Source organism: Geotrypetes seraphini, chromosome 12 (genome assembly GCF_902459505.1).
Source record: "Geotrypetes seraphini chromosome 12, aGeoSer1.1, whole genome shotgun sequence".
Classification (NCBI taxonomy): domain Eukaryota; kingdom Metazoa; phylum Chordata; class Amphibia; order Gymnophiona; family Dermophiidae; genus Geotrypetes; species Geotrypetes seraphini.
In genome coordinates this window covers 102,996,092-103,105,710 of record NC_047095.1, presented here as the reverse complement: position 1 = coordinate 103,105,710, position 109,619 = coordinate 102,996,092, and the positions used below count along the sequence as shown (strand labels likewise).

At 44.6% G+C, this 109,619-nt stretch overlaps 1 protein-coding gene across 1 annotated transcript; it reads right to left on the bottom strand.

The window, feature by feature from the left end:
* Window positions 1–771: 771 nt before the first annotated feature.
* LOC117346200 (vomeronasal type-2 receptor 26-like) lies at window positions 772–60,299 on the bottom strand. Its single transcript, XM_033915602.1, has 7 exons — window positions 60,074–60,299; window positions 59,572–59,763; window positions 46,825–46,990; window positions 45,102–45,246; window positions 32,107–32,334; window positions 30,109–30,235; window positions 772–1,698 (listed from the first exon to the last, which is right to left on the bottom strand). Exons 1-7 carry the CDS (start codon window positions 60,297–60,299, stop codon window positions 803–805), a joined length of 1,980 nt encoding a protein of 659 aa, XP_033771493.1. The 3' UTR covers window positions 772–802.
* Window positions 60,300–109,619: the final 49,320 nt, after the last annotated feature.

Sequence of the window (109,619 nt, the reverse complement as noted above, 5' to 3'; positions counted from 1 at the left end):
AGACAACCAAAGCCTGGGACCAACATGATTTGAATAATGACCAGATAAAATAATTTTATTTTCTGTTTTGTTAATGCAATGTGTCAGATTTGAAATTTGTATCCTGCCAGAGCTGGTATAAAACCGCGAACATGAACTAGGATTTAACAGAGAGGAAAATTTTATTTTGTTTGTTTATTTTGTTTACACCACAGTGCCAGTATGGGTAGGAGAGAGAAAAGGGGGTGAAGAGGCTATACAATAAATTCACCAGGATGTTTGAAAAACAAAACAAAACACTCAATTGGGCAGGAAAATCAAATCGAATTGAAAAAATCAATTCAATAGGTTGAATTGAATCAAATTGAAATATTTTTTCCTGAATTGGGCAACACTACTTGGGACTTGCAAAAATTAAACTTAACTTAACTTAACACCTATTATTTAGGAAGTCCTAACTTCTTTGTTAAGTCCACATTATCCAGTTTTCAATTGATCATTTTAGTGTGCTAGCAGGCCCAATCCCTTCCCATGACCCATCACTTTCGATTAGTACATACTGACTGGCAAAGTACTACAAAAAGCTTTAATGCAGCTTCTGATTAATCATTTTCCCCATATTAAGGGCTCCTGTTACAAAGATGTGCTAGTGGTTTTATCGCACGCACTGGATTAGTGTGCACTAGCTGAAAATCTACCGCCTGCTCAAAAGGAGGTAGTAGCGGCTAGCGCACGCTATTCTGTACGTTAAGGCCCTAGCGCACCTTCGTAAAAGGAACCCTAAATGTGTGATAGCATTTAGTGCTGTTTAGTAAAAGGGCACCTATATTTTTCTTAGGTCCTTCTTGTTGTTCCTTTCAGGCCTCAGCAGAATAATATAGCATTTAGGGAAAAAGATACAACCCAATAGTCCGGTGCTAGAGGCCAGAATAGCAAATATCTCTACTGCCACCATGTACTTACCTTTGGAGCTCAGGTATGTTGGGATGAAGGAGATCCAAACGCTGCAGAAGACCAGCATGCTGAAGGTGATATTCTTGGCCTCATTGAAACTGCCAGGTAGATTTCTTGCTAGGAAAGCTATGATGAAGCTGATACCAGCCAGAAATCCCAAGTAACCCAGAACACAGTAGAATGCAATTACTGACCCTTCATTACATTCAATTAGTATTATTCCAATTTCTGATTTCAAATTAAGAAATATAAATGGGGGAGCAGTAAACAACCAGGCAAGACACAGAATGGTTTGAATAAGGGAACAAGAAAGGATGACACAGATAGAGACCCTGGAACCCATCCATTTCCGGAGCTTGCTTCCTGGTTTGGCAGCTTGGAAGGCTGTGACCACAGTGATGGTTTTTGCCAGAATAGAGGAGAGAGCAATGGAGAAAGTGATCCCAAATATAGTCTGTCTGAGAATGCAGATAACATCTACAGGATGCCCAATGAATAACAATGAAGAGAGGAAGCAAAACATGAGGGAGATGAGGATAATGTAGCTGAGGTCCCGGTTGTTGGCTCTTACTATTGGAGTGTCTCTGTAATAAATAAAGACTCCCAAGATGACAGCAGTGATGAGAAAGAAGAACATGCTGATGGAAGTTAAAGCAATCCCTAGATGCTCTTCAAAAGATAGGAAAGTTATCACTTTTGGGATGCAGGCATCTCTTTTCTTATTGGACCATTGATCATCCGGGCATGTTGTACAGGTGTCCATATCTGAGAAAGAATGAAAGATTAGGTTTTTTACCTCTGTTAATCTTCCTTCTTGTATAGCTTCTCTGGATGCTGAACGGATGAGATCTTGTATCTCTTTTTTTTTTTGTTCAAACATTCTTTATTAGAATTTTCAAATCAAACATCAAACAAGAAAAACACAGCATATACAACAGAGCAAAAATACAATATGCATACAAAGAAATTAAGCATTTTCAGCATTAAGATAGAATTGAAAAGTGGCCCACATACAATTGATAGACCGGAATCGAGAGGTAAAATAAGCATTCTCTAGTTCAAACTTATGGGTTAGAGAAACTAAATTCCACCAAGTGGCCACATGTAGATCATGATGAATTTTCCAGTTTCTAAGAATCACTTTCATGGCAAAATCCATCAAAATATCAAATACACAAGATTGATCCTTAGAAAGGGGAGAGACAAGAACAGTGCTTCTCCAAAAGACAACAGTCACAGTGAGCTCCTCATCTATGGAGAAGATATGAGAAATAATACTCCAAACAGAAGACCAAAAAGGTTGCAACTTAGAACATTCATAAATCATATGTACCAGGGTACCAGTTTCAGCAGCACAATGCCAACAAAAATCTGAATATAAATGTACAATACAGAATAATTTCCTTGGAGTCCAGAGAGCACGATGATAAACAAAAAAAATAAGGACTGAGTCAGATTAGCAGACATCGATATTTTAAAAGTCCGAAGCAATAAATCCTCCCATTGCACTGAAGTTAAATTACCCAACACATCCTTGTCCCAAACAGCATACAATGAATGATGAGAGGTAGCATCAAACTTATTAAGGTCCTTATATATACGAGAAGATAAATGGTGCTCCGTACATAAAAGAGACATGTATTTATAGAGATCTGGGAGCTCAGTAGAAAAAGACAGCTTACTTTTAGTCAAACATTGTTGTAAATGCAGCCATTGATACGAGGCCAAATCAGCCAAATGAAATTGACCTTATAGATCCTGTAATGTAAGCAAAGTTTGATTCTACAATTGAGCCAGGAATGGCCAATGGCCAAAAAATGGGAGCAAGAGCAATGCAAAAATTGGTGTTAAGCCAAATAGATTGATGGAGTGTATCCCGTATACGAGTCTAAAAAAATGAATCCAACTTCAAAAGAGCCTGAATAGTGCCCAACAAAATAGAATGGGTTCGAATCTTAGATGGTAAAATACAGCTAAGTAACGATTTAAAGGTAAATGTAGAATCAAAATTATCTCTATCCCCACCCAACGAGGAAACAGCAACTCATTACACGGTTGAAACCAATACCATCCGTGCCTCAGAAGAAAAGCCCAATGATAACGATAGAAGTTAGGGAAATTGACCCCTTCATGACACTTCGATCATTGAAGAGAGTGTCTCGACACTCGAGGAGGCTTATCCTACCACAAAAATCTACAGATCTTGGATTCCAACAACTTATAATACGCTACTACAAACAAACACGGTAACATCATGGACATATAGGCCCAGATTCTGTATAGGACGGCCCAGGAGAGGCGTCCTATACAGAATCGGGCCTACATTAAATCCCGATTCTGTAACCGGCGTCCATGTTATAGACGCCGGCTACAGAATCGGGTTGGAGTAGACGCGGCCGGAGGGCTGGCTGCTCCCTGCCGGAGTTTTCACTCTACAGTCAGGCACCCCTGCAGCCACTACCGGCAGTTGCCGAGTTGAGGAGAGGTCCTCTCTCCACAGCATAACAGCGAGGTGAGCCGCGGAGGAAAGAAGGCTGGCTGCTCCCTGCCGGAGTTTTAAAAAAGAGGAGGGCTGGCTGCTCCCTGCCGGAGTTTTCACTCTATAGTCAGGCACCCCTGCAGCCACTACCGGCAGTTGCCGAGTTGAGGAGAGGTCCTCTCTCCACAGCATAACAGCGAGGTGAGCCACGGAGGAAAGAGGGCTGGCTGCTCCCTGCCGGAGTTTTCACTCTACAGTCAGGCACCCCTGCAGCCACTACCTGCAGTTGCCGAGTTGAGGAGAGGTCCTCTCTCCACAGCATAACAGCGAGGTGAGCCGCGGAGGAAAGAGGGCTGGCTGCTCCCTGCCGGAGTTTTCACTCTACAGTCAGGCACCCCTGCAGCCACTACCGGCAGTTGCCGAGTTGAGGAGAGGTCCTCTCTCCACAGCATAACAGCGAGGTGAGCCACGGAAGAAAGAGGGCTGGCTGCTCCCTGCCGGAGTTTTCACTCTACAGCCAGGCACCCCTGCAGCCACTACCGGCAGTTGCTGAGTTGAGGAGAGGTCCCCTCTCCACAACATAACAGCGAGGTGAGCCGCGGAGGAAAGAGGGCTGGCTGCTCCCTGCCGGAGTTTTCACTCTACAGTCAGGCACCCCTGCAGCCACTATCGGCAGTTGCCGAGTTGAGGAGAGGTCCTCTCTCCACAGCATAGCGAAGTGAGCCGCGGAACGCGGCCCGCGGACACGTGCCCGAGGCCGCGTGTCCGAAGGGGCGTGGCCAAAGGGGCAGGACACGCCCCTTTGGAGCCCCTTCGGAGCCAGGAAGAGCGAGGAGCATTTGGGAAGAATAATGGGGAAGCGTAAAGCTAAAATTATTTCTTCATCACCTTCCAATGTATTTGGACCAATGGATCATCATCTATCAGTGTTAACAGCGATATCCGAAGGTAAGACTGACTTTCGATCCCAATCTGCCTCTCTATCATCCGGTGAACCCACGCCTCCACCTCAACCTCTAACTCCTTTACCAGAGAAGGCTGACTCCATTTCCCAATCGGGATCGGACTTAGCCTCCCCATTACTTTTAGAGTTGGACTCTAAAAATATCTCAAAGGGGGAACGATCTTTTATGGTGTCTCCTGTTTCAATGCCTACAGGTTCTACTCTTAGGCCTGAGGTTGGTAATAAATCAATCACATTGCAAGATGTCTGGACTGTAGTAAATAGAATTGAAAGTTCACTGCAGGGCACAGTAGTGAAATTATGTCAATTTTCTTCAGAAATAACAAATAAAGTGGCCGAGCATGATACTCAATTGGTAGATATGGGAAAGAAATTAGATAAATTAGAAACATCTGTTTCTGTAATGCAATCATGTGTTGTATCTCAAGTAAAAGACAATACCTTATTACACTTACAGTTGGAAAAAATGGAGAACGCTTTGAGATCTAGGAACCTCAGATTTCTGAATTTTCCTTTATCTCACTTTCTTTCTCCTTTGGAATTACTTAAAATGTATTTAAAAGATGTACTATCTTATACTGGCTTAGAAAATTTTTCCCCAGACAATCTTTATTATTTGCCTAGTAGTATCAGAAAGATTTCAGAAGAAGGGGGGAAAGATCAATTAGTGTCTTCTGATAGCTTGAATATTTCCCAATTTCTTGAGTCATCTAAAGACTATATAGCCAAAAGAGCAACATTATTAGTCACATTTAGGACTGAGATGGAAAAACAAAATATTCTTAAATTGTATTTCTTAAATAAAAATGCTGTGCTCTGTAGTCAACAAATTAACATTTTTCCAGATGTTTCTAAGCAAACACAATACAGGAGGAAGCAATTCCTACAACTTAAGGATAAAGCCTTGAATGTAGGTGCTTCATTTTTCCTTAAGTTTCCCTGCAAGTGTTTGGTGGTATATCAAGATACCAAATATATTTTTTTAGATCCAACTCATTTAGAGAATTTTCTTATAGATAAACCTAAATCAGATATATTTGACTGTTATTAGTGCAGAGGCTGAGATGGAATGAGAATGAAAATGATGATAATTATTTTGCTTGACTCTAGAGTGTTTTAAAGTTAAAGATATTGATGCTTAATTATTGCTTCTGTAAAGCTCCAACAGAAATAGCCAGCCCCCAATAATGTGGACTTGATGAATATTATTGTTTTATTTGTAATAAATTTTCTTTATAATTGTTTAATTTGCCTAAATCTATTATATGTTGTAACAATTGATAAAATTTATAAAAAAAAAAAAAAAAAAAAAGAGTAGACGCGGCCGCTATACTTATTGCGGCAAGGGATCTCTCTGCCGCTATAAGTATAGCGGCCTGTCCGATTGCCGGCAGGAGGGTGCCCAAACCCTCCTTCGGGAAGATGCCCCCCCCAACACTACCGATCGCTGGCAGGAGGGTGCCCAAACCCTCCTGCCAGAAGATGTCCCCCCCGACACTACTGATCACCGGCAGGAGGGTGCCCAATCCCTCCTGCCGGAAAACGCTCCCCCCGCACTAACAGCCCCCAAACTAACCTTTAATTGTTGGCCAGACGGGTCTTGCCCGTCCAGCCGGCAGGCCCGCCTCGTCAAAATGAGGCGGGCCCGCCCCTTCCCGGCCCATCCCGCCGAAGCCTAAGGCCTGATTGGCCCAGGCTCTAGAAGCCTGGACCAATCAGGCCTTAGGCATAGCGGGTCCGCCCATCCCCACTAAGCCTAAGGCCTGATTGGCCCAGGCTTTAGGAGCCTGGGCACCCTCCTGCCGGCAATTGGACAGGCGGCCGCGGCCGCTATACTTATAGCGGTAGAGAGATCCCTTGCCGCGATAAGTATAGCGGCCGCGTCTACTTACAATGTAGACCAGCATTTTGCTGGCCTACATTGTAAGCATCTTTTCCTCTACTAGGGAGATGCGTAGGGCCGCCTAGGTTCGTCTAAGGCCCTTAGGCGAGCTTAGGCGTCTTGCGGGCCTCCCTAGGTTCCCGGAGGCGCCTTCAATATAGGCGGCCTGCCTGGGGAGCATTTTTTAAAAAACATGCATCCCTATTGGCTGATTAGACAGCTGTAGGATGCCTACAGCTGCCTAAAATCGGGACGCACTTTGTAGAATCAGGGCCACAGTTTATAACATTCTCCCCCACCAAGTAAGGAATAATGGAAACCATTTCCGTATTAGGCCCTCTACAGCAGTCAAAACCCTAGCTCTATTCAGGGACAGACTAGAATCAAAATCCATCGCAAATAAAATTCCTAAATATTTAACCGATGAAGTAACCCAATTAAAAGAAAAATGAGAAACATCTTGTTGGAAGCAGTGAATATTCAAAGGCAAGATATCAGACTTTTCCAAGTTAATTTTATAGCTGTAAATAAGAGAAAAATCTGAAATAACAGTCATCAAAGGGGGACGGAATCGGACACATCAGAAATATATGACTATATCATCCGCATATAAAGAAATCTTAACCTCCTGAGACTGAAATTTAATACCCTTAATCAGAGTAGACTGATGAATAGCCAGAGCAAGTGGTTCCAAAGCCAAATCGAAAATGAGCGGGGATAAAGGACACCCTTGTCTAGTACCATGGGATAAGAAAAAAGAGCGAGACAAAACAGAATTAAGCCAAAGTCTAGCAGAGGGTTGAGAGTACAAAACACGTATAATATGAATAAAAGAAGGGGGAAATCCAAATCAATGAAGGATAGCAAACAGATAGGGCCACTCGACCCTATCAAATGCCTTTTCCGCATCCAGAAACAAGGCAGCCATAGGGTCTGTAGACTGTTTAGCAGCTAAAAGTATATGGAATAAAAGATGAGTATTAGAACTAGAATATTGAGAAGAAAGGAAACCAGTTTGGTCAGGGTAAATAAGGTTATATAAAACAGAAGATAATTGAACTGCTAAAACCTTGGCATACAATTTGGCCTCCACATTTATCAAAGATATAGGGTGATAATTTTGATCTCCATAAGATCCCGATCTGGCTTTGGAAACAGTACTATAAGTGCTTTAAAAAAAGTAGAGGAAGCATGCACATTATGCGAGATATGATCATATAATTTCAATAATCTAGGCAAAAGAAAAGAAGAAAACTTATGAAAAAATTCCACTGGGAAACTACCCCCCAGGTGACTTACATGGTTTCAGTGATTTTAAAGCATCTTCCAATTCCTCCATATTAATATGAGCACTGAGACTAACACCATCAACTTCCGATAAGGAAGGATGGAATAGTCCAGCGAGAAAGTTTGATATCTTGTTGTCACCATGAGTTTAGTGTGTAACATATAAGGAAGAATAAAAATCAACAAAAAGCGAACTAATATCTGCAGTACTCGTAACCACCTTCCCCGATGGAGATCTAATTCCAGAAATTCTGAGCAACCCTTTAAGTTTTCAAATAAAATGCCAACCTTATTTCCACCAGCATAATATTTAGCTGACTTTTTAAATAAAAAGGACGTAGATTCTTCAGAGCAAATAGTATTATATCGATACTTCAAGCGCAATAGATCATAATAAACAAGATGATCATTACTACAAGCATGCTGGTGTTTCAAATCTTTAATCTGAATATCTAACTCCTGTTTTAATTTAACATTAATCTTATGTTGTTTAGAGACGTGGAGGGGCATAATCAAAAAAAGCATCTAAGTCCCCTTTTGGCCTAAGTCCTTGCCCAAGCCCTCCTGCCATGTCAAATCGCGACCCCCCATTCCCGACACATCGGGGCAAGAGGGAGCTCAAGCCCTCTTGCCCCACCGATTAACATCGGGCCAGGAGATAGCCCAAGCTCTCCTGGCCCCAGCGACCCCCCCCCCCCCCGTGACTGGCTTGGGCCAGGAGGGAGCCCAAACCCTCCTGGCCCTGGCGACCCCCCCGCCGCTACTCGATCGGGCCAGGAGGGATCCCAAACCCTCCTGGCCCTGGTGACCCCCCCGCCGCTACTCGATCAGGCCAGGAGGGAGCCCAAGCCCTTCTGGCCCCGGCGACCACTCCGCCGCTACTCGATCGGGCCAGGAGGGAGCCCAAACCCTCCTGGCCTCGGCGACCCCCTACCTCCACCCCCCACTACAATACGGACAGGAGGGATCCCAGGCCCTCCTGCCCTCGACGGAACCCCCCTCCCCCAACGATCACCCCCCCAGAACCCCCGATCCCGCCCTTGGCCGACCCCACAACCCCCTCACCCCCCTACCTTTTTTTAAGTTGGCCGGACAGACGGGAGCCAAACCTGCCTGTCCGGCAGGCAGCCAACAGCAGAATGGGGCCGGATTGGCCCAGCCGTCCCAAAGCCTCACCCACAGGTGGGGCCTAAGGTGCCTGGGCCAATCAGAATAGGCCCGGGAGCCTTAGGCCCCTCCTGAGGGTGGGGCCTGAGGCACATGGGCCAGGTTGGGCTCCCTCCTGGCCTCTGCTGTTTCCAGTAGGCTGAGAATTCGCAAATTATTCCTGCGACTCCTGTTAGATAAATCTTCATACTCATGTTGGAGTTTCAGAATCATTTTTGCATGTGCATCATACGTTTTGACTTCATCTCAAGCACTGCCGTGTGAGAATCCAGACTCTCAAACTTTTGACAAAGCGTAGACAATTGCTCTGATTGAGAGTTCACACCAGCTTGCAAGTCTTTAAGTGCAGCATGAGTAGTCTGAAGCATCTCCTTGATCTCAGCAAACTCTTCCTTCATGGCTACCGGCAAGGCTTGGTTCGTCAAATCTTTAGCAGCCGATGCCTTTTGAGGTGAAGGTGGATCTTGTTTCGATTGTTTAGTAGATTGACCAGCCGCAAATTCCGTGTCAATACGCTGCATTTTGGACATAATCTAATTATGCACGGTAAAAATCAAAATAAAGAAAATCTCTGAGATGAATAGTAATCCAAATGGTGCATGAAAAGTAGGCCCAACAGGAACTCTTCTGAAACACGTCCTCTCACATGCTCAGCTAAACAGCGCCCCCAGGGATCTTGTATCTCTATTAGCTTCAGCTGCAGGGCAACTAAAAGATCCCTCCCCTTTGGGCTACCTGCCTGGGAGCTTCCTGTCTTGCTTCAGTTAATAGAAAAGTCACGTAGACCTATAAAAACAGGAAACAGAAGAAAAGAGAGAGAGGGCACGGGAACTCTTGCTATCAGTTAAATTCTGCTCAATATCATATTATACCAAAAACTACGGTCAACAATGACCAACTGGAAACAAACAGAGAATACAAACATCATAAACTGCAAAACCCAGGAAAATCCTAGAACAGGGACACAGCCTGAAGATCAGAAGGGGCACACCCCCAGGGAACCCCCACCAACTCTTAAACCCAACAAAGGCGAATACACATGAAATTTTTTTAATGTAGTGAGACTAGTCAAAGACAAATCCAGCTTACCAGGTACTGAAGAGGCGACTTGCAAATTGGACAAAAAATCAGATGGGCAGGTGTTCAGCATCAAGGAGCTATACAAGGAAGATTAGCAGAGGTAAGAAACCTAATCTTTCATTCTTGTACAAGCTCTCTTGATTCTGAACAGATGGGATGCATCAAAGCCATCCTAAAACTCAAGGGGGGCCCAATGAGCCCGCCACAAGAATAGAAATGCCAAAGACCGTATCACCCATAGCCACCAAATCAAGCCTGGAAAACCTGCAAAAGGTATGAAGGGAAGCCCACGGGGCCTCCCGACAAGTCTCCACAGGCAAGACCGTGTGAGATTCAGCCATTCTTCAGGAGAAAGCCATTCTTCAGGAGAGTGAACCTCCACCTCAAGGGGAGTCTTCTTCTTTACCGCCACATAGGCCATGAATTAGCTGCTCGCATCCATGTGAAAGAGAAGTCTTGGAAGCAGGCCGACCCCGACGCGTGGGTCCCGCCAGGACAAACAGATGGGCGGACAGACATAAGTTGATAGTGGCCCCAATGTATCTCAAAAGATGATGACAGATAGCCAGAGACCAAAGAACATGGACCCGAGACATGGAACGCGAAGGAACAAAAGGCTGGCAACCGAACTCCCTGGTTTATGGGGAAAGAAGAACCCACTTTCGGAAGAAAAGAAGGCACAGTCCTCAAAATCATCACTGATTCCACGATGTGGAGAAAAGGATCTCTGCATGACAAAGCTGGATGCTCTGACACTCACCGTGCAAAAGTGACCATCACCGGGAAGATGGTCTTAATGGTAAGATCTTTCAGAGAGATCTCATCCAGGGGTTCATAGGGCGGACGAGTCAAGGAGCGCAGGACCAAATTCAGGCTCCACGATGGCAAGGCTGTTGTAATGGAGGCCCCAGCCTCCCTTTCCCCCGCAATAACTGGACCACAGTTGAGTGAGAAGCTAGAGAATCCCTGAATGAAGAGGGACCCAAACAAGAGAGGCCTGCAAATTGAACAAATAGAGAGAAGACTGCCAGACCCTTCCTGAGGCCAGCCTGAAGGAAGTCCAGAACCGGAGCCACTGACAGAACCCAAAGGGTCCAACTGGAGCCCCACACACCAAGCCGAAAAAACCCCCAGGCATTTGTGTAGGCTGAGACCGACGACTTCCGCTTGTATTGCAGGAGTGTAGCATTAACCGCACAGGACTAACCCCTGGCTGTCAAGGCTGCCCACTCAAGAGCCAGGCCACAGGACCAAAGCGGTTTGGATCTTGAAGTGCAAACTGACCCTATTTGAGGAACCGCCAATGGTGAGGAAGATGCAGACCACTCCCAGAGCTCAACATCAACCAATGTCATCTGGGCCAGTCTCAAGCCACAAGGATCACTGTGCCCATGTGTGAGGACACCCAGTGCAAAACATGAACCACGTAAGCAGGTTGCACAGAATGTCCTCTGTGGACCAAGGTTGAACCAGTCTGTCAAGTCTGACGACGCCAACCTCTTGTCAATGGCTGAAGAATCTGTCCGCCTTCCTGTTCACTAGGACGCCATCCGATCGAAGGAGTGAAAGCCAGCCCGGACAGAGACCATGCTCACTGGTCCATAGACTGACAACTGAGGAAGTTTTACTGAACGCTGTTGACGTCAGCCACATGAGCCTTGGATAAAGCCAAGAGATGATACTCCAACCATGGAAAGAGCATCTGAGCCTCCAATCCCAGCTGGAGACTCTTCGTGCCCCCTGACAGCAGACATAGGCAACAGCCCTTGCATTGGCTGAGAACAGACAGAAGTCAACCACCACAGTATACTGTTGCGTGCCACTGCCAACCCAGGCAGCAGCATCCCCAGTGCAGCTCTCAGGGGATTCCACCTTTACAGAAGAGAAAACTGAAGAGGACGCAGGCGAGCTCTCACATATGGATGACATCCATGATTGCCACCATGAGACCCACCAGGTACCACCAGGTACCACCAGGTACCACCAGGCCGCCAACATGTCCTGAATCACACTCCAGAGGTCCAGAATTTGGGATTCTGAAAGAAATGCACAGTTCAGCCCCATGTTGAACCGGATACCCAGGTACTCCAATACCTTGGTTGGCACGAGGCAACCTTCTTCAGATAGATCACCCATCCAAAACTTTCCAGCCAAGACACCACTCGGCGAACTGCCAAGCAGCCCTGCTCCCAAGAGGGAGCTCTGATCAGCCAGTCGGTGAGGAATGGATGCACAGAAGGGCAGCCACCACCACCATGAACTAGGTAAAGGTTCAGGGTGCCAATGCCAAACCGAAAGGGAGCACAGCCAACTGGAAATGCCTCCCTAGAACATGAAACCGCAGGAACCTCCGATGTTCTGGGAAAATCAGGATATATGGATACACATCTGTGAGATCCAAGGAAGCCAAAAACTCCTCGGGTGCCACTGCTGTAAACACAGCACGCACCGATACCATGCGGAAACAAGGAACTTGCAAGAATGCATGCACCTCCATGAGGTCCAGAATTGGTCTGCAATCAACGGAGTTCTCCTTTGGCACGATGAAGTAAATTGAGTATCTCCAGAGCCCAAGTCACCCTGTGGAATCAGCTCTATAGCTGCCAGATCCAGCAACCGGTGCACCCAGTCTGGATTGCCCTTTGGAGAGGACATGAAGAAGACTGCTGCTGGCTGGAAGAAAGGCAGTCGAAGACCTTCCATTATTACCTCCAGAACTCACTGGGCCGAGGTTATCTTCAGCCATTCCAGAAGGAAGGCTGATAGCCACCCCCTGATCTGGGGAGGCCTCACCAGAGCCCTGGCATCATAATTCTCTTTTGGAAAGCACCAAAGGTCGAGAGTTGGGATACTGTGGGTGTACTGTACCTCCAAGTGAGGCCTGTTGGAGGCTCCGAAATGCCATCCCGCCACAGAGAGTCCGGCGTACTGTGAGGTACTCCTGAAATGATGAAAATTCAGCTGTCCTGGCCCTCTGGGCAGACGAGAACCAGGGCCAGGAAGCACCTGAGGCTAACGGACCTGCACACTTGCCATAAGGTCATCCAAATCCTAGCTAAATAAGAGCACACCTTTGAATGGCAGCTTGCTCAGAGCATCCTTAAATTAAGAATCTCCCAACCACTGGTGAAGTCATAACAATCTCCTAGCAGAAACTGAATAAGCTACCAATGTAGCGAAAACTGTCAAAATATGATAGAGGTTTAGTATGACATGCACGGGCCACAAAGAAAATGGCCGCTGCAGCTCGCACCCCTGTCGCAGCAGAATCAAAAAGGCGCTTCAAGACAAAATCCGGCTTATGGTTCTAGACATCCGGCAGGACCACCCCTCCATCCGAGGGCAAGGAGGTACGTTTGGGGATCTGAGCCACCGCTGAATCCACCCATGGCGGGACTAGGCGCATGGAAAATTCTGAAGCCATGGGATACAATTTACCGTATTTTCACGCATATAACGCGCGCGTTATACGCGTTTTTACCTACCGCGCATACCCCTCGCGCGTTATATGCGTGAGCGCGGTATACGAAAGTTTTAAAACATAGTTCCCACCCCGCCCGACGCCCGATTCACCCCCCCAGCAGGACCACTCGCACCCCCACCCCGAACGACCACTCGCACGCGCTCCCACCCGCACCCGCATCCACGATCGGAGCAAGAGGGAGCCCAAGCCCTCTTGCCCGGCCGACTCCCCAACGTCCGATACATCCCCCCCCCCGGCAGGACCACTCGCACCCCCACCCCGAAGGACCGCCGACTTCCCGACAATATCGGGCCAGAAGGGAGCCCAAACCCTCCTGGCCACGGCGACCCCCTAACCCCACCCCGCACTACATTACGGGCAGGAGGGATCCCAGGCCCTCCTGCCCTCGACGCAAACCCCCCTCCCCCCCAACGACCGTCCCCCCCCCAAGAACCTCCGACCGCCCCCCCAGCCGACCCGCGACCCCCCTGGCCGACCCCCACGACCCCCCCACCCCCCTTCCCCGTACCTTTGGAAGTTGGCCGGACAGACGGGAGCCAAACCCGCCTGTCCGGCAGGCAGCCAACGAAGGAATGAGGCCGGATTGGCCCATCCGTCCTAAAGCTCCGCCTACTGGTGGGGCCTAAGGCGCGTGGGCCAATCAGAATAGGCCCTGGAGCCTTAGGTCCCACCTGGGGGCGCGGCCTGAGGCACATGGTCGGGTTGGGCCCATGTGCCTCAGGCCGCGCCCCCAGGTGGGACCTAAGGCTCCAGGGCCTATTCTGATTGGCCCACGCGCCTTAGGCCCCACCAGTAGGCGGAGCTTTAGGACGGATGGGCCAATCCGGCCTCATTCCTTCGTTGGCTGCCTGCCGGACAGGCGGGTTTGGCTCCCGTCTGTCCGGCCAACTACCAAAGGTACGGGGAAGGGGGGTGGGGGGGTCGTGGGGGTCGCCAGGGGGGTCGCGGGTCGGCTGGGGGGGCGGTCGGAGGTTCTTGGGGGGGGCGGTCGTTGGGGGGGAGGGGGGTTTGCGTCGAGGGCAGGAGGGCCTGGGATCCCTCCTGCCCGTAATGTAGTGCGGGGTGGGGTTAGGGGGTCGCCGTGGCCAGGAGGGTTTGGGCTCCCTTCTGGCCCAACTACCAAAGGTACGGGGAAGGGGGGTGGGGGCGTCGTGGGGGTCGCCAGGGGGGTCGCGGGTCGGCTGGGGGGGCGGTCGGAGGTTCTTGGGGGGGGCGGTCGTTGGGGGGGAGGGGGGTTTACGTCGAGGGCAGGAGGGCCTGGGATCCCTCCTGCCCGTAATGTAGTGCGGGGTGGGGGTAGGGGGTCGCCGTGGCCAGGAGGGTTTGGGCTCCCTCCTGGCCCGATATTGTCGGGGAGTCGGCGGTCCTTCGGGGTGGGGGTGCGAATGGTCCTGCCGGGGGGGGGGGATGAATCGGACGTCAGGGGGGGGGGGAACGGAGAGTCGGGACAGCGCACGGAGAGGCGGGGCAGTGCACGGAAGTCAGGGGGGTGAACGGAGAGTCGGGACAGCGCACGGAAAGTCAGGGCAGTGCACGGAAGTCAGGGGGGGTGAACGGAGAGTCGGGACAGCGCACGGAAAGTCAGGGCAGTGCATGGAAGTCAGGGGGGGGTGAACGGAGAGTCGGGACAGCGCACGGAGAGGCGGGGCAGTGCACGGAAGTCAGGGGGGGGGTGAACGGAGAGTCGGGACAGCGCACGGAGAGGCGGGGCAGTGCACGGAAGTCAGGGGGGGTGAACGGAGAGTCGGGACAGCGCACGGAAAGTCAGGGCAGTGCACGGAAGTCAGGGGGGGGTGAACGGAGAGTCGGGACAGCGCACGGAGAGGCGGGGCAGTGCACGGAAGTCAGGGGGGGTGAACGGAGAGTCGGGACAGCGCACGGAGAGGCGGGGCAGTGCACGGAAGTCAGGGGGGGGTGAACGGAGAGTCGGGACAGCGCACGGAGAGGCGGGGCAGTGCACGGAAGTCAGGGGGGTGAACGGAGAGTCGGGCAGCATGCGCGGTATAATCGTGAGCGCGTTATACCAAAGTTTTTGTGCTTATCATCGTGATTTCTGCGCGCTATACACGTGTGCGCGTTTTATACGGGTGCGTGTTATTTGCGTGAAAATACGGTAGTCATAACCCTAGCATACTTCAGGGGACCCTCAAGGGCCCCCCAACCTCCAAGAGCATTTTTGCCGAGTCCTCATGATCTGGAAATGCAGCAGAAAATGGGCATGTGGAACAAATGATCGAACACTCTGCTTGAACTGCAGTCGGAATCAAGTCCCAATGTCCGCAGGGATTCAGAGATAAAATCAGGAAGGCAACTGGACTTAGCCTGTGCACCATCTGATATTCTCCCACATCATGAGAATCAGTGTTCTAGGAATCCCCGTGATCCGCTAGGCTAGTCATGAAGTGGGACCCACCGAATCACCGTTCGACAGAAACGGCTTAGAAAGAGATGCAGGCACCATGACAATAGCGGGAAGTTGCTGCTGACATTCAGGCATAACAGCAAGAATCAGAATGACATGCTGGAATCCAAAGGCTGTACAGACTACCGCATCGCAGTCTGAAAGGGAGACACAGGCATAGCCCATTTTCTCATGAAGGTTTGAGACAACATATCCACAATTTCCAGCTAAAAATAGTCCTTGGCAGCCTGAGCCAATCAGCGGGACTAAGATTTGAAATTTTCTGAAGATCCGGGCACAGAGGACACACAACCAGGCAGACACTGAGGGCATAACCAGGCAAACACAGAAGACACAACAGGCACAGAAGACATCCACAAGAGACCAGCAATGGAAGCAGCAGACAGAAGCAGGATGAGCTATCCAGTTTTCTGCACCATCTGCCATATCTATAACTACTTCCCTTCTGGGAGGTGGTCTTATGTATGCGCTCGATGCGGAGAACTGGAAAGCCTGAAGAAGCAAGTCAGACTCCTGGAGGGCAGAATACTGGAATTGGAGGCACTTCAAGCAGTGGAGGAGGAATACAGAGATGCATAGATCATCAAGACAGAGGACATCATTGAGGAAGAAGTCTGAGAACTGGAGAACTTCACAGAAGAGGCATGCAGGGAGGCCGTGGAAAGACACCAGCAACAGTGGAACTGCAAGGATATGCCTACAGAGAGTGTGAACCAACAGACAGACAACCACCAGGAGGAAATGGGGGACACAGCAGCAAGATCTGGAAACAGCAGAAGACACACACAAGAAGACAAACACCAGGATGAGAGGAGATGGATAGGAACGAAGGACATGGACCTACGGCTGGAGAGATGGACATACACCAGGGACACGGACTTGCAGCTGGAGAATCAAGAGAAGATAGAGAGGACAGCAATCATCATGGGGGACTCTATCATCAGACCAGTTGACAGCCACACAGCGGGAGGAAGACTGGATCAACTGGTGACCTGCCTACTGAGAGCCAAGGTAGAAGACATAGTGAACCGCATTGACAGGATCGTCAACAGTGAGGGAGAAGAAGATACGGTGGGTGGTGATCCATTTGGGGATGAACAACGTGAGCAACAGGAACTACAACAGAGAAGTACTGAAGGACCAGTTCCATATGCTAGGAAGAAAGCTGAAGACCAGAATGCAGAGGGTAGCATTCTCGGAGATCCTGCCAGTACCCAGGGTAGATGAGAAGAGACAAATGGAGCTGCATGCAGTCAATGTGTGGATGTGGCGCTGCTGTGAGGAAGAAGGATTCCACTTCATGCGCAACTGGACGACATTCTGGGGGAAGAGAAAGCTATTCAGGAAGGATGGACTCCACCTCAGCAGAGACAGAATGAGGCTACTTGCAAGCAACATCAAGAGAGAAGTTGAGAAGTTTTTAAACTAGGAAGAAAGGGAAAGCCGACAGTTGACCGAGAGAGAGAGTCGATGGTACGGGAACCGGTATACCCGGAGGATACCGTACAGGAAGATAGAGGAGAAAACTCACCAGATCGCAGACAAGAAAGACCAAAAGGGAAGGACATGTAAGAAGGGACCAGGTTGCAAACTCAAGTGTATGTACACGAACGCAAGGAGCCTTAGAAATAAGATGGGTGAATTAGAAGCTGTGGCACAAAAGGATAATGTTGACATCATCGGCATCACAGAAACATGGTGGACTGATGAAAATGTCTGGGACACGGTGCTACCGGGATACAAACTATACCGCAGAGACAGAGTGACTCAGAAAGGAGGAGGCATCACCATATATGTCAAAGAGGGAATTGAATCTACTAAAGGGAACCTGCAACAACATTTGGATAAGTTAGAGTCTTTATGGGTCAAAATTTCGGGAACAAATGGACCGGAAATGAGGATAGGCATCTACTACCGACCCCCAGGGCAGTCCAAAGAAATTGATGGAGAAATGACGATGAGATTAAACGCAACTGCAAAGGAGGCAATGCAGTTATCATGGGTGACTTCAACTATCCGGGGATAAAATGGAACCTAGGCAACTCCGGCTGTGCTAGAGATACCAAGTTCCTGGAAACTGTAGGAACAACTGTAGGAAACTCTTGGAACAACCTGTCAAGGAAAATACAAGAGGAAATGCAATTCTGGACCTAATTCTAAATGGACTGTGAGGACCGGCACAAGATGTAGAAGCAGAAGGGACACTGGAAAACAGCGATCACAATACAATTCGCTTCAACCTGGACATAGGGGCAAAACATCGGTTCAGAATGACAGCCATGGCCCTAAACTTCCAAAAAGGGAATTACGAAGGGATGAGACGCATGGTGGGGAAGAAGATTAAGAAGAGAATAAACACTGTAAAGATGCTAGAACAAGCTTGGTCTCTTTTGAAGGATACGGTCACTGAGGTACAGAATCTATATATACCGCATATCAACAAGGGATCAAAGAGGAAAAAGAAAAAAGAACCGACGTGGCTCACTGTAGAGGTAAAGGAAGCAATCAGAGACAAAAAAACATCATTTAAGGAGTGGAAAAGGTCAAAAACAGATGAAAACTGGAAGACGCACAAACAGCATCAACACAGGTGCCATAAGGCAGTAAAAGGGGCCAAAAGAGACTACGAGGAAAAAATAGCCAAGGAGGTGAAAAACTTCAAACCGTTCTCTCAATATATTAAAGGGAAAATACCCGCGAAGGAAGCGGTAGGACAGTTGGACGACCAAGTAATAAAGGGAGTGCTAAAGGAGGACAAAGCAATCGCTGACAAACTGAACACATTTTTTGCATCTGTTTTTACCGAAGAAGGTTTACGCATTATACCGGAACCCATCAGGCTATATGCTGGAAACGAGGATGGAAAGCTGACAAGATTGATGGTCAGTCTAGAAGTGTGTAGGTAGATTGATAGGCTTAAGAGTGATAAATCCCTGGAACCAGATGGCATCCATCCAAGGGTCATCAAGGAACTAAAAGGGACCATCGCTGAACTGCTTCAACTAATAGCCAATCTGTCGATCGAATCGGGAAAGATTCCGGAAGACTGGAAGATGATAAATGTTACACCAATCTTCAAAAAAGGTTTGAGGGGAGAGCAGGGAAACTACAGACCGGTGAGTCTGACCTCGGTACCGGGAAAGATGGTAGAGGCGCTGATAAAGGACCGCATCATTGATTACCTTGACGGACACGGTCTGATAAGGACCAGCCAGCACTGTTTCAGCAAAGAGATCTTGTCTGACAAACTTGCTGCACTTCTTCGAGAGAGTAAACAGGCAGATAGACAAGGGCGACCCGGTCGACATTCAATGACTACTTTGGAAAATTGTGAACCATGGAATCGAGGGTGAAATCTCACGTGGATTAAAAACTGGCTGGAGCATAGGAAACAGAGAGTGGGGTAAATGGTCAATACTCGGACTGGAAGAGCATCACCAGTGGGGTGCCGCAGGGCTCAGTGCTTGGCCTGTGCTCTTCAACATCTTTATAAATGATCTGGACATAGGTACAACAAGCCAGGTGATTAAATTTGTGGACGATATGAAGTTATGCAGAGTAGTGAAGATCTGCAATGTAACATAATCAGGCTTGAGGAATAGGCATCAACATGACAGATGAGATTCAATGTGGATAAGTGTAAAGTGATGCATGTCGGTAACAAAAATCTCTGGCACAAATACAGGATGTCTGGGGCAGTACTTGGAGAGACCTCCCAGGAAAGGGTCTTGGGAGTTCTGATCGACAAGTCGATGAAGCCGTCTGCGCAATGTGCGGCGGCAGCAAAAAGGGCGAACAGAATGCTAGGAATGATAAAGAAGGGGATCACAAACAGATCGGAGAAGGTTATCATGCCGCTATACCGGGCCATGGTGTGCCCTCACCTGGAGTACTGCATACAGCACTGGTCGCTGTATATGAAGAAGGACATGGTACTACTCAAAAGGGTCCAGAGAAGAGCAACCAAGATGGTTAAGGGGTTGGAGGAGCTGCCATACAGTGAAAGATTAGAGAAACTGGGCCTCTTCTCCCTCAAACAGAGGAGATTGAGAGGGGACATGATCGAGACATTCAAGATACTGAAGGGGATAGACCTAGTAGATAAGGTCAGGTTGTTCACACTTTCCAAAGTAGGGAGAACGAGAAGGCACTCTCTAAAGTTGAAACGGGATAGATTCCGTACAAACGTAAGGAAGTTCTTCTTCACCCAGAGAGTGATAGAAAATTGGAACGCTCTTCCGGAGTCTGTCATATGGGAAAACACCCTCAAGGGATTCAAGACAAATTTAGACAAGTTCCTGCTAAATAGGAATGTGCTCTGGTAGGGCTAGTCTCAGTTAGGTTACTGGTCTTTGACCAGAGGGCCGCCGTATGAATGGACTGCTGGGCATGATGGACCACTTGTCTGACCCAGCAGTGGCACTTCTTATTTTGTTAGCAATGAGACTTTCCCTGGAACTGTGCTTGTGTTTATGCAAAAACACCCTCATCGCACAATAGCGGTGTCCCGGACCCTGGAATTGCAACTCTGGCAGCAACTGAGGAAAGCAGGTCCTCTCCAGAGGAGGAAAGTGTGGAATCCACACACCAGATATGCCCCTGATGGGCCATGGCAGACAGAATACGCGGCTGCACAACCGCAAGCCATCCACCGGATTTACAGCATGAATCCATGCCATCCTGTCCTGAGGTGGCCATCTGTGAAGTTTGGAGCAAAAACAAAGCTTCTAAGTCCAAAAAATATAGTTTTTAAAACTTTTTTTAAAAAATCCACGATGGCTGCCATGGGTGCCGATTTTGACATAAAAAATGGCCGTTAAAAACGCAGGAAAATGCTAAAAACAGCGATTTTAGGATTTTACATGTGGGGGGACTAGAGCATGCAGGGAAACCCCCTAAAACCCTGATTTGAGGACCTCCCCAGAATAGGTAAACTCTGTGACTCTCAGACCACACCGATACATGTGTTTCAATGCATTTCAAAGGCAGCTAGCATTACACAGTGGAAGCATAGGGAGATCATACCTCAGGAGCTGATTAAACTGGAATTTCAGATCTTCTGGCCGCCTCAATTTCCCTTCCACCTCAGATCGCAACCATCAGGACCCCTCAGGGAAATCAGGGAAGACACGCGGCACAGTTCCAATCCCAGCATACCTCCTCAGAACTGCAGCAGCCTACGCTCTACCCCTTTGCGGACGAACCAGGGGAGAGATGACTCCCGAACCTGGAGACCTGATTCAATCTGCAGGCTGTCCAGAGGGCTTACTGCAGTTTCAGGCTTACAGAGCACCCTCCAGAAGCATGTCTGCAATCTCCCGCCGAAGGATCACTCGCATGGAGTTGATCTGCAGCACGTGGGCAAATCCATGAAAAAAATCAAAATATGACTAGAAAGTGAAAACAAATCACGAGCAGAATTAACTGTGAAACCAAGCAATGCTGCAGGAACAAACTGAAGCAAGACAGGATGCTCCCAGGCAGGTAGCCCAAAGGGGAGGGATCTTTTAGTTGCCCTGCAGCTGAAGCTAATAGAGATACAAGATCCCTTCCATTCAGCATCCAGAGAGCTTGTACAAGAAGATTATCATCTCATTATCTCACATATATCATGAGGTCTATTTACTAAAGTGCACTTAAATATCATGAGCCTTATAACCATCACAACTTAGTCAAGACAGAGCAGTCTAATTCACTCTAACTGCATGGAGAGTGAAGAACTGAACTGCGTATTGAGTTAGCACCTGGTACTTTAACTCTAATATCTACAAATAACATGGCTGCATGTAAGAGCAGGTAGTATAGGCACTCATGCTACCCACAAGCAGATACCACAGACCATTGCACAAAAAAATGCAACTATTCCCCCAATCTGAATCCTGAACCCTCCCATTCCACTGGTGAAGACCTAACCCTTCTCTTGCTCATACTGATTACCCAAGCTTTAATAGTGGTGTTTCTGGGTGGTTAGGCAGGGGGCATGAGCAATTCTCAGACATTTTTGTTGCTTTTCAAGCTCAAATTTAAAATAGAGGCTCTGATCCATGGTACTACAGTCTACCAAATAAGGATGATACAATTTTATTTGATAATTTGACCCCTAGTGCTAGGGGTGGGTCAAAGAAAGTAAGAGAAACAAATTTCCTAAACCTTATTGGGATGGTGGGAAGGGTGGGAAGGTGAGTGGTAAGGAAATCTAGAATCCTGTCAGTGGTATGAATTCAAAACAGTATATTCCACTCTTCATACAGCTATCTTCAGACATTCAGTTTATTTTTGGAACTTATTCACAACAGTTCATCTTCTTAATCCAAGACATGTCGAAACAAATGTAAGCTGTTCGCAACATGGCTGCTGCTTCAATTCAGTGCTTGCAGCCACCCCTGTGGGCACCTCACCCTGCTGGTCTGCCTGCCGCAGGAATGAATAGCCTCCTACTTTACCTTTTCTCCATATTAATCCTGGAGGAGCTATCAAACAGTTCTAGGCCAATCTTTCTTTGAAGCATTGAAACACTTTTACCTAACTGACCTTTCTCACAATCTAAGGCCTGAAGGTATGATTCTGTATCCACCCAATATCACTCTACTATTAAGTGTCACTGGGGTAGCAAACCTTGGAGCATTCAAAGCAAATTCCATTACTTTTTAATTTAGCACTGGAACTTGTGGTCATCAGGACTCAACCAGATATTATTGGTTTCAGATACAATGGTGATAAAATTAAGCTCTCTGCTTTATATAACACCTGAATCTATTCCCCAAGTCATCAAAATAATTAAGCAATATGCACACTGGTCTGGATACAAATTGAACACCAACAAATTAGAGTTAACTGAAACTGAAACTGACGGCAAAAAAGGGCCACGGCCCATCCAGTCTGCCCACACCAATGACCCACCCCTACCTTCCTCTATGAAGAGATCCCACGTGCCAATCACATTTTTTCTTAAAATGTGGCATGCTGCTAGCCTCAATTAACTGCAGTGGAAGATCATTCCAGCGATCGATCACTCTTTCGGTGAAGAAATATTTTCTGGTGTCACCATGAAATTTCCCACCCTTGAGTTTCAGTGGATGCCCTCTCGTTGCCATGGGCCCCCTGAGAAAAAAGATATCTTCTTCCACCTCGATATGGCCCGTGACATATTTGAACATCTCAATCATGTCTCCTCTCTCTGCGCACCTCGAGTGAGTATAGCTGCAACTTGTCCAGCCATTCCTCATACGGGAGATCCTTGAGTCCTGAGACCATCCAGGTGGCCATTCGCTGGACCAATTCAACTCTCAGCACATCTTTGCGGTAATGTGGCCTCCAAAATTGTACACAGTATTCCAGATGGGGTCTCACCATGGATCTGTACAATGTCATTATGACCTCGGGCTTATGGCTGATGAAACCTCTGCGGATACAACCTATGATTTGTCTAGCCTTGGATGAAGCTTTCTCTACTTGATTGGCAGTCTTCATGTCTTCACTAATGATTACCCCCAAGTCACGTTCTGCTACAGTCCTTGCTAGGGTCTCTCCATTTAGGGAGTAAGTCTGGCATGCCTTTAAACTACACTGAAGACAAACAATCTATTGTATCTTTTGGATTCATCTGGAACATATGCAAATTGAAATATTTAGGTCTTATTACTATAACTTTAAAGGATACTGAACGACTAAACACAGAATATTTATTAACTCTGACACATAGATGGTCACCTCTGAAAATTACCTGGTGGGGTCGACTTGCCACCATTATAATGATGGCCCTATCTTTTAAACAAAAGAATATATAATAATATAGAACATTTGTTGATCAAGTGATGCAATTTAACTGTTTTTGTTGGTTTAGTGGAAAGGATATTGATAGAGTAAGTGCGAATATGTTGGCGCCAAGTAAACTTTTCTCCAGAAGGAGCCATGATGGGGGATTAAGAATGTTTTTATTGATAATCCATAAGGTGCCCTGGCGCATGATAAAAGCCTGATGGTATTTTTAAAAATCTGGGAAGTTGACGCCACCATTTGACTTTACATTTTTAAGTTTATGTAAAGAAATTTTAGAAAAAAGGTTGCACTCACCACTAGAACCTTAGGTTTGAGCAGTAGGAATTGCTTCCTCTTTAATTGAGTGTGATTAGATACATCAGGAAGATACGGCAGTGGTGATACATGTGGGGACAAACAACGTGAGCAAAAGGAACTACAACAGGGAAGTACTGAAGGACCAGTTACGGATGCTAGGAAGGAAGCTGAAGACCAGAACGCAGAGGGTAGCATTATTGGAGATCCTGCCGGTACCCAGGGCCGACGAGAAGAGGCAGATGGAGCTGCAAGCAGTCAACATGTGGATGCGGCGCTGGTGTGAGGAAGAAGGATTCTACTTCATGCGCAACTGGACGACGTTCTGGGGAAAGAGCAAGCTATTCAGGAAGGATGGACTCCACATCAGCGGAGATGGAACGAGGTTACTTGCAGGCAACATCAAGAGAGAAATTGAGAAGTTTTTAAACTAGGAAGAAGGGAAAAGCCCACAGTCAACCGAGAGTTGATGGTTCGGGAACTGGTATACCCAGAGGATTCCATGCAGAAAGACAGCAGGGAAGACTCACTGGATCATAGGCAAGACAGAAATCCTGATGGATTCAAAGGGACACAAGAGGGAAGGAAATGCAAGAAAGTAGCAGGCTGCAAACTTAAGTGTATGAACACAAGGAGCCTAAATGTAACAGGGTTAAAAGTTTAAAAGTTACCTGAGTGAGAAAAACAGGGTTTAAAAAAGATTTTAAAGGGTTTTAAAGCAAAGAAAATCTGGAATGTAAGACCTGTGGGTTTTTTTTTTTCTATTTTGAGAAGTTTGGTTTGTATATTTTTTATATTGGTGAAGTTTTGGTATTCTGTTGCTGATCTCCTACACAGGTTTGCTGTCCTAGTGAAGAGATCAGCATCAGCTGCTTGAACATTCTGTCAGATTTGACAGTTGGGAGGGTGACTTGGATCTGTATGAAGTTATTTTGGTTTCTGTGCCTTGTGAGAAGATAATTATAGCTGGTTTTATTTAATTTTGAATAGGAATTGGAGGTTTTGGTTGAAGTTGAGGTTTGATATATAGATTCTGGTATTTTTCCAAGGAATAAATATTTCTTTCTAGCTGATATGAAGAATTGTTTTATCTGTGAAACTGTTTGATGCTGGAAATTTGTCTGTGAGATTACTTTGAAATGTTGTAAGAGAAATATTGGTGAAGCAAAGTTGTGAAACTGCTATTGAAACCTGATTTTTGTAGAAATTCTCAATCTCTGTGTAACAAGTCTGTGGTATTGATTTCTGGAGAAAGTTTCAGGCTGATATCCTGTGAGAATCTTCTGGGAAATGTTTGAGAGATTTTCTGAGTAACAAATCTGTGGTGCTGATTTTTGGAGATTTTATGAGAGGTCCTGTGACAGATTCCTGTGAAATGTTGTGAGAGAATATTGGTGAAGAAAAAGTTGTGAACTGCTTTAGAAAACTTTTTCTGGGAATTTTTGCTATAAAGTTTATTGAGAATTTGATTTTTTTGTGTGTATGATTTGAGATAGAGGAAATTCTGGGGAGAGAAAAAGTATAGGGAACATCAATTATCTGTTTTTTTCCCTAATTTAGAAATTATTATAGGCAATTTGGGGGTTATTAGATTTAGGATAGGGTTTTTCTTATTCATTTGGTTTTAGTTAGAGTAGTAGGTTGATTCCAGGAAGAGAGAGTCTTCTAGCAAGAGAGTCTGCTAGCAACAGTGTGCCAAAGTGGTACGCCTACACAGAAAGGACAGAAAGCCTCAAATACCCTAACCTGAAAAACATCAAAGAAGAACTATACAGAGGGGAAGTAGAATTTTTTTGTCTAGATTTGGTATACAGCATTTGTTTATTAAATATTATTCCTAATTTAAATTTTGAATCCTTAGTGCTTCTTTATATCTATTTTGTTTATGGTTTAATTAACATTTTTATTTACATGTTACATTACATTTTATTATTTTATAATATTTTAATGTAATTTACTCCATCTCCTGGGGAAAGGTATCAATTTAACCCTCGGTGTTCACGACTACAAATTAAATCTTGTTTTAAGAGGGATACCTTTTACCTCAGTCTGAGAAGGAGGGGGTTACATAAAGAATAAGATAGGTGAATTAGAAGTTATGGCACAAAAAGATAACCTTGACATCATTGGCATCACAGAAACATGGTGGAATGAGGAAAACATCTGGGATACTGTGCTACCGGGATACAAGATATACCACAGACAGAGTGGCTCAAAAAGGTGGGGGCATTGTCCTTTACATCAAAGAGGGAATTGAGTCTACTGGAGAGAATACGAAGAATAAGTTAGAGCACAGGTGTCAAAGTTTGTCCTTGAGGGCTACAATCCAGTCAGGTTTTCAGGATTTACCCAATGATTATGCATTGAAAGCAGTGCATGCAAATAGATCTCATGCATATTCATTGGGGAAATCTTGAAAACCTGACTGGATTGCGGCCCTTAAAGACCAACTTTGACACCCCTGAGTCTCTAGGGGTCAAAATTCTGGGAACAAATGGAACGGAAAAAAGATCGGCCTCTACTAAAAAACCCCAGGGTAGTCCAATGAAATTGATGGAGAAATGACGGATGAGATTAAATGCAACTGTAAGGGAGGCAATACAGTTATTATGGGTGACTTCAATTACCCAGGGATAGACTGGAACCTAGGCACCTTCAACTGTGGTAGAGAGACCAAGTTCCTGGATGCTGTAGGCGATTGCTTCCTGGAACAACTTTTCAAGGAAAATATGAGAGGAAATGCAATTCTGGACTTAATTCTAAATGGACTACACAGACTGGCACAAGGTGTAGAAGTAGAAGGGATGCTTGGAAGCAGTGATCACAATATGATTCATTTCAACCTGGACACAGGGGCAAAACATCGATCCAGAATGACGGCCATGTCACTGAACTTCAGAAAAGGGAATTATGAAGGGATGAGACTCATGATGGGGAAGAAAATTAAGAAGAGAATAAGCACTGTAATAATGCTAGAGCAAGCATGGTCCCTTTTTAAGTACACAGTCACCGAGGCACAAAATCTATATATACCGCATATCAACAAGGGATCCAAGAGGAAAAAGAACAAGGAACCTGCGTGGCTCACTGAAGTGATGAAGGAAGCAATCAGAGATAAGAAGACTTCATTTAAGGAATGGAAAAGGTCGAAAACAGACAAAAACTGGAAAAAGCACAAACAGCGTCAAAGCAGGTGCCATAAGGCAGTAAGAGAGGCCAAAAGAGACTATGAGGAAAAAATAGCCAAGGAGGCAAAAAACTTCAAGCCGTTCTTTCGCTATATTAAGGGGAAATGACCCGCAAAGGAAGGAGTGGTGCCGTTGGATGACCATGGAATAAAGGGAGTGCAAAAGGACGACAAAGCCATCACCAACAAACTGAACACATTTTTTTGTGTCTGTGTTTACCCAAGAGGATATACACAACATACTGGAAGCCGACAGGCTATACACAGGAAATGAAGATGGGAAACTGACAGGGTTGATGGTCAGTCTAGAAGTGGTATGTAGGCAGAATGATAGGCTTAAAAATGATAAATCCCTGGGACTGGATGGCATCCATCTGAGGGTAATCAAGGAACTGAAAGGGGTTATAGCTAAACTTCAACTAATAGCCAATCTGTCAATCAAATCAGGAAAGATTCCAGAAGACTGGAAGGTGGAAAATGTTACGCCGATCTTCAAGAAAGGTTCGAGGGGATGTTCCAGGAAACTGAAGACTGGTAAGTCTGACCTCAGTACCGGGAAAGATGATATAGGCACTGATAAAGTACCGCATCATTGAGTACCTTAATGGACACAATCTGATAAGGACCAGCCAGCACAGCTTCAGCAAAGGAAGATCTTGCTTGACAAATTGTTCCACTTATTTGAAGGAGTAAACAGGCAGATAGACAAGGGAGATCCAGTTGATATTGTGTATCTGGATTTTCAGAAGGCATTCGACAAGGTTTCGCATGAACGACTACTTAAAAAAATTGTGAGCCATTGAATTGAGGGTGAAATACTCACGTGGATTAAAAACTGGCTGGCAGATAGGAAACAGAAAGTGGGAGTAAATGGAAAATAATCGGACTGGAAAAGCATCACCAGTGGAGTGCCACAGGGTTCAGTGCTTGGGCCATGCTCTTCAACATATTTATAAATGAGCTGGAAATTGGCATGACGAGTGAGGTGATTAAATTTGCAGACTATACTAAGTTATTCAGAGTAGTGAAGATGCAGGAGGATTGCAAAGATCTGCAGCGTGACATAAACACAATCAAGAAATGGTCCACAACATGGCAAAAGAGGTTCAACGTGGATAAGTGTAAGGTGATGCATGCTTTGTTTAGCAGCAGATTACTAGAATACGTAGAATTGATTATATTGCTAACTAATTAATCTTTTTCATAATCTTGGATCCACCTCAGCAAAATCCGCAACAAAAAATTGGAAGCCCCACTTGTCCAGCATTGGTTGCATAATGAGCACACTATTGAAGATTTGTGCTTCTCTGTTGTAGAAGTGGCTCACCTTTCAAGGGGAGACGATTTATCTCACACTTTATGGGCAAAGGAACAAAGACTAATTCTTAAACTACATACTTTACACCCAAATGGCCTCAATAGTGAAATTGAGTGGTATGCTTTTTTGTAACCCCCTTTTTTGCCTATTCCTTTTCAGGATTGTTTAGTTGTTTTTTCAGTCTGTTTTCTGGCTCCCTCTAGTGATTCTGCTTTTTATAACAATGCACTATTGCATCAGCTTTTTGTCAGTGTACCTCAGCTGTTCTGTTCATGTGACTCCGTTATGATTAGCCTTTTGACATTTAAACCACGCGGCGTCCCGCCACCATTCTATTGAAGCATTGGAAACTTCGGCATCATGCCACGAAGCTGTTTCTTAAATTTATGGCAAGAACCCTCCCTGTGCAGTTTTTACTGTTCTTTCTCATACACAGCCTTGAATTTATGCATAGTCATTATTCTAAAGCGTTGTTATTTCTTCTTATTTTTTAGAATTATCTTCTTGTCTACATCACCCTGCTTTTCTTTGGCATTGGAATTTTTTCCATTTCTTCCCTCTGGGTTCCTTGAAAAAGACCACGAAACATGGCCCATGTCGGGACCTCCTAACAAATTTAAGTTAAGTAGGATTTCTTTATCCTTCCTGCCATTGAAAAATTCAGTCAGATATTTCAGAAGAACACCTTATTTTCAACACTTAATAGCCATACACAGTGATGGGAAGGTGGGTTCGGCTATAGGAGCTTTGGCTCTTGGTCGGACTATACATATTCTGAGTGTATGCCTAAGTGTCCTTTATAGTAACTAAATCTTTTTCTAAAAATACGTTTGTGACCTTTCTCCTGAGAAGTCTTCTCTCTGTGTTATATATATTTGCTTTGACTTCTCAGCCCTGAAAATTTTTGTCTGTACTATCATCCTCACCTCACCTATTTTTGACTTAGTCAGATAGAAGCAGCCATCTTAGAACCAAAGGTATCCACATTAGTATATTGTAAACTCTCCCACAAATACATTCTTAACAGCTCCAATGGAGATAGGTAGTGTGTGACAAGAAAATTAATAAACGAAGATTCTTAGCTCTCATATAATTCTCCATTTTTTCTATTTTAGCATGAAGAAATATACTATCTTTAATATTAGATGTAGCAGTGCTCCGTAAACCACCCATAGATTTATCTTATTTCTCTAACTTATTTCCTATTTAACTTTCATGCTCATTCATTTTTACAGTTGTGTCTGAGGAAATTGGCACAATTTCAAAACTAGTTTGTAGTGAAGACTCAATTCTATTGACAGTTAACCATACATCATTTAAAGTGATGGCTTTATATTTAGGGAGAACATTTAGGTTTGGTTCCATATCCATTTGAATAGGAGTCAAACCTTCTGTTCTCAACACTCCGCCAGCAGCACTAAAATTTACATTGGGGCAGGCAGCCCCCACAGCAACCCAGCATCCAGTGCTTCCAGGTGGGGTCCTTTAGGGCCTCATAAAATGATCAGGGAGCCATGAGAGGGATACCAGCCAGCAGCACTAACCTTTTTTTATTTCTATCCTATCAATAATTGCATTTCCAGCACCTTATCATATGTATGAAATTAAATGTCTTTGTCTGCTAGTTTGTACTTGATACCCCATATTTAAGTAAATTATTATTATTATGTGCACAGCTTAGATATCTGTTAAGTGGTATATACAATTTTAATTAAACTTGAAACTGAATTACACTGTTTGGAGATCTACATCTCTCCCTAATTTCAAGAACAGAGAGCCTAATAGAGACCCTTTATTTATTTGTATCCCATGTTTTCCATGATATCACCCACCAGTTTGGTTGGAGATCTCTCCCTCTGCACACGGAATACAGTCATAGCAGCAGACGGGCTTTCCTTCCTTGATTAATTTCCTGTAACCTGGATGGCAACTTGGAGTGCATCTGAACTGTGGAGGTGTCTGAGGATTGAGAAAACATGATATTTAACTTCATTTAATACTGGACAGTTGTTTCTGAAATGCAATGTTCCTTTTATTTATTTTTAAATTGTCATCATCTGTAACAGCATATTTAATGCTTAGGAAGGTACTTTTTAAAATACCCAAAAAGTGTTGATTCTTGTCAGTGCATAGACAGATTAGACCAACCTCAGATCAGATGGGACCACTTTCATGGATATACATTTATAAAAACTAATTAAGTTATATAATAATATTTAGAGCTCACTAATCTAAAGATAAGTTACAGTAATCAATAATTGAATATTCATAATACATCAAATTAAAAACAAAAACAGTGAAATAAAAAAAAATGTTAAAAAAGGCAGAACAGCCAACAAATTTCAAAATAGATAAAAACAGCATCATGCCCCCTCACATCCCACTTACTTCCTGAAAAAGAACGCCTTCTCCTTTCTGAGTGGGGGAGTGGCCAAATGGTTCAAGAAGCTTCCTCAGCACCTTGAGGTTGTGAGTTCAATTCTCACAGCAGCTCCTTGTGGCTCTGGGAAAGTTGTTTAATACTTTGGGCTTCTTTTACTAAGGTGCGCTAGCGGTTTTAGTGCACACACAAAATTACCGCGTGCAATAGTGCAGGCTAGCAAAATTATTACTGCCTGCTTAAAAGGAGACAGTAGTGGCTAGCGTATGTGGCAATTTAGCATGTGCTATTCCGTGCTCTAAGGCCCTAGCGCAGCTTAGTAAAAGGAGGCCTTTGTCTTTTGGAACTTTGCCTGTTCTAGCAATTTTTAAAGACTCGTTATTAAACTTTGATATAAACTATAAATAAAACATTTGTGACTAAAGGTTGGACTTGACATCTCCAGTGCCTCTTTTTGATTTTGCTTTGCCTCGAGGCTTGGTACCTTCTTTCCCTTTCCCTATAATACTTTATTGTATCCTGTCCAAATTAAGTACCTCTCTAAAACATGTAAAACACTTTGGGCCAGATTCACAAATGGCACGGGTGATAGGAATCTTGCCCCCATCCGACTGTCGGGATTGCTTTCTAGCAATCCCGATGCATGAGCAGATCATCTGTAGATGGTCTGCATATGATCAAGAGCAGCAACCTTTTTAAAAAAACAACAACTTTATTTTTGTTTCTTTTTTACTTTGTGAACCTGTGGTTTTAACCCACAGGTTAAAACCATGGGTTCGTAGTGTGGGGAAGGGCAAGAGAGATTCGGGGCAAGGCAGGCAGAAGAACGGAGATTCAGGGTAGGCAGGAGAAGAATGGAAGATTCGGGGCAGGCAGGAGAAGAACAAGAGATTCGGGGCAGGCAGGAGAGAGCAGGAGATCGGGGCTGAGAGCAGGGTGGCAGAGGGCAGGGAAGTTCGAAAGGACCTCAGTGACTGTTCCTAAGCAGTCACTTATTTTTGGATCATTTGAATGCCGTTCCCCCCTCATTTGCATGTGCGGATCGGAGAATGATCGGGACAGAGGTTAGAGAATCGGGTCACAGGGAAATATGGTCATAAAGAGGTTGCTATGTGGTCAGAAGTTCATCAGTAGGCTTTGTGAATCTAGCCCTTTGTAATCACAGAGAAAAAGCAATAGATGAAGCCCCATCCACTTTGTTTCTATTTCAAATGAGCCAGGAGTTTGTTCCTAGTAAGTTGGCAGACATGCCTGTAACAGCTAATTAATCCCAATTGACTAATTACTATATGTACACACCTGGGATCAGCACTTCATTTTAAGTGATCTTTACAGAATCTGGAAGCTAACGTTTTGCCCATAAAGCCAAAAAACACCATTCGTTTGACCATTTTAAGACAAGTTTCATGATACCTGTTTGGATCACCACCTTTAATCGCTTAAATCTAACCTGAGTGAAAGAACTCTCCCAGATGATCGCCTTCTCATCAATGGTGAAATCCTGCCCTGGGGGAGCGTTGGGGTTATAATGTCCAACAACTTCATATTTCCATGTCCCATCAGCAAGAACAATCATATTTGAAATATCGTATCCAGTGGTGAGGTCTCCATTTTTATCCAGGTACATCTCTTCCCCCAGACCATTCTTAAAATGGAGGTTCCTCAGATAATGATGGAGCTAAAAAATGAGGGGTGCATTTTAAGTAGTGCCAGATTAAACAGGTAATTTCAAGCATACATAAACATATGTTTATAACTATAAGTAAAACTAATTTTAAAGCCATTTCTGGAGATAAAGCACTCTCTATCACCTCCCACTGACAGATGGGCACAACCTTAAAGTATGGACCAACTACCTGAAGTGCTTAGGAAAATTATTTCATAACAGCCATATAAACTTCTCTGATTCCATTCTAAAAGTGCAGTATACAGTACAGTATAAAAATCCATTAAATAATGTGACTAGCCAGTGAATGGGGAGAAGGAAGGCACAAAGAATAGAATATATATATATTATATTTTCAATTCATTCTTCCATCTTTAATGACAGATCTACAGGAAGTTAGGGCTGTAAGAGCAAAGACCACACCATTACACTCATCTTTAAAACAGAAACTTGATTTGAAAGTGGCACTAAATTTTTTCTTGAAGAAACATCAAAGTCTTGATTTTTGAACCTCAGAATTGGGTTGTTTTATGGTAGAAATTGTATAAATGGGCTGAAGATGGCTTTGATTTTAGCTTCAGTGGATGGAATATAAAGACAGTGCCTCATGGATTCCTATGGTATTTGTCACAGAAATAGCAAAAAAAGATGAGGATCAAACATTTTGTATCACATTCATTGTTGGTTTTTAATCATGAATTAATATGAATTTGACTGTTGGGCAGACTGGATAGACATTTTTGCAGTCATCTACTGTTACTATCAGGCACATAATCAAGAACCGTAGACACCCAAAAACTCACAAAAATTGACACTTGGACAACTTACTAATCAAAACATCCAAGTGGTCACTGTGATTTCAGAGTAGAAATGGGCATGTTGGGAGGCATGTTATGGGTGGGATATAGGTCGGCATATACCGGTACATCCTGCACCTATAATCAAACCTTTTCCATAGTGCCCTAGATGGAAATTAGATGATTTCAAGTAGACCAATTTGAGAATCATCTAAGTGTCAAAAACATACCCAAATTGACCAGATGAGCACTGGAGGGATTAATTAATGTTCCCCCACATTCCACTAGTGATCACTAAATGCTTCCTAACACCAAAACATGTGAAAATGAATCAGTATATATTTGTATCTAGAACAGCAGCACCTGGTTTTGGGAAAGCCTAGTAAAGCATCACACAGAGGTCTTAAGTAGCCAAGTAGGTGGGCTAGTGAACCATAGAAAGGAAGAGCCAGGACCATAAATCCCTTTAACCAGTACATTTGGGGTAGAAACTGTGAGGCCACCAAAAACCACCAAACCCCTACTATACTACTGCCATATAGGTACCACCTGCAGGCAAAATGGCTGGTGGGTATAATTGATTTGAGGAGAGTTTAGGGGGCTCACCATCAATTATAAGGGGGTTATGGTGAGATGTATATGTGGTACCCTTTATGTAAAGTTCACAGTAGTTCCTTCTAAGAAGCCTCACTTATCTGTTGCAATTTGTGAGTGGCCAGTCCATTACAATGGTAGCCCCTCCCATGTCCAAATAGTGTCCATTTGGAAGTTTCCAAATTGGACATTTTTGTGGTAAGAAATGAGGTATAAATTTGGTCATCCTGATGACTTAGATGTCCAAGTACATTAATTTAAAGAAAATTGGATGTCTAGCAGTCCAGCTTTCAAAAATGGCTGTTCTTGTACTTCCAACTTTTGATGTTTTGCAGGAAATGTCCAAAATTGGACTTAGAGGGCTATTTTTGATAGGATATCTATTTTATACCTAAAGTACTGGATTCAATAACTGGCGCTTAAAAAATTATTGCTGTGAGCTATTCTATAAATGTTTCTTAGAGTCAGGATGAATATAAGCCAGAAAACCCTCCCCCCTCCAAAAAAAAAAAAACAACAACTCCACAGAAACTAGAAATAGAGACAGAGAAATACTTTTGAGACTCCATTTTTCATGAATTGAATTGAGAGCCATAGCTATCATTAGGTGTGGCCATTTACACCATCTAAACCAAGCGGGGATTCTACCTTATTCTATAACTATGTTTGTCACCTTGAGAAATACCCCTGATCTAACCATAACTCTCCTGTTTCAAATCCCCCTTTTTGGACTCATGTAAAATTTAAGCACAAACTCCACACCTAAATTTATACATGAAGATTTTAATTAATGCCAATTAGCACCAAGATTTGCTTGCTTCAGGGGGATACATTTACAATTACTTTCGCCCTCTACTTATGAGGAATTTAGGACATGTCTAAAAACACACCTGTTCCTAAAACATCTTGACAACTGATCCACTTATCTCTTTCCCCTCAATAGTGACTAACTGTCTTTTTGATCACTTTTCTCCTCAACAATGAATATCCTGTCTTATTACTTCTCTTTCTTCTTCCCCTCTTGAAGTCAGTCAATTTGTACCTTTGCTTAATCTTTTCTAATTCGCATAGAACTTCACGGTATTGCGGTATATAAGCTGTTATTATTATTATTATACATTTCATGATTATTTTAATTCAGCAGGAGATCTCACATCATGTGGCTATATTATGAATGCTACATATTAACTCTCCCACTTCAACATGGGGTTTAAAATTAATCAAATGAATTTCTTTGGATAGCACCACAGAAGTATTTTAAATGAATATAAACTTTTCCTGGTCATTTAAATTGCATTGAATAAGAACATAAAAATAGCATTAGTGGGTCAAACCAATGGTCCATCAAGCCCAGTAGCCCATTCTCATGGTGTCCAATCTAGGTCACTAGTACCTGGTGTGACAAACCCAAGTCCGTTTCGGGTTTTGTCTATGACAAACCCAAGTCCGGTCTGGGTTTTGCCACAGAGATAAGGAAGAAATACACTATACCCCTTTGCAAGAGAGCTGACCAAGTAGAATCACAGACTACAAAGTTAGCTGACTACTGCTCAGACATTGAAGTGGAGTCAGAAGAGGCAGGGCAGGAAAAGTTGAAGCAGAAAAGCTGCACACGGTTTAAACCTGTCCCTAAGCCTGTTAGGAGATTACTCCCTTTCCAGCAGCCTATCCAGGCAAGGGTTAAGGCTGGAAAAGAACCTGCACTTAGCCAGATGGAACAAGCGTGGGTGTGGAAGGCCCCTCCCCCACCTAGGCTGAGGGGGAGTGTCTCTCCACAGCTTAAAATGAGGCACTGTAGTACACTAAGGTGGGAAGCAGCATGGAGGCAAATGGGAGAGAGCCAGCCACTCTCTCTTTACCCAGGAGTCTGATACTACAGACTGGCAGATGGTGGATGCAGAGGAGCTTGCCTCTGCCCCTGAGAGTTGGGAAGGAACCCCAGGGGAAGCCATGGATACACAAGAAAGTCTGGTAGGACCGAAGGTGGTGCCCATGGATATTGACATACAGTAAGAGATATGTGTAGTGCCTTTATCTACAATTGTGGAGCCACCAGAGAAGAGAAGAATTTGTTTTGAAGGGGATTTGTATGTCTCTCCTTGTATAGTAAACTTTAAGTTTGTGCCCGAAAGCTTTATTTCTGAGGCTAACAAATGTTTTGAAGTATTTTCCTGCTAGCTGCTAGGCTGAGTGGTGAACGTTCCTCCCCCACAGCTGTGCATAATTAATTACCTTAACGGCACAGCAGGGAGACATGCTGAGAGCTCTGCATGTTCCCAGAGCTAAGACTAAGCAGAAAGAAAACTTCTTCCCAGTCTGGGATGTGTTAAGTTTGCCTTTGGAAACTTGTGCAAATGAGGATTACTTTTTACAGATCAACAGTGTGTGTGAGGAAACATTAAGCTGGTGAAACCATGTGACATGCTGGCTATGTTTTTGGTTGCTCAGTTTTTGTTAGGGTTTGTTTTCCTTTGCTGGGCTTACATGCCCATGAACTGGCACAGCTGCTGGAGCATAAGCGGCGTTGTAAATGCCCCATATATGATGTGCCTAAACGACCTGCCCTGGTGAAAAGGACTGTGTAGTGGAATACTAAGAAAGTCCAGAGGCAGGGGGACTGAAGGCTAAGGTGGGGCTTACCAAAAACAGGACAATAGATTTTGAGGATTTTGCCCTGTTTGAGCAGCTTATGTTTGCCCCATGATAATGATTGTTTGAAACTGCTGAGCTGAAGCCTGTTCCTTTTGCTTAATGAAACCAGTGACCATAATAAAACTTTCATTTACTGCATTCTGACTTGGACTCTTCCCATGCATGCCCTTATTAGGCTGATAAGAAGCCAGGCAAAGTCCTGAAGGGTCCCTTGGTAGTAAGGGACATGCCAGGCCAGAGAACTTTGTCACGATCCCGGGGCTCGCAACGCAGCGCCAGAGCGCGGGTGTGACATAAATTGTGTCAGAAGTGGGATCTGGTGCCCCCTTCAAGTGAAGAATGACATGGCAAGGTGGAAATTTTTTTAAAAAAATTTTCGCTTTATTGGAATCTGTTATTGGAAGAAAAGCGGGTTTGCACCAAGCAAGTGGAAACTACTGTTAACCTGGGATTATACAGTCTTCAGGACAGCATCTCTAGAACCTGCAAAGGAGCAGCTGGTCTACAGCGGAGGAGAGCACAGCAGCGCGACTCATCCAAGAGCAGAGCTGGTAACCGGATGACATCTGGAGTTCCAGGGGAACCAGACGGAGACCAGGCGGTCTCAGAAGAAGAGCGGTACACCCTATAAGGAGCACAAAGGCGAAGACTCACCTGTGCCGTGGTAAGCGCACTAGACAGAGGGTCTAGGAGGGTGGCACCGGGGGGTCATTAAATAGTGAGGATACTGCACTTGGATCGAGTGTTTGTTTTCCATTTGTTGCAGGTCCAGAATGGAGTCATCAGCATTGTCAGCAGTGGTAAGAGCGTCACAGACAGAACGAGGACCTCAAGAAAATAATAGATGCTAACCAAGGTCTCTGGAAAGCTAGCCAGGAGGCGGCAGAGCGATACCACAAAGACTTTGTCCGGGTGATGGAAGCTCAGTCACAGGCGATAGGACAGCTATTACAAGCCACATCAGGCACTCCAGCCAATAATACGGTACTAGGGGGCTTGCCTGTACAGCCTATGATGGGGCAGAACTCTTTAAATATGCTAAACCTTTGTCAAATCACTCCGAAAGACACTTTTGTTGAGCTCTTTTGGAAGGATTGCAACAGCAGCAGGTTGGCCAGCAGACCAATAGGCTGTGAGATTTTCCTGGCAGCCTTTCAAACTTTGGCTCCAGGACATGCTAGTAATTACCAAGCCATTAAAACACACATCCTAGACTTCCTTGGTTTTACTAGGGAACATTATAGGCAGGATTTCCGAGGAATGCAGTGGCAGGAGAAGGAAAGGCCTAGAGTACTGTTGCAACGCCTCACGAAAATGGCAGAAAGGTGGCTGCAACCAGTACTGACAGACCCTGGAGCTCTGTTTGCAGAAATTGTGCTAGAACAATTCCTGGAAACGATGCCCCATGATATACAGAATTGGGTGCGCAGATAGGGATGCCAAGACCTTACCCAAACCCTGACAGTAATGGAAGCTTACCTAGATGCCCAAAGGATGGTAGAAATTGTAAGACCTGTGCATAGAATATACCCACCAACACCCACCCCTGCACACACATCTGAGGTAAGGTTACCTAGCTGGAATACATTTTCCAGAGCACAGGGTAATAGCCAAAAGAAGTTTGCACCAGCTACAGAGGTTAGGTGTTTTAATTGTGGGGGAGAGGGACATTGTCAGAGGGAGTGTGAGGAAAGGGGGTATTCTATGGTGGCATGTAGGGTATCGGAAGAGGATACCCAAAGGAGAGAGGGATATTTTCTACCAGTTTCAGTGGGTGGACGGGAGGTGAGTGCATTAGTGGACTCTGGGGCTGATCAGTCTATGATAGCCCATCAGTTCTGGCGGGAGGTATTCCCCAGAGAAGGAGGAATGGGGGACAAAGGAAAAGTGAGAATAAAGTGTGCTCATGTGGACATCAAACAATATCCAGTAAGATCCACCCTAATAAGATTCAAAGATAGGGTGTATAGAACCTCTCTGGCCATTATACCCAAGGCTCCCTTTGAAGTCATTTTAGGACGTGATTGGCAGGGGTTCCCTGAGATTATAAAAGGGAAGCACTGTTTAGTCAATACACGGTCACAGGCACCCACTAAAGATGGGGACGAAACGCAGTTAGGAGAGATTTTCCCCTTTACAGGAGAAGCGTTTCAGAAAGCACGGCAGAAAGGGGAATGCAAGTCACGCTCACAGAAAAGGAGGCAGCAGCAAAGGAGGGGTAGGGCAATGGGACAGGTTGGAAGAACTAAGAAGGTCCCATGGCTACCCAGAGAGGTAACGGAAACCTTCCCTACCTTTAGAGCGGAACAAAAGGATGATCCTACCCTTAGGGAAGGATGGCAGAGGGCAAGAGAAAGACAAGAAGGAGCAACCCGGTGGATACTAAGACAAGGGCTGTTGTTCAGGGAAGGTCCTGGGGACATTCTAGGTAGTAAGGAACAGCAGCTAGTGGTCCCTCATGGGTTTAGGAAGCTGGTTATGAGAGTAGCGCATGACCACCCTTTATCGGGACATAAGGGGGCAGAGGCTACCTTTACGTAGGTGGCTCGGCGATTCTTCTGGCCAGGGATTAGGCAGGAAGTGATGGAATACTGTCAGTCCTGTCCGACCTGCCAGAAGCTGTCCTTGGCAAGGCCAGCGAGAGCACCGCTCATACCCATTCTAATAGGGGAAGATCCAGTAGGGTGCCTGGCAATGGATATAGTAGGGCCTCTGGAAAAAAACCCTAGGGGTAATAATTTCATTCTGGTAGTGATGGACATAGCCACCCAGTTTCCTTGGGCATTTCCGCTCAGGAAAACGACGTCCACAGTCATTATGAAAGAGTTACTGGGGTTATTTTGTTTGGTAGGATTTCCTAGGAAGGTACTGACCGACCAGGGCAGCAATTTCCTCTCAACAGAGATGAAGTTGTTCTGGGAGGGTTTTGGTATCAGACACATTAAAACCTCTGCCTACCACCCCCAGGCTAATGGTATGGTAGAAAGGTTTAATCAAACCCTTAAATAGATGCTCACAAAGGGGGTAGGAGAGGAACCAAGGGATTGGGACCTACTGGTACCCTTCGCCCTTTTTGCTGCTCGGGAGAAAGTCCAAGACTCACTAGGAATAAGTCCCTATGAATTAATGTTTGGGCGGTCCCCTAGGGGAGTGCTAGACATGTTAAGGGACAAATGGAACTTTCTGGAGGAGACGGAGAGTAATATTATTTCGTATCTAGCGCGACTTAAGGAGGGGTTGAGGCGCGCTCTGGTCCTGGGAAAGAAAAATTTAGAATGGAGCCAACGTCAGAAGACCTATTATGATAAGAAAGCCAGGTCACGACAGCTACAGGTGGGAGATCAGGTGTTAATGTTGGTGCCGTCTGACTCTCACAAATTCTTGGCCTGATGGAAAAGACCAGGGACGGTCACAGAGAAAATAGGAGACGTGGATTATAGAGTGAAGGGGGAGTACAAACGTATCATATTAACTTGCTAAAGCCCTGGAAAGATAGGGTGGCCCTCACAATGCTTGCACAGCGGGGACAGAAGGATGACCTGGGTCCGCAGATAGCAGTATTTGGCACACAAGGGGAGGTGAATATAGGAACGGATCTCTCTCAAAGGCAATTCCGTCAAGTCATGATGTTTTTTCCCCACTACCTGGCAGAACAGAAGTGGTGGCCCACGATATTGTGACCAACCTAGGGAAGGTGATAAGGGTACATCCTTATAGGTTATCGGAAGAAAAGAAAAAGCTGGTGGAGGAATTAGTCCAGGAGATGCTCACCTTAGGGGTGATAGAGCGTTCGCAGAGCCCTGGTGCAGTCCAATTGTGATTGTCCCCAAAGCAGACGGGACGCCTCGTTTTTGCATCGACTTTAGGCAACTAAATGAGGTGTCCCAATTCGACGCGTTCCCGATGCCAAGGGTCGATGAACTGTTGGATAAGCTAGGCCAGGCCCAGTTTTTGACGACCTTGGATCTAACAAAAGGGTACTGGCAAATTCCTCTCACGGAGTCTGCATGGCCTAAGACAGCGTTCAGCATCCCTCGGGGGTAGTTCCAATTCAGGAGAATGCCTTTTGAACTTCACGGGGCAGCTGCAACCTGTCAACACTTAGTCCACGAGGTGCTCAGGGAACACCACGAGTATGCGGATGCATACATCGATGACATATTCACTCAACAACATGGGAACAACATCTAGGACACCTAGCGCTAGTACTGAGGGCAGTGAGGAAGGAGGGATTGACAGTGAACCCGAAAAAGTGTTTCTTAGCCTAATGGGAGGTCAAGTACCTAGGATATATTGTAGGAAGGGGACACATAAGGCCTATGGTGGATAAGGTCGAATGTATTTGGACATATACCCGTCCTGGCAATAAAAAGCAGCTTAGAGCTTTCCTGGGGCTGATTGGTTATTATAGGCAGTTCATTGCTCATTTCTCAGCTCGGGCAGGGCCCCTCATGGACATGTTAAGAAAGGGAAGTCCAGAAACACTTTGTTGGGGGGAAACTGAGAATCAGGCCTTCGAAGCCCTGAGAGAATGCCTGTGCCTGACCAGTCCAGAAGGCCATTGATTTCAATCAACCTTTGGTCTTACAAACAGACGCATCAGGTACAGGACTAGGAGCAGTCCTTAGTCAGGAAAGTTAGGGGGTGGAACACCCAATGTTGTACCTCAGCAGAAAACTTCACCCAAATGAACGGAGGTATGCCACCGTGGAACAAGAATGTTTGGCAGTGAAATGGGCGGTGCAAATGCTGGAACATTACCTCCAGGATAGGGAGTTCACACTGGTCACCGACCATGCTGCATTAAAATGGTTAAATACCATGCAAAATAATAACGCACGGCTTACTCGCTAGTACTTAGCACTACAGGCATTTAAGTTCACGATGGTGCATCGGCCGGGGAAGTTGAACACCAATGTTGACATCTTGTCTAGGATCCCAGAGAACATGGGGGGGTAATCCAACTATCAGCAATAGTCAGCTTTTAAGTGTGGGGGAATGTGACAAACCCAAGTCCGTTTCGGGTTTTGTCTATGACAAACCCAAGTCCGGTCCGGGTTTTGCCACAGAGATAAGGAAGAAATATACTATACCCCTTTGCAAGAGAGCTGACCAAGTAGAATCACAAACTACAGAGTTAGCTGACTACTGCTCAGACATTGAAGTGGAGTCGGAAGAGGCAGGGCAGAAAAGCTGCACACGGTTTAAACCTGTCCCTAAGCCTGATAGGAGATTACTACCTTTCCAGCAGCCTATCCAGGCAAGTGTTAAGGCTGGAAAAGAACCTGCACTTAGCCAGATGGAACAAGCCTGGGTATGGAAGGCCCCTCCCCCACCTAGGCTGAGGGGGAGTGTCTCTCCACAGCTTAAAATGAGGGAGTGCAGTACACTAAGTGGGGAAGCAGCATAGAGGCAAACGGGAGAGAGCCAGCCACTCTCTCTTCACCCAGAGGAGTCTGATGGTACAGACTGGCAGATGGTGGATGCAGAGGAGCTTGCTGAAACGACCACAGGTCCCAATTTGTATTTACCTTGTTCTGCTGTTCTCACTATGGATGCATCCTAGAAGGAAAGCACACACACACAGACATACAAACGCACACGCAAATAGGCAAACAGATGTGATCTTTATTCAGAGTACTGGAGCATTTATATAGCATTTTACATGGGTCAGTTTTTTCAGGATATGACTGTAGGGAAAACCATATTTGGTAGCAAACATAAGGAGGGGGGGGATGTTCCATAACTACTGTGCTTTATTGTCTAAGCTTAGCAAATGTTTCTTGTTTCTTATCTAAGTGTCTCACAAGAAACAAAATCATCCACCAGTTTCATGAGGAGGAGTGACCTTGGCAAACTAGTTAGCTATAGAGAACACAGAGCGCTTTTTTATTTCACAAGCAGGAATAGAAAAACTTACAAAGAAGGCATATATGTGCCCCTTCACTTGCCTCTGCCCCTGAGAGTTGGGAAGGAACCCTAGGGGAAGCCATGGATACACAAGAAAGTCTGGTAGGACCAGAGGTGGTGCCCATGGATATTGACATACAGTAAGAGATATGTGTAGTGCCTTTATCTACAATTGTGAAGCCACCAGAGAAGAGAGGGATTTGTTTTGAAGGGGATTTGTATGTCTCTCCTTGTATAGTAAACTTTAAGTTTGTGCCCAAATGCTTTATTTCTGAGGCTAACAAATGTTTTGAAGTATTTTCCTGCTAGCTGATAGGCGGAGCCAGGAATGTTCCTCCCCCACAGCTGTGCATAATTAATTACCTTAACGGCACAGCAGGGAGACGTGCTGAGAGCCCTGCATGTTCCCAGAGCTAAGACTAAGCAGAAAGAAAACTTCTTCTCAGTCTGGGGTGTGTTAAGTTTGCCTTTTGAAACTTGTGCAAATGAGGATTACTTTTTACAGATCAACAGTGTGTGTGAGGAAACGTTAAGCTGGTGAAACCATGTGACATGCGGGCCAGGTTTTTGGTTGCTCAGTTTTTGTTAGGGTTTGTTTTCCTTTGCTGGGCTTACATGCCCATTGTTACCAGCGGGGTCAAGGCAATGGGTCCCGAGCCGCTGGGACACAGAAGTTTTGGTCCTTGTGTGCTGCGGCTGGCGACACAAGGATAAATAAGTCAGGATTAGCACAAAAAGGAAAAACACACTGCAAACAGGTAAGTAAGAAAACCAAAACCTGGACTGGATTTAATGTGAAATATTCAAAAACAAAATAGTTGCTTCACTCTCCAGCTTGAATATCAGTCCTCAAAACAAAGTTATCACAAACTAAACTTGTCAGGCAATGACCATAATAGGAAAGTCTTGTAATGTTCATAAGAGGTAAACTCATTATTCTTATAATCTCTCCCATCAGAGAGTTTCAAAAAAACCCAAAAACAGCCAAAACAGAAAAGAGGAAAAACAAACTCCACAAACTGTATTCTGAACTCTCAACGTCCAAAAGGAGTTCTTTTCTGTTAAGACAGAATTCCACACAGTATAGTGTCTTTTAGTCTGACTAAGAAAAAGGTGCAGCACAAGTCCTTATTTTCCTCCTAAGCAGACTTATCTTAAACCAGTGCTATGGCACTGATTTCTTCCAGCATCTGAAGTGCTGGGCAAGGTGGTGTGCCTCACGTGATGAAATTTTGCCAAATATTGGCCCGCTATCCCACCACATGTAACGTGAGGCTAACCCCCACATACCTTGACTACAAAAACAGTCTGACCTGCTCAAACAATAGGCCTTCCAGGAAAACCTGGACACTTGTAATCCACAGTGATACAAAACAGTTGCAATGCAAACAAAAATAGTCCAATCAGCAAACACCCGGATATTTATAATCCACAGTTTAGAGGCTTTAAACACTTGCCTTGGCTTAGCTGACTTCCATGGGCTGCACTCTGGATGGTAACTCTGTCACTGGCTCCGGCTCCAAATCCAGTTCCATACCCTGGACTTCTTCCAAAGGGCCTACCGGTGATTCTGCTCCAGCCTCAACCAGTTCCATGGATTTGGGAACTGAACAGCTAGGCAGAGCTGCCAGCCCTGAGCCTTGCGACTGCTTCCCTTGCCTCCAGCTCTCCTTCTCTCCCTCTAGCCATGCAGACCTAAGGTTTAGAAGTTGGGGACCACGCCCCAAATGCTCAGGTGTGCCGGATATCCTGATTTTCCTTCCCTTACTAAGTGGGGGAAGGGAAACCTGCAGTTTAGCACTAGCACTCCCTCTGCTGGATACAGGAGTCATGGCAGGCAAAAGGTTACCTTGGGGATTAAACAGAGCAGCTTAGGCACTATCTGCTCTAGCAATGGGCTTTATATTAGGAACAGCCCTAGCAGACATACCTTGCATTTTACACCATGAACCGGCATAGCTGCTGGAGCATAAGCGGTGTTGTAAATGCCCCATAAATGATGTGCCTAAACGACCTGCCCTGGTGAAAAGGACTGTGTAGTGGAATACTAAGAAAGTCCAGAGGCAGGGGGACTGAAGGCTAAGGTGGGGCTTACCAAAACCTGGACACTGGATTTTGAGGATTTTGCCCTGTTTGAGCAGCTTATGTTTGCCCCATGATAATGATTGTTTTGAAACTGCTGAGCTGAAGCCTGTGCCTTTTGCTTAATGAAACCAGTGACCATAATAAAACTTTCATTTACTGCATTCTGACTTGGACTCTTCCCTTGCATGCCCTTATTGCGCTGATAAGAAGCCAGGCAAAGTCCTGAAGGGTCCCTTGGTGGTAAGGGACACGCCAGGCCAAAGAACTTTGTCACGATCCCGGGGCTCGCAACGCAGCGCCAGAGCACGGGTGTGACACTGGCCAAAACCCAAGGAGTAGCAATATTCCATGCTACCGATCCAGAGCAAGCAGTGGCTTCTCCATGTCTTCCTCAATGACAGACTATGGACTTTCCTTCAGGAACTTGTCCAAACCTTTCTTAAAACCAGCTACACTATCCACTCTTACCACATCCTCTGGCAATGTGTTCCAGAGCTTAACTATTCTCTGAGTGAAAAAAATTTCCTCCAATTGGTTTTAAAAGTTTTTCCCTGTAACTTCATCGTGTTTGTTTGTTCATGATTGTTGGGTGTATTTATCAAAATCATGAGGGGAAGAAGGTTAAGGATGAAGAGTCGCCTTCACTACTCCTGTGTAAATTTCCCTATCACTCTGTGCAAAGGATACCACTCTTTCTTTTAAATAAAAAATTCTGGTATCAAATACAAGTACTAAAATTACCTTCCATGGCAAAGAGTGCAAAACTTCCCTATTTTCTCTAGTCCATGTGGTGCCATTTCTTGAGCCAGACATGATCATGTCATGCAGTGCGTGTGCCACGGCATACACAGCATTGTACACACTGTAGCTGCTGCTAAAGGATGTGCTGAAACATTGAGAGTAAACCATATGGTAAGACTTGCAGTCTCTTCTGATCGTCTTTGGGCATCTGCTGTTACACAGGTCCTCCCACCAAAGTTTAGCATCAAAATCACTTGCCAGCCAGACAGGTTTCATCTCACGGATAAATTTTAAAAAATTTGGCATAACTTTCTTTTGTGGTTTGAATATAAAGAACTTGTTGCTTATGTTATAGTGATATAGGTATATATTTGGATTTAATAATTCTACCTCAGCTAGGGTGATAGAAACCTTGCCACTTTGTGCATATGTTTGATATTTCCGTATAAGTGATAGTGGAAAGTCAGAGTATTTACCATAGTAGAGAATGATCACAGTTGATGATTCTTTAATTGTTCTTTGAAGTTGCTGTGAATTCAATTTTGTGGTTTTTTCCCGGTGAGGAAAGGTGCGATGAAATGCAATGCAGCCACCATTCCGTTCAATCCCTTCTTTGAGGATCTGGATAGATCTCATACTGCTTTCATCATCAGTTGAAAATATACTGACCCATTTCCAGCCAAAATACTTCAGTAGCTTGCCTATCCCAGCAGAGAGATGCAACTCATTGGAGATAGTCCGATAAAAATAAGGATACTGAACAGGGTCACTCATATAAATATTCTGTGAAATATAACTGACCTGTCAAGAAAATATAAAATAATGAATATATAATCCTTTTTTAATCACTCTGAGAGAACAGTTTATATCACATGGGTCATTGGGTCTAATAGCACATAATTTGCAGATTTGCTTGTTTCTGGGCTCCTGTTAGGCTCTCCTTTATAAAATTGGGGGTTATTTTATAAAGGGACGTATTCTGTACCTGGTATTACATGCTCCCCCTTTGGGGAGATTTAGTCATTTACACATAGACAGCCTCACATTAGGCCAACTCTCTTCTTCCCACCCTCCCCACAAATCCAGGGATACTCCTAAGAGGGTGGTACATAAATGTATTTAACCCTTTCTAATCCCTTATATTCCTACTAAATCCTTAAGATCAGAAGAGAAATCTCTCCTCTTAGTCCGTTCACTAAGACTCATTTATTGAAGGAGAGACACGATCTTTTCTGTTACGGCCCCTCAAATCTGGAATTCACTTCCAATCAATATAAGGGGAGAAAAATTACTTAATTAAGTTTAAAAGGCTTCTGAAAAGCTGGCTTTTTAAGGATGCATGTTAGAGTATTAGTAACGCTGATAAGTGAAAATTGAGCGGGTAACCTTTCCCCCATCCTATTGTTTCATCACCTTGTCCTTTTCATTTGTTTACAAATTGTATTTAACCCTTCATTTTTTTTAACCTTCTGTGTCTGGTTGGTCTAAAGTTGTATTAACCGTCTGGTTTGATTAATGTTTTTTTACTCCAATTTTATCATTATTTGTAAATCGCATTGAATTATGATTTTGCGATCAAATCAATCCGGTGAGCGCGATCAAGCAAGGGTTTGCCCACCTCCACTGGGGACCCAAAGCTTTGATGCAAATAAAATCAATAACTTCCATACAGCGGGCATCAGAAACTGTAACAGGTACTCCCTGAAAGCGGAGGTTACATCACCTGGAGCGGTTCTCCAGATCCTCCATTTTTAAGGTGGAGGCTTCCGCTTGCTCCTCCAGTGCAGCTATCTGCCCCCTCAGCTGTGTTAAGTCCATGCTGTGGGTCTCCAGCAAGGTTTCCGCCTCACCCAGTCTCCCTCCGATGTCACTGACATCACATTTCAGGTCTGCAATGGTGCCATTAATATCCACTCAGACCGCTGAAAGTTCCTTTTTCAGTTCCTGGAACCAGCTGCGTATCTCATGCCACAAGCCTGGTAGTGTCGCCTGAAGCGGCTGCTCCATCTGCGCAATCCCAGCGCTCTCTGCCACAATCTTTGCAACAGGCTTTAATGGCCCATTTGACAGCGGCAAGAAAAAAGCTTTTTTTAATATTTATCTGTTTATTCATTTAAAAAAGGAAAAAAGCTTTTATATCGGTTTGTTTTTTTGTGTGTCACCATCGCTCAAGTTTCAAGTTTCAAGTTTAATATGTTTTTGATGAATCGCTTCTTCTAAATTCGAAGCGATGAACAATATAATAAAATTACAATATTAAAAACAAAATCATAAAAGATACTACTAACAAGGTTAAAAAACAAATTTGACAAAACTGGAGACAAAAGGAAATTAAGGGGATGAAGTTACATTTTAAATACAGTAGAATGTACATAAAGGGAAGGCACATAAGGGAGGGATAATGATAATAATTTTAAAAAGATAAAATTCTATAAAAGAATAAAAATCGGAAATGTGACTTGAAAGATTAATTTTATGAAATTCTCATAATTATTAAAGAGACACTTAGGAGCTAGTTAGTTTATGAATGCGTCACTGAACAGGAATGTTTTTAGTTTACATTTAAATTTTTCTAAATTAGTTTCTTCCCTTAGGAAGATCGGTAAAGAATTCCAAGTCTGGGGTGCAGTGACTGAAAAAATAAACTGACGACGTGTATTAATTATTTTTAGCGATGGAATCGTTAGAAGATGTTGTTCGGCAGATCTTAAAGTTCTATTAGCTGTATAAGGGATTAGCAGTTTGTGAATGAAAGCTGGTGTTTTGTAAAGAAGTGATTTAAAGGTGATCAAACTGAGTTTATATATTATTCGATGACCCACCGGAAGCCAATGGGCTTCCTTAAGGAGCGGCGTTACGTGATCAAATTTTTTTGCTTTAAAGATAAGTTTAATGGATGTATTTTGTATTATCTGTAAGCGTTTTATTTCCTTTTGTGCTATACCTTTGAACAGGGCATTACAGTAATCTATCTTTGAAATGACAAGTGAATGAATGAGGATGTTTAGAGAATTGGCATTAAGGAACTGAGATACAGAGCGGATTTGTCGAAGCCGGAAGAATGAAGACTTTATAACATTACTAATGTGGTCGTGGAAGGAAAGAGAGTGATCGAAAATAACTCCAAGTATTTTAATATTGTTGACCTCTAGTAAAGGATGACCCTTAATAGAAATTGGGAGGCTTAGTTTGGGGTTGTCCTTCCAGGGAAAAAGTAGTACATTGGATTTCATGATATTCAATGCAAGTTTATTATTGTTTAACCAGTTATGTATTTGATCTAATTTTGTGTTGATTACTGATATGTCAGAAGGATTATTGGTATCGATGGGGTGCAGAAGTTGGATATCGTCGGCATAAGCGAAAACATTAAAGCCGATAGATTGACATAAAGTCAACAGAGGTGCAAGAAATATATTGAATAGCAGTGGAGAAAGTATAGAACCTTGAGGGACACCATTTGTAGAGGGGAAAGTTTTGGAAGTTGAATTATTGAAAAAAACAGATGAAGAACGATCAGAAAAATAAGAGTGAAACCAAGATAGAACTTGGTCAGTGATGCCGATTGACTGGAGCCTAGTTAGTAATAGCTCATGATCAATTGTATCGAAAGCCGACGAAAGATCCAAAGAGACTAAGAGAACTGATTGATGATGATCTAGAAAGTAGTGAATAATGGTAGTCATGCCTATTAGTGAATGTTCTGTAGAATGATGTTGCCTAAAGCCAGTCTGATTGGGGTGAAGAATATTAGTTTTTTCGATGAAATCTGAAATCTGGTTAAACACCACCTTCTCAGTTAGTTTAGATAAAAATGGAATATTGGCTATAGGTCTGTAGTTCGACATATCTTCAGGACTAATTTTATGGTTTTTAATGATTGGATTGCCATAGCCTCACCAGCACACTGCAGCACTCGAAAACACCAGGGTGAGCCCAAAGGAGCCTAAAACAGCTTCAGGGATGGTGGAGCTATTTCCCTAGGCTGCCATCAGCCATGATGATGTCACTTCCTCCCTCCCTTCTTTTTAAGTTTTCAGCTACTTCTCAATTCTGCATCTCCTCTCCATCCCTAGCTCTCCCATTTCTCATCTCACTCTTTTCCCAGCCTTCAATTTCCTTCTATTTACTCCCCATTACCACATCTCTCTTCCTCTCTCCCCTTGATCCAACATTTTGCTCCCTCTCTTTTCTGTTGTTCTACTTCTCTCCCCCTTGATGCTGAACAATGAGATGGAAGGTAAAAAGAGATGCTGCATCTCTCTCTCCCTTCTACCTCATGCCTAACATTTCTCCTTCCAATCCAACTCCAGATCCAACTTCTCTCCCTTTCTCTTCCCAAATACCCCCATCAATCTGCCTCCCTATCCCTCCAAGTCCACTATTTCTCCCTTTCTCTTCCAAACAGTTCTCCTTTCAAGTATCTCTTTCCTTCTTCCTCCACACCACCCCAGGTCCAATCTCTTTCCCTTCATACCTGTCTCTCTCTCTTCACATCCCAGCATGTATTCCCTGCCGCACCGGTCCCTCTCTCCTCACAGTCCAGCATGCATTCCCTCCCATGCCAGTCCCTTTCTCCTCACAGCCCAGCATGTGTTCTCTCCTGCTCTGCAATGTTGCCGTCAAGCTGAAAAATCTGCCAGCCTCTACAGTGATTCAGCAATGTTGTCTGCAGCTCCTCTTCCTGCTTTCCATGTGCCGTGGTCTGTCTCTAATGATGCACAACTTCCTGTTTCTGCCCAGGTGGACCACGGCAGATGGAAAGCAGGAAGGGGAGCCAAGGACAACATTGTTGAATTGCTGCCAAGGCTGATAGATTTTTCAGCTTGACGGTGAAATCGGATCGGCATGGGAGAGAAGACATGCTGGACTGTGAGTAGGGAAAGTTCAGGAGCACTGCCACGGGCCATATAAAACGGCTAGGTGTGCCAGATTTGGCCTGTGGGCCTTGAGTTTGACACATGTGCCTTAGGTAATACTAACAATAGATCTCCTTTCTTAATTGCTTGGATCTTAAACTTGGATCTGACCCACCCTGTTTTTCCCTTAATAATAAAAAGTGCTATCTTTATAGAAAAGCAATCCTACCCTCTCAGTGAGCAATGAATTAAACTGGAATGTTAGTTTTTTTTTTATTGTAGGAGTACCATTCTATCAGAACTGAGCAAATATTGACCTCCTAAAGCATTCCTGAACAGTCTGAAATATCCAGTCATGACATGCTTATTCACACACAAAACTCACACATACCTACAAAAAACCCAAACTCTTTTCCACACTCATATCCTCACCCCCACAGCTCCTTGCCAGAATAAACCCTCATATGAATGCCAGATCTGAATGTGAGAAAACCCATGGGGAGTCAGATCAGGCTTCCCATAAATCAGCAAATATAGACAAGCAAACTGAGATACAATAACATTAACCAGCAACTCCATTGTATGGATGTAGAACTGTAATGCAAAATGAAACAGTACTTATACTCCAAGTTATCAAAGAAGACCTTCAGTACAGCTGTAAACATCCAAATGGGGACACATTCCAAATCAGGTAGGATATCATGTGAACTTTCTTGTTCTTCCACAAATTTCAGAATAAAGTCTGGACACCCTCTCTATTTCTGATGATTCCCCTATTAGCCACCGCCTGAGAACTGATCCCCTTTCTCAAATTCCCTTGAGAAGATGCCCAAAGCAGGAGGCCTCTGATACCAGCCACTTTGCCATGCCCCTCCACCAAGAGGAATCCATCTCCATTGGTTCATGCCATAACATTCTAACAGAAGTTGGAGATGCATTGTATTGCAGCAAACTTTGTTTCATGGTTGATGACCGATGACTAGAAGAACAAACACAAATTGTGCACAAGAAATCACAATAACAGCTCTTCCCAATCTACCTTAATTTCCTGACTTGGCCTCAGGTGACTCCATATTTCCTAAACTTAAATTTATACTGTAAGAAAAGTGATTTTGAAGGACCTTGACATGACCTTGGGGTTTTCCTTAACCTAAAGGCTACTTTGTGTTTAATCTTACTTATCAGACTACTCTCTTTTTATTCTGCATGAGCTACAAGCTATGTGCTGTAACCGCATCCTGTGTAAGCTGGAAGTACTTTGCCCTCCTGGACAAGTAATGATGAAACTGCAAGGCTTAGAAAAGTAGAGTTGCTCCCTATAGGAGATAAGGTTAATCCCTGAACCAATAGTAAATGCTGGCTTAGGACCAATGTATATCAATAAGTTGTAGTAAAAGTAGCAAATGAAAAGTTTGTAGTTAGCATCCACCTGGCTTAGTCAGGAAATGGATAAATGTCACTGCACTTCCTGACTCTCGGCACTTCTGAAGCTGCTAGCTTAGTGCTCGGAAGTCTTTTCTGCATGTGCTGAATAAAGTCTGTTTCTTTCTTCACATCTCTGAGTTTTTGTGGCTGACCAAAGTGACATTTAATTTGGTGCCCGAACAGGTACTTGAAGGTCTTTTGACCGCCGGTTACTCGATTGGTCACTTGTGTCTGGTCTGAGAACTGACCTGTCTGCCAAGCTGGCTATCTCCTCTTGAGATTGGTTAGCATTCGGGGCTTGGACTGGCTCAACTGATTACTCTAGTCCTGGTTTGAAGTACAGGACCTGGTATTTGTCTGTTATCTGTCTGGTTCTGGGTTGTCACCGAATTGGTAAGTTCAGAATTGATAATTTCTGCCTTGTTTCCTTCTTCCTGTCTTAGTAAACAATTTGATCAATTGTTGAAATAGCAGGGAGGGATTCTAGGACCTGTAATTCTCTGATTGAAAAACTGAGTTGAAGTTATTGTGTGTTTGTCTGTGAGAGAGTGTTTGAGACGTCCATGTGGACGGTACGAGTTCAGACCTGTTAGTACTGCGTTTCCTTTGCCCGGAGACGGACAGGGCCAGGAATACAGGGAAGCATTTTTGTCCTCCATTGCACGATGGGGGAAGTCAGTCTACTTATGGGGATCCTTTGGATAGAATGTTAGTTAATTTTAAGAAGAGATTTGGCTCAGACTATGGGGCCACACTTAAGAAATCAACCCTCATTCATCTATGCCAGTTAGAATGGCCGACGTTCAGTGTGGGATGGCCCCCTTCAGGGTCTCTAGACGAAGCCATAACCCATCAGATTTTTATTGTAATAACCCACCCTAAGACTGGCCACCCTGACCAATTCCCTTCTATAGATAGTTGGTTAGACCTATTCCGTACTAAGCCTTCTTGGCTTTACTCCCCTGTACCCAAGAAAATACAGTCCCAGGTCCTTGCTCTTAGGAAGACTGTCACTGACCATTGTCATCCGGGTCAAGTTCTCGCTTCCGATCCCTCAACTGACATACTCGAAATACCTACCGCTCCACCTTCTTACTCGGAGATGCCTCTGCCAGTACCCAATCCTAATCCTGGTCCCCCATTCAACAATCTGCCGCCCCTCACCCGGTACCTAATCTTAGCCCCTTACCCCCTGTCTGACCCACAGCCCCCTGTGCTCAATCCCAAGCCAGCACCTCAGCACATGAGAACATTTATCTGCATCTGGACACCCTCTCTATTTCTGATGATTCCCCTATTAGCCACCGCCTGAGAACTAATCCCCTTTCTCGAATTCCCTTGAGAAGATGCCCAAAGCAGGAGGCCTCTGATACCAGCCACTTTGCCAATGCCCCTCCACCAAGTCCCTGTTTCCATCTCACCAAATGCCGCTAGGCATCCTAGACCACCCACCTAAACCACCTTGTCTACCATCCCTTCAGTACCACTGATTTATATAATTGGAAATCCCACTGCCCCCCTTATTCTGAATGCCCCCAGGTCATTATTGACCTCATTCGGACTCATCGCCCCACTTGGTCAGACTGTCAGGAATTGCTTCTGTGCCTCCTAAACAACGAAGAATGTAAATGTGTCCTCCAGGAAGCCCTTACGAGAGCCCAGTCGGATGCCGATGCAGCTGACCCCAGCTGGATTAACAATCACTTTCCTTCTCAGAACCCTAATTGGGATCCCAATGACGCCACTCATAATACTTTCCTTGGCCGGTACTGCCAGTATATCCTTAGAAACATAGAAGATGGCGGCAGAAAAGGGCCACGGCCCAACAAGTCTGCCCACTCTAATGACGCACCCCTTAAATTCTTCCCTGAAGTGATCCCACATGCTTATCCCATTTTCTCTTGAAGTCCAGCCTTGCAGGGTCCTGTCCTATTAGGTCGTGATTCCGTAGGTTTTGAGGGGGCCAGAGGAATAGGAGGGGGTACTTGGAGGAGCGGGGCTCAGAGTTTCGGGCTGGGGGCCGGCTATTTGGGAACGTATTCTGTAGGGCTACTGCAAGAAGGTCAGCTTTACATCGGAGGAGTTTATCAGCCTCCTGCCGTTTGGCACTGTCCTGATTTATGAAAACACGCTGGGTTATTTCAAGAAGCTGGACGGTATTCATGCCAGCGAAACCGTCCTGTTTCTGAAGTTTTCTTTGTGAGCCAGGTTGCGTCTGGTTCACAAATGAGGTGTTAGCCATACGAAGATTTTCAGATTTCTCTGGATCAAAGGGGGTGAAGGTACGGTAGGCATCGCAGAGGCGCTCATAGAATGTGGCTGGAGATTTATCAGCCTTTTGGAAGACTTCAGATATTTTGGAAATATTAGTGGGCTTCCGAGAAGCCAAACGGAGTCCCTCAAGGCGGAGGAACAATAAGCCTCAGTGGTTCTCTGCGGAGATCTTGGACCTCGTAAAAAAGAAGAAAAAAGCATTTATCTCCTGCAAACAATCAGGAGAACGAGAGACCAAAGAGGACTATATGGCTAAGTCTAGAGCTGTCAAAACAGCAGTCAGAGAGGCCAAACTCCGGATGGAAGAGAATCTAGCAGAGAACATTAAAAAAGGTGATAAATCATTCTTCAGGTATATCAGTAACAGAAAAAAGAATACGGATGGGATTGTGCGCCTTAAGAAACCAACACAAAGGTGGAATCCATGAACAAAATTTTGAATTTACGCCCAGCAGCGTGTACTACGAACTCTCAAGGCTCAAAGTGAACAAAGCCATGGGACCTGACAAACTACATCCCAGGGTGCTTAGAGAATTGAGTGATGTACTAGCGGATCCGTTATCCGAGCTCTTCAATCTTTCCCTGAGTACAGGAAGAATCCCATTGGACTGGAAAACAGCTAACGTCATTCCACTCCACAAAAGGGTTGGACGGAAGCTGAAAATTACAGACCGGTGAGTCTCACATCGATAGTGTGTAAAATTATGGAAACACTAATCAAACATAAATTAGATACGATCATGAATGACGAGAATCTAAGAGACCCCCATCAACATGGATTTACAAAGGGAAGGTCCTGCCAATCAAATCTGATCAGCTTCTTCGACTGGGTAACGAAAAAAATGAATATGGGGGAGTCCCTGGACGTCATGTACTTGGACTTCATTAAGGCTTTTGATAGTGTCCCACACTGCAGGTTATTAAGAACATAAGAACATAAGAAGTTGCCCCCGCTGAGTCAGACCAGAGGTCCATCTTGCTCAGCGGTCCGCTCCCGCGGCGGCCCATCAAGCCTAATGCCTGAACAGTGGTCCCTGATTAATTTTGTAACTTACCTCTAATCCCATTGTAACTTACCTCTAATCTGTACCCCTCAATCCCTTTGTCTTCCAAGTACCTATCCAAAGCTTCTTTGAACCCCTGTAGCGTGCTCCTGTTTCACATCCTCTGGTAGCGCGTTCCATGTATCCACCACGCTCTGTGTGAAAAATTGAGCAAAATGAGTTCGTTGATATTGGGAAAACATTAACTGCATGGGTAAAAGACTGGCTCGGTGGTAGACTTCAGAGGGTGGTGGTAAACGGCACTTTCTCCAAAATGTCAGAAGTGATCAGTGGTGTGCCGCAAGGTTCGGTCTTGGGTCCAATCCTATTTAATATCTTCGTAAGGGACCTGGCTCAAGGACTTTCGAGGGAAAATTGCATTATTCGCCGATGACGCCAAACTATGCAACATAGTAGGCAACAGCTCAGTGCCCGATGGCATGACGCATTTACTGGAACAGTGGTCCTCAACTTGGCAGCTAAGGTTTAATGCCAAAAAGTGTAAGGTCATGCACCTTGGCAACAGAAATCCATGCGGAACTTACACCCTAAATGGTGAGACCTTTGTAAGAACCACTGCAGAACAGGACTTGGGAGTAATCATTAGAGATGACATGAAATCTGCCAACCGTGGAGAAAGCTTCATCTAAGGCTAAACAAATGATGGGTTGTATCCGAAGAAGTTTCGTCAGCCGGAAGACCGAAATTATAATGCCGTTGTACAGATCCTTGGTGAGACCTCATCTGGAATATTGTGTACAATTCTGGAGACCGCATTATCAAAAAGATGTGCAGAGAATGGAGTCAGTTCAGTGAATGGCCACCAGGATGGTCTCAGGACTCAAGGATATCCCGTATGAGGAAAGGCTGGGTAGGTTGCAGCTATACTCACTCAAGGAGCATAGAGAGAGGGGAAATATGATTGAGACGTTCAAATATGTCACGGGCTGTATTGAAGTAGAAGAGGATCTTTTTTCTTAAAGGACCTATGGCGACAAGAGGACATCCGTTGAAACTCAGGGGTGGGAGATTTCATGGTGACACCAGGAAGTACTTCTTCACCGAGAGGGTGGTTGATCATTGGAATAGTGTGCCTATTGCAAGGAGATTGGTCACTGGAAGAACAAATGTCCAAGCAGACCCTGTACCCACCAGACCAAACCTAAGGACCAACCTCAGTGTTCTCCTCAGAAATTTTTTCCAGCCGGGTGGCACAAAAAAGTAGCCGGGTGGGGCGGGACTGGGAAATTTGGTGGTGCAAATTACCCCTCCCTGCTCATGGTGAAGGAGTAGGGCAGGGTTGTCCAACCTTTTGGTTTCCCTGGGCCGCATTATACAAAAAAAAATTTCTGGGGCCACACTAACACTAGCTGATGAGCAAAAAAAAAAAGGCTGAGCAGGTCCCAAATTTACAATCTCTAGTATAGAAGATGTATGTATCTACTATAAAACCCTAAGCGCGCATGCACACTTCTAACTTTGTGATCCCTACTTCCGTGATCCGTAGATCAAGCCTGCGCAAGGAAGCGGAGAACATGCCTGCGACTCCCCCCTCCCGCCCTCACTCATTCTAAGATGGTAGAAAATCTATTCATTCGCGTCTGCCCTCTTCTTCAAAGCAGCCTGCTGAGGATTGCCGGCCGGCTGTAGCGTACCTCACAAGCCGTTCTCCACCTCGGTAGTACGTTCTCTCTGACGCGATCCCGCCCCTCCTCTGACGTAAGGGATCACGTCAGATGGAACATGCTACTGAGGTGGAGAGCAGCCTGCGAGGTTCGCTACAGCTGCCAGCGATCCGTGCCGGTGGACCAGAAGAGACCAGGAAGCCGGGATGGAGAGAGGATAGGAATGGCGGTTTGGGAGCAGGTATTAGGGAGCAGAGAAGAGGTGCTGCTGGATAAGGGGAAGATAAAATGAAGGGAGAAGGGATGCTGCTGGACAGTGGGGAGGTAAAAGGAAGGGAGAATGGCTATTGCTGGACAGGGGGAGCAGTGAAGGGGTGCTGATGGACAGATATTGATGGACAGGGGAAGCAGGGAAGAGGTGCTACTGGACGGGGGAGGTAAAAGGAAGGGAGAAGGGCTGATGTTGGACAGGGGGAGAAGGGAAGAGGTGCTGCTGGACAGGGGGGAGGTAAAAGAAAGGTAGAAGGACTACTGCTGGACAGTGGGAGCAGGGAAGGGGTGGTGGTGGACAGCCGAGGAAAGAGAGAGATAGAAAGAAAGAAAGACAGAAAACGGCCAAGGAGAGAGAAAGAAAGGCAAGACACACACATCTATTCTAGCACCCATTAATGTAATGGGTTTAAAGACTAGTCTAATAATAAACCTTCATTAAAGGGACACTGTGGAGAGGAATGAAAAAAGCAGTAATGCTTACCGTGACTGAGTAATCCTCCATGTGCACCACTGACAGTGGATGCGCACTCCTGGTTTTCCCATTCATATCTATTACAGCTACGGTGAACCTCTTCAGAGGTGAACCTCATCAGAGCGGGGATGCTGCGTCGGCTGTCAGCAGCGCACGTGGAGGATCGTTCAGTCAGGGTAAATATTACTGCTTTTTTAGGCCTCACACTTTGAGCTTAGGCTCCCTCAAAATGAACATCTCCCCTGCTGTAGCTAGTAGGGATCCCCAAGCCTTACCAACTGACGGCCACCTCTTCCCCTCCAACTTCCCAAGTTCTGCAGCTGGCAGCAATATTGCAGAGCTGCTGCCTTCCCTCCTCCCCCTCCCCCCCCTCCACCTTGGCTTTCATGTATGTATGAAAGCAGTGGCAGCTTGAGGATATTGCCATTGGCTGCAAAGCTTGGAGATTTTGGGTTGTAAGACTGGAAGAAGATGTCTTCAAGTGGCAGGGCTTAGGGATCCCCAACAGCTCTAGTATTTGTAAATTGCACTCAGGCAGGGAGAAACTTTGGTGCCTATCCACTAATTTTGGGCTCCAGTCCCTCCCCTAAATCAGCTGTATATAACTACACCACTGAATACAAAAATAATTCTGATGCACATATCCAAAAGCTAACTTATTCCAGTTAATAAATTCAGAATAAAACAATTTTTTTTAACTTGTTGTCTGGATATTTTGTTTTTCCATCATCTTTGTCCCAGTTTCTCTTTCTGTTTTTTGTCTCTTCAACTAATTCTCTTTCCAGTGTGTGCTGTTCATTTTTTTCTCCTCTCTTGTTCCATTTTCTCCTTATGCTTGTCTCCAGCATATTGATTTTTCCCTTTCAGCTTTCTTAACTTTTTCTTTTCTTTTTTTGCCTCTGTCCACTCAAATCTTGCCTTCTTTCTTACCCTTCTTCTTTTTAAATTTTCAGCTACCTCTCAATTCTCCATCTTCTCTCAGTCCCTAGCTCTCCCATTTTCCATCTCACTCCTTTCCCAGCCTCCTATTTCTTTCTATCTACTCCTCATTACCACATTTCTACCACTATACTCACTGCTCTCTCATTCATCTTGTCATCTCCGTTTTGACCTCATCCACATGGCTCACCACTTTTAGAATTCCCTCCCTCTCTCCACTGGTCAGGCTATAACTCCCTGTCCCTTTCTTTCCATCTCCTTTCTTATCCCAGATCTCATCCCTCCTGCCCTCCCATTGGTCCATCTCTCCTCCTTTATCCCCATGGTCCAACATTTTGATCCCTCTCTTTTCTGTTTTTCTTCTTCCCTCCCCTTGTGATGCTGAACAATGAAATGGAGGAAAAAAAAAGAGAATGCTGCATCTCTCTGCCTTCCATCCACAGGCCTAAAATTTCTCCCTACCTCCCTTCCTTCTCCCCATTTCTCCCCATGCCTGCCTGCCTCCATCCCCCTGGTCCACCATTTCTCCCTCTCTTCCCAACAGGCCTAAAATTTCTCCCTACCTCCCTTCCATCTCCAGAATCCTTCTCTCCCTTTCTCTTCCCAACTACCCCCCACCCCATCTCTCCCCATGCCTGCTTGCCTCCATCCTCCTGGTCCACCATTTCTCCCTCTCTTCCCAACAGGCCTAAAATTTCTCCCTACCTCCCTTCCATCTCCAGAATCCTTCTCTCCCTTTCTCTTCCCAACTACCCCCACCCCATTTCTCCCCATGCCTGCCTGCCTCCATCCCCCTGGTCCACCATTTCTCCCTCTCTTCCCAACAGTTCTGTCTTTGTGACTCTGTACAGCGCTGCGTATGTCTGGAAGCGCTATAGACATAGTTAATCATAGTAGCAGTTTTTCAACATAATTACATTTAGATTAGATCCTTTTTTTAAACTGGAGCTGAAGTTCAGATTCGCAGCGTGGCTTTGTACATGGCTCACTGCTCCTGCGCTCTTTTCGATCCCCCGACTCGCCCCTCTCGGACTCTCTTAGGCTGCTACATGGTTCATGGTCTCCGACCCCTGCTGCTCCCTCCCTGTGTTTGTAGCTGCACTCTGCCGCAGTGGCTCCGGCGGCTCACTGGCCCAGTGAGGCTCACAGCCACCATGGCCACCAAGAGGTCGGGCTCCCGGCTGGAGACGGAGATTGAGCGCTGCGCTCCAAGTGCCAGTAGAAGCGGATCCCCGAGCTCGTCAAGCAGCTTTCGGCCAAGCTCATCGGTAACGGTATAGAGCAGGCCTGGGCCTAGTCAAGCCACGAAGCCTCGGACTTTCTTGCCAGGCAGACCCGGGGAGGGAGTGTTAATGGAAGTGCCCATTCACTTCTGAATATTTATGAGAGGGGGGAGGGGGGACTGGGCTTCAGCAATGGGAACTTTACAAGTAAATCTGCAGGGGAATTTGGATAAGGGCAGAGACGTCAGCAGAACATAACATAAAGAATAGCCTTCCTGTAGGGTTATGGCCACTACATGTCCGGATTTCCCCTTTGGCGCATACGTCGCAAACTCACTCAGCCCGCACATGTTCTGCACCAGTTGCTCAAGCAAAAGTGGCTCACATACACCTATCTGTCCACTGGGGTCTCCGATGCGTGCGGTGGCCTGCGCGCTGAAAGCACAGGAACGCCAGTATAGCTGGCAAGTGACCCACGTGTAAGGAATCAGCTGTGGGATCAAAGCTACAGTACACCGTCTGTGAGCCGCTATGCAGTAGAAAAAAAAGTCAGGCTGAGGCGGGAGCCAACTGTTGAACTTCCGGCGGCTCTTCAAGCTGTGCCCAAGCCGGTGAGAGGGTGTTAAAAAAAAATTTGAGCAGCAGGATTTGCGACTGAGATGACAGCTGGGTGGTCATCTAAATTAGCTGGGCGGAGTGCCCGGCTAAAAGGCTCTGGGGAGAACACTGAACCTACTATTGGTTTGGCATCCTTCCACTCTGACTCTGAAACTGAATACTGAGACAGGTCGGCTCGCAGTGAGTATCAGGGGCTTTCCGGATTATTCCCAACTACTCACTTGGTTCCCATGAGCCCTTGGTCAATGTCCGTATAGAGGACCACTCCATTTCCATGCTGGTCGATACTGGTGCCCAGCATTCCATTCTGATCCATCCGCTCAGCAGGCGTTCTTCCAAATCTATCTCCATTATTGGTGCAACTAGCTCCTCTGATTCTGTTCCTATCCTTGAACCCGTCTTGGTCTGCATTGGCGGCCAGTCTGTGCCACATTCCTTTGTGTACATGCCCTCCTGCCCTGTCCCCTTGCTCGGTCGGGACCTGCTCCAGCGCTTGGGAGCTACTATTCATCTCTCTTCCGGTGGTCTGACCATGGACCTTCCTTCTGCAAACCTCACCTCCTCATCTGATCATTCATCTGTCCTCTCCCCAAGCCTTCTCTGTTCCTTATTATCAGAACCTAAAGCTGATAAATCCCCTCCTGTACCTGATTTTCTTGAGGACCTTGATCCGACTGTTTGGGCTGAGTTTGGGTCCCCTGGACTAGCACACAACATCCCACCCTTTGTCATTACACTCAAGACTTCTGCTAACCTGGTCTCTATCAAGCAGTACCGTATACCTCAGTCTGCCCTCCAGGGAATACATACCCACCTGTCTCAGTTACTAGACTGTGGATTTTTGGTTCCTGAAACCTGGTGACCCACCTGATTACCGTCCTGTCTAGGATTTACGCGCTGTCAACCGTCTCGAAGAGGATATTCATCCTACTGTCCCCAATCTCTACACTATGTTGGGTTTAGTTCCCCCTGGGGCTACCCACTTTACTGTTCTGGATCTCAAAGACACTTTCTTTTGTTGTCAGTTAGCCCCTTCCAGTCAGCCCATTTTTGCATTCCAATGGGAACATACTTCCACTGGTCAAACCTCACAGATTATCTGGACTCGCCTTCCTCAGGGCTTTAAAAATAGTCCCACCCTGTTAAGCACTGCTCATGCTTCGGACTTCGGCAATTTTGTCCCTTCATCTGACTCTTGCAGTATGTTAATGATCTCCTCCTCTGTTTTTTCTCTATTTCTGCCTGCCAGGAAGACACTAAATCTCTCCTTCAGTTTCTCTTCCACTGGGGCTATCATATGTCCCTCCGAAATGCTCAGTTGTGCCTCCCCCGTGTCACCTACCTTGGCTTTCACATCTCCCAGGGGACACGGTCCCTTCCCCATACCCGGGTCCAGGCTGTCTGTAGTCTCCCTATCCCTGACAACTGTAAAGCCCTGCGTACCTTCCTAGGCATCGCCGGGTACTGTCGCATCTGGATCCCCGATTTCTCTACCATTGCTCATCCCCTGTTCGATTCTAAGGGTGCTGACTCAGCCCCTTTTGTCTGGACCCAACTCCAGGATCGGGCCTTCCGCTGCCTCCAAAAACTCTTGACCCAAGATCCTGCCCTTGGTCTTCCTGACCCCTCCAAACCTTTCCAACTTTATGTTCATGAAAAATCTGGCATTGCAGCTGGGGTCCTTACCCAGTTCCTTGGCTCCTGGCGTAGACCCATCGCCTACCTCTCCCGACAATTGTACCCGGTTGTTGCTAGGTGGCCTCCTTGTCTTCATGCCATTGCCACTGTCTCAGACCTCTTACAGCATACTAACAAACCCACTTTCGACCAACATGTTGATCTCTTTGTCCCGCACTGTGTGACCTCCCTTCTAGAACATAATGGCTTCCTATGGCTCACAAATGAACGCTTCCTCAAATACCAGGCTCTTCTTTGCGAAAATCCTCAGGTCTCACTTGTTGTCTCCTCTCTCCTTGACCACTCTACCCTCCTCCCTGAATCTACTCAGCCGGTTACACATGACTGCCTTGACACGGTTGACTGTTTATTCTTCCTGTCCTGATCTCACTGATATCCCACTCCGGGACCCAGACCTTACTCTTTTCACAGATGTAGCTCATTGGTCACCCCTTTAGGTATCCGCATTGCTGGCTACGCAGTAGTTTCAGCCACTTCTCCTATACTCATGGGCCCCCTGCCCTCTGGTACATCCGCCCAAGAAGCTCTCACTTGTGCTCTGTGCCATTCTTCCTCTCAGTCCTGCAACATATACACTGACTCCAAATATGCTTTCCTTACCCTGCATGCTCATGGGGCTATTTGGAAACACAGAGGTTTCATCACCGCTTCTGGTCGCCTGATTCATCATGCTCCCCTCATCTTTGACCTCCTCGAGGCCATTCAATTGCCCTCTCATGTCGCGGTTATGCACTGTCGAGCTCACCGTCATGTCACTGATCTTGTCTCCCGCGACAATGCCCTTGCCGATCGCGCAGCCCGAGCTATCAGCCTCTGCCTTCGGCCCCTCTGTATACCATCATTCCTTTCTTGGATTCCCTCACACCCCAATACACTTCTCAGGAACAGACTTGGGCCCACTCTATCCCAGGCCACTCTGTCTTGAAAGGGGGATGGATACAAATACGCGCTAATCCAAGCACCAATCCAGACCCACAGACTGATACTTCAAACGCAAACACAACGGGTAACCTCATATTTATTCCTCAACACCTGGCCCTCACGATTGTCCGGAGGTGCTATGATCTAGCGCACTCTGGAGAACCTGCAATGAAAATGACCCTAAAAAGACATTTCATTATCAATCACCTTGACCAGCTAGTCTGGAATACGGTCCGACAGTGTATTATCTGTTCCAAAACAAATCCCCCGACCAGATGACAATCACCTCCTGGACAGCAACCCATTGGGACACATCCGATGCAGGTCCTGTCTGTAGATTTCACTCACATGTCCACTTCCTGCTCTCTCAGTCATCTCCTAGTCTTCAAAGACACCCTAACCAGATGGATCGAAGCCTTCCCTACCCGCACTGAACGTGCTAGGGAAGTAAGCAAACATCTCCTCAATGACATAATTCCACGGTTTGGTCTCCCTGTTTCCATAGGCAGCGACAACGGCCCTGCCTTCATTGCCGAGATTGTCCAACAAACTGCCCAAGCCCTCCAAATTGAATGGAAATTACATGCTGCCTACCATCCCCAGAGCTCAGGCCAAGTCGCGCGAATAAACAGAACCCTTAAGACCCTCCTCATCAAACGAATTGAAGAAACTAATCTGCCCTGGCCTGTCCTATTGCCTTCTGTTCTTTTCCAGATCAGATGTACTCCATAAAAATCCACTAGGCTGTCCCCGTTTGAGCTCATGTTTGGCCGGCCATCACCCATTGTGAACCCTGATCCTGGTTCCTTTGCTACTCTTGGATCGGACCTCCTCCAGAGCCAGGTCCAGTCTTTAGCTACAGCCCTTCAGGAGCTCCACAAATGGGTCCTGGAAAGGGCCCCATTACCACTAGCCACTCAGGTCCAAGGGCATGTCCCTGGAGATACAGTATGGTTGAAAACATGGAAGTCAGACCCTATAAAACCTAGGTGGATAGATCCTTTCACTGTCCTAATTTCTTCCCCTACAGCTGTCAAGGTGTCCGGACACGAAACTTGGTTTCACTACTGCAGGATCAAGCGAGCAGCTGTTTGGCAAATTGCCCCAGGCAACACTGACCTCCAGCTGAAGATTTCTAAAACCTCAAAATTGTTCTGAATATTTACCATTGTGCTTAGCAGGTGTTCTGCATATAACTCTTTACAAGTGTTTGAGTGTAACTGACAGCCTGTGTTTTATCACAACCCCCAGCTAGTGCCTTTAGCAGGTGCCTTGGGTATAACTGTTTAAGGTTTTCTAGTTGTGTATGAAAGAAAAAAGAGCTTCATGTGTCAGCATTGCAGGCGCCTCTTGTCCTATATATCTGACTTCTGTTTTGCCCTCACAGTATTATGTTTTTTTTGTTCTGTATTTCTTTCCTATTGTATTAAGGGAACAGTCACTGTCTTTTACCCCTTGTAAACTGTGTCTTTCCCAGGTCCGTAATGGGGATAAGGAAGAACTGGCCCTCCTATACTGTATCCAATTTAAGTGCCCCTTTGCCCAATGTTTGCTTACATGATGGAGTTAGATACAGAAAGTGTAAAATGTCAGAAGGTATTATCTGTTTCCAACCTACCGGGGATGAAGTTGAAAAGTGGGCAGAAATCCACATTGATACTGCTGATGGCCCACTCATTAACCAAACTCTCATTGTAGACCCTACTCACCCGGTGTCTCTGTATTCTGTTACATGTGTGTTATTCAATGTAGCTCAAGGTCATGGTACTCTCCCTAATAAAGTCCTATGTGGTTCCCTAGACTGGCAGCGTTATTATACTAAATGCGCTAAACATGTGTGCCTCATCCGCCAGTTGCCCTTTAAGAAATGTCCGGATGAGGAAAAGTTCAAGAACGGTGGAGCCTGTCCAACATGGGAATGTGTCTCGTGGGCCACCTACGAGAACCTGCATAAATACCCAGCCAATACTCCATCTGCCAAACTCCTATTGGAGAACTGGTCTAGGACCTGGCAACTGAGTTTCAATGCCAAAAAATGCAAAGTCATGCACCTTGGCAGCCAAAATCCATGCAAGACTTACACCCTTAATGGCGAGATCCTGGCAAGGACTGTAGCAGAACGGGACTTAGGGGTAATCATCAGTGAAGACATGAAGTCTGCAGGCTTCATCTAAGGCTAGACAGATCATTGTATATGTAGTAGTTTTGTCAGCCATAAGCCTGAAGTCATTATGCCATTGTATAGATCCATGGTGAGACCCCATCTGGAATACTGTGTACAATTCTGGAGGCCTCATTACCGCAAGGATGTGCTGAGACTTGAGTCAGTCCAGCGAATGGCCACCTGGATGGTCTCGGGACTCAAGGATCTCCCGTACGAGGAACGGCGGGATAAATTGCGGCTATATTCATTCAAGGAACGCAGAGAGAGGGGAGACATGATCGAGACGTTCAAATATCTCACGGGCCGTATCGAGGTAGAAGAAGATATCTTCCTTCTCAAAGGTCCAACGAGAACAAGAGGACATCCATGGAAAATCAGGGGCGGGAAATTGCACGGTGACACCAGGAAATACTTTTTCACCGAAAGAGTGGTTGATCGCTGGAATAATCTTCCACTTCAGGTGATCGAAGCAAGCAGCGTGCTTGATTTTAAGAAGAAATGGGATCGTCACGTGGGATCTCTTCACAGAGATAAGTAGGGGAGGGTCATTAGGGTGAGCAGACTAAATGGGCCGTGGCCCTTATCTGCCGTCTATTTCTATGTTTCTATGTTTAGGCCCTGACCCTGGCTCTCTGTGTATTTATTGCAACCCTATGGTCTTTACTATTCATGAGCCTCAGATCTGGAATAATGAAATCCGATCTGTGCCCTATCCTAGCACAATGGGTTACGCTCCAGGTTGAATAGGATTCTATATTGATGGTAAAGGGCTAGACCCTGGCACTGCTATATATGTCCTCCAAAAAATCGTGAAACACACAAAAAACCTTAAAAGGCTAAATCACAAATAGGAAAGGATTCTAATAAGAGCTCAGGGAGAGTATAGGAAGGGTCTCAAGCGCTCACGGCTAAAAGCTCGATATGTCTTACAAGCTGATAACCATAGGGTGAGCTATCATCGATCTTTATTCACTGCTCCAATATATGCTCCATATTATCAGAAACCCACTATAGATAGTTTTTATCTCAAAAAATTTTTTGTTTTTTATTTTTAATTTAATTTTAATAATTCTATGAAATTCTATAGCTTATAATTCTAAAATAGAACTGTCGGAGTTTATAACTTCCATATATAGATCTTAAACTACTTAGCTTCAATAGCAAGGTATCAGGGTGGCTACGGAAGATCTCCGTTTCGCTCTCATTAATTTAGAGAGAGCTTCATCAGGGAAAGAGCCGACATTCTCACTATAAAGAAAAAGAAACATAGAAATAAGAGTATTTATAAAAATAATTATGTAAAACTCGAGATTCTAAAGTAGAAACTATCGAAAAATAATTGTATCTACTTGTATACTAGAAAGCCTAAAGGCAGAATTATTGGGAGTACTTCTAAATATTTAACTTAATTTGCATGTATCTCAAAAGAAAGAAAAAACAGGAAATATATATATATATAAATTATCAGCGCTTGTTAATGAAAAACCGCTATAAATGAATCCCAGGCACACAAAAAGATATACCTAAGATTAAGGAATTATCTAATGTTTAAATAACGCTGTAGTTCTTAGACATACCTCTTTAGATCGGCCCTAGTTTTAACGAGGAAAAACCAACAGGTTAAAAGACACAGCGTGACTGAGTCTAATCTGAAGCCATCTGAAAGGAGCTGCTTGTATTCAGAGTTTAAATATGAAGGCGTCTGAGGTCATATCCGGAAGCAACAGCACTACTCAATTTAAGATTTTAAGATTTTAATTAGACAACGGGGCTGATGTCATATCCGGGGTTTACCGCTATTTGGAAAACAAGAATGTAATATATATACACACAAGCAAGCCAGTTATGATGAAAATAATAACTTAAATAAAAGCTTGCCAGTTAATGGCTATATTTAAGCCAGATGGCTGTAAGCTGTGTAAACGATCTATCCACCGTTGTTCTAAACGTAACAATTTATTACCCCTATCCCCCCCTCTTATAGATGCCGGTATTGAATCAATGATCATACATTTTAATTCTGTGAAAATGTGATTATGTTCTAGGCAGTGGGCAACCAATGGTGCCTCTTTCCTTTTAAGTTTTAGACAGGATTTATGTTCTGTCATACGAATATTGAACTGCCTAGTTGTTTTACCTACATAGATCTTATTGCAGGGACAAATAATAGAATACACAACATAATTAGATCTACAGTTAGTAATATATTTTAACCAGTATTTCCTATGATCTAAAGGATTTTCAAAAGATGTACCTTGAATATTTAATGGACAGATCTGACATCTCCCACAACTAGAGTGGGAACCAGACGTATTGTAAGGATTATTCTGTACTAAATCTGGTTGTAGTCTCAAAAATTCTCTTAAATTACGTGATCTTGAATATGTTAAACGTAGCTTTGAATTTTCAAAACAAGGATTATTTTGGACAATCCTCCAGTGATCGTTAATAATGCTCGCTATTTGATCTGATTCTGCATTATATTTAAGTACAAAGTTATGGACTTCGTCAACATGTTCTGTGTCAGTGCCCTCAACCATCGTTTCTCTAGGGGGATGAAGAAGCCATTCCTGGTGGTTAAACTTAGCTCTTTGGTATGATTGTTTTAGCTGTTTTTCTGGGTAACCCCTATGTCGTAAATTAGTAGCCAGTTTCTTAGCTGAAGATTTAAAATCAGCTTTATGGGTGCAAATACGTCTAAAACGCAGAAACTGCGCTAATGGTAGACTGTTCTTAAGTGGAGTGGGGTGACAACTATCGTAATGAAGCAGGCTGGTTGTATCGGTAGGTTTGATATAAAGTTTAGATTCAAAATGGTTATCTCGAACACTAACCCAAGTATCCAAGAAGTTAATACCTTCCATAGAATAATTTCTGGTGAACTGAATATTGGTGTCATTAGTGTTTAGCCATTCAGTAAACTCAATAAGCTGGTCATTTGAGCCTTGCCAAATCATAAAAACATCATCTATATATCGTTTCCAGCCTATTGAAGCTAAGTAGTTTAAGATCTATATATGGAAGTTATAAACTCCGACAGTTCTATTTTAGAATTATAAGCTATAGAATTTCATAGAATTATTAAAATTAAATTAAAAATAAAAAACAAAAAATTTTTTGAGATAAAAACTATCTATAGTGGGTTTCTGATAATATGGAGCATATATTGGAGCAGTGAATAAAGATCGATGATAGCTCACCCTATGGTTATCAGCTTGTAAGACATATCGAGCTTTTAGCCGTGAGCGCTTGAGACCCTTCCTATACTCTCCCTGAGCTCTTATTAGAATCCTTTCCTATTTGTGATTTAGCCTTTTAAGGTTTTTTGTGTGTTTCACTGCTATATATGTCTACATTGTAACCCGTCCTCATGTTCCTTTTCATCATTCTGTTGTGTTTACCCAGTTTTATGAAAATATGAAAGCAGATTTTGATTTCCTGTAACAACTAGGAATCTGTTTATCCAGTTTGCTGAATCTATAGGCCAGACTCTTAATGTAAGCAGTTGTTTTGTCTGTGGTGGAACCGGTATGGGAGAACAGGGCCATGGGAGGCAAAACAGCTGGATATGCTAGACCTGCCTTCGCAGAACCTCACTTTAACATCAGCCCGACTTCCACGGTGGTCCTTGCGGACTTCTATCATTGCATCCCACTGCCTTCAGCAGATAGGGGGTCCCTTCAATGTTGAGGTCGGGCACCTCAAGTGTTTATCTCTCTGGTCCTTTAACACCTCCACCGTTGCCTGGGACACCTGGCCTGCCAACAGTACCCTCAAATTACCAGGACCTCCTCTTCAGCACCTGCTCAATGGAACTTTCTACGCCCAATGGCCAGCTCCTGATGGTCGATATTGGCTCTGTGGAATGTTTGCTTATACTTGGCTACCTGCTAACTCGACTGGTACATGTGTACTTGGCATGATCTGTCCCAGTTTCTTCCTGCTATCGCTGGCCGATGGCGAACATCAGGGAGGTCCTGTATTGGACACTAGGGGCCGCCAGAAGCGGTTAGCACTCTCCAACTCCATTCAGATCGGAAAATGGGGTGATGACTGGCCTGCTGAATGGATCATTGCTGCTTATGGACCTGCTACATGGGGCGAAGATGGCTCCTGAGAATATCGGACCCCAATCTACATGCTCAACCACATAATTCACTTGCAGGCTGTTCTTGAACTTATTACCAATGAGACTGCTCGTGCCCTGTCTACCATTGGCAAGGCCAGTGCTAAAATGCGCACTGCCATCTACCAGAATTGCCTGGCCGTAGATTATTTGCTGGCTGCTGAAGGTGGTGTCTATGGCAAGTTAAACCTCTCCAATTGCTGCTGCCTTGAACTCGATGACGATGGAAAAGTTATCGAGGAAGTTGTGGACCGCATCACTAAACTGGCTCATGTTCCTGTCCAGATCTGGCGTGGGCTCACTGCCAACTGGCTCTCTAGCACCTTCGGCTCCTGGTTACCTTCTGGCTCTGCCCTGAAAACCATCTTACTGATTGCCTCCCTGTCTTCTTTACTACTCTGATGCCTGCCCTGCCTGGTCCCTGTGATTATAAAGTTACTAAATAGTAGTCAACTCTGCTATCAATCGCTCTACTGTAGCCCTGGCACTTGCTCTCTCTCCTCAGTATCAACCAGTCCCTAACACAGACCCCGACCTTCCTCCTCCTCCTTCTTGAATTTTGTCAGGGTTGCCTGTTCCTTCGGTTGGCTAGCCTAAAAGGGGGAAATGAAGGACCTTGACATGACCTTGGGTTTTTCCTTAAACTAAAGGCTGCTTTGTGTTTAATCTTACTTATCAGACTTCTCTCTTTTTATTCTGCCTGACCTACAAGCTATGTGCTGTAACCGCATCCTGTGTAAGTTGAAAAACATGACCATATATGTACTTTGCCCTCCTGGACATGTAATGATGAAACTGCAAGGCTTAGAAAAGTAGAGTTGCTCCCTATAGGACTATAAGGTTACCCCCTGAACCAATAGTAAATGCTGGTTTAGGACCAATGTAGATCAAGAATTTGTAGTAAAAGTAGCAAATGAAAAGTTTGTAGATAGCATCCACCTGGCTTAGTCAGGAAATGGATAAATGTCACTGCACTTCCTGACTCTTGGCACTTCTGAAGCTGCTAGCTTAGTGCTCAAAAGTCTTTTCTGCATATGTAATGTTACCATTTATTTTTTTCATCAAAAGGGGACATCTATTAATTGTCAGTCCCACCCCCAATCCCACCCTAGCCCCACCCCAACCCCGCCCTAGCACCACCCCCAATCTCGCCCCCAATTTCTTCCATTAATTTTTCATGTAACATATCTTATTAATTCATAATGGTAACCATAAAATTTTAAAAAACTACAAAGCACACAGAGAAAAAGTTAATTATCATTTATATTTGGGGGTGTTTTCAAAGATATCAAGGCAAATGACTTTCAAATATGCAATGTCACCTCAGTAACTAAAGAAAAAGACAAATATAGTGGTACCTCGGTTACGAGTGTACTTATTTGCGAGTGTTTTGCAAGACGAGCAAAACACTCAGCAAATTATTGTCTCGTAAACCGAGCACTGCCCTGATAAACGAGCACTCAGCAATGGTGGCCCAGGGGTAAGAACTTGCCTGAGGGTGCTGCACAGCAATTCCAAAGTGTTGCCTTCCTTCCTCGGGGTCCCCATGCGGCTGCCCTCCTGCTTCTGCGATGCCTCTGCCATCCGTCAGCGCTCTCCCGGCTCCCATCTAAACTGTCCATCCTGAATGAGCATGCGCGCAACTTCTCTCTCCTCTCCTAAGGCAGCCGCTCCCCCGACAACACGCTCACCACGTACAAGCATGCAGGACGTCCTTGTACATGGTGAGCGTGTTGTCGAGGGAGCGGCTGCCTTAGGAGAGGAGAGAGAAGTCGCGTGGCATGCTCATTCAGGATGGACAGTTTAGATGAGAGCCGGGAGAGCGCTGACGGACGGCAGAGGCATCGTAGAAGCAGGAGGGCAGCCGCATGGGGACCCCAAGGAAGGAAGGTAACACTTTGGAATCGCTGTGCAGCACCCGCAGGCAAGTTCTCACTCCTGGGCCACCATTTCAAACTTCAGTTGTGGAACGAATCTTCTGAGTTTGCATTATAGCCTATGGGGAACTTTGCTTTGAAAAACGAGCATTTTGGATTACGAGCATAATCCTGGAACGGATTATGCTCGTAAACCAAGGTACCACTGTATAGTGCAAAATATAGACATCAGATATAAATTCTCAAAACTGACATGTTTTGATCACTAAATTAAAAATAAAATCATTTTTCCTACCTTTGTTGTCTTGTGATTTCATGAGTCTCTGGTTGCGTTTCCTTCTGTCTGTGTATCCTTTCTTTTGTTTCTTTCTCTCTGCACTTAGGCCCAACAATTGTCCCTTTCTATTTCCTCCCTCCTTCTTTCCCATGTCCTTAGTGCCCCCAGAGCCTCCTTCCCATGTCCTTAGTGCCCCCAGTGTCTCCATCCTGTGTCCTTAATACCCCCAGTGCCTCCGTCCAGTGTCTTTAGTGGCCCCAGTGCCTCCGTCCTGTATCCTTAGTGCCCCTTCCTATGTCTTTAGTGCCCCCAGTGCCTCCTTCCCATGTCTTTAGTGCCCCCAGTGCCTCCTTCCCAAGTCCATAGTGCCCCTTCCCATGTCTTTAGTGCCCCCAGTGTCTCCTTCCCAAGTCCATAGTGCCCCTTCCCATGTCATTAGTGCCCCCAGTGCCTCCTTCCCATGTCTTTAGTGCCTCCTTCATATGTCACTCTCACTGTCTTCCACACTTTGTCCCACCCCCACCCCCCAAGCCAGCCTGCCTGTCTACCTCTCTCCCTCCTTCCCTCCCTGGCCAAAGCCAGCCTGCTTGCCCGCCTACTTATCTCCTTCCCTCCCTGCCGCAAACCAGAACGTCCTCTCCTACGTCAGAATTGACGTCGGAAAGAAGATTCCTGTCGGGTTTAGCAGCTGTAGCTGCAGGGCAGTAAGAACAGCAGACAGGGGGAAAGATGGAGAGGCTTTTTTTTTGTGGCAAGGAGGGACAGGAAGTGATCGCCTGTCCCGTTGTCCCCGAGCCAGGGCCGCCATCAGGGCAGTATTACCAGTCCTGCATTCAGGGGCCCAGAGCTGACAGGGGGCCCGGGCTCCCCCAGGGTCCTAGCCGCAGTGTTCCCTCTAAGGTGAGCGCATGAGCGATCGCTCACTATTTTCAGTGGCGTCGCTCATACACTTTCCCCTGTCGCTCACTCGAGGGGAGAGGAAGCGGTGGCGGCGGCGGCCTGTATTTTAAAAAGTTTAAAGATGCAGCGGCGGCTCCTCTCAAGATCCCCGACTGCATCGGACTTCCGACGCAGGTGGGGATTCGTGAGAGGAGCCGCTGCCACGTCTTCAGTGTCCTACCAAGGAGGGGGCGGTCCGCCCCGGCTGTGCACCCGCCCTAAGGCTACAGTCGGAGAGGAAGTTCGGGCCAGCCAATCGCTGCCTGGCTGGGCGGAACTTCCTCTCCGAAGGCAGAATTGACGTCGGGGGAATGCTGGTTGGCCCGGTGGGACGCAGAGAGAGCTTGGGGCAGCCGCGGCGGTGGCTTTGGGGCCTGTTTCCCCCGATGGTTGCGGCGGTGGCTTTGGGGCCTGTTTCCCCTGATGGTGGCAGCAGTGGCTTTGTGGAGGGTAGGGAGAAAGAAAGGAGGCAGGCAGGGAGACAGAAGGGAAACAGAAAAAAAGAAAGGGGGCATCAAGAGGAAAAAAAAGAAAAAAAGGGCAGGGAGAGAGGAAGAAAAAGTTAGGGAAGGAAATGAGGTCTGGAGGAGAGGAAGCATACAGGCTGAAAGAAGGGAAGAAAGATTGGATGCACAGTCAGAAGATGAAAGTGCAACCAGAGACTCATGAAATCACCAGACAAGGTAGGAAAAATGATTTTATTTTAAATTTAGTGATTAAAATGTGTCTGAATTTATATATGCTGTCTATATTTTGCACTATGGCCCCCTTTTACTAAACGCAATAGTATTTTTTAGCGCAGGGAGCCTATGAGCATCGAGAGCAGCGCTGGGCATTTAGCTAAAAACTGCTATTGTGGTTTAATAAAAAGGATGGGGGGTATATTTGTCTATTATGTATGGTTGTTACTGAGGTGACAATGCATAGAGTCATCTGCCTTGACCTCTTTGAAAAAACCCCAGAATAGGAATGATAATTAACATTTTCTCAGCGTATAGTGTGCTTTGTGTTTTTTTAATTTTATTGTTGGTAGATCATTTTGACTTGGTCATTTTAAAGTAACTCGCAAGCCCAAAAAGTTTGGGCACCTCTGAGCTAGAGTGTTGAAGCTGTGTATTTCTATTTTATCCCCCCTTTTACAAAACTGTGGAGCGTTTTTTAGCGCTAGCCGTGGTGGTAGCAGCTCTGATGCTCAGAATTCTATGAGCGTCAGGGCTGTTCCCACCGTGGCTAAAATCCACACTACAGTTTTGTAAAAGGGTGAGGGGTTAGTTTGTGATGACATATTCCGTACTAGGCGAAGGTGTTTTCTGTGTTCTGGGTGTTCGAAAAACATGGTTTTCTGTTAGGATTGACGGTGTAGGATTGATCTGTGCTGGTCTGGCTTGTTTAGTTTTACAATGGGTGTATTGATGTACTGCTCACTGCAATATGTAAGATGCTGCCTTTTCCTAGGTACTCATGTGTGACGTGTGGTTTGTTACTAAAAATCATGTTTTTCTTACAGATGGGGGGGGGGGGTGTGCCAAAAAATGATGGGCCCCGGGTGTTACATATGCTAGGTATGCCACTGTATGTAAAGATACCAGAAAGCTGGCGTAGCAAAAACTTTAAGTGAATTGTTATTCTTCTAAGCTTTGAGTATTTAACCCTCCCACAATCTCACGGGCACTCGTTTCAAGTTTACTGAGATTTTGATTTAAACGCAATATCAAATATTTTCAATGCATATAACAAAAATATATTTGGGGAAATAAATAAAACCATTTGAACAATAGACATACAAACATATCCATAGATGTTTAAAATTGCATAAGGAGTACAAGGATAAACTACATTTGTTTAAAAATGCGTCCTCCGCGCCTGCTCATAAATTTGTGGAGTATGTAACTTGTCGCTCATGCATATTTTTTTTTTGCACACACCTCATCAATTGAGGGAACATTGGTCCTAGGCCACCATAGCACAAATTCCTATATTATGCTTCTGCTGTGCACAACAATAAACACTGCTGTCATACTTTTTTTTGTCTCCTGCCGATTTCCTGACAAAAGTTGGGGGGGGGCCCAATAGGATTGCTCAGTAAGGGGCCCAGAAATTTCTGATGACGGCCCTGCCCCGAGCACAGCTTCGGGACGCTGTCCCTGAAAACGGGACATTTCGGCGTCCGGAAGCTGTCTGTCGGGACAACGGGACAGGAGGTCTGAAAACGGGACTATGGTCATCTAATGCATATGCTGAATAAAGCCTGTTTCTTTCTTCACGTCTCTGAGTTTTTGTGGCTGATCAAAGAGGCCTTTCAATTTGGAGAGGTGTGCTGACCCCTGGTCATCTGCGAAGGGAGGAAAGAACTGCCTGCAGACTCTTCTCTGCTTATTGATTTCCTACTTCATTTTCAGTGCTGAAAATCGGGCAGGCACTGCTGAGGACAGGTGTGACATCATCTGGGGTCCTCTCCAACTGGCTGAAAACGAGGAAGAACTGGTGGTAATTTTAAGAGATGTGCTGATCCCTGGGCATCTGCTAAGGGAGGAAAGAACTGCCTGCAGACTCTTCTTATTGATTTCCTACTTCATTTTCAGTCCTGCTTTCAGTGCTGAAAATCGGGCAGGCACTGCTGAAGACAGGTGTGATATAATCTGGGGGTCTTTTCCCATAGGAAGAACTGGGGGTAATTTTGAGAGGTGTGCTGACCCCTGGGCATTGGCTAAGGGAGAAAAGAACTGCCTGCAGACTCATCTCTGCTTATTGATTTACTGCAGCATTTTCAGTCCTGCTTTCAGTGCTGAAAATCGGGCAGGCACTGCTGAAGACAGGTGTGACATCATCTGGGGTCCTCTCCAACTGGCTGAAAAGAGGAAGAACTGGTGGTAATTTTAAGAGATGTGCTGATCCCTGGGCATCTGCTAAGGGAGGAAAGAACTACCTGCTGACTCTTCTCTGCTTATTGATTTCCTACTTCATTTTCAGTCCTGCTTTCAGTGCTGTAAATCAGGCAAGCACTGCTGAAGACAGGTGTGACATCATCCCAGCTCCACTCCAACAGGCTGAAAATGATGAAGAGCTGTTTGGAGTCTGGTGGACTTGGTAGTAACTATCTTTAAGTGTCCTTTTTTTCCCCTTAGCTATTTTGGACAAATTTCTGGAAATTTGTGGCTGTGCATTACCTGTTTGTGATTGTGCATATGGGGAAAAGTAAAGGTTCTACAACTATTAAACCGCCTAGAACTTCTGGATATGGCGGTATAAAAGAATAAAGTTATTATTATTATTATGATAGGTCCAATGGACCATCATGTGATTACTTCAGTATCAGACCCCTCTCAAGCAGAGAGATTAGACCAGGTCTCGGGAGTAGTGCTGCCCGATTCACGATTTGAATCGATTCATTGATTCAAATCAGGTGAATTGATTCGAATTGATTCAATTTTTTTAAAAAAAAATCGGCCTCCTGATTCAATGGCCAACCTTTCCCCCGTGCCTTCCTAAAGCAGGAGCTGCAGCATTGCCTCTTGCTGGCCGTCCACTGCTGCTCCTGCTTGAGGGGGACGGTCAGTCAGAAAGACCTCCCCCAGCTTCCCCGTTCTTACCTCCTTAACGCTAATAGGGCAGCTTGCAGCAATCCCTGCAGCTGGTCCTTAGCGGCACGTTCTTTCTGCTACGTCCTGCCCCTGCTCTGACGTCTGGGGCAGGATCGCGGCAGAGAGAACGTGCCGCTGAGGATCATGGTTAGCTGCAGGGATCGCTATAACACCAGCGAGCCTGCAGGCTGCCCTATTAGCGTTAAGGAGGTAAGAGCGGGGAAGGTGCAGGCTTGCAGGGGGAGCAGGCGTTTGTTCGCGGCGGTGGGGGGGAAGCAGACCTTTGCAGCGGGAGCAGGTCTTCACAGTGGGTAGGAGGTGAAAATGTGCCTTCGCAACAGGAGGAGCAGGCCTTCGTGGAGGGAGCAGGCCTTCGGTGGGAAGGAAGAGAGAAAGTGCCTTCCTGGGGGAGCAGGCTTTCAGGGCAGGAAGATAGGCCTGTGCAGAGAGGAGGAGGAAGAGTTCTTTTGGCGATGGAGAGGCAGGCCTGTGCAGAGGAGGGAGGAGGTGGAAGAATTCCTTTGGCGATGGGGAGACAGACCTGTGCAGAGGGAGGAGTAAGAGAGGGGAGGGGAGATGCCAGACCTGGGGTGAAGTGAAGGGAAGAGCGAGACCAAACCAAAAAGAGGGGGAGGAAAGCAGAGGAGAGGTGCTGGACTAATGGAGAGAGGGAGAGAGAAATGCAAGACCACAAGGGGAAGGGTACAAGAGGGACAGATGGCAGAGAAATAGATGGCAGAAGAAATAGTAGGAGAAAGCCTGTACCTGGGGAAGGGGATACAGGAGGTAAGGAACACTGAAAGAAAAAGCTGGATATGGGGAGAGATAAGATGCTGGGCATGGAAGGAGCATAGGAACAGGGACAGAAGTGGGACAGTACTGGAGAGGAGAATAGGGACACAGAAGAGAGATGCTGAATGAAAGGGTAGATGAGAAAAGGAGAGATGGTGGGGGTCCATCGCTGCAGCTGCGGGGAGATGGAAATGAAAAAAAGGAAAGATGTCAGACCTCTGGGGGGGGGGGAAAGAGAAACAGAAGAGGAGGACAGAGATGGAATATGGATGGTTGGCACGGAGAAAGAAGAAAGAAGGAGAGCCTGATCAGAAGACAACAAGACCAACATGGGACCAACAAGATTTGATAAATGACCAGACAACAAAAGGTAGGAAAAATAATTTTATTTTCTGTTTTGTGATTACAATATGTCAGATTTGAAATGTGTATCCTTCCAGAGCTAGTGTTAGACCACAAACGTGAGCTAGGATTTAATAGAGAGAGGAAAAGTATTTTTTGTTTGTTTATTTTGTTTACACCACAGGACCAGTGTGGGTAGAAGAGGTCAAAGGGGGTGAAGAGGCTATAAAATAAACCCACCAGGATGTTTGGAAAAAACCACCCAATTGGGCAGGAAAATCGAATTGAATCGAATCGAAAAATCAATTTAATAGGCTGAATCAAATCGAAATTTTTTTTCCTGAATCGGGCAGCACTATTCTTAACTCTCCCAAGCGAACTCCTCCTCCTCTTCCTCTAACATCCTCTGAGATTACAGGATCGAGAGTTGGTCCTGCTGCTTCAATTGAAGCCACTGATCCTCCATCCAAAACAGATCTATAATTTTTGAAAATGCCTCAAATTTTTACTACCTCTATAGAGGGGCTGGTAAGCTCAGATGAAATTCCAGAAGAGGTTTCCTTGAAGGATATTTGGTTACTTACGGTAATGTGAGGATGGAGAAATTACTGAAAACAGTTGTATCTCAATCACAAGAATTTTCTAAAGAAGTTGTAGAAAAACTGGAAAATGTTGATTCCCATATTAAAATGTTAGACTCATCTATGATGTAATGAAAGGATAGATTTTCTGTCTCTGTCTATGAAAGGACACATTTGAAAAGGACACACATATTTTATGTCTTTTGTTCCTGCCTGTGCTGGAAGTAATCAAATGTAGAATGTTGGGTGTTTACTTTCTTAATGGTTTGGGAAGAGGTCATTTAATTTATGTTAACTAGGTTAGTTGTCTGAGACAGGAAGGCTCAACCCCCCACAGCTCTTAACACCTTTAAGATTTAAACAATGAAGTACATATCCTGCTCACGCACCCCTTCCCCTCTCTTGTCCATCCCCCTTTTGTTGTGATAGTTACCACTGACCCATGTAACAGATATATAAATGTTTTGCAGACTCATAATAAATCAGGCAAAAATCTCTTCAGAATACTGGCTATCTATCTTTCTTTCTGGGGGGAATTGCCTCCAGATGACAGAATGTTATTTCGGGACCTAGAAACGAATCTTGTCCGTTTCAATTTGGGGGCTACGTCCGGGATGGACTTGACATTACCAATATTTTGTGAGTATTTCTGAATTTTGAATTCTGTTCTTTAATACTCACAGGTATTGGCATCATGTTCCAACCCTTTATTTAAATTGTAGGGTTTTCGGTAAACCCGCCACGGTTATTGTCCTTTTGGTAAGGACAAATATTAATGTGGAGTTTTCGGTAAATTCCCGCCGTGAAAATAAGCAGCTGCCATTCTTTCGGGAAGAATGAAATTAAGTGAAGACTTTTGGAAAGTCTCTATTGTGGATTTATAGAAACGTCTGCGCATTCTGTCATCTGTGCTATTCTTTGCATGCGCTTTCTCGTCTATTGCTTAGATAAGATTTTATAGAGTATAAGATTATATTGTATATTATTAATGTACCTCGCTTATAAGGTAAGGTAAGCGAAAATTTCTGCATTGTTACATTGTTTTTGTTATTGAAAAAATTCCTGCATTGTGATATTGTTTTTCTAATGGGTCATAAAGACACTTAGGATTTTCCACCTCCTAGACAGATGAGACTTTGTTCGCTTCAGTAATAATAATAATAATGGTAATGGCTTTGTTCTTCTATACCGCCACAATCTTGCGACTCTGGGCGGTTTGCATTTAGGAGAGCTGAACATTCAGCGATTTGCAATGTGTGGAGGGAGTACAGAGTACGGAGACTATTGGGAATCGAAATTACAAAATAGCCAATGTTGTTGTTTGTTTGCTTGGTGCATGAAAGGTTTTGTATTTACAATTGGATATGCAAAAAGATAGCTGTTTCTGGTTTGTCTTATTGGGTTGTAGAATACCAGTGTGTTTGCAGGTACGTAGGTGCTAGTCCCCAAACTAGCTTGAAACATATGCAGGAGAACTTGAATAATATTCTTGCCTCGACTGACAGCCAGTGCAGTGGTTTGTGATGGGAGATGACATGGTCATTCTTTTTTTAATCCATATATCAAGCGGACAGCTGAGTTCTGAATGACACCCAAATAAACGATATTACAATAGTCCAGGGTAGAAAGCACTAGTGATTGCACTAGTAATCTAAACGAAGGTCTTTTATATGTAGCGTTGAATTGGTAATTTTATCCGTTGGGCTTGCAAGGAAGATTTTTGTTTTTTCTGTGTTAAGTTTCAGTTTGAAGTTGCTTGTCCAATGTTCTATTTCAGTCATTATATGAGTAATGTATTTTGAGATTTCATTTGTTATGCTGTTAGGATGGAGATGTCGTCTGCATATATTGTGGCGGGGCCGGGGTTAAGCCTAGCGCTGGCAACCCAGCTCCCGCCCCAGGCGTGGGGACCAGGCGCTCCCAGGAGGATTCCCACTGGGAAACAGTGAAATAATTAGTGGAGGCTGCGTTAGTGGTAAAGTTCAGCTTTTCTTTTATTTCCCTCAGTTTGCAACACTGGGGTTCCAGCAGTCCCTCTGTGTTGAGGAGACTTGGACAAAAGCATACTTTCATACAGTCCAGCCTGCTGTCCAGGCAGAAAAGCCAAAAAATAAAACCAAAAACGTTTTCTCCTGATTTTGCTTTTTCTGTTTGAGAAATCTTTAGGAGGCTTTAGCACTGTCCTACCTGAGGCCCAGTGCCCCCGCTGCCCCGGGCTCCCAGGGTGGGGTTAGGGAACTTTATTACCCAACCATTTCAGACTGCTCTTAAGGGTTAAGAATTCTCGGGACTCTAAGTTCCGTGCAAGCTTTCGGGAGAGGTTAATTACAGGTTCTCACCTCCGGCTTTCCTCTCAGGCTCTAAGTAATTTATTCATACTAGTTCACAGTTAGACTAAGGGAGAAAGAACGCTATGGTTTCTGTCCTTGCCTCTCTGCCTTGCCCTACCTGTTGGCTCTTGGTGATGGGTACAGGGTTCCTGGGCAGTTTCCTGGGCTTAGGAATAGGGACAGCCCTTTGCAAGGCAGGGTTTAAAACCGGGTTTAAACTACTGACAGGCACTTCCCTGTCACAATATGTATTGGATCAGGTTTGGTTTTTGCAGTGGGTGTCCTAGAGAGGATATGTAAATGTTGAATAGGGTAGGTGAGAGTGGTGAACCCTGTGGGGCTTAGTATGAATTGAATGTGAGTGAACCAAGGCCGGCTGAGAACTTTTCAGCACTTGTCTTTCCCGTATGTAAAGAAAAGAAAAAAAAAATAAAAAATAAATTCCGTTTTAGGTTTCAGGTTTGTTTGGGGAACTTACCGAAACAAAATGAAAAAGGGTAGAAAATACATTTGTGTAATTATTAAAACGGACTATTATACTCCAAATGCGTCTTTAAAAAGAAAGGCCTTCAAGCTAGTTTTAAATTTATCAAGTGATGAACTTTATTAGTATGCACGGTGCCAAGGTGTTTTAAAGAGGGAATGGATAACAGGTTTTGATAAGAAGAATGTAATGTGCGATGCAGGTTGTGGGAGATTAATAACCTGTTGATGAAATCAGGTAGACCGGAAGCTATGGTTTTATGTATCAAGTTTCAAGTTTATTAGGTGACATGATCAAATTTTTGAGCTTTTAAGGTGAAATGATTTTAATGGCAGTATTCTGAATAATTTGGAGGCAATTGTCTTAAAGAGGGTCAGGATAAATTAACTTTAATTAATACAGGTGCCAGAATTAGTTTTACAGATAGAGCAAGAAAAATATGGAAATTTGTGAGATTCAAGTTTCAAGTTTATTTTTAACTTATTGAATAGCTTAATTTAATTTGCTAAGCGATTTACAAATCAAGTTTCAAGTTTCAGGTTTATTATTTTTCTTGATTAATCGCTTAATCAAATTCTATAGTCAAATAAGGACAATACAATACAAAAACAAACTTTAAATAATAACATTGGGTAAAATAAATTTTCCTAAATCCTGCTCATTCCGCAGATAAATGGGAAGATCGTTCCAAGTTTGAGGAGCAGTTACAGAAAAAAAAATAAATTGACGTCTAGTGTTAATAATTTTAAGTGATAGAATGGTTAATAAGTTTTGCTCATTAGACCTCAGGGTTCTGTTTGAATGATAAGGAATTAAATGTTTAAATATGAATGCTGGGGTCTTATGAAGAAGAGATTTAAAAACAAGCAGACAGAGTTTGTACGTTATCCGAAATTAACTGGAAGCCAATGTGCATCTATCAAAAGGGGTGTAACATGGTCATATTTTCTAGACTTAGTGATGAGTTTAATGGATATGTTCTGACATAGGAATTTTGCAATAGATCGTATCCTACGTAATCTGTAAAATGTAGATTTAATTATAGTGCTAATATGATCATAAAAAACAAAAGGTGTACACATATGCTTATTTATAGTAAATTACATGAGCCTGACATATTGACATACAAACTAACAGATGCATAAGGAAGAAAGGGCAGAACTACAATTGTATTAATAGAACACAAGGGAAGACGTGAATGGTGAGGGCAATAGGAATAGGGAATAAATAAATTAAAGGCGTCTTTAAAAAGGAAGCTCTTCAGATTGCTTTTAAAATGGTTTAGGTCATTTTCTTCTTCAATAATTTTTTATAATTGTTTCTAATCCTACAAGTTTATATCTTGGTGAGAAAAGTGGCACACTCACCCCTGAGATAGAAGGGAAGTCCAGAAACTAAACAGAAATTTTCCTACAGACCAAAGTGCCAGGTGCCAAGAGCTAATTCAGTGGGAGAACTAATTCAGAATGAATTTACCTACCTATTTTACTTTCAGTAATGGAATTGTTAAGAGTTTTTGATTAATGGATCTTAAAGAAAGTGATATACTATGGGGAGTAAATAGTTATTAATGAATTGGGGTTCGTTCAAAGACAGTGTTTTAAAAACTAAAAGTAGGATTTTAAAGGTAATGCGATGAGTAACAGGAATCCAATGTGATTCGATTAGGATTGCAGACAGAGCTTGATAGGTGTGGAAGAGGCTTAATGAGTCTTAGTGCCCATGCAAATATGGATTCCCTACTTATTCAGACTTTCCTTTCTAACCTCCGTTCTCCTTTGCAGATTCTGGTCAAACAAATGATTTCAGAATGGCCCACTAGTTCTCGTGCATAATTTCAGATTGAAAAAAGGAGCAGTGCGGGGTTTGAACCCCCAAGCCTCAGGTTCCTTAGGCTGTAGCGCTAACCACTACGCAACACTCTCCTACGCTTTGAGATCTCTAAGCCTTGGGAAATCCTGCATTATTAGGGCCAGCTACCTACCTGGGGACCGCGCCTGTCCGCTCCTCGCGGAAGAAGGGGTCACGGGTTTCGTAGCGGGCGGGCCCCTGTCTCCGATTGAGATGGTAATAATCCATCTAGAAGTACTGGATGTTTTAATTGCGGAGACCCTGGTCACTGGCTTAATCAATGCCCATCTGGCCGGTGCCCAAAGCCGCCCTTCGGACGGACTTTGGTGCAAAGAGGGGAAACCCTGTATACCAGCTGCCCTTGTTATTGTTGACATGTTCTCCCGATAACCTGAAGTTTTTTCCCACTACAAATGAAACTGCTCAGACTATGGTGAACATTTTACTTCGCGAAATCATCCCTAGGTGGGGATGTCCCACACACATCAACAGATAATGGTCCTGCTTTCACTGCCAGAGTATGCAAAGATTTAGCTATCGCATTCCGCATTGAGTGGAAATTTCATCTCCCATATCACCCACAGAGTTTCGGTATTGTCGAACGCATGAACAGGACTATTAAAGATAAAATCTGGAAAGCCACAGCTGGCACATTTGTGAATGGAAAAAATTCCTTCCTATTGTTTTAGCTGAAATTAGGATGTTGCAAAATTAAAATGTGTTTTTCTTTTCTTTTTCTTAGCAGCGGTTCGGATGTATGCATGCCCATCCCAGTTTTGGCACTAGAATATTTCTGGTGTTTTCCAGGGATCCTCTTTGTCACTGCAGAGATAAAGACGATCCAAAGAGACATTAGCTTTTCTAAATATGAGATGGTTATGCTATGCGTTATTTGTCCATACACTTTAGTCATGTGTTCATCTCTGTTTTGTTTTTCTATAACAATGTGTTTATTTCCAGAGATAAGTTCAGCCCTGAACACTTGACAGATGGAAGAAAAATTAGTGTTTTGTGTTTTGTCTATGCCATGTGGTCTGTGTTTTGTCTACTTGTTTTGGTTTGAGGGGTACCCCAGGATACATAATATTGGCCATTTCTAGAGCTAGCTCTTTTCCCACTTTTTAACTAGCCAAATTGCGCAATGTTCTTTTTTCCCTATAATTTGCATATGCTAAATGTAGCTTAGTTAGGGGTTATATTTTAAGAAAAGGTTTTATTCTATATCTATATTCTATGGTGCTCACTTGATATGAACCATTCAGTACACATTTCTGACATAATTTTTTAAATACATTCAGTACAGAATTATGGTCTCTCTGAATTGCCATAATAGTTATGTGCAGCACACAAAAAACATATCTTTTTGAAATGTCCGATTAAGAACCTTAAGTACCTGATTATTGTCTGTCTTTTGCCATAACTATAAATGCATTAATATTGTTACATGTTGCCACATTCAGTACAGGCAACTAGTCTCTCTCTCTCTCTCTCTATGCATTCAGTACAGGCAACCTGGTTTCTCTCTCTCTACATTCAGTACAGGCAACATGGTTTCTCCTCCATTTTCTATCACACTGGAGTACAGCTGCTGAATGATATCGGGACTCTTTTCAAATCCCTCCCTGTATGCACAGACATCATTTCATCTCAAGGGTGAACACCACTAATTTCCAGTGATCCTGTGCAAACAACAGATCCTGTGCAAACATCATTTCATCCCAAGTGTGCATCTCACCAGTTTAAAGAGACTGCCGGTTCCTGCTAGACTGTAATTCATCTTCCTGCACCCTGACTGCAAAGACTTTTCCACACATGCTGTACACAATGTTTCCTGTTCATCGGAGATAGCCACCTTCCTAAGAACGCTTTGCTGTACAATTCCTCCTATTTAACCTATTCTATGGACATTTCAGACTTTACTTCATATGCTGTACATCCACTACCTCTTGGAATGGGGAATGAGACATTCCAAAAGCTGCTGAACTTTACTGAACTCCATACTTACATTGAACAACTTAAGAAAACCTCCAAAGAAGTGAATCATACTATCACTTTTGAAAATGGACAGATTGCACAAAATTTGCTCCAAGATGCTCATGTCTCAAGCTTTGAAACTTTTCTTTGAGTATTCGCCCACTGCAAACCATGTATTTAATGTTTTAATTCATCCTATCTTAACTATTCTACAAATTTTGCTATGTATTGTTATGATTCTCCTTTGCTGTAGAGTGAAACACGTGTACATTTCTTTTCTCACAAAGTTCCCTCTAGCTTTTAAGGCAGTTATACATGAATTTCCAGTATCTTCTCTGACAACTTGCTAATTTGGTTCTAATTTGGTTTTAATTTGGCATGGCCTATTGCATTACCATTACCAGGGTCAGAGATAATATTATCCCATACTTACATACTCTCTTATGACATCTTTGTATCTTTTTGCCTGGGCCTCCTGAGAAAGTTTCCTACAACCCTTATGCACGTTCACTCGCTCAACGACGGGTAAGATATGGGCATACTGGGATCCCCGCCCAGATTATGGCCTATACGACCTAAGACAGAGGTTTGAACTCATAATGGGAACTGTTCATCTTCATAGCTTGGAGGACAGCTATGATATACTGTTAGAGATTGGCAAGGCATAAGCGAGGCAAGCTGGCTAAGGGTACCACAAGTTTGCTTTCATTTCAAAGAATATGAAAGATGTCAGCATAGCCGTTGCAGGCGTTCAGCATTTTCGGTTGGCATAGCTGGTGTCACCAAAAGCCTATGGGAAATTGTATCAATCTGACTCTGGCATGGGGATGCAGATAGACCCTGAGGACAGGAAGACGGTTTCAAGTAGTCCTGATTAAATCATGATTAGCTAAAATGTGTTAATGTATTAATCAGAAACTATTGTCCGAGGCATACTGGAAATTTAACTACAGCCTAGTATTCTTTTTTGGAAATTATAGGTATGCTTCACTGTTGCAGCATTAGATTTTTCTTTAGGTGATATTTACTGGCTCTGTGGAGACCTCCGGCTCCGTGTTAAACTACTCAGCCAGTAGATAGGCCAGTGCACTTTAGCTATACATAGATGAGATAGGGGTCCCAGATGAATTCAAGGCCCGAGACCAGGTTAAGGCTAGGTTTGAGTCCCTTATTACTATCAATAAGAATGTTGAACTTAGACCTTCTTATTGTTATAATCTTTATTATTATCTGCACTCTTGTTGCTTATGTAATTTTTAGACTGTTCCTGTGCTGTTTGACTCATTGCAGCCCCTAAAACCCCTCCTCAAGAGACATATCTAGAATATCTCTCCCTCCACGCTCATGCTGTGCATTTATGACGTCATTTTCATGACGTAAGAGGGGATTGTAATGAAAGGATAGATTTTCTGTCTCTGTCTATGAAAGGACACATTTGAAAAGGACACACATATTTTATGTCTTTTGTTCCTGCCTGTGCTGGAAGTAATCAAATGTAGAATGTTGGGTGTTTACTTTCTTAATGGTTTGGGAAGAGGTCATTTAATTTATGTTAACTAGGTTAGTTGTCTGAGACAGGAAGGCTCAACCCCCCACAGCTCTTAACACCTTTAAGATTTAATCAATGAAGTACATATCCTGCTCACGCACCCCTTCCCCTCTCTTGTCCATCCCCCTTTTGTTGTGATAGTTACCACTGACCCATGTAACAGATATATAAATGTTTTGCAGACTCATAATAAATCAGGCAAAAATCTCTTCAGAATACTGGCTATCTATCTTTCTTTCTGGGGGGAATTGCCTCCAGATGACAGAATGTTATTTCGGGACCTAGAAACGAATCTTGTCCGTTTCATATGACAACTATGGAAAAAAAGATTTCTAACTTACAGTCGTTCTCCATGTCTGCGATGAAAGATTTCCACACTGTTCATTTAAAACTTTAATCTATGGAGAATGCTGCTAGGTCGAGAAACCTAAGAATTTTCTGAAAACTCATTTAATCTCCCCAGAGATCCTTTTTCAAAAGTATCTTGGGGAAATTTTGGGTATGCAGAATTTTGATACAGTATCTTTATTTACTCTTTATTATACCGTATACCAGTAAAACAAAAAGTATTAAGGCAGCTAGGAATTGGATCAGTTGGAGTCTATAGATATAGACCTAACTGATTTTCTTGAAGACTCTCAAGATATTATACAGTCTAGGGCAGGAGTGGCCACACTTTTTTGGCTTGCGAGCTACTTTTAAAATGACCAAGTTAAAATGATCTACCAACAATAAAAATACTAAACATATACCCCCTCTTATACTGTGGCAGTGTTCTCCCCAGAAATTTTTTCCAGCCGGGTGGCATGAAAAAGTAGCCGGGTGGGGCGGGATGGGGAAATTTGGTGGGGAAAATTAACCCCCTCTTTTACTAAGGTGCGCTAGCATTTTTAGCGCGCACAAACCCCTGCGCTACATGGGAAAACTAGCGCCAACTCAATGCTGGCGTTAGCATCTAGCGCGCATGGCAATTTCTCCGCGCGCTAAGCGCACACTAAAACCACTATCGGAACTTAGTAAAAGGAGCCCTAAATGTATACTATTTTTATTAGTTAATTATTATTATTATTTTCCAATGCTCAATATGACTTCCTTTTTTAAGGTTTGACACTTGTGCCAGAATATTTTTACTAAATTTAAGAAGTATTTGCCCTCTTTCAAATGGTATAGAGGTCTAAAAAAGGGAAAGGCATTAATGAAGTCATTAGGTTCAATCAAGCCATTTATTTCTGCATGAATTTAAACAACTAAAAAAAAAAGATAAATATAGCTCATCCAGTCATACAAGAAATGACTGTACAGCAGGGGTGCCCACACTTTTTGGGCTTGCGAGCTACTTTTAAAATGACCAAGTCAAATGATCTACCAACAATAAAATAAAATAAAAAAAACACAAAGCACACTGTACACAGAGAAAATGTTAATTATCATTTATATTCCGCGGGTTTTCAAAGAGGTCAATCCTGGGCTCTCTCCGTTCAGATGAAACTAAATGAGACCAAAACAAAACTTCTCTGGCTTGGCCCAAAATTGGATCATCTACCCTCCTTCATCCCTCTTTCCTCTGGCTCCAATCTACAGCTTGAGCACTCTAGCAAAGTTCTGGGAATCACCATTGACTCTACATTGTCCTTTAACGACCACATCAACTCCCTAGTAAAAAAATGCTTTTTCAATCTTCATATGTTAAGGAAAATCAGATCCTGCTTCCACCAGCATCATTTTGCTGTCCTTGTCCAATCCATCATTCTCTCCAGACTTGACTACTGCAATTCCATCTACCTAAGCCTAACAAAGAAAAATCTTATCAGACTCCAACGGATTCAGAACACCGCAGCTAAACTAATCTTCACAAAAGGCAAATTCGACCATGTCTCCCCGCTTCTATCTAAGCTTCACTGGCTCCCAGTCTTCCTCAGGGTTCGTTACAAATGTGCCTGTCTTACCTTCAAATCTCTTCACGGCATCCTTCCTCCCCTCTTTCCCTTATCTTGGCTCTCGAACACTCATTCCACCAGATCCACTCAGAAATTCAAACTATCCTTCCCTTCTCTAAATGGCATCTCTCATACAGGAAAGCTCGGAACATCCCTCCTCTTTAGGATCACCGAGTTATGGAACAGCTTTACTTCCCATCTCCGGTGTTCGACCTCCCTCCAACACTTCAGAAAACATCTGAAAACCTGGCTTTTCGCCAAAATGTAACTTCCCCCTCCCTTCCCCCCTCACCTTCCTACTTACCAAACCCTCCTTCCTTCCATTGGAGTTCCTTTCTTTGTTTTTAATTCCTGTAAACCGTGTCGAGCTCCACTTCTGTGGAGATGACGCGGTATATAAACTTAAGGCTTAGTTTAGTTTAGTTTAGTTTAGTCAAGGCAGACGATTCTATGCAATGTCAACTCAGGAACAACTGTACAAAAATAGACAAATATACCCCCTCCCTTTTTACTAAATTGTAATACTGGTTTTTAGAGCAGGGAGATGCACTGAATGCCCTGCGATGCTCTCGATGCTCATAGGCTCCCTGCGCTAAAAACCGCTATTGCGGTTTAGTAAAAGGGGGCCATAGTGCAAAATATAGACAGCAGATATAAATTCTTAAAACAGACATATTTTGATCACTAAACTGAAAATAAAATAATTTTTCCTACCTTTTTGTCTGGTGATTTCATGAGTCTCTGTTTGCACTTCCTTCTTCTGACTATAAATCCAATATTTTTTTCTTTCTGCCCCTCCCCTTTTCTTTCTGTCTCTCTTTCTTTCTCTCACCCCCTGCCCCCCCCCCAAGCCATCACGCCAATTTCTCCATTTTCCCGATTCTTTCCCTACTCCCTAAGCCACCATGCCGATTTCTCCCTGCTTCCACGAGCCAGACCAGGAATGTACAAGCGCTGGACTCACAAGACTTCACCTTTGATGTCAATTCTTACGTCGGAGAGGAAGAGCCAGGCAGCGATTGGCTGGCCCAGAACTTCTTCTCTGACGTCAGAATTGATGTCAGAGGTGAAGTCTTATGAGTCTGGCGCTTGTACGTGCCTGGCCTGGCTCAGGGAGGCAGGAAGAAAAAGATTGCCAAGGCAACGCGATCGACTCACATTGCCTTTGTGATCTACTGGTCGATCGCGCTCGACCATTTGGGCACCCCTGCTGTTATGCCTGTCCTGACCTGAGGAAAGGCGTTTAGTCCCCAAAAAACTGCCTTATTTCTATTTCCTATTTATAAACTTTAATCAATAGATACAATACTACTTGATTCTACGTAAAGCAACAAAAAAATTTTTTTCTACCTTTTGTCGTTTCTGCTTTAATCATCTTGTCTTCACTCTTCTTTCTAGCCAGCATCTGTCAGCTCTGTCTTCCATGCAGCATCAGCCCCTTCCATCCACTGTCCGCCCTCTCCCCGTTCCATATGGCATCTTCCCTCTTTTTATGCTCCTTCAATAAACTGTCTATCCTGTGCCCCTTCTCTTCTCCTTTGTACATGATTGATTTCAGCTCTGCCACCTCTCCATTTTTCTCTCTCTGTCAACACCCTGTCCCCTATGCTCTGGGAACTCTCTCTTCTCCTTTCTTTCCTTCGCACCCCACAGTCAGGTATCTTCCCTTCCCTGATTCTCTGGCATCTCACTTCTTTCCTTTTCTTCCATCTCTCCCTCTCCCTCTGACATCTTCTTCTTCCTTTCCCCCTTCCTTTTCCCTTGGTTTGGCATACTTTCCTCCTTCCCTCCAATCCCTGGCATCTCGTTTCATTCCCTCCCTCATCTTCTTTCTCCCTCCAGTTGGGTGCAGCAAGTCTCTCCCCCTCCGCTCCCTTTCCTCCTTCTGTCACCCAAGGCCTGGCATCATGAACTTCTTCAGGCAGCAGCATTCACAATTCGCTGCTGTTGCCAGCTTCGGACCTTCTTCTCTGTCGGGTCCTGCCTTCATAGAAACAGAAGTAGGCAGGACCCAGCAGAGAGGAAGGCCTGAAGCTGGCAACAGCAGTGAATTGTAAATGCTGTTGCTAGCCGAAGAAGTTCATGATGCCAGGCTGAGTACCCGTGGCAGACTGCTACTCTCCCCCCCACGACCTTCCTATCTCTTCCTCCCTCCCATCACGAGACTCTAAACAGCACTGCTCTACTCTAAGCAGGTTGCATCAGGGCTTTCTCCTGCCATGATTCCCTCTGGCACGTCACTGATGAGGGAAGGAGGGAGAGATAGGAGGGTCAGATCGGGTTGGGGGGGTGCCCGGGATGATGATGAGGCTGCTGCTGCTGCTGCCAGCGAATCCAGCAAGGGTGAGGCCCCAAAGCACAGCACTGGCGGGACCCCCCTGACCATTTCAGGCCCTAGGCCTGTGCCTACTGGGCCTATCCTTTAATCCGGCCCTGCTTCCCCTCCCCCCCATATGCCCTGACATCTCTCTCTTCCATTCCATGGTATAGTATCTCCTTTCCCTCCCTCCCATGGTCTTTGCATCTCTTTCCTCCTTTTCCTGATCTTCCTTCTCCCTCCTTCCCTCTCTCTCCCCAATTGGGGGTGCAGCAGCATTTCTCTTCCCCTCCCCCCATTAGATACAGCAGTATCATCAGCATTTCTCTTTCCTCCCCCCAATTTGGTACAGCAGAAGCAGCATTTCTCTTCACCCTCCCCCCTAATTGTGTGCAGCAGCATGACTCTTCCCCTCGCCCTATTGGGTACAGCAGCAGCATCATCAGCATTTCTCTTAAACCCCCCCTCCCACAATTGGGTACAGCAGAAGCACCAGCATTTCTCTTCCCCCTCCCCCTCTAATTGGGTACAGCAGCATTTCTCCTCCCATTCACCCCCCCCCCGTCTCACACACCCGGCAGATTCGCTACAGACAAAGGCAAGTTGCAAGTTTCCCTTCGTCGCTGACCTATCTCCCAAAGGTCAGCGACAGAGGGAAGCTTACAACTTGCTACTCTTGCTTACTTCGGGCATTTCTCGTTGCCGGGTCCTGCCTTCGCGGAAACAGAAAGTAGGCAGGACCCGGCAGCGAGAAAGACCTGAAGTAAGCAAGAGCAAGTAAGCTTCCCTCCGTGGCAGGCCTATCTCCCGCATGCTCCGGTGCTCCAATGGTCCTTGCCGGATTATCTTCTCTACCCCCCCCCCCCACGTAACTTCCAGTTTCGGAGGGAAGCCGGGTTCGAGTCGCTTGCTGGGTTTTGTTTATTTTAAAGTCCGGCGGGAGTCTTTAGGCGGCTCTTCAGGCTGCGCGTTAAACAGTGGTGGCAGCAGGATTCGGCAGATGACAGCCAGGCGGTAATCTAAGTTTGCTGGGCGGAGCGCCCGGCTGAAAAGCGCTGGGGAGAACACTGCTGTGGTGCACTAGCCGATTTAGTGTGCGCTGTGACAAACCTGTGGCCAGCTTTGTCCCTGTAGGGGATAAAAGCAAAACACGGTCCCTGGTCAGAAGGGCTGACCAGGTTAAAAATAAAAGTGTGGTTTTGGCTGACTACCCCTCAGACAGTGAGGTAGAGCAGGAGAGGCAGGAACATAGATACATCCAGCAGAGAGCGCTATCTCAGGACAGGTCCCCTAGAAAGCCTGAGAGGACTCTTGTTGAGAAGTGGAGTCCTAGGGCTGGAAGGTATGCTCATTACCAGCCTAGGAGAAACCTGAGTTATGTCCCTAGGGACTTCCTGCCTAACACAGCTGCTCTGAGGAGAGAGGGGTGGGGCTTTAACCAACATAAAAACAGAGTATGGGATCTCAGTAAGGAGGGCAGGGAAAGCCGGGACGGAGCTGGGGCTAACGAGCTCAGGCAGCGGCAGGAGAGACAGCAGAGCTTGGAGCCAGATGAGGGGAGAAGTCTCTCTCCTTCAGCCCGCAGCAGTGAGGACGTGGAGATGACAGAGGACTATCTCAACTCCACCCCAGAGGCTGCTGCACAGACAGAGGCTATGGACGTAGCTGAGCCATTGCTGGAAGCTAGCCATTTCCCCACTGACATGGAGGTTAGTTATTAAGGGGAAGGAAGCAAGGCTGTGATTGAGCTGTCTCCCGTAACCCAAGCTCAGCTGACAGAGATTAGGAGAAGAGCAGAGAAATCTCTCCGCTACTCTGTATGACTGCCCGGAGAGCTTTGTTTGCTCAATGAACTTTTATCTGCAGGGGTGTGAAAGCTCCGTGGGAAAAACCCAAGTAAAGTTCACAGCTTATATAATGCCTTATTGTGTTCCGTCGGCCAGGAAGCTCAGCTGATTATAACGAACTGTGAAGCCTGCTCTGCAAGCCTGTCCGTGTCTGAGCTAGGTAAGCTGAAACGTTTAAGAAATTCAGTGCTAGGTTTTGAAACTGTGATTACTCTGGCTGTAGTCACCAGCTATGCAAAGTTTGAAAGTTTTGTTTTCCTGATAATTTTCATTTGCCTTTTTCCCTGGTGAAGAGGACTGTATGTAAACTGGAAAGTCCAGGGTATTGAACTGTATGTGGCATTGATAGCAAGCCATTCTGACAACTGCAAGTTATTTTGTATTTTATAATTTTTGCCATGACATACGGGTGGCTGATAGTATTCAGACCCCCGGGTTCAATAAAGCTCAAGAACCTTCTTTTGAACAAGACTTACCTGTGTGGTCTTCTCTTTATAAGTTACTCTCAGTGTGGCCTGGCAGACTAGGCAGGCGCCTAGGGCTGTTCTACCCTGAAAAGCCTTCCTCCAACCTGAGGAGGCCACGCCGACAGGCCAGAACTCAACATACTTAATCCCTCTGCTGGTTAGAGCAAGGGATAAATGTGTCACAGCGCCCATTGTATTCTATGGACGCGTTAGCATTTAGTGCGCGCTAAATCAGCTAGCGCGCCTTAGTAAAAGACCTCCATATTTATTTATATATATATATATATTCAGTGCACCTCTTCTGTCCTCCAGACCTCGCTCCATTCCCCAACCAACATCTCTCTCTGTCCTTCCAGCTTTTCTTTCTCTCTCCTCCACCCCTATTGGCAACATGTCTCCCTCCTCTGTTCTGATCTTGCAACTCTTTGTTCTTCCTCAGGGTCTCTCCCCTTCTGTTCCATAGTCCAACATCTGCCCCCTCTCTTCTGCCTCCCCTATGTTTCAGGTTTCTCCCTCTCTATCTTCCTTCTGCTATCATTTTGAGTCCTCCCACCTTTGGTCCAGGTCTTTGTGTCTCTCACTCTCTTTGTCTTCCCCCTCCCCAGGGCCTGGCATCTCTCTCTCCTCGGTTCAGAGTGTTTCAACCTCTCTAAGCCCTCTACTAGTCCAGGATCTGCCTTATCTGCCTTGTCTTCCCACTCCCTTTTTGTTCAAGGCTGCTTTCCTGCCCCTCCTCAAGGTCCTTTTGTCTCTTCTCTCTCCCCTCCTCCCTGATCCAGCGTCTCTAAGGCAATCTCCCTCCTGCCGGGGCCCTCGCAACGGGCCCAATTTTACCCCAACGTTACCCTTATCTCCGCTGCTTCCCTTAGACTGGATCCCTCACCTCCGTTTTTCCCTCTGGGCCTACCACAGTTGAAAGTTCATTACGGCAGCCTGCAGAGCGAACGTAGCATGTTGCCATCAGCTTCTGTAGCACGTTCCCTCTGCCATGGTCCCGCACCTCCTCTGACGTTGGGGGCGGGACAGCGGCAGAGGGAACGTGCTACAGAGGCTGATGGCAATCTGCTACGTTCGCTCTGCAGGCTGCCATAATTCCACTACTTTAAAGGTGAGACAGTGACCGGGGGAATGCTAGGGAGAACATTGGCTCTGCGAGCTACCGGCGTTGCCTTTGCGATTGACCGGTAGATCGTGATCGACGTTTTGGGCACCTTACTTTGGGCTACCTTACTTGGGACTTTTTGAGTGAAAGTGATAAAGTGAGAGTGATAAAGCACTGATCATGAAACTTTATTTTAAAAATAAAAATGCCTTGTTTTGTGGAGCTACCCAACTCAGAAGGAACGGCTTTTTAGCCTTAAAGCCTCAAGCTGTGGAGATCAGAGCCACCTTTTTTTTAAGTTTACCTGCAAATGCTTGGTAACCTTTCAAAGTAAAGATTATATTTTGGGATCCTGTCCAGTTAACATCATTTCTTGATCAAAAGTAGGGGTTTTTCATTTTTAGGTTTGAGATAGCTGATTTCTATTGAGGAGTAATAATTGAATAGATGCATATAGAGTTAAGGAAATTTCTTTTCTTTTTTATGTTTTTCTTTTACCTGTATAAATGTACTCTAGGGTTAGATGGAATTTCTTAGTTTGATTCTATGTAAATATTGATTTTTGTGATTTTCATATCCTATTATGATTCTTTTGTAAACATTTATTGAAAATTCTAAAAGAAAAGAAAAGAAAGAAAGGATAGTGATTTGACACCGTTGAAGACATAAAGCAAAAGTTGATGCAGCAACTTTTATTGATTCCTGAAGTTCTGTTTAATGACTATTTCCAGAAGTGGAAATGACATTGGGAAAAGTATATATGTAGGAACTTTGAAGATGACCCAAAGAAATAAGTTGTAGGATTGTTTAATATATTTTTATACAATCAGTCCTGGAACATTTTTAACAGACCTCTGTTACCAGCAGCTTCTCCTATGTTATAATTTCTCTGGCCAAGAATCAAGATCCAGTCTCCACATGACCAGACCCTTCTCCTTATGTCACACTGTTCTTCAAATGAGCAGTTGTTGGTGAGACTTACATACCTCTGTTCAGTTCATTTAGCATGTGAACAATTCTCTATCTTTCTTCTATATATCAAAATCCTGACCTCTGTACCGGGAAAGATGGTAGAGTCACTGATAAAGGACAGCATCATTGATCACCTTGACGGAAACGGGCTGATGAGGACCAGTCAGCACGGTTTTAGCAAAGGCAGATCATGTTTGACGAACTTGATGCACTTCTTTGAGGGAGTAAACAGACAGATAGACAAGGGCGATCCAGTCGACATTGTATATCTGGATTTTCAGAAGGCGTTCGACAAGGTTCCGCATGAACGACTACTTCGGAAAATTGCAAGCTATGGAATTGAGGGTGAAATACTCGCATGGATTAAAAACTGGCTGAAGCATAGGAAACAGAGAGTGGGGGTAAATGGACAATACTCGGACTGGAAGAGCATCACCAGTGGGGTGCCGCAGGGCTCGGTGCTTGGACCCATGCTCTTTAACATCTTTATAAATGATCTGGACATAGGTACGACGAGCGAGGTGATTAAATTTGCGGATGATACGAAGTTATTCAGAGTAGTAAAGACGCAGGGGGATTGCAAAGATCTGCAACGTGACATAATCAAGCTCAAGGAATGGGGATCGACATGGCAGATGAGGTTCAACGTGGATAAGTGTAAAGTGATGCATGTCGGTAACAAAAATCTCATGCACGAATATAGGATGTCTGGGGCGGTACTTGGAGAGACCTCCAAGGAAAGGAACTTGGGAGTTCTGATCGACAAGTCGATGAAGCTGTCCACACAATGTGCGGCAGCAGCAAAAAGGGCAAACAGAATGCTAGGAATGATAAAGAAGGGGAACATTTGAGACTCCTGCTTCCAAAATGTGTGAATCAAATCTGAATAGAAAGAGGTCTGTGCTGAGGAAGTGGCTCAACTGGATTTGAGCTTGAACTTTGTGGAGGGAAGTATAATTTTTCAAGTTAGGGAGGAGCCTTGTCCTTTTCTTCCTGGAGCTGGTCCAGCAAGAAATATGTAGAATAGCCACAAGTGGGAAATCCCACCAGGAGCTCACTGGAATATCTATGAACTATGGAAGGAGAAGAATTAGCAAATGTATGGCAAGTCTGGGCAATAGCTGTCCCTTGTTAAGAACATAAGAATTGCCACTGCTGAGTCAAACCAGTGGTCCATCATGCCCAGCAGTCCACTCATGCGGCGGCCCTCTGGTCTAAGACCAGCACCCTAACTGAGACTAGCCCTACCAGCGCACGTTCTTGTTCAGTAGAAACTTGCCTAACTTTGTCTTGAATCTTTGGAGGGTGTTTTCCCTTATAACAGCCTCTGGAAGAGTGTTCCAGCTTTCTCTGGGTGAAGAAGAACTTCCTTACGTTTGTACGGAATCTATCCCCTTTCAACTTTAGAGAGTGCCCTCTTGTTCTCCCTATCTTGGAGAGGGTGAACAACCTGTCCTTATCTACTAAGTCTATCCCCTTCAGTACCTTGAATGTTTCTATCATGTCCCCTCTCAATCTCCTCTGTTCGAGGAAGAAGAGGCCCAGTTTCTCTAATCTTTCGCTGTACGGCAGCTCTTCCAGCCCCTTAACCATCTTAGTTGCTCTTCTCTGGACCCTTTCGAGTAGTACCATGTCCTTCTTCATGTACGGCGACCAGTGCTGGACGCAGTACTCCAGGTGAGGGCGTACCATGGCCCGGTACAGTGGCATGATAACCTTCTCTGATCTGTTCATGATCCCCTTCTTTACATTACATTACATTAGGGACTTCTATTCCGCCTATACCTTGCAGTTCAAGGCGGATTACAAAAGAGCTAACGACATTTCCAGTGAAGTTACAACAGTATTGGTTTTGGGGGTTTTTTTTTGGTTACAAGGGAGGAGAGGTAGCTGGATTAATTCCGGAATAATTACAGTAATCAAGAGGAGAAGAAGAATTGTCAAAATTCAAAAGCCTGTCATTCCTAGCATTCTATTTGCCCTTTTTGCCGCCACCGCACATTGTGTGGACAGCTTCATCGACTTGTCGATCAGAACTCCCAAGTCCCCTTCCTGGGAGGTCTCTCCAAGTACCGCCCGGATATCCTGTATTCATGCATGAGATTTTTGTTACCGACATGCATCACTTTACACTTATCCACGTTGCCTCTGTTGGCAAGAACTGTTCACGATCGTACCATCATGATGGCAAATCAAATTGAGGCAACACAAGTGGAGGACACCATTCTTTTCTCTCACTTTGGATGAATCGACAGACATAAGCCATTTATCCCAGTTCAGTGTGATTGCAAGGTATGCTGTCGCTAACACACTACGTGAGGAAAGTCTTGCTGTTTGCCTATGAAAGAGACAACAAGAGGGGAAGATTTATTCAAGTCTTTCATTGAGTTCGTTAAAGAAAAAGCTCTACCGATGGATAAACTTGTTTTGGTGTTGTAGCGTGGCCGGCCCTTATGCCTAGCAGTGACCGTCACACGCTTACAATATCGCCCTGGCATGCCTCCTTAAGAAGGAGGAAGCCCTGTTGGGAGTATCTAACTCTGTGTATCAAAAATCAGAATGGCATGGTTCACGTAAGTATCCAAAAGAAAGAAATCATGTTTATTGAAAATCCAGATGGGGCAAAGCAAAAAAAATGCAAGGAAACAAAAATCCAAAAGTTACTATAATGTGCCCCAAGATAATACGAATCTTACCAGCCTGGTCTGGTTCATGCTCCAGTGTTTTACTAATGTCCCAGGTAAGTTCTACTGCCAAGTAGTGAGAACAGCCCAAAGTATAAATGAGTCTCTTTAGCTCCAACATAAACTCTGAACTGTACCAGGTTGCAGTGCTTCTCTCTTCCTTTCAAGCATTAAGGAGCGGAAGGTCATGAGCTTTATCAGTTTAACTCCTTAGCACAGCAAAGCACAAACAAAAATATAACCCCAAACACACTACCTGGATGTCAGGCAAACTGACACCCAAGCTTCAGGGTTTTCACAGCATTCCAAACAATGCCTTGCAGTGTTCTCCCCAGAAATTTTTTCCATCCAGGTAGCATGAAAAAGTAGCCGGGTGGGGCGGGATGGGGAAATTTGGTGGTGGGGAAAATTAACCCCCTCTTTTACTAAGGTGCACTAACATTTTTAGCACGCGCAAACTCCCACACTACATGGGAAAACTAACGCCAGCTCAATGCTGGCATTAGCATCTAGCGCGTGTGGTAATTCTGAGCGCGCTAAGCACACGCTAAAACCATTTTTGCAGCTTAGGAAAAGGAGCCATAAATATGTACTATTTTTATTAGTTAATTATTATTATTTTCCAATGCTCAATATAGCTCATCCAGTCATACAAGAATGGCTCTACAGCAGAAGTGCCCACACTTTTTGGGCTTGCTAGCTACTTTTAAAATGACCAAGTCAAAATGATCTACCAATAATAAAATTCTAAAAAAACACAAAGCACACTGTACGCAGAGAAAATGTTAATTATCATTTATATTCCGCGGGTTTTCAAAGAGGTCAAGGCAGATGACTTTATGCAATGTCACCTCAGGAACAACTATACAAAATACACAAATATACTTCCCTCCGGGGCTCTATCGTTTGCATACCAACTTCACTTCTCTTCTTTTCGAAACCGGAAGTTGCGTTCCTTGGGGGGTAGGGAAGAGAAGGGAAGCTAGCACGCACGCGTTAGAGCCCCGGAGGGAAGCTTACAACTTACTGCTTTTACTTGCTTCGGGCCTTCCTCACTGCCGGGTTCTGCCTTCGTGGTAACAGAAAGTAGGCAGGACCTGGCAACGAGGAAGGCCTGAAGCAAGTAAAAGCATGCTGGCAAAAAAAAAAAAAGGCAGGCGTCAAAACAAAATTTTTGGCAGAGAGTCAGCCCGGGAAGGAGCATCGGCGGCAGCAGAAGGATTCACCGGGCGGTCATCTAAATTAGCCGGGTGGTGCGCCCGGCTAAAAGGCCCTGGGGAGAACACTGTCTTGTCCATGGGGCTTAATTGTCCTTAAGCATATTTCCCACAGCAAGCCAATCAGCACATCAAAAATTCCATTAAAAAAATCCAACTCTGAAAGGCAAACACCGAGGCAGCTCAGCTCACTTCCATGGCCTCTGGACACCAAGCTCTGGAAGAGAACTACAATCCAAGTCCTCCAATACCTGGGTCTCCTGTGTTTGCTGCTCTGCCTCTGTGTCAAACATTTCCACATCTGTGGATTCTTGGGCTGGTGGAGGTTCCTTCCACCTGGGAACTTCCCTGGCCTCCTTCCCTCTCTGGGACAGCCAGCTTTCCAATTGTTCCAAGGCTCCTGTGTCCCGCCCAGTCCTACCCAGGGGCCAAGCTTTCTTCAGCTGAGGCTACCTCCTGCCATGTTTAGCCAGCCCTTTACAAAATGGAGGATTTAAAGGGGCCCTGTCTGTTTTCACCAGGCTATGGTCTAAGTCCTGTTCAAACACAGCCTTCACTTCCTGTCTTACAGGCACAAAGTGATTAGCCCTAACTAGTTTCACAGGGTGCCTTTTGAGGTTCTTCACTGGCACAAGGCCGGTACTGGTCTTGGGTTTGTGACAAACCCTCCCCCTTAAACCATGACCACCCGGGCATGGTCTACCTTTCTCTGGGTTCTCCTGTAAACAGACAACCTATCCAAGTTAGTGCTGAGATGTCCTGGCCCGTGCACTACCTTAAATCTAAATGTTTGGAGGGAAAGATAAGAACATAAGAAGTTGCCTCCACTGCGTCAGACCAGAGGTCCATCGTGCCCAGCAGTCTGCACCCGCGGCGGCCCATCAGGTCCATGACCTGTCAAGTGGTCCCTGCCTCATCCTATAACCTATCACTACTTCTGTCCGTACCCCTCAATCCCCTTGTCCTTCAGGAATTTATCCAAACCTTCTTTGAATCCCTGTAGTGTCTTCTGCCCTATCACAACCTCCGGGAGTGCGTTCCACGTGTCCACCACTCTCTGGTTGAAGAAGAACTTCCTGGCATTGGTTCTAAACCTGTCCCCTTTCAGTTTCTCCGAGTGCCTCCTTGTACTTGTTGTTCCCCACAGTCTGAAGAATCTCTCCCTGTCTACCTTATCTATGCCCTTCAGGATCTTGAAAGTTTCTATCATGTCTCCTCTAAGTCTCCGCTTTTCCAGGGAGAACAGCCTCAGCTTTTTAAGCCTGTCGGCATATGTAAAGTTTTCCATACCTCTTATCATTTTTGTCGCTCTTCTCTGGACCCCCTCGTGTATTGCCATGTCCTTCTTGAGGTACGGCGACCAATACTGGACACAGTACTCCAGATGTGGGTGTACCATTGCACGATACAGTGGCATGATGACTTCCTTTGTCCTGGCCGTGATACCCTTCTTGATGATACCCAGCATTCTGTTTGCTTTCTTTGAGGCTGCCACACATTGTGCCGATGCTTTCATTGTTGTATCCACCAGCACACCTAGGTCTCTTTCAAGGGTACTTATCCCTAGCAATGATCCCCCCATTGTATAGCTAAACATCGGGGGTTTTCCCCAACATGCATGACCTTGCATTTCTCTATATTAAAATGCATCTGCCACTTTTTTTGCCCACTCTTCCAGTTTTGTTAGGACCCTTTGTAGTTCCTCACAGTCTTCCGTGGTTCTGACCATGCTGCAGAGTTTGTTGTCATCTGCAAATTTGATAACCTCACATTTTGTCCCAGCCTCCAGATCGTTTATAAATATATTGAACAGGAACGGTCCCAACACCGACCCCTGCAGAACTCCTCTCATGACCCATTGCCAGTCTGAGTATTGGCCCTTCACTCCAACCCTCTGTTTTCTGCCCGCCAACCAGTGTTTAATCCATTGGTATACATCCCCCTCCACCCCGTGGTTCCACAGCTCTTTAAGTAGCCGTTCGTGGGGTACCTTGTCGAAGGCTTTTTGGAAGTCGAGGTAAATGATGTCTATGGGGTTCCCCTTTGTCCATCTGGCTGTTTATTCCCTCAAAGAAGTGTAGTAAGTTCGTGAGGCATGACCTTCCCTTGCAGAAGCCATGATGGCTCGCCCTCAGCTGCCCATTTTTTTCTATGTGCTCACAGATGCTGTCCTTAATCAGTGCTTCCATCATCTTACCCGGAACCGAAGTCAAGCTCACTGACCTATAGTTTCCTGGGTCACCTCTCGATCCCATCTTAAAGATAGGCATGACATTTGCTATTTTCCAGTCTTCCAGGATCTCCCCAGTTTTCAATGATAGGTTACATATTTGTCGGAGTGTTTCCGCTATTTCCTTTCTCAGTTCTTTCAGTACCCCTGGATGGATTCCGTCCGGGCCTGGTGATTTGTCACTTTTCAATCTATCTGTCAGAGGACGTCCTCATGGCTTACCTCTATTTGCCTAAATATATTAGGAAATCCAATCGTATATAATCAAAATGTATATGAAACGTATTGTGAATGATATTTAGTAGCAGGGAATCATTCATGCCACATTTATAAGAACTCTTGACATCACACCATCAATATGAAAAAGAATAAAACAATGGAGAAAAATAAACCTCAATTGTGAGAGGCCGGGACTACACAAGTGCCCGAACTACTCACATCATCACTGATTTATGAAAAAACTCCGTGTACATTTAAATAAATAGTTTCCATTCATGCACGGTAATATTTTTCAAAAGATTTTTTTTCAAAGATTTTTTAGTGCGAACAGTGTAAGCAGAGTTCAATATATTAGAACATATCAACAGCATGAACAGGATCCCCAACTGACTAAAATATTAGCGAGGGCTACAGCTCAACTTTACAGATATAGGCAGTTGTTGAGACATGGAATCTGGAGCAATACTAAGAGAAAAAAACATTCACTCATCTGAAAGTGTGAAATGATTCGAAAGATTCTCAATTTCTTGTCCCGACAGAAAAGTCCTTCTGTTTCGCCTGAAAGGCTACTTCAAGGGATAAGTCCAGTGTCCAAAAATCAACCCGCTTCTTCCAACGCAACAGTTGTAAAGCTGGCTCCTTAGATTTGATGTTATTATTGATTAAAATCTTACAAACTAAGATTCAAGAAACTAAAATAAAACATGAATAACTTTTAATAGAAGCACGTAAAAATGTGGATTTTGAAAATAAACTAGCTGATTCTAATTCCAAAATGGATAAACTTCGTAGAGAAGTGAGAATGAATAAACTTAAGATGTTCCAAAGGGATGAGAAAGATTATCAAACTGGATATGTGTACAGATGGTTGAATACTAATGATAAACCTAAGACTGTTAGATTTACCACATCGGGTGAATCCTCTGAGAACTTAAATAGTGAAGGCACTTCTACATCTGAAGATCCGGATGGGGATCAAGGCCAAAACAGACTAACTATAGGTCAAACAAGAGGGGAAAGAAACACTCTAGGCAGGGGAACATATCGAGGACGGTCACGAGCTCGATCACAGAAGAAACGGAACTAATTGTGATTAATATATCCAATAGAACATTGACTTTAGAAGAGACAGCTCTATTATCTAAAGGTTTAACTTTTGTCCCCATGGTAGCCCATAACTCTTTTCAAGCTCAAATTGATTTAGAAAAATTTTTGCGTAGACTAAATCTCTGCTCTTTTTTTCATGAGCATCCTGGTTCTGAACCGGATACATCTTGTGTTCAACTGAAATCTAAATGGAACCCTCCGGGTCCTCCAAACCCTATAATACAGGCCTTTAAAAATTTGATGACTCGGGAACTTCAACATATAGAAGAAATTGCTAAGATTGGAAAAAATCCTATAAATTATCTTCTACAGAATGGATTGCCTTACAGCATTTAAGTAAAGATCCTACAATTGTCATCAGACGTGCGGATAAAGGTGGTGCTGTAGTTGTTTGGGGTTTAGATCTTTATATTGTAGAAGCTAATGCTCAATTGTTGAATGAGGAAATATATTTGAAATTACAACATGATCCCTCTCTAGAAATTTTTGCATTAATTGCGGAGATTAGTGCAGAAGCAGTGAAACAAGGTTTTCTAACAAAAAAAGAGTTCAGTTTTCTTACCCCTCAACATTTTAAGGTACCTATATTTTACCTTCTGCCGAAGGTTCATAAGAATGCTCAGCGTCCTCCAGGTCACCCCATTGTATCGGCTCGTGATTCACTATTAGAAAGAACAAGCAAGTATATTGATAAAAAACTTCAAGGTTTTTTGAAAAACATCAAATCATATATACAGGATACTACCCAATTTTTAAAGATGTTAAACGATCTGAAATTAGAAACTTCTATGGATTGTATATTGGCTACATTTGATGTCTGTTCGTTATATACAAACATCCCCCCAGGAAGAAGCTCTTCTAGTACTTGAGATTTTGTGGAATTCTCAACCTAATGGGGATAGCAATTATACGCGCTTTCTAAAAGAACTATGTGCCATTGCCTTGAAAAATAATTATTTTATTTATAATGGAGAATTTTATAAACAACTCTCGGTGATTGCGATGGGGGCTTCATTTGCACCCACAATAGCCAATCTTTACATGTCTTGGTTTGAGGAGTCGTTTATCTATACACTTCCTGAGTTTCAACACATATTTAAATGGTGGCGTTTTATTGACGATATCTTTGTGATATGGTCGGGCACTTTGCAACAACTTCTGGACTTTGAGATATTAATAAATCAGTGCCATCGTTCCATCAAATTTACTATGTCATACAGTATGGATAAGATCAGTTTTCTAGATGTTTTAGTTCAGAAGAAAGATCACCACTTTGAAACCTCCATCTACCGTAAAGATACTGATAGAAGCACCCTGTTGAAATTTGACAGTATGCATCCTGTTCACTTAAAAACGAGTATTCCGTTTGCTCAGTTGAGATACCGACGGATATGTAACACTAAAGATAAATTTATTCAAGAAGCTAAAATCCTTGAACAAAGGTTATTATCTAGGGATTACCCGCATGCAGTGGTTAAAAAAGCAAAAAAACGAGCTTTACATAATCCGAGAGAAGTGCTATTGGAATATAGAAGACCTCAAGTAGAAGAATTGATTCCATGTGTAATAAAACAAACTCGAATGTCTCAGCAAATTGTTAAAAAAATATAAAAAACATCTTCCATTACTCAAAACTCTTCCATGTTTTGAAAATAAGAAATTTATTTTTTCTCAGTCAAGGAATAGGAATTTAAGTGACTGGTTATGTCATACTTCTAAAGAACGTTTTGACCAAGAAATTTCGGATACTGTATTGGGACATAGCCCTTGTGGTCATTGTTCCAATTGTAACATAATGGTTACTGCTTCTAATTTCATTAACCCGAGTAACGGCAAGAATTATAGTTTACGTCATACTTCTACTTGCCAATCTACTAACATCATATACATACTTCAATGTCCATGTGACCTGATTTATGTAGCTCAAACCTCAAGTACTTTAACTGTGAGATTAACGGAGCACAAAAGCTGTCTAAACACCAGGAAGTTGACAGCTCCTATAGTTACCCACTGTATCCAATATGAACACAGGTTTGAGAATCTGAAATGTTGGGTGATCGAGAAGATGGTTGTATCTCAGAGGAGAGGAGACATCAGGAGAGTGCTATGGCAGAAAGAGCAACAGTGGATTAACCGCTTGCAAACTTTAGAGCCTCATGGTCTAAATACTGTTTATGAGTGGCAACCTTTCTATTGAACTTTGAAACTTCTTATGAAATATAAGATCGCTAATTTTGAACGTTGTAATGTTACATGAAACATAGGACTTCTAATTTATGTTGGTTGTATATCAGCTGAGGTTTAGCCTATCACGCATCACGTTTTTGTGATGATGTCATGTCGCCCGGTTCGTTCGTCTTTTTGTTCGAGCCGGGCGCGTCTCGCAGTCCCAGAACCATTTTGAGAGGAGCCAGCTTTACAACTGTTGCGTTGGAAGAAGCGGGTTGATTTTTGGACACTGGACTTATCCCCTGAAGTAGCCTTTCAGACGAAACAGAAGGACTTTTCTGTCGGGACAAGAAATTGAGAATCTTTTGAGTCATTTCACACTTTCAGATGAGTGAATGTTTTTTTCTCTTAGTATTGCTCCAGATTCCACACCTCAACAACTGCCTATATCTGTAAAGTTGAGCTGTAGCCCTCGCTAATATTTTAGTCAGTTGGGGATCCTGTTCATGCTGTTGATATGTTCTAATATATTGAACTCTGCTTACACTGTTCGCACTAAAAAATCTTTGAAAAAAAATTTTTTGAAAAATATCACCGTGCATGAATGGAAACTATTTATTTAAATGTACACGGAGTTTTTTCATAAATCAGTGATGATGTGAGCAATTTCTTCTATATGTTGAAGTTATCGAGTCATCAAATTTTTAAAGGCCTGTATTATAGGGTTTGGAGGACCCGGAGGGTTCCATTTAGATTTCGGTTGAACACAAGATGTATCCAGTTCAGAACCAGGATGCTCATGAAAAAAAGAGCAGAGATTTAGTCTACGCAAAAATTTTTCTAAATCAATTTGAGCTTGAAAAGAGTTATGGGCTACCATGGGGACAAAAGTTAAACCTTTAGATAATAGAGCTGTCTCTTCTAAAGTCAATGTTCTATTGGATATATTAATCACAATTAGTTCCGTTTCTTCTGTGATCGAGCTCGTGACCGTCCTCAATATGTTCCCCTGCCTCGAGTGTTTCTTTCCCCTCTTGTTTGACCTATAGTTAGTCTGTTTTGGCCTTGATCCCCATCCGGATCTTCAGATGTAGAAGTGCCTTCACTATTTAAGTTCTCAGAGGATTCACCCGATGTGGTAAATCTAACAGTCTTAGGTTTATAATTAGTATTCAACCATCTGTACACATATCCAGTTTGATAATCTTTCTCATCCCTTTGGAACTTCTTAAGTTTATTCGTTCTCACTTCTCTACGAAGTTTATCCATTTTGGAATTAGAATCAGCTAGTTTATTTTCAAAATCCACATTTTTACGTGCTTCTATTAAAAGTTATTCATGTTTTATTTTAGTTTCTTGAATCTTAGTTTGTAAGATTTTAATCAATAATAACATCAAATCTAAGGAGCCAGCTTTACAACTGTTGCGTTGGAAGAAGCGGGTTGATTTTTGGACACTGGACTTATCCCCTGAAGTAGCCTTTCAGGCGAAACAGAAGGACTTTTCTGTCGGGACAAGAAATTGAGAATCTTTCGAGTCATTTCACACTTTCAGATGAGTGAATGTTTTTTTCTCTTAGTATTGCTCCAGATTCCATGTCTCAACAACTGCCTATATCTGTAAAGTTGAGCTGTAGCCCTCGCTAATATTTTAGTCAGTTGGGGATCCTGTTCATGCTGTTGATATGTTCTAATATATTGAACTCTGCTTACACTGTTCGCACTAAAAAATCTTTGAAAAAAAATCTTTTGAAAAATATTACCGTGCATGAATGGAAACTATTTATTTAAATGTACACGGAGTTTTTTCATAAATCAGTGATGATGTGAGTAGGTTCGGGCACTTGTGTAGTCCCGGCCTCTCACAATTGAGGTTTATTTTTCTCCGTTGTTTTATTCTTTTTCATATTGATGGTGTGATGTCAAGAGTTCTTATAAATGTGGTATGAATGATTCCCTGCTACTAAATATCATTCACAATACGTTTCATATACATTTTGATTACCTCTATTTGCTCCAGCTTTTCATCTTGATCCCCACTTATGATCTCTTCGGGTTCTGGTACATTAGATATGCCCTTGCTCGTGAAGACCGACGAGAAGAACTTGTTTAACCTGTCCTCTACCTCTTTTTCCTCCTTTACCACTCCCTTTCTGTCTCCATCATCCAACGGTCCCACTTCCTCCCTCGCCGGTTGCTTCCCTTTCACATACCTGAAGAACGGTTTGAAGTTTCTCGCTTCCTCAGCCAGCTTCTCTTCGTATTCTCTTTTTGCTTTCCTAACTACTCGATGACATTCTTTCTGGTGTTTTTTGTGTTCCTTCTGGGTAAGCCTAGCATTGTTATTTCTCATGGTGTTCAACCATTTGAGGGCTGCATGATCAATTACCAATGTGAATTATCCGCCCTCCAAATAGTGAAACAAGGTCTGCAACGCCCACTTAGCAGCTAGGCACTCCAGTTCTACTGTGGCGTACCCTCTCTCATTGTCATGGAGTTTGTGACTGAGGTACAGTACTGGGTGATCTATTCCTTGCACCTCCTGACTAAGGATAGCCCCTAATCCACTTGTGGAAGCGTCTGTCTGTAGGATCATAGTTTTAGAGAAATCCACAGCCCTTAAAACTGGTTCTGAAGAAAGACAGTCTTTCAGATCCTTTAAGGCTTCCTGCCCTAGCATTCCCCAGTTTAAGGTGTCTGGTTGATCCTTCTTTAACATATTCGTAAGCGGAGCCGATCTGATAGCAAACTGGGGAATAAACCTCCTATAATATCCTATAAGCCCTAAGAACCCTCTTAGCTGCTTCTTTGTGACAGGTAAGGGGTAGGACTTAATACACTGGATTTTGTCCACTAGTGGTTTTACCTGGCCCCGGCCTACAACATAGCCCAAGTACCTCACCTCCCTCTCTCCCAGGAAACATTTCTTGGGATTTACCGTTAAGCCAGTCTCCCTCAATGACCTCAGGAATGCCACAACATGTTACAAGTGCTGAGTCCAACTGCTCGAGTGGATGACAATATCGTCCAGGTATGCCTCCGCATAGGGATGGTGGTCCCATAGCATCTCATTGACTAGCCTTTGACATGTTGCAGCAGCGCCATGAAGGCGAAAAGGCATGCGCCTAAATTGGAACAGGCCAGCAGGGGTACTGAAGGCTGTTTTGGGTCTAGCAGCTGGCATTAAGGATATCTGCCAGTACCCTTTCGTTAAATCCAATGTGGATAAGTACTGGGTCTGTCCTAGACAGTCTAATAGTTCATCTACCCATGGCATAGGGAAAGCGTCGAATTCAGAGACCTCATTAAGTTGATGGAAGTCTATACAGAATCTAGGGGACCCATCTGCCTTGGGTACAATTACTATAGGACTGCACCATGGGCTAAGTGAGGGCTCAATTACTCCCAGGGCCAACATTTCATCCACTAGGTCTTATACTAGCTTCTTTATTTCTTCTGATAACCTTTATGGTTTAACGCACACTATCCTACCCGGTGTGGTAATGATATCGTGGGCTACCACCTCAGTGCGCCCTGGGGTCACAGAGAACACATCCTCAATGTTCTTAACCAATGCACCTGGTTGCACCTGGGCATCAGAGTTCCGTACCTATATTGACCCCTTCTTCCTGAGTGAGATCTTCCACCTGGGGCTCAAAATCTTCCTCTTGGATTTGTTGGGCTATCGGTGCTAAAGTTTCCCTGTCCTTCCAGGGCTTGAGCAGGTTGATGTGATATGTTTACTCCCGTCCCTTCTCATCTCTAACCTGATAGTCCACCTCATTCAATCTTTTCACCACAGTGGCCGGGCCCTTCCACTGTGCCAGGAACTTATGGGGGTCAGTGGGCACCAAAATTAGCATCCTATCTCCCTCTTGCAGATGTCTTTCCCGAGATTTCTGATCATAATAAATCTTTGTCTTCTCTGGCTCCATCCTAAATTATTTTTGCCAATTTGAACCACCTGCGTTAGTCGGTGCTTCAACTGCGTCAGGTATGATATTAGGTTGGTGTCAGCTTCCTCTGAGGGACTACACCCTTCCTTTAACACATCCAAAATACCCCTAGGGTTCCTCCCAAATAACATTTCGAATGGGCTTACCCCTAGTGAGTCCTGGACTTTCTCTACAGGCTAGGAGTACAAAGGGCACCCAGAGGTTCCAATCTTTCAGTTCCCCATCTAACCCTTTCTTTAACATTTGTTTTAAGGTCTGGTTAAAGCGTTCGACCAGTCCGTTAGCCTGAGGATGATATGCTGAGGTCCGAATGGGCCTAATTCCAAACCCTCACCAATAGTCCTGTATTTCTTTGGACATGAAATTACTGCCTTGGTCCGTGAGCACTTCCCGAGGAAACCCTATCATACTGAATAAACCTGTAAGCTCTTTCATAATGGCAGCAGATGACGTCTTCCTTAAAGGAAAGGCCCATGGAAATCTAGTGGCCACATCCATCACCACTAGAATAAAACTGTATCCCTGTGGGAGCTTTTCCAAGGGTCCCACGATGTCCATAGCCAGTCTACAACAGGGGTCAGCTACCCTCGGGATAGGAATCAGAGGCGCTTGAAAGGGTTTCACCAAGGACAATTTTTGACATGTGGGGCAAGCTGTATAATAGTCTAGTACATCCTGCCGAACCCCTGGCCAAAACATAAGAAGGTGCCTCCGCTGAGACAGACCAGAGGTCCATCCTGCCCAGTGGTCCACTCCCGCGGCGGCCCATCAGGCCTATTGCCTGAACAGTGGTCCCAAACTAATTTTGTAACTTACCTCTAATCCTATCCCTATAACCTACTTCTACTCCTAACAATCTACGCCTAACTTGCTTCAATGAGGCCTCCGCCCCCTTATGCCCCGATAAGGGATGGTCATGAGCAGTCTGAAGAACGACCTTCCTAAACCCTCTTGGGACCACCAACTGTTCTTCCGAGGTTCCTGTATCCTCTACCTCCTGGTGGATGAGTAGCCCCCCCTTTATCTTGAAGGCCTGTCTACCCCGTCTAGGCTCAGCAACCTGTTGCCAGGCCTCTAACAGAGAGTGATCTGCTTTCTGTTCAGCAGCAAAGGTGGGGAACATCGTCATAATTTCCTTCAGGAGGGTGGAGATTTCCTGGCTCGATAATACACGACCCAGAGTCTGCCTTCACTGGTGTTTCTGCTTCTTTTTCCCTACTTTATAAGAGACCTCGTGTCTCTGGGAGTACCTATGAAGCATGCCCTCTTGGAAGGGAAATACTTCTCCTAATTGTTCCCCTTCCACCGAGGTTGAAGCCTTTTGTGAACGAGTGTTCACACATCCTTGCTTATTCCCCAGTTATTCTCCTAAACCCCCCCCCCCCCCCCACAGTCCCTGCTTAATATAAGATCAAATGGGGCTTCCGGCACTACTGCCAATTTTAATCGATAAACCCTATCTTTATGTAAGATAGTGGCACTCTTGAGAGGATACTGGACACTATCTCCATGAATACATCGGATGGCAATCGACCCGGCTCCCGTTTGATCATCAGGAAAGATCTTTTTCCAGTGTCGAGCTGCCACCATGGATTGGTCAGCGCCAGTATCCACCAGAGCCATGGACAGCTGCCCCCCTACTGACACCTGAGTAAGGTAGGATCCCGTCCTCTCCGGTATGTCTGTCACCCTCAAAGCCACTAGATCCTTTTTAACCTGACAGTTCCGTTGTATATGACCCATTTTACCACAGCGGAAACACTTGGGTCCTTCTCTACGTGTGGAACCCCTGGGTTCATTAGTTTTCATTTTGGCTTTTGGGACATAGTGTGCCTGTTGCCTGATGCAAATTCCTTTCCTGTCTCACTACGGGAAGGAGGAACTACCCTCACTTCCTCGGCAGAACCCCTGGCATCTAAATAGGCCTTTGCTACCTCCAAGACCTGTATTAGGCTTTTACACCCCTGCTTTTGCACCCAGCTTCTGAGCTCCTTGTGCATTGATTCAAGGCACTGTTCTTTAATAATCTCTGTAAAGAGTGCCCTAGGGTCAGCTAGG

Coding starts and splice junctions, on each gene's coding strand:
- LOC117346200 (XM_033915602.1), bottom strand. CDS start 60,299: ATGTACACAAAGGAATGTGGCACAGACTGGCCGCCAATGCAGACCAAG. Junction 59,764..60,073: donor CAAGGGCTCATGGGAACCAA/GTGAGTAGTTGG, acceptor TCTACTGCATAG/CGGCTCACAGACGGTGTACT. Junction 46,991..59,571: donor GCAGAACATGTGCGGGCTGA/GTGAGTTTGCGA, acceptor GCACCATTGCAG/ACCTGAAATGTGATGTCAGT.